The sequence below is a fragment of the Diadema antillarum genome, unplaced genomic scaffold (genome assembly GCF_040938485.1).
Source record: "Diadema antillarum isolate AM-2024a unplaced genomic scaffold, OU_Dant_1.0 seq00000474_RagTag, whole genome shotgun sequence".
NCBI classification, from domain to species: Eukaryota; Metazoa; Echinodermata; class Echinoidea; order Diadematoida; family Diadematidae; genus Diadema; species Diadema antillarum.
This window is the reverse complement of record NW_027271441.1, coordinates 666,727-769,758: the sequence shown is the minus strand read 5'-3', so window position 1 is coordinate 769,758 and position 103,032 is coordinate 666,727. Positions and strand designations below refer to the sequence as shown.

The window sequence follows — 103,032 nt, the reverse complement described above, 5'->3', positions numbered from 1 at the left end:
AAAATTTCTTTTTATATAATGTCAATACAATATGCCAGTTATTTATTAATATGATATTTTTAAAGCTTAGATATATTGATAGTGTGCTGTCATCCACTATTTGTGCAGAATATTTGAATAGATCTTTTAGTTCTATTTTTTACCTTAATTCACCATGAAGGCAATGAAACCTTCTCTTCAGTTGACCAATTCCTCTCTCCACGAGACAGCGTGTTCGCTTATGTGCCAAGTTGTATCTGTGGTAACAATGGAGGAAAGCATTCACATAATACCTCATATGTGGTTATGCCTCATATTCTTGGTTCAACAAACAGGACCAAGACTAGTGTTCATTTTGTTGAAATATATATCCAAGGTAAATTTTACTGCTTCACAATGGTATTTTTTTTTCTAATTGAAGATTTCGAAGATGAGAAAATTTCTTCGTGCATCTTTACAACTTACTACACCAGTAACAAAGCTATCAGCATCACCAACACACCCACACACGCACACACGCACACACACACTCACACACACACACACACACACACACACACACTCGTGCAATCACGTGTATTTCGAATCAAGTACAGTAATGTGTAAGGCAATAATGACACAAACACACAATCCATTCTCATATTATGTATTTGCACACTTGTAAGAATGCCCGACTTATGCTCTGGCATATGCAATAATAGCTCCCACGGGAATCACAATGCTAACCCTGAACCTAACCCTAGCCCAGTCCCTATCTTCAACCAAAAACCCTTTCATAATCATAACCCTAATTCTCTCGGATGAGAGATTTCGCCGGAGCAACTGTCGCCGGAGCATATTATGTCGGATTACCACTTGGACAGGCATAAAAATGCATTTAAACATAATGGGGATAGTCATTCTTAAATTGCACTTGTGGGTAGTTGCTCACGTCCCTGTCCACTCTAATTTTGCGTGCCATTTGTTAAACGTCCGTCCGTCCGTAACGCTTTAAAAACTGGGATAACTTTGCTCCAATGCAGGGGCGTCACCAGCTTTTTTTCAAGGGGGGTGCGTTTTGACACTAAATGTTTACGTGATTTTTTGGACAGACATTATTTGTGAATATAGGAAGCTCTCAATCCCTAGACTTTTACTGTTTTTTGAGGGAAACCAAGCGGGGAAAGGGCACCGGCGTAGCTAGGATTTCATCTTGGGGGGGGGGGGGGGGGGGGTAGTATGCGAGGGAGCGAGCAAGGGTGGGGGGAGGGTGTGGAAGTGCCGGAGGAGGTTGCACCCCCTATAAATGGACTATGGAATGACTGTGTGAAACGACAAATTACTGGCAGCGGTATCAGGAGAATGGCATAACGACTACATGCGAGCGAGGGGAGCAAGCGAGCTTGAAAATTTTGACATTTTACAGTCCAAAAACTGCCGTTTGTAGCCATATTTTTTTGCTTTGTAAATTAAGGGAGGGGGCGCACCGGGCGCAACTGCTGGCAGTTACTGGCAGCAACATCAGGTGAATGGCATAATAATTAAATGCGAGCGAGCAAAGAGAGCGAGCTTGGAAATTTTGACATTTTACAGTCCAAAAACTGCCGTTTGTAGCCATATTTATTTGCTTTGGAAATTGAGGGGGGGGGGGGGGGGTGCACCGGGCGGAACTGCTGGCAAGTACTGGCAGCAACATCAGGTGAATGGCATAGCAATTAAATGCGAGCGAGCGAAGAGAGCGAGCTTGAAAATTTTGACATTTTACAGTCCCAAAAGTGCCATTTGGAGACATATTTTTTCGCTTTGGAAATAAAGGAGGGGTGGGGGGCGCAACGGGCGCAACTGCCGGTAATTACTGGCAGCAACGTCAGGAGAATTGCATAACAATTAAATGCGAGCGAGCTTGAAAATTTTGACATTTTACAGTCCCAAAACTGCCATTTGTAGCCATATTTTTTTTTTTTTTGCTTTGGAAATTAAGGGGGGGGGGGGGGGGGAGGCGCACCGGGCGCAACTGCCGGCAATTACTGGCAGCAACATCAGGTGAATGGCATAGCAATTAAATGCGAGCGAGCGAAGAGAGCGAGCTTGAAAATTTTGACATTTTACAGTCCCAAAACTGCCATTTGGAGCCATATTTTTTCGCTTTGGAAATAAAGGAGGGGTGGGGGCGCAACGGGCGCAACTGCCGGTAATTACTGGCATCAACATCAGGAGAATTGCATAACAATTAAATGCGAGCGAGCGAGCGAGCTTGAAAAGTTTTCTTTTTACAGTCCCAAAACTGCCGTTCTTAGCCATATTTTTTCGCTTTGGAAATTAAAGGGAGAGGGGCACTGGGTGGAACTGCTGGCAATTACTGGCAGCAACATCAGGTGAATTGCATAACAATTAATGCGAGCGAGCGAAGAGAGCGAGCTTGAAAATTTTACATTTTACAGTCCCCATAGTGCCGTTTGTAGCTATATTTTTTCACTTTGGAAATTAAGGGGGGCGCACCAGGCGCAACTGCCGGCAATTGCTGGCAGCAACTTCAGGAGAATGGCATTACGACTAAATGCGAGGGAGAGGAGCGAGCGAGCTTGAAAATTTTGACATTTTACTGTCCAAAAACTGCCGTTTGCAGCTATTTTCCTTTTTTTTTTTTGCTTTGGAAATTAAGGGGGGGGGGACGCCCGGTGCACCCCTCCCCTGGATCCGCCACTGGTAGTCAAGGGTGTGGGTTTATGTTCATGACTGGGGGAGGTATGACCAGCGAGGTGACGTCGAAGTGACCAAGCGGGGAAAGGATGTCCAAAATCTGCACTTTAGAGTATCCCTAAACTAATTGTGCGTGTTTGTTTGTGTGTGTGTATTATATACATGGAAAAGTTAGGAATTAGCCCAGGTCAAGTCTTTTTATTGGCAATGCAAGACATTTTTATATAGACTAGTATGTAAAGCAACACTGCAAAATCAACGATCTAGCTTTGATATAACGAAGTTTAAGGTACAAAGGTGTACATTCTACATCACATTGCGCAACATTGTAGCGACTCTTCGTTCGGATGTACTGAGTACACTGCGCACATCCTGCTTATATGCAGAATGCCAACCAGGAATCACAATCTTTTGTCGGGGCCAGGCTTTTTGAACAATGTTTCACACTATATACCTATTTAGTTATGGTTAAAAGAAATCATAGAAAAATATCTTATTTCTGGATCACCCTTTCATTCAAAAGCAGTCTACTAACACTTGAACTACTATTTCGGTAATTTTTTTTTTTTTTTAAACCAGCGGATTGGGAGGGGGCGCACCCCCCCCCCCCCCCCCTCCGTAGTTACGCCACTGCTTTTGGGTGAAATAATTGGACAGATTTCTTGAATTCTAACAAAAAAGCAAGAAAATCTTTTCATCGCGGGAAATTATGATTATGTGGGGTGGGGCAAATGGTGCGCTTGCCTTCCAATGTTTTTATGGGGGCAACATTTTTGTTTTCTTTCAAAAGCAAGAAAATCTTCTAATTTCGGGAATTATTAATATGGGGGGGGGGGGGACAAAACTAAAATATGCTTGCCCCTTCATTTTTTTTTTATGAGGCTAAGGCTCGCTCTTGGGCTGGCAATATGGATTGGTCAGAAGTAACGTACATAGACCCTACATTCACGTACTTGTAAGTAGCACACGTATACATGCAAACGTGTATAAGTGCTCCGTATGGTACGGATGTACAATACGGTCGATAAATAGTAAACACTGTAGAATACTAATAGATATGTATAAAATCAGTGCTGCCAGAACCAGGGGTGCGATTTTTTTTTTTTTTTTGGTGTGTGTGTGTGTGTGTGTGTGTGTGTGTGTCCCTGGTGCAAAAAAAAACAATAGAAAAGAATAATTATTTAGCGTCCGGCGTTGAAGTCGCTCGCAGACTGATTTTTTTTTTTTTTTTTTTTTTTTTTAAGGTTCTGGAGGGGGGTGCGTTCGCACCCAACGCACCCCCCCTGGTGACGCCCATGCAATGAGTCCAATTTTGACTAAACTTCGATTTTACAAGCTTCTCAAGATACCTAACTTTTTATGAAACCTCAAATTAATGCAATTATTCTTCATGAGTGTGGTTTTATGGAATTTATACCTTTCTTCTGCATCATCCGATGGACGAGCGATTGGAGTAAGAAGCCAGCACTTGAGAGGATAGCCACTGTCTCCTAGGAGGTGTCCTTCACTGTCCTGCAGTACCTCCTGTAGTCCACTCTCGCGAAGCACCCTAAAATGAATAATTTTCGACTTATCAATTAATTTTACACTCCTCTCAAGAAGAAAAAAAAGTTGATTACGTCTGCTAAATCAATAAATCAGAAAATGTGTGTGTGTGTGTTTTTTTTTTGTATGGATATAAACTATGGCCATAATCAGCTTAAGCTTTCAAAAACTGAAAATATGTTTCCCCAACCAGTGGCTGATTTGGGGAATGGGGGTATGCACCCCCCCCCCCTACTTATGATGGAGGGGGAGGGGGATGGCCAGAACAAATATACCCCCACTTTTTAGGGGAAATTAGTTTCAAAACATGAAAATTAAGCGAATAACGGCATTGTTACTTCTATTTTCTGGAAAAACAAAGAAAAACAAAGCCAATCAAACCTGCTATAGCGAGTTAAAGCAAAATGTCTTCAGTAAAGCTTTACTTCGCCTGTGCTATCATCTTCCGAGATACTAATTTTGTTCTTAATTGCTTGAATATTGTGGAATAAATGCAAGTGGTTACCATGGCAACGCATTTACAGACGAACACAAAAATCCTATCTTACACATATATTCCTCAATATCATAACTTCCTCTAAACTTTCATTTACATTGATTCAAAACTGTAGGACTTCGCGACGCAAGATTTTGCAACGGACCAACCACCGCCTGCCATCACACCGCTTCATATATTATGTATATATATATATATATATATATATATATATATATACATATACATATATATATAATAATATACATAATACATACATTATATATATATATATATATATATATATATATATATATATATATGTATACCCGCTTCAAACTTCGTTTGGCGTGGATATAATAAAATGTTTGGAAATTATAACTACTATAGGCTTTCTATAGCTCAGTCGGTAGAGCACCGGTCTAGCAATCCGGAGGTCTCGGGTTCGACTCCCGATGGAATCCCATTTTCTTTGCTTACTTTTCCACTAAGAAATTATAACTATTTAGACTTAACTCATCAATCAATACAGCGAAAAGTGCAAGTATGGAATGCCTTACTCTTGTGTAACATCTGGTTCAAACTACAAATATTATGGAGTTAATCAGTTATAAATTTCGGTTACGTATCTGTTTTATGGTTTCATAGAGCACTGTGTTCACAATTACGTGCCAATGTTACATTGTTCATGCCCTTAATGCGTTGAGAATCTACTGTCCTTTTTTTTTTTTTTTTTTTTTTGTTGAATACCCGGCATCTATTATTGTTTGTGCACGTATATGAAGACAAGTTTTGACTCATTATTTTGTTGCTGATTTCGGGGTTTCACTCTGACTGAAATTGAACTAACACTTTATGTGAGAATGTCCCATATACCACAGTGACACATGTTTTAAACAAAATCGAATCACAATGATTAATTAAATTTGAAAGATAGATGATTTTTATTACCTCGAATCATGAACACTTCCTGGCCATTGTGCATTCAGATTGATGATCTTTGCATCTGCGTCTAGCACTACCTGAACGTTGATGCTGTGAAAACGTTTGCGATTAACAAATTGGTGCTCATCCTCAGTTGGTGCTTGTATCTTGACATGAGTTCCGTCGATCAACCCGATCACGCCAGGAAACCTTGCTATCTGATAAAACTTCATCATGTTCTCCACTTGCTCATGTCCTTGAGGAAGGCGAACAAAGTGTGGTAACCTGTCGGTAAGTGCCGTGCAGACTGTCTGGACAATCCGTGATACAGACGCCTGAGAGATTCCAAGCGTGTCTCCGTCTGTTCTCTGGAAACATCCAGTGGCTAAAACATGAAGGGCTATGCAAACTTTGTCTATTGGGTCAATAGGATGGTTGTTATTTCCTTTCGGTGTGATGTCGTGTCGGATAAGATTAGTAATGTAGTGGATACCCTCCCCGTTGAATCTGTAGCGCTTGATTAATTCAACGTCATTGTAGATTTGCAACGGATGAAGTCGTCTGTGTATTCTCTCCCTTCCCAATTGGTAGTTCTCATGGAGATGGAGAAGAGCTGCCATGGCCACGTCTTCCCCAGCTCAAATCCAATTGCCAAGTGGCAAACAACCTACCAGCATTTCTTATCTTAAGTAACCTACGAGCATTTCTTATCTTAAGTATAATACTTAACATGAATGACGTCACTCTGCAATTTTATTACTTTAAGTAAAATACTTAAGTAATAAAATTGCGACAAAATCTGTCTTAGCCAAGTATAATACTTAGCGGGAACTGAATCGCATTTTTAAACAAATTACTTTTCTTAAGTAAAATACTTGATTTAAGTATAAGTATTTGACTTAAGTATGGATTTGAATACCGGCCCTGATCCACACATTGTTTCGTTAATCACGTTCAGGAGCTTAACAGTAAAAAATTAAAGTATACGCCTTGCCTTGTTGCTCATTGCTCAATCGACATCATGGGTGTTGAAACAATGCAGGTCATGATTGTGGAGAGGTTCACTGAAAGAAGGAGAGGTGGTTGCACTGAGTCCTTTTTGGTGGGTATGGTGATTGAGAAGACGCCGGCCTGCAGTGACAGTGTGGCTGCTGGTGCCAGTAGCAGTGTCACTGTCAGCAGTGAGGAGAAGGTACTTCCGTGCTTCTATAATGTTACGGCTGACACAGAGACCAAAGTCAAAGAGAAACTGGTCGGACTTGCCTTGAGGCAAAAAGCTATCTTGACGAATGTGCTGAGATATCCCAACAGCATTCGTCTAACGAAGGAATCTAAGGTCAGATTTTGTTATTTTTTAGTTAGTGTTAGGAGTAACGTTACCTTTTTAGAGTGTATATTGTAACGTTAAAACAAATCATTCATTGTTTGTGTCATTTGTTTCTTACACTAAAATTGTATATACCGGTAGGCCTAGGCCTACTAGTCTTATTGGCATAGGCCTACAGGTAGTTCTAGATCTACTGTAGATTGTTTGATGGGTGGCGTCATAGGAGGGTTTCTTTTGCTTTGGCGGGGGGCGTGTTTTTTTTTTTAGACGGCGCAGATTGGGGACCCTAAAAATCTATTGGGGACCTTATCCCTAAACCTAACCCTAATCTTAATCCTAACCCTGGCAAAATCGTGAAGTAGGCCCCACCGCAGTGCGCGTGCACCCGTGCGTTAGCAAGCAAGGGTAGATCCTAGGGTTAGGGTTAGGGTTAGGGTTAGGTAGGGTTGTATAAAAATGGTTCAATTGGCCGTTAAATTAGTCGAGAGTCCTTCCGAGAATAAAAAAGTTGAAGACGAATATAATGCTGTGGAAATCGGCCCCACCGCTGTATCAATCTCGCGTAAACCCCGTTTGGTGGGGCCGCATTCACGAGTATTATACTGTGGAAGGAAGCCCCATCGCCGTGCTTACGGGTACCTGCCGATGAACACCACACGGTGGGGCTGAATTCACGAGTATAAATAGGCGAGCAGTCGTAGTATACTGTAGTAGTACGGACACGCAGTGGTGGGGCCTATTTCACGAGCCAGGTGCCCACACCTCGTGAGGGGCCCGAATACCGTCACCCCGCTTAAAATCGTTTTGAGCGCACTGAACAAAAATGTATGCCCGGGACTGTGTTCTGTACGCTTGAAACTTGGCAGGACTACCACAACCAAGCAAATTGTGGTGACAACCGAACAGTTTTTCGCGAAAATCTGAAATTTGAATAGGGCTATAGGAATACGTGTTAGGGCCTATATGTCACCCGCACGCATCTTTTACGTGTATGTCTATGGGAACATCACGGTCACCCGCACACGTGTTTTACGTGCTAAGTCTATGGGAGAGCGGGTGACGAGTTGCGGGCCTCTTCCTTAGCGCGCAACTTTTTCGCATCGTTCGCCTTTGACGACGATAGCTGCAAATTTTCAATATCGATCAGTGAACTTGTGATTCCATTGGAATTTTCAGCATTTTTCCTGTATGTGAGTTGGATTTCAAAGAATTTGAGCGGCGAAATGTGATTCAATTATGGGCAAACATTAACTATGACGAGGTGCGGGTCACCCAAGTATATGCCCTAACCCTAACTACACGCAGCCGCTGTCGTTCGCGACAGCGCTGCACCTCTACTCCTTCACAGACGTCATGGGCGTCACCAGGGGGGGTGCGTTGGGTGCGAACGCACCCCCCTTCAGCCCCTAAAAAAAAAAAAAAAAAAAAAAAAAATCAGTCTGCGAGCGACGTCAAAGCCGGACGCTAAATAATTAATTTTTTCTTTCTTTTTTTTTTCTTAATTATGCACCAGGGACAACAAAATCGTGGGCAAAAACAATTCGCACCCCTGGCTCTGGCAGCACTGATTTTATACATATCTACTAGTATTCTATACAGAGTTTACTATTTATTGACTGTATACTGTACATCCGTACGGTATGGAGCACGTACACGTTTGCAAGTACGTGAGCTACCTAGGGTCTATATGTACCGGTACATTACTTCTGACCAATCCATATTGCCAGCCCAAGTGCGAGCCTTAGCCTCATTGAAGAGAAAAAAAGAGAGAAAAAAATGGAGGGGCAATTAAGTATATAATTTTGCCCACCCCCCACTCCATAATTCCAGAGACGAGAAGATTTCCTCGCCCCCATAAAAATATTGGAGGAGCAAGCATATTATAATTTTGCCCCCCCCCCCCATAATCAATAATTGACAATTAGTGAATGAGAAGATTTTCTTGCTTTTGAAATTAAAAAAAAAAAAAAATGTTGCCCCCATAAGAATATTGGAAGGCACGCGCACCGTTTGGTCCAACCCACATAATCATAATTCCCGCGATGAAAAGAAATTCTTGCTTTTTTTGTTGGAAATCTGTCCAATTATTTCATCCCAAAACAGTGTCGTAACTACGGAGGGGGGGGGGGGGGCAATCCGCTGGTTAAAAAAAAAAACTTACCGAAATGGTAATTCAAGGGTTAGTAAACTGCTTTTGAAATCGACATGAAAGGGTTATCAAGAACTATTTTTTTTAATGATTTCTTTTAACCATAATTCAAGAAGTATATAGTGTGAAACATTGTTCAAAAAGCCCGGAGCCGACAAAAGATAGTGATTCAGCGTGATTCCTGGTTGGCATTCTGAATATAAGCAGGATGTGCGCAGCGTCATACGAACGGCAAAAAGAGTAGCTACAATGTTGCGCAATGTGGTGTAGAATGTACACCTTTGTACCTTACGCTTCGTTATATCAAGGCTAGATCATTGATTTTGCAGTGTTGCTTTACATACTAGTCTATATGAAAATGTCTCGCATTGCCAATAAAAAGACTTGACCAGGGCTATTTCCTAACTTTTCCATGTATATAATACACACAAACAAACACGCACAATTAGGGGATGCTCTAAAGTGCAGATTTTGGACATCCTTCCCCCGCTTGGTGACTTCGACGCAATCTCGCTGGCCATACCTCCCCCAATCATGAACATAAACCGACATCCTTGACTTCCAGTGGCGGATCCATGCAGGGGGGGGGGGGGGGGGAGGGGGGACGCACCGGGCGTCCCTCTCCCCTTAATTTCCAAAGCGAAAAAGTATAGCTACAAACGTCAGTTCTTGGACTGTAAAATGTCAAATTTTTCAAGCTCGCTCGCTCCGCTCGCTCTTAGTCGTAATGCCTTTTTCCTGAAGTTGCTGCCAGTTATTGCCAGCAGTTGCGCATGGTGCTTCCAGCCCCTTTATGTCTAAAGCGAAAAAATATAGCTACAAACGGCAGTTTTTGGACTGTAAAATGTCAAAATTTTAAAGTTCGTTCGCTCGCATTTAATTGTTATGCCATTCTCCTGATATTGCTGCCAGTAATTGCCAGCAGTTACGCCCGGTGCCCCTCCCCCCTAATTTCGAAAGCAAAAAAAAAGATATAGCTACAAACGGCAGTTTTGGGACTGTAAAATGTCAAAATTTTCAAGCTCACTCGCATTAATCTTTATGCAATTCTCCTGATGTTACTGCCAGTAACAAGTCAGCAGTTGCGCCCGGTGCGCCCCTCCCCCCTTAATTTCCAAAGCGAAAAATAAAGCTACAAACGGCAGTTTTGGGACTGTAGAATGTCAAAATTTTCAATCTCGCTCGCTCCGCTCGCTCGCATTTAATTGTTATGCCATTCTCCTGATGTTGCTGCCAGTGCAGTGATTGCCGCCAGTTGCGTCCGGTGCGCCCCCTTCCTTTATTTCGAAAGCGAAAAAATATAGCTACAAACGACAGTTTTTGGACTGTAAAATGTCAACAATTTCAAGTTCGTTCTCTTCGCTCGCTCGCATTTAATCGCTATGCCATTCTCCTGAAGTTGCTGCCAGTAACAATTTAAGGAAACCTATTTTTGGATTAAAATTGAGTTAGTTTGAATTTGAAAACATGTCCGAATATTCACATATAACATATCAAAGGATTTGACAATGATAAAATGTGAAATTTTAGCGAAAACCTGGCGAGCAAAATTACCAAAAATATGCCTCGAAAATCATCCTAAGATTCACGAAGTGTGATTGCGGAACAAAAGCGCCATTCGGACAAAGTACACCGACATTTATTTATCTGCTTGCATTTTAAATGTCATACCGTAATATTCCCGGCCATGGTTGTGTCGGAAAAAACCAGAAGGTGATGTCAAAAATGACACGAACGCTAAGCGTACAGGTCGGTCCCATGTATATATAATCGCGTCACTGTAGCGTTGCATGTCACAGCACACACAACGCATTGCTGCATGTAGCGTGCGCGGCAGCAGCTCAGCAGTCACCGCCGTGCGACACTCGGCCACTGCACTTTTATTTGATTGAATAAATGTAATTTCTTACCTTCTACGAAGGAGATATTTTAACAGAAACAAAAACACGAGAAAGTAGAAGTATGCAGACTGAACTGAGCTGACATGTTAATCTAAAAACTGAGAACTGTGTTCTGAGACAATATAGATCTAATTATGCAAAAAATCTACTCCTGTGTCACATTATGGCATGTGTGAGGAAGAAGAAAATTTGGCGTAGGGAAGTGGGAGGGGGGAGGAGGAAAAACTATTTGTTCATAAATATTCGATGACACAGAAAATCCAATCTTTATCATTTTTTTTATATTTATATGATTATTATTTAAATTATTTTTTTTTGATTACCTTCTACTGGGTGGATGGCATAGTTGGACGAAAGCAGATGGGGGGCCAGTTTATGTAAATCTGAATTATTTTCAGCGGCCATGTTCTTTATTGATGTACATGCAGGTAGGCATTAATTTTGTGTGTGTGTGTGTGTTTATCACTATCATGTGTGTGGTACTGTCTTTTTTCCTATGTACATTGTTTTAAAGTGTTTTTATGCATTAAGTACTAGTAATTTTTGCTACAATTATGTGTATGCACCTTCTTCCAACAAATCCTTCCATATTTCCTCTCAGATGTTGTCCACATTTACAAAATCATGTATCATCCTCAGGGCTGCCAACTCTCACTCATTGAGAGTGAGACTCACTCATTTTGATCCTTTCTCACTCTAAAACTTTATTTCATTTGCATGCATTTCTATTGATCTCACTCATTTTGACTCCGAAATTATAGCATTGGCCTATGGGAGTCTCACTCTCAAGTAGTTTCCAATGTTGGCAGCCCTGCATCCTTCTCACACATTCCAATAGCAGCATCACTTTCCTCCATGATTGCCTCTTCCAACTCGGTGCACATCAATCGTACAGAAACGCATAAACAGAAGTATGCATCCCACTGAAGCTACGGTCACAGAAGTCCTTACGAACACTGTAAAAAGGACCGATTTGTACAGCCCCAAATGGACAAAAATCTTTGTACGGCATTTGCAGGGATATCTGTGACCGTAGCTTTAATTCCGAGAGAAGTAATATTAGATTCTAGTTCACAAGTTAACAGAGGGATGATCTGCATGATTGAGTGCTTTGATTTCTACTTGAATTTTATTATAATTTAGAGTTTAAATGTTAGTGTTACTTAAATACGGTGTTATTCATTCAGCTTTGCTGGCCATGGTCATTGCTGAATTCATAACTAGGAATCGAAAATTTCATAACAAACACATTCCTGCTTATGATTTTTATGAAGAAGTTAATCGCATGTGCTACCAAAATCGCAAAAACAACGCGCAAAATCACAAGCTTCACACCCGGGCCTCACACACAACACATTCACAAACACAATCACAGGCTCCGCTCAGCTTTCTACCAACTGCTAAGGTCCACCGCCCGGGCCGGCCTGGCCGGGCCGAACCTCGAGCTCGGCCTCGACAGAGACGCGCCGCAGAGTCCGATCAAAACCACATCATGTCAGACCGTTACATTGTTATGATTATTTTACTCATTTAAACGAAACATTAAGATGTTTTTAAGAAATACAACATTCAAATATGATTATCACGAATGAAATTTCATCAAACTTCCTACTTACCAAATCACACAGCACGAGAATCCCAGCTGGGAAAATTAACTGCGGCCGCACAGCGTCACATGCAAACCAACAACAACGCACGAAATCCTGAATCTCACGTATCCACGCACGCATCCCCATGTTACGGGAAAAGAAATGACGTCATTTTCAAATGTTTCGCTGACTACAATTTTCTATTCCAAACCCTGTAGAAACAAGTTGATTTCTCAAAAAGTACAGGTGGAATCAAGCGAAAACTTTCACCATACATGGATTGAGGCCTGATGAACTTATGTTGCCAATTTCGGACACATTGGAGCCCGGCCATGGTCCAGTCGAAAAAAAAAAACAGAGAGCATGTTCAGTTGCGAGAGGTGATTTTCAAAAAGCTTTAATATCTCAAGTTCTAGTGCAGCAAATTTCATAATTTTTTCATCAAAAGGAAGATTTTTAAAAACTTAGATAGTGTGGGAAGTTTGAGTTTACTAGCGGCACGCATAGCGGCACAAGGAGAAGGTAAAGATTTGACTTTTTCATGCACTGAGTTTCGGGCAGCCGTGGATGCCCGTTGGAAATTCAAATAGAACGGGGCGATAATGAGATGCAAATTGGGGTGCTCCACCGCGCCTGTACCGGGTAATAGTCCAGTCAAAATATGAAATGACCCACAACTAATTGCAACAGAAACGATTCCACTTGCATTTGACCCGGAAGAGCTATCAAAATAACATATTAAAAGTTCCCTAAAATTCGAGTGGTGGATCAGTGTCTAATTTGCATAAATTCAAGATGGCCGCCGTACAACCTATTTATGCCTATATCTGGGGATATGTAACCCACAGAAAGTAAATTCCGGTGTCTAATCCTATGTTTTTTAGGTCAAGGAATACAAATATGTTATGTATAGCAACTTTCAAACATCCTTTTATATAGTTTTTGCATATATTTGCATATAATTACATGCAAAATGGTCGCCATATTGCCTGCGCAAGCCCGTATCTTCGTATATCATTAATGTAATACACTCAGGAATAAGTCGCTATATATCTGGACATAAAACCGCAGAAAATAAATTCTGGTGTCTAAACCTATAGATGTTTTTTAGGTCAGGGAATACAATTATGATATAAGCAGTAACTTTCAAACTTCCCTTTATACATTTTTTTTGCATATATTTCCATTCAATTAAATGCAAAATGACCGCCGTAGTGCCACTACAGGCTTATATTTCTATCTGTAAAAGGTACCTAGTGATGGTGTCTGTGGTCTTAATTTTACTACTGAGAATCACTGATGTAGAATACGTTCCACTCAGCAATAGTTACCTATATTTCACTAAAAATTTGCATATATTTATACATAAATCTATTCAAATTACTACCGTGAATATCATTTCAGATATACGAATACAAGCTGCAGAAGGTTGATTGTACTGTAATGTCTCATCCAAGATATCAAGGGAAAATTGTTATACCATTTAAAACCTTGATGATTATCCTACACCTAGTGTGTATATTCTTGCATTTATTAAAAGTATTGTATTACATTGTACTCACATTTTCTTGAGATACAGCCTCAAAACAGAGAACAACTGTAAGTAGCATCGAATAGAACATATCTTTACTAACTGTAGATTCAACTTATCTTCCAAAGTGTGCTCAATAGGTACACAAATATTAAAGTCTAAAATTATGTAGTAGGAATCGTTAAAATATTTCATGATTGCATGATATCTAATGTATTATGTTTTGTAATTTGCCCTCATGTTTACTGCTTATTACTTGTGTCTATGTTGCAATTCTTTATTTCTTCTCTCTTTTTTTTTTGCCAAGGGGGGGGGGGGGCATGTCATCAAGTTCATGATTATCCATAAGCTACTCTACAAAAGTTTAATGAGTTTGGACATATCTCATATAGCTTTCAATGTGTGCTTACGGTACACAAAAATTGGTCTTAAATCATTCAGCAGGTTTTTTTTTTTTTCAAACATCTTTTTTCTTACCTACGATGATTTACATCCATGTTTAGTTGATACTTGTGTCCTTTGTTGCAAAACTTTTGGTAAAGGCATGTTTATCAATGAGCAACATATGACCGTGATAATTTGTATGGAAGTGGATTTTGTCATATTTTTGCACGGTTTCACCCAGTGACTCACTGAAAATGTAAAACATTGTGATTTACAGCCAGATACAAAGAAAAAGAAAAAAAAGGAAATGCCTTAACATTTCTATTACTAGTACTCTGGATTCATCAGTCGATCAATACAAACAGCATCCTTCTCATTGGCTTCAAGCTCATACAACACATATAAATTCTTATACGTCTTACTTTCACCATTTTTCATGTTGTATCTGCAGCTTTATTAAAAGAAATGTTTCCTATTGCATTGAGGCTTCGCACTAATAACATTTTCACCAACACACAGTTGTTGTTTTTTTAGAAATGCGAGCAGCATGAAGGCTGAATTCAATTTTGCTGGCGAAAAAGCAGTCTTAAGTCAGATAAAAAACAAAATACATAACATCATTTTCTGTTCCTAACCCTTCCAAAAGGTCCCTTCCCTCCAGCTTTTCTTCAAGTTAAACAGTGGAAGGGAAATGACATACAATCATTGGAATTGGGACGATTTTAGGAAGATGTTTAATCAAAAATATGTTCTGATCACTACAGACACAGTGCAGCTATTAAGAACTCTTGAAGAAAGTCTGATGCAACTGCAAGACAGGATGTTAGCAACTGGCAGTGTATAGTTGCAGGGCAAGCAGATTTGACTGCACACAACCCATACCAGTGTCAGATGCGGGCCATTATATATCAGACACTTGTAATGTTGTATTTCTAAAATATGTGAGGAGTGAGATTATGCTGTTCTAATTGGTGACTAGGAATAAGAAGCATTCTCGAAAGACATCGACACAGTTTACAACAAACGTGAGACTTACCACGCTTCAGTATGAAATAGAGCCGAGATCCTGTTTGCTTTAAATTAATCAACTGCAATTTCACACCATCCTAGTCCAGAATTTGTGGTAAACACATAAAACACTGTGAGTGTAAGCTATAGTTTTGTATACTCGTGTTTCTATTTTGAGAGATCACATTACATACCTTAGTATCTGTATTATCACAAGCTAGAAAATGAAAATGATGTACAGGAAACGAAAGTTTTCTTGAAATCAAGTGACTTTGATCCATTAGATTTTAAACTCATCTTAGCCAAAGGTTCAAGACAGCAAAAAAGATTCAAGCTAATATTGCAAATAGCCATCATTTATATTCTACTGTCCGGTCGTCGGTCATGCATACATTTTCAAAAACCATTTCCAGCTAGGTTCTCTTTAAAAAAAACCCATGTAATGACAGATTTTCAACAAACTAGGCAAGTAGCATCCCAAGGATGATAGGCTTTCAAGGTGTTCAAATAGACACCATATTCCGAAAGGTCCCAGAACCCCGAAATTAAGGAATCTATTATAAAAAAAAAACTCCCGTCACACACACACACCCTCACACACACACACACACAAAAGTAGAACCAAGTGTAACAGAGCTAGGTATAATGTACAAAGTTGAATATCTTGGAGATTGCATATAGATTTAAGTTTACTTTCACAGTTTAACTTATTTTCGAAATATTACACATTATATATATATATATATATATATATATATATATATATATATTGACAGCAAATCTTGCACATATATACGTGGCTGGTGTTGGGTAGCACCCCTTTAATCATCGAGTGTGGTCTTGTAGTGTTGTCTGTGTACAGACAACACTACAAGACCACACTCAGCACCAACACAATCCTGAAGAAGGGCTTTTCGCCTGAAAGCTCGATGATTAAAGGGGTGCTACCCAACACCAGCCACGTCTATATATGCAAGACTTGCTGTCAATAGATTTACTGTCCTTGCACCGCCCCGCCATGTTGTGGTTAAGTCCTTTGATGTCAGTATATATATATATATATATATATATATATATATATATATATATAATACTTGTAATCAATGTGTTGGTACCAGTACAGAAAGATGACGAATCAGGGTGGTAATGCATTTCAGTCCAACAGTGCTATTTAGTCAGACCAAATTTTCGACGCAAACATTCGTCTTTCTTCACAATTGTCATTGTCGATCCTGAGGAAGATGAATGTATCCGTCGAAAATTTGGTCTGAATAAATAGCACTGTTGAACTGAAATGCATTGCCACCATACTTCGTATGTATATATATATATATATATATATATATATATATATACATATATCACGGGTACCATCTACCCCAACCCCCCCCCCCTCCACCCCAGGCCACAGGATGCCCAAAGGCACCTTAAATATTACCTATAGGTGCGGATGCCTTGGGGCTGGGACCAGTTATTGGGGGCCACTTTTGATTTTTGATCCTCTTTTTGAAAACATATGGTCAAATTTTCAACAAACTTAGTACTGTAGGTGCATTTATCGCTAGTGTCATGAATATATGAACATCATGCCTCCCTGGGCCATGGAGGTCCCTAAAGGCTTGTAGAAATGGCCCTTCCCAAAGTCTTCCAATTTCCTCTCTCCCAAGTAATAGTCTGTAAGAATGCATGGAAGGTGAACTTGAGATACTCGAGTGAGGGCTGGACCCCTGGGTCTTTTATTCAGAAAGTGAGTGAGTGACATGGTATCCTGATATGACAAGAACATTCTCTAAACAAATGTCCAAACTCACGAAGCTTTTGTAGAGTAGCTTATGGATATAAGCTACTCTTAATTTGAATAGATTTATGTATAAATATATGCAAATTTTTAGTGAAATATAGGTAATTATTCCTGATTGGAACGTTTTCTACAACAGTGACTTTCAGCAGTAAATTAAGACCATAGACACCACCACTGGGTACCTTTTACAGATAGAGATATAAGCCTGTAGAGGAATTATGGCGGCCATTTTGCATTTAGTGAATGCAAATATATTCCAAAAAATGTATAAAGGGAAGCTTGAAAGTTACTGCTAATATCATAATTGTATTCCCTGACCTAAAAAACATAGGTTTAGACACCAGAATATATTTTTTGTGGGTTTTATGTCCAGATATATAGCGACTTATTCCTGAGTGTACTACATTAATGGTATACGAAGATACGGGCTTGCACAGGCAATATGGCGGCCATTTTGCATGTAATTATATGCAAATATATGCAAAAACTATATAAAGGGATGCTTGAAAGTTGCTACAGATAACATAATTGTATTCCTTGACCTAAAAAACATAGGTTTAGACACCGGAATTTACTTTCTATTGGTTACGTATCCCGAGATATAGGCATAAACAGGTTGTATGGCGGCCATTTTGAATTTATGCAAATTAGACACTGATCCACCACTCGAATTTTAGGGAACTTTTAATATGTTATTTTGATAGCTCTTCCGGGTCAAATGCAAGTGGAATCGTTTCTGTTGCAATTAGTTGTGGGTTAACCCACTTTTTGTCGTATTTTGACTGGACTATAAGACGCAAGTACGGAAGTTGCCAACATCCTTCTTCGCCCGCAGAAAAATTTCCTGCTTGCTGGAAAATCCATACTCGTTTCATGCCGGCGTAGCTTTCCCGGACGGCCGTAATAAGGCAAAACAACGTAATTCAGAATATCATGTTCTGAGAAAAACGAGTTTGAAAATTCAATTGGTTCCCATTTTTCCGTCATACGAGTAAAACACTTTTGAAGCAGCGAAGTTTCTTAGGCAGTAATAAAGAATATCTCGGGAAAATTTCAGTAAAATAGGACTTCCCGTTTTAGAGTAATTGCACTGTTTAGAATGGATACAACACTTTACGGAATCAAAGCACTGTGCTCATGAGTGATTCTAGTTTGCCAAAAGAGCGTATCCTCACTTACGTTATGCGAGAATCTTCACGCGGCAACATATCAATTAGGCAAAAGAACGTATCCTGACTTACGGCGCGTAAGCATTCTCCCGCGAAACGATTTTAGTATGCCAAAAGAACATATCTTCACTTACAAATATTTCATCAATGCAATTAGGCAGAATGACGTATCCCGACTCAATGGCAACAATCTCTATCGCTTATTTACTTTGACAATTTTGTTAACTGGATGATAAAAGTCCCGTTGTATGTTTTTAAATATATATTAAGAATTGTAAAACACAGTAGCTTGCAAAATTATCGATGCAATTGAACATTTTCATTTTTTTTTCTGGAAACTTACCGAGTATATACTAAAATGCAATTAGTTGTTATCTACCAATTACCGTAAATTTCAGTTTTACTTCATTTGCATATAAACAGTTTATTGAGATGTCCATTCTTTTTTATTATCTTTAAGTGTATGTTTTTTTTTTTATCCCTTGATGTACGATTATTCATTGGGAACATAATTACATTGGTTTATCATTCATGTTGATTTAAGAAAAACATGGATTTGGATTAATATTGACAACTAAACTACGAGTTTAGGTAAAGTCTGTAAAGTCTATGCCATGTGATACAATTAAGATGAACTTGAAATATGTATAACTTTTAGCATGACAATGCATGAGTGGCAACTATTATGACTGTATGAGAACTGGCAAAAAAAAATAGAATAAAATGGGTATAAAAAAGAATTGTATAGACATCTGTACATACACTTCGTTTCAAAGACACTGTTGTGGACAAAATGAAGTATGAGTTCGTGATAAGTTTAGCATTGATTGTGACGTCATAGGCGGGCTTGTGAAGCAGAAAATTGGGTATTGGCCTGTGGGGGCGCTATAAAGGTGTGCTCCTCAGTGCCGTATATTAAGAGCTCCTCAGTGCCGGTGCTCCCTGATCCTCAGTGCCGTATGAATTGGTCTGAATGTAGCTAGCGACACAGCGGATTTTTCTATGGTGTCGTTGAAAAGCTAATTTTTTTTCCCCCTTGTCCTCGGCCAAGTCTTCCGTTAGCGGTTGTAGCTTCATGGCGGCAGTTGAATGAGCGCGTGCGCGAGTGTATGCTGTCACTTATATCTTTCTCTTTCTTTTCTTCTTTTATTTTCAGGTCGAATATATTCCCCCTTCCTTCCTAGCAATCATTTCTTTGTGATTTTTCTCTTCTCTATCTTTCTCAATTTCCTTTTTAACTCAATTGTATAGATCTATTTTCTGCCTGTTTTTTGTTTCCTTCATGGGTTGTTTTTCCCTCCAACTACGAGGGCCTTACCTCTCTCTATCCTCTCTTATCTTTTTCAAACAAGTTTGACATGACATGACACATTTATGCAGCAATATTTGGGGTAAATTTTTCACATTGTGCAATCGAAATACTCACAGTAACTCAGTTACAAAGCAGAAATTTTAAAAAAGAAAGAATAATATTGTGTACTTTGTTTATCGAGCTATGAGTTGTTAATGTTTGGTTGATTGCATGAATTGTATCCGCAAGGTTAAAACTTCTAATGATGATATGGCTCAATTCTTTGAACAACCTCAATAATAACAATGATTTATCAGGTAATTATGAATCCAGGTTTTAATGTTGTTATGTGTAACTTGACCACTCACACACACACACACACACCGCAGACTTGTCAGAGGTGCAAACATTCTCTCAGTAGAATAACTTTGAGATAGACATGACATAACGTAGATGCAGAGACTAACTTACATCTTCTGAAAGGTTTATAGGGAAAAAAATGAGTGTACATTTGTTTCTCAAAGACAACAGCATTACATAAATCATTCGATTATTTGCAAGTCTTAAAAATATTAGATATCTATGCTTTCTTTTTACAAGTAAAAAGAGAGTTTGATATGCTATTATGCTTTTATCACATTGAAAGCAAATCAGCAGTAACTAAACATTATCATGATGGTAAATAAGAAATAGAAAAAAGAATGCAATTTACTTCCCGGGTAAAGTAGCTTACATACCTACCACAGTTGAACAAAACCCTGGGAACAAAATTTTCAATTTCAATAGAACAGAACATAATTGTTTTGTTTTTTTTTCTGGAGATTAGCTATACTATTACCATATCAGACCTTCGCATCAGTTTTTACCTTGGAAGATCAGAACATCTACAAATACCAAATTATAAATAGCACACATAACATTTTTAATCCTTACTGTTTTTGAAGAGTATTAAGAAGTAAATACTTAGGTAAAGAACAATTATTAGGCAGCTGAAACGAAGGGAAAATTTACATTCAATTTAAACATAATATATAATTCTATGAGGAATTCAACGTTTATGTGATGAAAATTGGTTATGAAATGGCTGAGATATCCAAAAAATAGCAATTCTAATAAGATGTGGGACCCACGCTTTATTACGATAGCTTGGTTTTACTTTGTTTTTGGTTATTTCAGTCATTCGAAACCTGATTTTCATTATATTGTCTTTGAATTCTTCTTAAAATGATTTTTTTTCTGTACTTTATCATAGGTGTTTTCTTGGTATCTCGTGAAAAGTTAGAAGCCCAATTCTTATCTTCACCAATACTGTACTATCCCTTTAAGGGTATCAGATGTTCATTTGACGGAAATCGGTTTGGAAATGTCTGAGATATCGAAACACAATTAGGGGAAAACATTGGGAGCCCAATAATGTTGTGGCCAGTCGCTTTGTATTATCACTTTTTTGTTATCTCAGCCATTTGAAAACTGATTTTCATCAAATGAACGTTGAATCCTTTTTAGAAGAAGAGAACATAGAAGATAAGTTTTTTGGGGAACTGTTGATTTGTTGTTATTCTTTTTATAGTCATCTGTTTGTATTTGTTACATATAGAAAGGTGGAAGCACTGTCAGGATTTTTCAAATATCATGTTGTGTGCTAGTGTGTATATTTGATAGATAGAAGCACTTATCGGTCAAGCCCCCAGTTACATATCCGAATTATTAGTGTTTAAATCTCATCGACATACTCATAATTTGCGCAGTTCTAAGGACACTCTTCTTTTACAGATTCCAACATGTAAAACAAAAGTAACATTGGGAGACAGAGCATTTGCCTGTGCAGCTCCCAAACTCTGGAATGATCTACCACTAGAAGTCCGGAAATCCCCAACAGTAGCAGTCTTTAAATCACGACTCAAAACACATCTCTTCTTTTAACTGTTCGTTATTATCAAGCACATTAGAAGCTTTTGCAGCGCAGAAGAATATATGTCTATAGGTTTTGCGCTTTATAAATTGATATTATTATTATTATTATTATATTGTCATGATGCTGGTGTGATTGCAGAGGTGAATAGATAATGATGCTGCTAGTGTTTGTTTGGTTTTTTCACATTTGATTTGGATTGAAAAGAATTTTATGAAATTGTGAGAGTGGTGACTGAGGTTGTTATTATTGTTATTATTTTTGAAATTTGTTTGTGTGTAATGTGGCAATTGCTTGATAGAATTTAGAATCATTTTGTGTTTTATTTTCTTTTTGCACTTAGGTGATATCGAAGGTCAGCGAGTTCAATGTTAATGAAGAGGTGGTTGGGAAGTTCATCAGGCCTGAGGTGGTGTCTGTGGCGGAGGCGAGGGGCTCACCATCCAAACGAAGACTGAGTGTGTCGGGTGATGTTGTGGAGGTAATAATGATCAATGTGCAGGGTTGTAGTTAAATAATCATATTGAAAACTTTCGGTCATCTGCGAAGCCGCGCTTCCGCGCGAACGCTACAACACGTAAAACGGGTCAAAAATCGACGCATTTTTCCACAAAATCTGCCATAACTTTTAAACTATTTAAGAAGCAAACTTGGGGCGCCCGGATTCTGAATGTAGACACTTTAGGGATTATTTATGTGTATATATCATTATTGTAACATTTGTAGTCGTGACGCAAATTTGATCAGAAAAGTACCTTATGAGTAGATTTGTCTATGGCGAACAGTCCAAATTTGACGAATTTGAGCACATTTTGCCGTCTTGCAATTCTTCCACACGGGATATCTCGAGAACGGAAAGTCGCACGAACTTGGGGGCGCACGGTTTTAGAAAGAAGAAGAGATAAGTCATTTACGTAATCAGTTGGGTCAACTACAGATACTAATAATTGATGAAATATCAATGGTTGACCAGAAGCTATTGTGGTATATACATGGACGTTTAAGGCAAATAAAGCAGACGCGTGATGATGCTCCATTTGGAAAGGTTTCAGTCATTGCAGTTGGAGATTTCTATCAGTTACCCCCAGTAAAAGGTACTCCTTTGTATAAAGATACACTGCAAAGTTCTTTATGGACAGACAACTTCTCTATAATTAACTTGGATGAAATAATGAGACAAAAGGATGATGCAGAGTTTGCTGTTCTTTTGAACAAATTAAGGATTAAAGGAAAGAAAGATGAATTATCTAGTGATGATATAGCAGTTCTTCAATCATGCCAAACTGGAGAACAGTGTGAGGATGCATTGCATATATATTCTTCAAACAAACAAGTAAATGACTGGAATAAAATAATGCTTCACAAGAAATGCACAAATATCATATGTATTGATGCAGAAGATACCGAACTCAGTGATGAGGGTAAAAACAAAACATGTGACAAACCACGGAGATGTACTAATGCTTCTTTGCCTGCGTATCTTTGGATTGCTGAAAATTCTAGAGTGATGCTTATGAAAAATGTGAATGTGTCCAAAGGTTTATCAAATGGCTGCGTTGGCACTGTAACTGACATAGTAAGAGTAAATGAAAATGCAAGACCTACAAGTGTGCTGGTGAAATTTGACAATGAAAAAGTGGGAACACAATCAATAGAAATGCAACAGGAATCAATGGGAAAAAAGTATACTAGGAAACAATTTCCCTTGAAATTAGCATACGCATGCACAATACATAAAGTACAAGGCATGACAATGGAAAAAGCTGTTGTTTCTCTGAAAAATATATTTTTGCCCGGACAAGCATATGTAGCTCTTAGCCGTGTTACATCATTATGTGGACTAACGATTGAAGATTTTGATCCAAAAGTTATGTATTGCAATCCAGCTGTTAAAGAAAGTTTAGAAAACATGCCAACATTTGTTGATGAAACAAACATTGACAATGATGTCTCCATTGCAACTATGAGTATAATGTTACATAACATTCAAGGTCTTAAAGCACATTTCAAAGATATCCAATCAAATTTCCTATTAAAAAATTCTGATATTATTTGTTTAACTGAAACTTGGCTTAATGATGACATTTTTGATGTGACTTTAGATCAGTTTAAAATGTTCAATCAGCCTCGGTCAAAATCTTATTCAGATGAAAGTCCCTTATTTTCTGCACTGAAAAATCAAGCACATGGTGGAGTTGCAGTGTATAGTAAAATCAAGTATATTAGTAGGCTGGATTTACATGTCAATAATATGGAATATATTACATTTGCAGTAACTTGTCCTTCATTTCTTATTTCAGTGATATATAGGCCTCCTCGATATGACAAGAAACAATTTTGTAAGAGACTAAAGAGATTACTCATAGAATTGCAGCAAAGAAGTGCAAAATCCATAGTTATTGGTGACTTCAATGAAAATCTCAGACAAAATTCTGGTGATTCATGTGTGTATAAATTGATGTGTTCTTATGGATATCAACAACATGTACTTGATGCTACGACAGAAGGTAATACATTGATTGATCATGTATATAGCACAGGTATCGACACTCTTCATGCTGAAGTTATTCCCTTTTACTACAGTTACCATGAAGCTATTAGAATACAGTTTTGATGAGTGCTATCGTGAGTTTATGCAAAGTAATGTGGTATAGTCTCAAATCAATTAACATTTATTTTCATTTGTCATATTTCCTTTTATAACACAGAATTAGGTGAACAGAACAGTATGATTACAAATGTCAGTAGGAGAGAGTATACAACAATAAAAAAAAGACTCATGTATTACTTTAAGTGAGAGACTTGAATATCCTGACTGTAACTGTATTGCCAAGCATTATCTTTATGGAATTCGTGGATCTGCCTCTGATGAGAAGAAGAAAATCAAGGCAAAGGAGGGAATGAAAATGTTTAAATAACCGTGAACAAAGTAAGAGTTGTATGTGTTTGCAAAATTCTAATTCACATTGATGTGTTGTAATTCATATCAATGAATACTTCATAATAAAACACAGAGTGACAACTATGACTCTCTATGTTTTTAGCACAAGATTCGACTCTGTCATGTATGTGGGTGTATACCACAAGTTTTGAATCCTTTCATACAAATCATTTTAACTAGTGCTCAAAACCCTGTTTCCTCAAAAGTTTGTATTGATTGATTGCTATCATTTATTAGTGTTTGGCAACCATTGTGCAAGCAAAGATCTGGCGAAATAACACATAAGTCTTGGATGATATCCATATGATCAATATCCAGTGGCTTTTCTTTTGCCTGTTGAAGGTTGGACTGGCCTGTGTTTGTGCCTGACCTGTCCATCATTTCATCCAAGTGTTTCAGAGGTAAGTTTTTTCTGTTCTTAAATCCTTTCCTGTTTATCGCACTCAAGCCAAAGGCTCGAGTGAGCTATTGTGATCACTTTTCATCTGACATTTGTCGTGTGTTGTCCATCGTGCGTCATGCATAAACTTTTTAAATTTTCATCTTTTTGAAAATTCCATGACTAATTTTTACCAAACATTGTTGAAAACATGCTTTGAACAATAGACAATTTACATGGAGCACCAAGTGTCACATGGCCTAATTTGTAACAAAATGCTGTAAGACATGACATATTCGCGGTGCAAAATTTTTGCGAATTGGGGATGATGGCCTTTTTTTTTTGGTGGCATGAAATTATAGCTAATTGCAAGTGGTGTTCTATTCATATAAAGAAATAAAATTCGTGATTTTAAGATGCATGTGAACATTCCTCTGTTATGGTAGACCATGTGACACTTAGCGCTCCATGCAAATTATCCATAGTTTAAAGCACGGTTTCAATTGTACTACCTTCGTGAAATCAGGCCAATGTGTCTGAAATATACACAAGAAAGCTTTTCGAAGTTAAAGGTCCCTATCATTAACAGTTATCACACTGATATATGTATAGTTTTCTGCCAGTACACAGCAAATATCATTTTTATGCTAATATTTCAGCAATGTTGAAATAGGAATTTCCAACATTGGTAACTGTTAGTTTTTCATGTCTTTTTTGCCAGGCCTCGCTGAATAGAGAGAACATGCCAGCTTTGCAGTATTCCTTTGATGTGATACAGGGGCTTAGAGTCTTCTGGTTGAAAGCCCAAATGAATCAGACCACCTGTGGATCACATCTATCTCTACTGTGTAGATGACCATCAACCCTACATCAAACTGTGTGGTATGCAAGACACTCTCACTCAACTTTCCGTCACCATGCCCTAAATGTAGCTGGGAAAGCATCTGCTAGAGTGTGCCTTCTATGCAGACTATGTAACCATGATTGGGGTGCAGATTTTACCACCTCCGCTCCACCGCCCTCGCCTACGCTTCAGCTGAATACTGTGTCTACCTGGGGGCATAGGTGCCATACTAAGAAAGTGGATGCCCAACTCAACTCTGCTCTCCACACCATCACAGGCTGCCTGAAACCAATGCCCATCCGCCAGCTCCCTGTGCTAGCAGGCATTCCACCCCATCACCTTAGAAGAGAAGTCGCTACAAAACGGGCAGCACTGAAGGCTGCCACAGAAGAACACCACCTCCTCCACACCAAGATGTTTGCTGTCTTCCCTAAACAGTGTCTTCAAAAGCAGGGAACCTTTTGTTAAGACTGCACAAGCCCTCTCCTCAGAGAATAGGAATCACAGTTGGAAGGTCTGGCTCAAAACCAAAATGGAAAGAACAACAGCCTGCAGGCAGACTCACCAACATGCTGCAACTTACATCCCATCCCCTTTGCTGCAACCTCCCACGAAAGGACTGGTGCCGCCTTAATTGACTCTACACTGGAGTTGGACGCCTCCAAGAATGCCTACACCAGTGGAAACTTTCTGAGACAGACAGATGCAAATGCGGGGAAATACAGACAGCAGATCACTTGTTAGAGGACTGCACTATCCATCGCCTGGCAGGAGGATGGACTGCCCTTCGTAGCCTCACCCCTGCTAACCAGGTCCTGGCTGACGGACGCAGTCTTCACTACATAGGACTCAAGTTTACAGATTAGACAGACCACAAGCTAGAAGAAGAAGAAGATAATACTAAATGAGCAACTTCATAGTGTCTTGAAATGTCCTGCTTCTTCACTCTCTGGTATTTGTGTTTAAGAGCAGTCAACAATATTTGTCATAAATGCAAAAGCAAAAGTTGATAAATCTTATGTGCAGTAGAATTACTTATGCAATATGAAAAACCTGAATGATTACTTATTACATTTTAATGTACCTTTGAACATATGATGCATAGTACTGCAGTTAGGGGAAAATTTTGAAGAATTGTGAGTTTAGTCAAACAAGTGTGGAATAATTCAGTCTATAGGTATAGACTACACGTCTGTGGAGACTTTTATACCCCATACACAAAATATAAGAGGTGATATTATAGGAATCAGTGTGTGGTTGGTCCAGGGATGTGTTGCAAGTCTTGCATCACAACTCCTACAGTTGTGAAGTAATTTAGATGAAACTTATGGTACGTGATAACATTGAGGTCTAACTGTGCAAGACATGTACTTTGCTGCAGAAAGTGTTGCCATGGTAACTACAATTTTCTGAAAACTTCGTGGAGTGAACGACTCCCACGGTAGGGCTATTTATTAGCAATTTATTTCATACTTGGTGTATATAATGATGTGTAGGTGTAGTTATGGAGGACACCCTTTGTATTTGTACCCAAGAAAGCATTACCATTGTGACTTCATATTTTCTTGGAAATCTTGTGGAGTGAATTACTTCCACAATTTTAAGCCATTGAAATGAAATTTGGTGGACATTATGGAATTGAGGTATAGATGTGCAAGATCTGATTTTTGTGTTTGCTTGACAAGTATCTGCCAGAGTAACCATGATTTTATTAAACCTTGTAGACTTGGTATATGTAATGATCTAAGGTGTAGTCATGCAAGACATTCTTTTGTGTTTTTATTCAACAAGGTCTTGCCAGGGTAACTACACATTTTCTTTTAAACTTCGTATAGTGAGTTGCTTTCACAATTTTGACACCGTTGAAGTCAAATTTTGTGTACATTATTTTATTGAAGTATAGATATCAGATCTGGTTTTTGTGTCCAGCAGACAAAGTGTTGCCATGATAAACATAATTTTGTTAAAACCTTATGAATTGTATTACTCCACAGCATTCAAGCTATTAAGGTCAAATTTGGTGCACGTATGTAGGAGCTATAGGAATAGACAAAACTTCCTTGTGTTAGTATGAGATATTAAGTAAGCATTGCCATGGTAACACACATTTTTTCCCCCTATCAGACTGAAACATTTAAGCTATTAAGGCCAGATTGGGTGTGTATGAAAATCTTTAGGTGTGTTTTTTTTTTTTTTCATAGGAGTCTGAGGTTCTGGAGTGGGGTGTTAAAGGGATCGTACAGTTATGGTTGAGACCTAATTTCAGGTTTTTAACATCTTTTGGTGAGATAATGAGAAACCTCTTATAAAATGTGAAAGAGCATGTAATTTTATGAGGAATTCAACGTTTATTTGTTGAAAATTGGTTTTGAAATGGCTGAGATATCAAAAACGAGCAATTCTAGTAAAGTGTGGGACCCACACTTTATTACGACCGCTTTGTTTTACTTTGTTTTTTGATGTTTCAGTCATTCCAAACCCGATTTTCGTCAAATAAACTTTGTATTCCTCATAAAAGGGTATGTTCTGTACTATATCATAAGTGTTTTCTTTGTATCTCGCAAAAAGTTAAAAACCCAATTCTCATCTCCACCAAAACTGTACTATCCCTTTAAAGATAATATAAAGTTTTGGTACTTTAAAAGTTTCCCTGAGTTTATTTGTCTTAGTTTGTGTTTCAGGTTAAAGTACCTTTCATATAACTAACACTGTGAGACTTACTCGCCCGAAAGTGCTCTGATGTATTACTAGTAGTAATCATGCAATAATGGTTTCGTAAAATATGTGTATACTGATTGTCGCGGTACTGCGTCGAGTCAAACAAACGGGTCTTTCAAATTTCTGAGAGCCCGCTCTGCCCTTGTACAAAACCATTATTGCATGATTACTAAGACATGAGAGCACTTTCGGGCGAGTAATTCTCTCAGTGTTAGTTATATGAAAGGTACTTAAACCTGAAACACAAATTAAGACAAGGAAACGCAGGGAAACTTTTGAGGTACCAAAACCTTATATTATCTTTAATCACCTTCAGTGATAGTTTTACTTAGATACATGTAAAGGGCCATCTCAGATTCGACTGATAACAAACATTGCCATTATGTTCAAGGTGGCTGCTATGTAATTATTTGTAGAATTATATGATAGTGGAAATTAAATCAAATCAAGTACTTGGAATATTTTCTTTTGTGTAATAAATTAATCATTAGTTATTATAGTGCCCACATAATATCTGTTATTTGCTTTTGTTACAGAATGATGACCATTTTGAAAGTGACTGCAATCGCGTATATGACATTTTGTGTTATTGTAAATTAAATCCATTTCAACAGTGGGAATGCTTCTCCTTTATGTTATAAATCATACATCAGTATAATTATTGTCCACATGAATTTTGACCTGTGACAACAATATATACAGTGTTGGCGATACAAGGTGCCTATCATCTTCAAGATGGCTGCCATTGCTAATTGAATTTTTTTGCTGTTACAGATCAAGCAAATTCCGGAAATGAGGATATTTTTTTCGGTATTATAAATCGTAGATTAGTAATTTTGTTTTCCACATATTCAGCTGACATTTGATTTGTAGCAAAAAAGTGACCCTTTTTCAAGGTAGGTGCCATTGCTTATTTAAAGTTCTTTGATATTAAATATCAAATCAATTCTAGGGTGAGAATGTAGACACTTTTTGAATAAGCCATTTTATTCTCCATATAGTTGAAATGGTAAATAATATAATTAAAAATATTTTGAAAAGGCAAATTTCTTAGCTATAATATGCCACTCCATGGACATAATGAAGATTCTAGATGATGTTTTAAACCTTGACATACAGAAAGACATAATTCAATGGATAAGTTTGTGAATCACAGGTGCTTTTCACAGACCACATCAATCAAAACAATCTCCATCTGTTTAGCTATTCACTAGTTAGAGAGATGTCTATGAAAAGAGTGCTAGAGATGTCATCTCTGGTGAATAACTGTTCGCTGTTTGCCTGGCATATATTGCATCCCAGACATTGACATCAACAGAGATCTCATCACCCGATGAGATAGCAGCATTCTTTCCTCCAATTGCCAGGACATGTCAGGTATAGTGCTATATACACAGGATCTAGAGGAGGCTGATACTGGTGTTCTTGTGCACGTATAAGATGCAATGAAATAGGAGTTTAGCAAAGTGTCAATATGCGAAGTAGATACAAATTTTGCACCCTTGCAATGGCATCAGCCAATCACCTGAATATCTGTGAACAGTGGATTGCCTTCAAAGCTGGGAAGGATTCAAGTTCATTGCTTCTCATGAGATTGCAAAAGTTCTTAGTTTAGACTGATGTGTTGTTTACCTGATGTTTCAAGCCTTCACTGGCTGTGACATGGTGTCCTTAGTTTTATTTTTATTAAGTGCTGTGAAAAGTGGCTTGATTAACATGATTTACAGAAGTAGGCCTACTGGTGGCCATATTGGAAAAGATGGTCATGTTGGTCACAGTCAAATTTGAGATGTTTAGTGAACACTAACATTACTGTTAGTATGATTTAGATGATGTACTACAGGAAAACATTTGCATATCTAGAATTTAAGTTAACTTCACATCAACAATTAACTTGCAAATAAGCAAATGTGGCAAATTTTTATTTCAGGTGAAATTTTCGTAGCCCTGTAATACCTTATTAGAAATAACTTAATATTTTCATGTAATGCATAAGCTATGTTTTCTTGTATAGATATTCTCAAATTATAAGATCACAGACACTTTGGCTTGATAATGTTTTCATGAATTGATACTGATACTATAGGGAGTGTGCTAATATCCTGATGCATGGTGACATTTTTGCATGCATGTTGTTAAATTTGTGGTTGTACTGTTCCGATAGAAAGGTTGGACCAGTAAAAAAATAGGTTACTGTGCAGCCCTGTCAGTATAATAATCATTATACATTGATGTTGTGTTTCTATATGATGATGTGCTTCATCATTGATGCAGGTATTGTTCTTTGCAGTGGAGAACATTAAATATAAATCTGCTATATATTTTTTTTGTAATGTGATGCGCTATGTAGAAGGTTAATAACTACTTTATGCTGAATGAACTTGTGGTATGTACAGTGTAGGCTACTATAAAACGATGGTATGCTTTGGATTATGATATAGATTTTGAGTTTATGATAAAGATTTGAAGTTTTCGTGAGATGATTAAAAACCACAGAAATGGAATGTTGAAGAATATACAATTTAATAGGAACTAAAAGTTTATTTGACCGTTAACCAGTTGTGACATTACTCAGATATTTCATAAACAAAGCAAAACAATGGATCTAAGGGAAGATGATTCACACTTTTAATTAAAACCTATTTATTTTGGGATATCTCAGCCATATGAAAACTGGTTTTCATCCAATAGATTTTTAATTCATGCTATAATTGCATGCTCTTTAATATTTTACATCTGCTAATTATCATGCAAAAAAAGGTTACAACCTGAATCACCACCTCAATCAAAACTATGCCATGCTTTTCAGCTCGTAATCATCATTAATACACTGATGTCATAAACAGAAAACACTCATTGATATTCCATTTACAAACTTGAAATGGTTGACAACAAAAACATGATGTTTCCCTGAAAACAATACTGTTGACATGGATATTTGGTGTGTGACTTATTAATCAAAATTTAGACTGCTATAAAAGGGATTTCGGTACAAGGACTGGTGATGTAGACGTTACTGCCAACAGCCATGTTGTGATCTGAGAAGTATTGCAGAACAAAGAATAATATGTGTAGGATAATGAGTGATGAACTGTTTGTGACATTAGTAGATGCGAAGAAAATAAAATGGTTTGTCGATATGGTAGGATTTTAGTGAACATTCTCATATTGCTAAATTACACATACTATCGTATGTATATACAGGCAAATATTTACTAAGTTTACATGCAATATGCACTGAGATTATAATGTGTATGGTATCTGTATTGTTTTTGTTTTGTTTTGTTTTTTTGTTTTTTGCCTGAGCATGACATACCTTTTTGGATATGGAAATTCTGAGAATGCACACTAACTGTATGCACAGTTCTAAGGAATATTTCATGATCATAAAGGCATACATAAAAGAGCATAATGAGACATGGAACTTTGCTGGTTTTATCAGAGTGAGTTAAATAACAGGAAAGGGTTAGTTTGCTCTAAAAGTTGTCCTCATCTGTAGTTTGATATATTTATGATAGAGGTGCTGTTCGTACTGTGAGCTGAATCAAGCAAAGAAAGGTTTGAATAGCCATAAGAGATACTCACATGTGTATATCATGTTTTATATAACATACGCAGTTCTTATTAAGATTACAATGTCATGTAAAATGAATGAAGGATACCAAGTGGTAGAAATTGACCACCCTCATTGAACTTCAGAGACAGTTAAAGGGATGGTACAGTATTGGTGGAGATGAAAATTGGGCTTTTAAATTTTTGCAAGATACCAAGAAAACACTTATGATATAGTGCAGAGCATACCATTTTAAGAGGAATTCAAAGTTTATTTGATGAAAATCGGGTTTGGAATTACTGAAACATCCAAAAACAAAGTAAAACAAAGTGATCGTAATAAAGTGTGGGTCCCACACTTAAGTCAGTTGGTTCAAGGTGGCCAGAAGTGAGTTAAATTGATGTGTACTTAGTATACTATGTGAATGTCATAAGTATTCAGAATGTATTGTTATCATATGTATACGCCTTGGCTGTATGCAGTTTGTACAGATGTGCATGTTAAGAGGAATAAATTCTGTGTAACCAGTGACCTAAAACCAATGACTGCTTTTGCCTCATTTTTGTTTCAGCAAGTACAACACCTAACCATCTTCACATGATGTGTGTGTGTGTGTGTGTGTGTGTGTGTGTGTGTTCCATGTACTATCCACAGCTAGACATGATTTTAATTAAGACCAAATTAAAAAAGTGAACTTGCTTAGAATGAAATATACTGGGAGAAAAAAAAAATCTACGAATGAAGTTGTTACTATAGTGTCAAAGGGTTCACTGATTGAAAGTCCCTTAGACATGAATGTGAGAAGTCATTATCACGTGGCCTGTTATGACATAGGAAAATATCTTTATCAGCATTACATTTTAGGAATGGAAAGAGACAGGTATAAATGGAAAGGACAGGGCGAGAGAGAGAGAGAGAGAGATAGGGAGAAAAGGTGAGAGACAATGAAATACAAACTTTTTTTTTTAATAATTGATGTTTCATAACCATGATTTTTTTTTTCTAGTCTACTTATTTTACATTTCATTACAACACACATAATTAGACGAGGAAGATTCCATGTAGGCCTACACAGTCAATAGGTTCATGGCGTCCGATCAAGTAGTTGTTATTTTATGAAATAATGTACGTGATGTGAACTAAACATGTGCAAAATGTGGGCGTGATAAGGGCTGTTTTTCGTGAGTTATTGCAAAGAAAGTTGCAGAAAGAAAGAAATATCTCAATACATCGAAGATCAGCTTTTAGATAATTTCAACGACTGTGCTTTGTGGTCTATAATTGACAAGTGCGAGAGAAAGCTAAAACAGAATGAAGTATATTTGACCTTTGACCTCACTTTGCACACCCAAGATGGCGTCTAAGCAAAAAGTGATTATTTTATGAAATGATTCTTGTAACATGGTCTTCGCGTGTGCAAAATATGAGAAAGATAGGACATGTATTCACCAAGATACAGGATGAAACATTTATGACCTTTGACCCTAATTTACATACCCAAGATGGTGTCCGATCAAGTAGTTGTTATTTTATGAAATAATGTACTTGACATGTACTAAACATGTGCAAAATATGGGATTGATAGCCATTGTTGTTGTTCATCTATTGCACAGAAAGTAGTAGAAAGACAGAAAAATAAAGAAAAAATTATGTTATTTTATAGAAATTTGAAGGAGAAGCATAAAAAAATCAGAAAAAGATAAAGTAAGGAAAGGGAGATTAAGATTAACTAAAGAAAAAGAAGAAAAAAAGTGTTTAAAAAATTTAAAAAAAAAATATTGGCAGGGGTGAGGCTCGAACCAGGGACCTTAGGATTACGAGTCGGATGCGCTACGCAATGACCTATTTCATTCTCCATAGGCCCTGTGTATTAAGCAAAATGACGCTGCATCGAAGCCTCGTGCCATTTTCAACCAAGTTTTTCGACGTGATGCCGACGTCGTATGAAAAAATGAAGGGCACACTTACGATAGCCCAAAGTCTCAGCTACAACATACTAAAATCTGGGAGAAATTCACCGAAGCATAAGTGAGCTAGTGCTCGAAAAAGAGAGTCATGTCAATTTTCACTGCCAGAAAAACTGCTCTCCCATAGAGATAACACGTAAACTGGTCAAATTTGACAATATTACTTTCAATCCAATTTTACGAAGTGATGCCGTCATCCAATCAAAATGTTGTAAGGATATGAATGAAAGATCATTCAATAAGCTACAACATACTGAAATCTGGGTGTAAATTGGCAAAGGATAAGTGAGATACGCTCGAGTGAACTTGAAATTTGATGATGTTATTTTGAAAATTTACTTTTTTTACTTTATTAAGAAATTTGATATCTTTTAATCATTTTGCCAGCATTGCCAACCCATGAAATAACATGTCCAACTCATCAGCTTTCAGAATATGTAAAGAAAATGGGGGGTTACCGTCCATCCTGACGAGTAAAATCGGATTTAAAATTGGCGTTTTTTTGGCATCGTTGCACTGTATATCGCCATTGACGCGCGCGCGGAATTTCAACTTTGACGGGCCCGTATGACGTCATATTGAGTCGGATTGACTTGAAACTTGGTAGAAATATTCCTTGACATTTCCGACATCCGATTCTTGTGAAAAAATTGAAAATTTCTATTTCATATTAGCTGTGCGTGCAAATATGTGCGCGCGCGTACGCGTCCGTCCATTTTTTTCAATTTTTCAAAAAATGCTTCAAATGGTCTGAAACGTGTGCAAAAAAAATTTGAGCTCGATTCGAGCATACAAATATTTCAACGCGCGCGTACGCGCGCTTTTTGAAATAAAAATGAATTTTGAAAATATGAGTAAAATCCGCTTGACTTGAAATATATGTGACGTAAATTTCATTGAAATATTCCATTTCATTAATGAGATATGCATGAAAATGTGTTTTCATATAATGACGTCATAGTGACGTCACGGTCGACTGATCACTATGATTTTACTTGCGCTGTCGTCTTTGCGACATGATACATATATGGTATAAGTTTGACATTGGTAGGCAATGCACTTTCTGAGCTAACCTCTGCACAACTTTTGTCCAGAAATAAAGAAAGAAAGAAAGAAAGAAAGAAAGAAAGAAAGAATCCGTACAGATACAATAGGTGATCCGAGAGGATTCTCGGATCACCTAATTAAAACACATTGCACTATACCAATTTGTAATTGCCTAGCTTAATTCGTCCATGGATGTTGATCACAACAAAGTGCAGGTCTGGATTTGAGTCATTCTGGTCAATGAAATATGATAAAAATGAACATAACCAACTACCGTAATGCTGACGAGCTGTCCTTGGCAGAATTGACTGAACAAAGTGTGTTTATATAAATATAAATTAGCACACACATAAATTTAAATGAGCGTGAGAATTTATCTGCATTATTTAAAATACTTTTAGGGACAGGTTCATTATAGTATTCTACTGCGTATTCTAAAGTCTTCCTGTGACATAATTATAATAGATAACAAATGACTAGCACTTGGTCAAACCTATCCAATTGCTTGTATTATAATATACTTAAGAGGAAACATGAACTAAATGCTAGAGTTTTCTGTAACATTTTTTTTTAAGGAATGGATGACATTAACCAGGCCACTGAGCCCATGCAACTTTCTGAAGACTCAATTGAGAAATCAGTGGGAACAGCCAATGACAAGGATGGTGGAGATAAGTCACCTCTACCAGAATTGACCCCAAAAGGTACTCAATTAAGATTAAGAAATGTTAACCAACATATAACTTGCGAATAGCCTGAATGAGAGATTAAGAGTGGATATACGATGTTCAGAAATTATTATTGACAGAAGCACAACCGTTTCACAAGCATATGCCAGAGTTCCGGGAATTAGATAAATGTAAATGGCTTGAATTCAACTTGTCATGCTGCTTGAATAGAAATTATATATCTATTTCATTTACAAATAGGCCTGTATGACAGTATATGTCTTGACAAGAAAATATAATTGACACAAGTTCGGGTAATTCATCTACAATTTTGTTAGATTCCATTTATGATGATCCATTCGATGTCAAATCTGCAAACCCTAGTGATATAAATGTGATTATTGTATGGAGTCTGGAAACTGAATTAAGGAGCAAGATAGCCAAGCAGACACGATAAAGAATTCATGTATACGTTCTTACAGTTGGAATAAATATCACATGGTTATGATATCACCAACAAAATATTGTTCACATTTTGAAAGACAATGAAAGGAAATAAGTGGCACATGTAATTTTTCGATGGCTACCCCTTTTGTCTGGGGAAAGGGGCTTTCACAATTGGTTGTGCGATCGCTATTGCCATTATTTCTTGATAGTATACTTTGTACAGGATCGCAAGCAATCGCAAGCGATCACATGACCGATTGTGAAAGCCCCTTAATTAGCAGCAGTGCGTATGATAACAAATTGCTAGCACTTCGTGAAACCTATCCAATTGCTTTTATCATAATTTGTTGAAAAGGAAACATGAACTAAATGCTAGAGTTTTCTGTAACATTTTTTTAAAGGAATGGACCACATTTACCAGGCCACTGAGCCCATGCAATTTTCTGGAGACTCTATTGAGGAAGCGGTGGGAACAGATACTAATGACGAGGATGGTGGAGATGAGTCATCTCTACCAGAATTGACCCCAAAAGGTACTCAATTAAGATTAAGAATTGTCAACCAACATATACTTTGCGAATAGCCTGAATGAAAGATCAATAGTGGATATATATGATAAGAAATTATTATTGGCAGAACGCACAGCCGTTTTATGGGCATGTGCCAGAGTTTATGGGAATTAGAGAAATGTAAATGGCTTGAATTTAACTGGTCAGGTTGCTTGAATAGAAATTATATATTATTGCATTTACAAATGGGACTGTATGACAGTATGTGTCTTAAAAGAAAACAAAATCGACACAAGTTCGGGTAATTCATCTACAATTTTGTTAAATTCCATTTATGACCATCCATTCGATGTCAAGTCTGCAAACCCTAGTGAAATAAAATTATTATTGTATGCAGTCCGGAAACTGAATTAAGGAGCAGGATAGCAAAGCAGACACGATACAGAATTCATGTATACGTTCTTACAGTTAAATAAATATCACATGGTTATAATATCAACAACAAAATCTTATTAAAATTTTGGAAGTGAATTAATATGAATAAGTGGCATATGTCATTTTCCAGTGCTACCCCATTTTTCTTGGTAACGACGGTGGGGTATTATTTGTGTGAAATATAATTTTATGTATTACTTAAGCCATGAGTTGGTAACAGTTAGTTAAAACAATGTTGGCTGTCACATTCTACGTAATTACCTAATTCATGGTCATAAGGGAATATTGATTTGAAAGTGTAAGATAAAACAACATACAAGTCCTCTCTAACATATCGGGCGAAGAGGTTATAATTTCATTAGTGTGAAAACATGAAAATGAATCTGTTGTCGAAGACTTGAAGTAAGCCATCTCCAAAATGGAAATGAGCCACGCCCCCTTAAAACACAAGTGAGCAATAAGGCAACTGACATTTGATAATGTGTTTGGAATCATTCAAAGTAATTAGTTGTTTTACTAAAAAGAGGCATTTGATCAATTGAATGGAAATATAAATGAAAAGTTAAAGTGATTGGAATTCGGCAACGAGTGTTAACTTGTTTTCCATTTTAGGTACTTTCTTGGATATAAGTCAAGCATTTCCTGAGTCGTTGTATGAACTGCAACAGGGCCTACCTATGTTCTGTTGTAATAGAGGATGTACTCGTGAAGTTTACCAGGAATGTATGACATGTTGGAAGCTGATCTGCTATGAACATTTTGTCGCAAAGGATCCTTGCAGTTGTCACGATGGCAAAGCTTGGGAGGTAAGAGTTAGCACGTTAAGTCTAAGCTTTAATTTAAAAATATCAAAAAGAAACTAAATACTAACAGTTCACCAATAATTCCGCGTGAGGTTTCACATACTTGACATAGTAGACAGACCTTGACATACTATTGTTATTTTCAAGAACTTCTCATAAAAAATATTGTCATGGTGACTTACAGTAAGCTTGGAGCTCGTTATTCAATATACACATGCATACATGAACTTGAATGTGATAAACATTGCCAGTCAATATTTATTCTAATTCTTCAGAGACTGTACCACAACATATGATTATTTCTAATGTTTCTATGTTGTAATCAAAATCAAACAAAAACTTAAGTCAATGGAAATGAACTAATATTTCTAATATTGATTTCTTCTTGCGAACAAACTAATGCAGATAGCATAAGAACTAAACAAGAAATCTTCAACACTTCGTTCACATGTAAACGGAAATAGTGTCGGAATTGAAACCAGATATGTTTTGATGCATTGTGTGTGACTCGTACTAATTATAGATAATTAAAATTGCGTTTAGTTCTTTATGAGAATTAAATTTCTGTTTGATTCTGATATATATTGTTGTATCCTTCGGATATTGAGACAGGAATCATAGTCACTTAGACATTTCATTGCTTCAGATGCGGAAACGACATTTATTCAGGTGTTCACTTCAAGACAGTAAAACTCGGACTCTCCCCTCTCAGTCACTCGCCTCCAATATCCTCCTCTCTTGCCCGCAATATTCGCCGACTCCCCATTTCTCACTAATTTTGGGCTGGTCAGCAACATTCATGCATACTGACCATAAAGCAATAAGTCTATCAACATGCCCATTCCCAAGATCCAGCAATGGGCTGGCCAGACAGTGAATAATCCACTTGGCCTCCCCTGTCTGGTCCGCTCAATCCATCGCTAGACCCGGGGAAATGTGCATGTTGAATGATGATACATTTTTGCCTAACTCTGGGCATAACACTATTCCCCCCTTAAAAAAAGGTATTGTCCGCAATACAGAATAAAAAGAGGACCGCAATATTGGAAGAGAGATCGTGAGTTGGAAACTGTACATCAATCAAATACATATAAACCATAAAACAAAGTTAAAAAGAAAAAAAATAATAGAGAACAATTACTCAACCGACAACTCGCTAATCACATTACAAGAAGTATGCACACCTGGATGTGAAGGCAGTTAAGAGCTAGTGTAAATGGAGTGAACAAAACATGAGTTATAGCATTCATTCAAAATGCTCGTTTGTACAGCTACATGAAGCTGGTAGACGGACCACTAGACCGAAAAGACAAAGAGAGTTGATGAGTGAGAAAAGGAGGGACAAGCGATTAGAGGGAGGGGGAGAGAGGGGGAAAAAAGAAAAAGAGGGGATCGAGGGAAGTGAGAGACAGCGAGAAATAGCTGAGAGGAAACTGGAATGGTCCTGGGCAAATCAGCAGCTAGACTATGAAACTACGCACTAAAATCCTCTAAGCGAAATGTAAGCCTAAGTATCTAAACATGTGTCCCAGAGGGATCAAAATTTAATCGAACATCAAAACATAACAAATTCCATGACACATGTTGTGGGTAGATTCACGTGACCATGTGAGTGTAGTTGCAAACAGTTAACATTACTTATAACTTCGTCGGAGCTCGCATGCATGGATACACTCGATACTTTCAGTCAAAATACTAGTATCCTTTTCAAACCCACACACCCAACAGAAAAATGTCATAAGAAATCATACAGAAAAGATATCATTATGGTCAACACAAAGCATGTTCAAAAACAAATTAACTCAGAATCATGAGTAAGCAGGTACTGACTCAAACGTTCTTAGAAATGAAAGCAAATCAACACAACTACTGAAATATCTATCAAGCATACAGTGTAACTGAACATAACTATACCGCATAACACGTCACAGTAAAAAAATAAAAAACAAAGCATAACATTATCATGAAGTAGTGACCAATGTAGACGCGCATTTATCAAAGGCTGACAACTTTAGAGAGATTATAGTAAGAAAGACAGGAGAGAAAAAAAAATGTACAGCCAAGGAAGAAAAACCATTGGTATATATATATATATTTTTTTTTGAGATGAAGTGCGAAATGCAACTGTCAGGACAAATCTCATAGTGCATTCTTTACAGCACCACCGCACCCTCAAAGAGAACTCATGAGTTTGCATTGAGTAACTTTTAAGATAGGCATGTCCCAAAAATCATCCTGGAATAAAACTATGTCAGAGTTATCCCAGACACTGTTCCCAGTAAAAGAACGAGTGGGATACAAGTGAGCTTGAAGAGATGAATAGAAGGGCCAGAGTTAGGAAGAATAGGATCAGACATATACACATGGAGCTGCAGTTCCATGGTGGGGGCGAAAATTTATGTCCCCTTCCCCCAGAGCCAGACTATAGACCCATAGTCCAACAGCATAACAAAATTGCAAGGCATTCATTTTCTTTTCGCCCTGAATGGTTGGAGACCTAGCCAATCAGAAAGTGGAGTTCAGTACTCCAAAATATTGGTCACGCCCACAATTCCCAGGTAAGCTCATAGTGGCAGGGGAAGAAATGACCCAAGCGAGTCAACAATCATGAATCTCAAAATCTTTAAGTAATGCCAAATGAAGGAAACAGTGCCTATTAAACAAAATGAACACAATCATGTCAAGCTTTAGAATATATACACATGTTGTACAAAATAATATCGATATCAATGCATTAAAAATGATAAGTGTAAGTAAAGTAACAGAAGAAGGAAAAGATCGCCACGTGAGACGCCAAGAAAGAGAACTGAGGAGAATGATCACAGAGGAGATATAGAGGTCTGAAAGATAAAGCAGCAGAACAGATGTAGGCATAGATGTGGAGAGAAAGGTAGATGAATAGATATAGAGACAGATAGATGGATAGATAGATTGCTCGATAGAAAGAGATAAAAAGAACATTTACAAATTAGTGCTTGCATTTGAATTCCTAGATATTTGCTCCTATGCACAATCAAAAGAGCTACAATCAAATATGTACTATTTTCGATAACTTGTTTACCGGTGACAGAATTAACCGTGAATCAAACCGAAAGAAAAAAAAATATTTGAGTTTCAATGCCATTCTCTCTCTTTTGTCAAGCCATCATCCAGCAAATTTTGATGTCCTAGGAATATAAATGCGGCCTGGAATTACATCCAGCTAGGCGTCTGTTTCTATAAGGCGCAGGGCAATTACATCCTTTTCCATAATATTTGCTGAAAGATGGGATACTTTTTTTTTTCATTATGCATGTTTAAAATTTTGCAACACTTCAATCAAATAACTCTTAATTCCCAACGTATTATACACTCGCAGTATCCAAGTTTCATGCCCTGCTCATGTTATGTCTTTGATATACTGTATAGCTTCACTCCCATATGTACGCCGTTATAATTTGAAGCATTGCTGCCTGAAAATTTCAGCTATGGCGACTTTATGCAGCCGCAGGGCAATTCCTCAATAACGCCATTCATATTAGGACAACAATGTGCATCATAATTTCATCATCACTACAATTTCACAATTCTTGACACTTTTCCGAATTTCTCGAATTGACAACCTGGCCAGGGTTTTCAATTTCATTTAGGCCTATCTTCCTCGTGTCAATATTTATTCCGTATCATCATGTTTCTCTCTTTTTTTTTTCTAATACTTCTGCGCACATTTTCCTCTTAGTTTCTACAGTATATCAAAACATAACACTATGCCGGTGATATTAAACTTAGAGATTTGAATCAAATTTCAAAATGTGAAAAGTCCCCTACCAATGGAGATGACCACTGTCATCTTTATTATTGTTATTATTATTATTATTTTTTTTTTTTGGCACGCATACAAAAAACATCTAAAAAAATAATAAATGCTTGACTGTCGATTAAAGACAGCCCCCTCAATGAGATGAACATTGTGTCAAATACTTTCTCTATACTCCAAGAACTCATGTGAAAGCATGCGCATTAATACTGGTTCATAATAGTACGAACATTTGGCATGTCATTCATATATACAGCGATAACTCAAAAGGACACACATTCTTATTTTTTTTCTTTTGGATGTACCTTCATCCACAACCTTATTTACAAGTCTCTGCACACCTAGTGCAATTATAGATCAGTTTGAACCGCACGCGACCGGGACGATGTGTGTCTGCCTGACAGAACTTTGTCTTGTAATTTTGAAACCCAATCAGGCAAATCTGTACTTAAACAAGGTTTAATCCTGTCATGATGGATAACCTTCGATCTTGATCTATTTTGCTGAATTTCAAACAATAGATCATTCAATTTTCGTACCACTACAAACGGTCCTTGCCACTTCTCAGGGTTTAATTTTGGGCTGATACCCTTCTTTCTTGTTGTATCAAGACAATACACCAAATCCCCTACTTGAAATGTATTGTGGGACATTCGAACATCATGGTCCCTCTTTTGTCTTTCTGCTGTCTTTCCAATGTGATCCCTGGCAAGCTGATATGCCTCATCAAGCTGTTTTTGCATTTCTACAGCATATTCACCACTGCTATGATAGGTAGGGTTAGCTCGCAGACCTAATTTAACTTCGAGTGGAGTTTTCACTTCCCTACCTAGCATAAGGTAGTTGGGCGAGAACCCAGTGGTATCGTGCACAGTGCTGCGATATGCAGCGGTCAACAAATTCAAATTGACATCCCAGTCACGTTGGTGCTTACTGACATATGCAGAAATCATGTTTACTAATGTTTGATTGAATCTTTCAATGAAGCCATTTGACTGGGGATGGTAACTTGAAGTTCTTGTTTTGTGGACCTCAAGAGTCTTACACACCTCTTGAAATAATGACGATTCAAATGATCTACCCTGGTCCGTATGGATTTCAAATGGCGCTCCATATCGGGATACAAATTCATGAACCAATTTGTTTGCAACTGTATTGGAACATTGGTCAGGGATTGCGTAAGCTTCCAGCCACTTTGTAAATGTATCCCCAATTACCAGTATGTATTTGTTGCCTTGGTCAGACTCAGGAAAGGGACCAAGAATATCCAAAGCTATCCTATCAAGTGGGGCACCTTGTTGGTAATTTTTGAGGGGGGCACGAGGGGATCTGTGTGGTCTCTTGCGAGCCCCGCAAACACTGCAAGCCCTTACATAATTCCTGACCGTGTCTTTCATTTGATACCAGTAGTAATTTTGGCGTATGCGGCTCAGAGATTTCTTAAAGCCCAGGTGACCAGACAGTACAGCATCATGGTTTGCCTCCAGGATGGTTTTTATCAGTACTTTTGGCACGACTAATGTCAGGTGGGAGCATGAAGAATTCTCTTCCCACTTCTTATACAAAACGCCATCAATTAGGACAAGCTGTTCCCACAGCAGCCAGTAATGCCGTACTGTCGGGCTTTTATCATGTACTCTTTCCCTATCTGGCCTAGTGCTCGACTCTGATAACCATGCAACAATGGTACATAGGTCCCTATCTTGTCTCTGCAGAGAAGAAATATTATTCGAGGTTGAGCCTAGTGTATTCAAAATATGCTGTTCTGTATTTTCACCAGATTTGCCAGATCTACCACTATGACTATCATTCACATTATCTTCTCTTCTCCGGGATTGCCGTCGTGTAGTAACCTGCCTGACTTGTGTAGTGTATCCAATACTCCTTAATGACTGGCCTATTGTTTTACAAACACCATTAAATACTCCAACAATGGTAGCAAATAGTATTTGAAAGGGAATAAGCACATACCAAATCACGAGTCCAATGTCTGGCATATATTGCTTGCGTGTATCAGTCCGGGCATTAGACTTTTCGTCACAGTCATTGCGTGATACCGATGATGTGGCCACGTTGTCATCGTGATGTGTACTGGGGCATTCCGACGACTCATCTGGGCTATTCGAACTCAGAATTCTCCTTGCTGGCAGTGGTGCTACATCTTCCAATTCGATGAACTTCGACCATGCGGCGTGTTGTTTCGTGCAGCGCAAGCATCCCTTACATGGCAGCGAGCTCAGGATGGCATCCCCGTCATAGTAGTCGCACTGCTCCGGGCTGCATGGCACGCGTGACAGTGCGTCGGCATTTGAATGGCGTCTTCCCGCCCTATGCTCCAACTTGAAATTGAATTGTGATAATATTTCCAGCCACCTTGCCATTTGTTGTGTTGGCTCACGAAACGACATAATCCATCGTAATGCGCTGTGGTCACTTCTTATCACAAATTCACGACCGAGCAGGTAGTGACGAAACTGGTTGACGAATGTTACAACGGCGAGCAATTCTCGCCGGGTGACGCAATAACGCCGCTGCGTTTTTGTGAGCGATTTGCTAGCAAATGAAATAGGTCGTTCTTCAAAGCATTTTGTTGTTTCATTCCACTGCATTTGGGACAGTGTTGCCCCAATACCGTAGTTGGACGCGTCAGTGTCGAGAATGAAAAGCCCAGTGTCGAGGGGATAGGCCATGATATTGTCGCTAATGAGGGCACATTTAAGCTCATTAAAGGCATGTTCGCACTCGTCGGTCCATTCAAATTTCACGCCCGATTCTAGGAGACGGTTAAGGGGACGTGCGATTCGGGAAAACCCCTTAATGAATCGTCTGTAATATGAACATAGCCCCATGAATGATCTTACATCCTTCACGTTGGTTGGGGTTGCCCATTCATTTACCGCTGCGAGCTTTTCTGGGTTGGCTTTCACACCGTCCGCTGTAATGACATGTCCAAGATAAAGCACCTCGTGCTGAAGTAAGTCACATTTACTGGGTTTCAGTTTGAGTCCGGCCTTACTCAAACGAAAGAAAACTTCGTCCAGTCTCGAGATGTGCTCCTCGAATGTTCGGCTAAAAATTATGACATCGTCCAAGTAAATTAGTACAGTTTTCCATTGGAGCCCTTTGAATACTAATTCCATGCAGCGTTCAAATGTACTTGGGGCGTTTGACAGGCCAAATGGCATCACGTTATATTCATAAAGCCCACTTCGTGTGCGGAATGCCGTCTTCTCGCGATCACTCTCTTTGACCTCCACCTGCCAATAGCCCGACTGCAAGTCCAAGGTCGAAAAATAACTGCAATCACCCAAACAGTCTAAGCAGTCGTCGATTCGGGGGAGGGGAAAACTATCGAAATGGGTAACAGCATTCAATTTGCGATAATCGACACATGGGCGTATCGTTCCATCCTTCTTTTTCACATATACAAGGGGGGAAGCCCATGGAGATGAAGATGGTCGGATAATCCCAGCTCTTAACTGTTCCTCCAGAATCTTCTCCTCCTCTCCCTCGAATGAGCGGGGTGGACGTCGGGCGGGTTGTCGGATCGGTTTTGCCTGTTCCGTTCTTATTTCATGCTGCAGCACAGATGTACGGCCTAACTCGGACGATGAGTATGCAAAATTAGCTTGATGTTTAACGAGTAGGTTGCATAGTTGTTTGCTTTGATCCTCGTTAAGTCCTTTGCTGCTCCTTTCATATAGTTCATGTAACATAGGGTGCATTTCCTCTGCAGTGACATTTTGCTCATCAGTGGAAGGAGTACTTGAATTTCCATGAACATGTGTATTACATACCCTTCTACATGTTGAGGCACGACATGCTCCAGGGTTACAGTTATTCTCCTTTTCGTCAACCAGTGTGATTTCCATTATCTCCTGCGCGGTTCCAACAACTGTGTTTGCACGTAATGTTATTTCCTCAGATGATGTGTTCAATATTCGTACAGGTAGGCCAGCAGGGGCTTGAGCGCTTTGTACTGCTACAGCACCGACCAAAAGCGATTCATTTCTCATTCCGTTTGGGAGGGGCTCCACTATAAAGTCATCTCCGATGTAATGACAACCCTCAATTTGACCCTTTGCAATTATTTCGGAGCGAGCTGGGACAGTTGTGTCATGCATCAATTTCACCCGAGAAATGGGTGGAATTTCTCCCACAAATTCGCACTCAACAAAGCGTCCATCGATCGTCAGGCCCCTCCTTGCTTCCAAAACGCAATTGAAATGGTACAAAAAGTCATATCCGATCAATACATCATCTGTGATTGGTGCCACAAATGCGTTCCACGTATAGATTGATCCGTTTATTTCAAATTCGAATGAAATCAGGCCGTCAGTATTAAGTTCCCCATTATCGGCAGTTTTGAGGACAATGTTATCGCACTGATTTCGTGTTAAATTATTTCTGTGAGGTATTTTATTTAGCATTTTGGATGACACTAGGGTAACCGCAGCCCCTGAGTCTACCAGCAACTTAGCCTCAACTCCTTCCACTTTTCCAGGAATGAACACTGATATTCCATTGTCACCATTGTTGTGACGCACATGAATATGGACCGGCGTCTGGCCGGATGACCCGGTCCCAGTTAGTTTTCCTGCTGGGAAGCTGTTTGCTGATGAGAATTGGGCTGCTCATTTGGACATTCGCGCCAGAAATGTCCCGCCTCACCGCAGTTGTAGCATCTACGTGGGCCATCGCCTCGTCCGTAGCCACGACCACGACCACGACCACGGGCACGGCCACGCCCACGACCTCGTCCGTATCCTCCATACCCCCACCAGGCTGGCTGAGGAGCGAGTTGCAAACTATGTTGTAATCGATTTGCCATTACGTCGAGCTGCTGGCTTAATGACGATGTCATCTTATCTTCAAATTCCTTGAGCCGTGATTCTGTCACGACATCATCTACGGTCGTTGACGACACCTGTCTCACCCGAGGAGAGCCGTTTTCCTCCTTCAAACTGAGGTATGTTTCCACCAAGTCCCGGGCTTCCTCCAGCGTTGCCGGTTCTTTCATACCAACGGTCATTGCTAACTGTTGGTCGCCGAGACCCCTGACAAAATGGCGGATGGCGATGACCTCCCTCGTCGTCGCATCGGCCGTTGGGTACCCCTTAGTTGTTAAAGTTCTTATGTCCGCCACATAGTCCGCGATGTCCTCTGTTCGTGCAAGTTTCCTGGACTCGAGCTGGGCGAGGTAAGTGTTTGCTTTTCTGCGATCCCCAAACCGCCGTTCGAGGTTTCCGAGTAGCTGACCGAATGACAAATCGGCGAAGTCCGGTAGCTGGAAAATATAGGCAGCTGCCTCCCCTTGCAGAGCGGCCAGCAACCGCAATCTCCTCTCCTCCTCGCTCCATCCACTGCATGTAGCCAATCCTTCAAATTGATTTTTAAATGCACAGAAGGGTGCTGTCCCATCGTATGGTGCTTGATGAGGGAGGGGGACATTCCCAGTAATTGGAGGGACCCTCTTCTGACTCTCTTTCAATTGCCTGATTTCCTCCTTCAGAGCTTCAACCTCGCCCTCGCTGACATAGGATGCGTCCATGTGGGCACCTGCCTGATGTTTCCCTTTACGAGAATTTGGCATTTTGAAATCAAAATTGCAGAAAAGCGAACCAAAATCAAAATCTGGAGTGGTTCGTCACCGCTGCCACCAGTGTTGTATCCTTCGGATATTGAGACAGGAATCATAGTCACTTAGACATTTCATTGCTTCAGATGCGGAAACGACATTTATTCAGGTGTTCACTTCAAGACAGTAAAACTCGGACTCTCCCCTCTCAGTCACTCGCCTCCAATATCCTCCTCTCTTGCCCGCAATATTCGCCGACTCCCCATTTCTCACTAATTTTGGGCTGGTCAGCAACATTCATGCATACTGACCATAAAGCAATAAGTCTATCAACATGCCCATTCCCAAGATCCAGCAATGGGCTGGCCAGACAGTGAATAATCCACTTGGCCTCCCCTGTCTGGTCCGCTCAATCCATCGCTAGACCCGGGGAAATGTGCATGTTGAATGATGATACATTTTTGCCTAACTCTGGGCATAACAATATATATATTATATATATATAATTATATATATGTAGGATGTTACAGACTTCGAGCGAGAGCGAAGCGACCGTGAGCAGCAAGATCCAGAGGTCTCACTTAACCATGCAGACTTCGAGCGAGAGCGAAGAGACCGTGAGCAGCAAGATCCGGAGGTCTCACTTAACCATGCAGACTTCGAGCGAGAGCGAAGCGACCGTGAGCAGCCAGACCCGGAGGTCTCACTTAACCTTGATGATGCTGAACAGCAGAAGGTAATACAGATTTTTTTCTTCTCTTTCAAATATAAATCAGTGTGACAACAAGCAATCACACAATTAAAGACATATCGTCCTTTTTGCAGATCAGCAGAAAACCATCCAAACATCTGTAAACCCTAGAGCATGGTGGGCAGGTTGTATATTCAAAATGTGAAATAGTTAAATCATGTAAAATTCAAATAATGCACGTAAACAGTGCATGAGAGATAGTCTTGCTCAGACACTTGGAAGTTTTGTTTCTTGAAATAATAGTTATCTGTGTGTAATTTAAATTACAAAACACATTATGAACATAATGTACATTATAGAAGACATTATTCAATATTTTGTAAAAAGTAATTAAAAAGGACTGTGTCAGAGACTAATATATTTTTTCGAGGTTCGAAAAAATAAATTCAAATTATAACGGTAGTTTGTACTTCACAAATGAAGACCCTACAGGTCTAAAAACTACACAAAGGTTTTTGTAACAGTGTCTTCTTCATTATATACCTTATTGTTTTACACCAATTGTATACACAAATTCAATGCAAAAGGGACATAATGTCTTTAAGGCTCTCCTTATCAATAAGTCCTCTAAATCACAAACTTATTAAAACAATCATATCAATTGTGCTTGTACTAGCATTTTGCTTATTTCTCCTGATGGCATAACGGCAATTGACTAAGCTCCTTCAAATTTAGCCAGGCAGAACGATAGCAGCCTCTTCCCGTGTTTTGAATAAAAGCGATATTTTTTATTCTTAATTCATAGATTTGTGAATTTATAACATAGTTCCCTGAAGACAGCATGGGCTTTCAGTTAAAACTATTAACATCACAGGCACCTTCAAAGCTTTTGAAAGGCTAATGAAAACTTTGCTAAAAATTTAACCCCCTTTTTGTATTCTCTGTTTCTTTTTGTTTTACTGAGTCCAGTTAGATATTCAGATAATGCTCTTACATTGGCTTCTTGTCTCCATATATCACTCGAAGGATGAAATAAATGAGACGGAGCAAGATCAAGGTGACCGTGACTCCCTCGAGCATCAAGAGGGTCAGCATACCCAACATGAAGATAACATGCACGAGGTTCAAGACAGTCAGTCTGAGGTGATTATATGATATAAAAGGTGTCATGAATTATGATAATATGAGCAGTATTTCAACAACAAAAATCTCTGTCAAATCATTATCTACACTTAGTAACTGCTTATTTCGGAAAGTGTGATTGGCTCTTCATACACGGGTTATGTACTGTAGTTCAATTACAGACTTGCAATAGCTTACAATCAAGTCCATTGCAAACGCGCCAGAAATTTAGTTTCTAAATTCTAAATTCCAAAATTCGCTACAACTTGGGGCACACAAGGATCAGACTGGTTCCACTGTATGGAATAATCTCCTTTTAGTTAGATAAACTTTGCTCTTCATCAGAGTCCTTTAAAAGTAGTTTAAAACTCACTTCTTTAATGCTACCTTTTGATTACCCATGCCTTGTATTAATAATTTACTTTCTATCTTACTCTTCTATTTTCGCGTGGAGCATTCTACAGAGTGGATTTGCCGCATTACAAATCTCATCAATCATTATTATCATTATTACTTACTGTTGCAGAATTTTAGGGAAACTAATATGAGAACTGCCTCGTGCCGTTTTTTCGACCTCTAATTTACGTCTGTAAACTCGCTGAAAAACGCATACGTTTTTAGACGCTAAACGGTTCAGTGTAGGACAGTACCTTTGTATTCACGAAACATGGCCCATATCTAATATTGACTTTTCACTTGCATATTGACATGTTTCTGTGGATTATTTTTGAACCTTCAGTATATTCCCACTTTTTTACAATAAACTTATGAAACAAATTTCCTTTTTACATTCTGTGTGCTACTTGTAGCAAGGAGAAAGAAAGAGTTAATCATGTGTTATTTTCTATTTCAGAAACGTGGGAGGAAGAGAAAACGGAATCCAGAAGAATGGAAGAAAAGACAGCAGTCAAGAAAACGTAATCGGGGAGAGGAATATGTTGTACGTAATAAAACAATCCCTGCCAGAAAGATAGGAAAGAAGTGTAACACAAAATGTCCCCATAAGTGCTTCTCTAAGTTCTCTGATGAAGACAGGAAAACATTGTTCGAGGATTACTGGAAAACGGGCTCCTACACCCGTCAGCGAGATTTTATTCATCACCATATTTCTCGGTCCAAAGCAATACCTAGAAAAAAGAGAAAAAGTCAGAAGCGAGTGCGTCACATGTACAAATACCATCTCCCGCTCACATCACAAAGGGAACGAGTGTGCAAACATTTCTTTCTCAGTACTTTGGGAATTGGTTCCAAGCTTATTGAGTATACATTGAAGAAGTATGAAGGCCCGTTTGCACGAGAAGACAGGAGGGGAAAGTTACCGTCAGTGAACAAAACTTCAGAAGAAGATGTTAAAAAAGTATGTGAACACATTGATTCATTTCCTGTTGTTGAATCACATTACTGTCGTGCGTCTTCAAAAAGGAAATATCTGGACCCTTCTTTAAGCGTTTCCAAGATGTACGCAATGTACGAATCGTCTGTATCGAAACCAGTTTCCTTCGCAGTGTATAGAAACATTTTCAATTCCCAATATAATTTGGGATTTCATCATCCGAAGAAAGATGAATGTAACACATGTGCTTCATTCAATAATTCAACTCCGGAAGAAAGGGAAGTTAAAGAGCAGAACTACAAGAAACACATTGCTGAAAAGGAAAGTGCAAGAGAAGAGAAACAAAGAGACAAGGAACGAGCAAAGATCGATCCAATCTTTAGCTCCTTTACTTTTGATCTTCAGCAGGTCTTGACTACACCCTATGGCCAGACATCTTCGTTCTATTACAAGCGGAAAATGTCTACGTATAATTTCACTGTATACAACCAGGCTACTGCATGTGGAAATTGCTTTGTCTGGCATGAGACTACAGCGAAGCGGGGAGCATGTGAGATTGGCTCATGCCTCTTAAAGTTCATGCAGTCACTTGATCCTGATACCACACACATAAGTTTCTTTTCTGACTGCTGTGGAGGCCAAAATCGGAACAGAATTATAGCTTGCACTTTGCTATATGCAGTTCTGCACACTAATGTTGCCATCATTGACCATAAATTCTTGATCAGCGGACATACTCAAATGGAATGTGACGCGATGCATTCCTGCATCGAAAGGAACAAAAGGGGAGTGACAATCCATCACCCCGACCAGTGGATACCAGTTATTCAAACAGCAAGGAACAGGAATCGGTATGGAGTTACCCACATGACGAAAGAGGACTTCCTTGATCTGCGTCAGTTGACAACACCCTGTGTGAAGTACATGAAGAAGGACAGGGCTGGCAATCCCGTCAACTGGTTGAAAATTCGTCAGATCCGCGTACAGAGGACAGACCCCTCTGTCATCAAAATAAAGTATGATTTCAACGAAGACTTCGTAGAAGTTCGCGTCTCGGGCTCAAGTCGAAGAAATGACATGCGTCTGCCTCTGTTGTACAAGCAACATCTCGCCCTCTCAAGGGAAAAGAAGCAAGATTTGCTTAGTTTGTGCAAGGACAACATTATCCCATCGATGTATCACAGCTACTATGAAAACCTCACGACAGAGGTACAACAGTCTCAGAGTGATGAATCCGAGGAGGAGGAAAATGATGGACACATGCATCAAACATCCGAACAGTGAATCATATTGTAGGCCTACTGTTGTGGCTTGAACACAGACGACAGTACAAATACATATACAGCTGTAGTACTCTTGTGCATCGTTTGAATTCTACACATCTTGCGACTTTGACATTTCACAGACATGATCCAAATACTAGTATCATTAGTTGTATACAGTGTTTGGTGTATTTAGGGAAGTCTGCAAAAGGACTTTCTAACTTTAAGGCGGAGATACACATACAGTATATAACATGAGCCAACCTGATGTCTGCATTAGAGCCTATTAGCATATGGAATGGAACTTTAGATTTCATACTGCCTTACTTTGGTAAAAGGAATCAAGAGACATACCATCCAAATTTGAGTAATTGACGTTTTTATATTACACCTAATGTGCTCTTCTTCCAAGTCAAATTTAATGCACAAACACTCACCTTGCTCAGAGATATAATAGGTTATACATTGTGATATTCCATTGATGCCCTTGCAAATTTGAGACACATTTTGGTCATTACAAGGAGTATCACTTTTGTCGCTTACTTCGTTTTGCCCAACTAGGGCACCACATTGAAGGGAGAATGCAATGACTTGGACTTGGACATTACTTAGATTGAACACGTAGGCCTGTACTTAGAAAATACAGTAAGTATGTACACATTTTTGGATAAATTAAAATGTATTCTAGGAATTCTGTTTTTCCATTGGTAATTCGAAATATTCAAAATTAAGTGCAAATAAGGACACTAACAATAATTACAGAAATACCTGGTATAATGTGTGCTTGTGTGACAATTGCATCATAATAAATTACAAAACGAATTGAATCGAATCTGCAAATCCTCAAACCTTGGGAAATTTGAATACATGTCTTCTTGTATTTCAAAATATTCCGATGAACTTGATGAGATTTGGGGTTTTTCGCCCAAAGTGAAGAAAATTTATGCTTAATTTACACCATTATCTTTATTTTTTGAAATGTAAGTATTGGAAGAATGTGACATGCCCTGCAAAATTACAAATGTGTTGTTTGAAAATTGATTTCTAAGTTGCAATTTGAAATGCCACGATTTCACTTTCTTAGACTACTTTCACAACATAACTAATAATTGTGATTAGCATTTGGATATTCTGCGATGCAATGACAGCAAGGAGAGCATGAATTCATATTAATGTAAATAAAGGCAAGAACAGTAAAAAAATGTCAACAAGTTTTGAAAAAGTATCATAGTTAGAGACGCGAGTATATACCTGGCAGAATGTCATCACAAGTCCTGCATAGATGCAACACTGTGTATTATTCGAAATGTATTAATCTAATTGTCGATTTCACTTTCGTAACTATATCTGCACAGCATGAACAAGAAAGTGAATAATATTTTGATATTTAGCATTGTTTCATATTTTATGCCTCCGCCAACGAAGTGGCCGCAGGCGTTATGTTTTCGGGTCGTCCATCCGTGCGTATGTCCGTCCCATTTTGTTTTTTTCAATATCTCAAGAACCGTGATGGTTTGACATCAAACTTAGTATGAGGGTATATGGGGGGGGGGGGGGAATAATACTTTGGTTCGATTTTGGGGTCATTGGGTTAAAGGTCAAAGGTCACAGAGGTCATTTTGTGGAAAAATGAGGTAACTTTGAGAAAATAAATAAAATGAATTTAATTGTATTAACTGCCTTAAAGATGGTTCGTTCCTTGAATAGCTATGCAACATCGTAAGTTGATTAAAATGTAATTTTAGACAATCTGAAGCTTTCACGTTTGGAATCTTGATGTATACACGCAAAACATTATGCCGTTAAATTTCAAACGACCTTTTTTCATACCTCGAAACAAATATCAGTCTGTATTACAGTCCCTATTTGTAATTATGTAATGATGTGTGAAGTCCTTATTTTTACCATATTATTACAATATTTTCCAAAATATCTTCTACAATAATGAATAATATGTTCAACATTTGTTTTTTTTTTCAAATTATACGCAGAAACCTATTATTTCAACAAATAAACATGTCAATTGTCTGAGCAAGAACTATCAATCATGTATTGTTTATGTGTATTATTTGAATTTCGCGTGACTTATCGACTTCAAATTTTGAATATATAGCTTAAAAGTGTCATGTCAGGTAGACCGATGCCGCAATTTAAATGTTAATTGGCTGTATATATATATATATAATAAACTCATTTGAACATACATGGTGTTTGATTTGATTTCATTGTTGGTATTTCATTGGTCAGCTACATTAGACCATTAAAGCACAAAGATAGCTTTGATAAATCTGAAAACCTTTGAAAAATACTTCTCAAAAAATTGTAGTATTAATTTTGATCATGATCATTGTGCCAAGTCATTGAGCAGTAGTAATTGCTCTAAATTTCTTCATTAATTTCTAAATAATTTATGTGAGTTATTTAAGAATGGTCTCGAGGGCATTCGAATGAATACATGCACATTATCAGCTATAGTTTACAAGGTGTAACTATGAATAAATCGTTAGTCTAATATTTGTTCAAAGCGTGAAAATTATTTAGAAACACTTGCGAGAATGTCTTAAGATATAAAGAGCAAGTTCTATTTTATTTTCTGTTTTTCATTCCCAAAACTATCTCTGTGCTTAGTACCAGACCACATTCAAAATTTTCTCGTACAATATACATGTATTATCTATGCGTAACTCTTGATTATTTTTTTCTTTAAAAATTATGAATTATGTACCAAATGAAATAACCAATGCTGCAAAATATTATCCCCTTTTGTCACGGGCAAAATATGTTGAAATAGCTTGCAGGAATTATCTAAAGGCAAAATAAGCTGCAAATCCTTAAATTGGCAACATAATTCTATACACTGTTGTAGGTGCAAATTGGCAACTTTTTCGATTGGAAAGGATTGCCACATGTTTTTATGCCATATTGTATACACAAAGCATACATTTTCATAGAATTGACTTAGAAATGAAGAAATTTATGTTGCTAATTTTAATACTAAAAAGCGATTGATGTCCTCTTAGGAATGTGGTCTGGTATGCATGGGGTTAATGCATTTCTCACAAATACAATATATTGAATCCTATAATTTAGAATTTTCCAGTAATAAAATGGGGATAAGGCCCCACTACAGTATATAAAAGACACGACTGATAAAGCCTAGCAGTTACGTTAAAATCACTATTGGGTACAGACAAACTTAATGCACACATGTTATGGAGTGACAGTACCCTTTCAACACCGTCAGTTCGTGCGATGTTAAATGGCAAGAAGGGGTTATCGACGCGCGCTTTAGCGTTAACCCCTTTTTGCCATTCAAAAGCACGCGAAGATATGGCTGTATTAAGGTTACTAATGGAAAAATTGTAATTACTCAAAGATTTAATGAGGATTATCGCTGAAAGTACGCTTGTAAAGTAATTAATCGTTAATGTACACTATATATAAGAAATGAAGGAATCAACCTTGATTAAACCCAATTTTGAAGCCAAAAAACCTTTAAAGTCGATTATCTCGAAAACTTTTTTCGCGCAGCCCCGCGTAGCTCGGATGCGTTAACCCCTTTTTCCATTGAGGCGACGATACAATGTAGTTCCTGTTAAGTTTTGGATCATTGCATGTTTCATTAAATTTGTTCACTTACTGTCTGTGTTGCTCATGATTGGAATATTGATGCCACTTGACAGGGATTCCGATATCTTGGTTCTAATGGTTACAATGTGGACCTCATCAGTGATCATGCGTACAGTGTAGTATCAAATGCAGATGTTGAATGTCATCGCTTCATATTTTTGACAGTGCTAGGATTGATTTGAAGCAATTTTGGAAACAATTCAACTAGTAAAGGATAGAATTAAAGCATTCCAATTTTTATCAGTTGTATATATCCAAGTAAAAAGACTTTAAACATACAACGTATCTATTCAAAGCATGTGAGCATTATATGTATTATACATGTTATTTTGCAGCTGCAGCTCCAGAAACATCAGCAGCTTCGGACAACCGATGCGAATCGCGATGATGATATTTCTCTTTCTGCCCAAGGTAATCTTTGTATACAATGTAGTTCACGTTAAGTTTTGGTTCATTACATGTTTCATTTAATTTGTTCACTTACTGTCTGTGTAGCTCATGATTGGAATATTGATGCCACTTAACGGGGATCCATGTTTTGATATCTTGAATCTAATGGTTACAATGTGGACCTAATCAGTGATCATACAATCTAGTATCCAATTGCAGATCTATGTTAATTGTCATCGCTTTGTACTTTTGAAAGTGTTAGACTTGGATGCTACTAAAAGTAGTAGACTGTTTAACTAGTAAAGGATGGAACTTAAAGCATTCCATCTTTTTCAGTTGTCATATTTCCATGTGAAAAGACTTTACATATCTTTTCAAAGAATGTGAGCATTATATGTATGTACGTATTATTCATGTTATTTTTCACCTGCAGTCCCAGGAACATCAGCAGTACTGCTTCAGGCAGTAGCAGCAGTAACAGCCCCTGAGTGTACGTCTGCATCAGCTCATCTTCTGCATACATCTCTAACAACTGAGGGTAACTATGATCAAAAGCTTAATTTCCAATAACAATAGTTTAGGGATGTGATAAATTGTTTTTCTCTTCATGCTTATACCCAAAGTTTGCTGCAGCAATCTCATGCAAACAGTAGTAGTAAGAGAAATCCAATTAATGATGTAACAACAATTCAGCCCAATTTAGCAGTTTCATCAATTAAATATTTGTTTTCCCCACATTATGTGGATGCGATTTTAATTTAAAAGCGGACTTATCCCTCCACATACTTTAATTTCCTTATTTCAGACTGCAACGAATACCCAATCTTGCTGGATGATAGCGACTTTCTCGATCTTGAGACAGTGATGTCGCTGTCAGACATTGAAGAACCTATGTCCATCGATTTTGATGATAGCAGGACACAAGAAGGTAGTACAAAAATATTTGTTAAGTGTAATAGAAGTAAATACAAATGCAGTATATGTTCTCTACTGCCCTCTAATCTTGTTGGTATTCATCTCGAGAAATATATACAATATATCTATTGCACTAAATTATATCTATTGCACTAACTGAACTACAGTAAAAAAAAAGAAATATGGACAAACGTGTAAGTATCATGTTTCTTGTAGAGAAAAGAGTGGGAATTATTGGTGAATTTCTTGTTCATTATTCATTGCACAATGTAGCCTTGGTCTTGATTAAGTTTGTCATAATTGCCAGTACAGTGGAAACTCGATATAACGAGATGGTCGGGACCGAGTCGTTTTCCTCGTTATAGCCGATATCTCGTTATATCAGTAGGCATAAAAGAAAGCATAACATAAAGACATTAATTTGCACATATGGGACTACCCACCATATTTCAATCAACATACTGATAACTTGATATTGTTTGTGAGGGAATTACTCACCTTTATAGGTTAGAAGATGTTTTTCGCCAATGAAATCCAATATCAAGAATGTGTTTCTTATTAATTGTAGATGTTGTAATTTGTAAATTTATATAGCTTGCGATAGTGTCAAGATCGTCCGTGGATTGGTATATTGTTATGGTATGGGTGTGTGCTGTGTGGAAAGCTTGAATAATAATGGTCTGCACAATGCTGTGTGTGTATGTGACACATTCTGTATGTACATTATGACTGCGTGTGTGTGAAGATGGGGATTTCCCTACGTAGAAAGCCAATCACAGCATCAGATTGCCTCACACCTGCTAAACGTCATGATGATGTCATGTATACATATGGCCGTCCCACCACATTTTCTGCATGTATCAGTGTGCGCACACACACTTACACGTACACACATACGGTGCTAGCTGGAGTGCACTGAAGAAAATAATTATGTGTGTACAAGACAGTTTTTGGCGCATCGAGCTGTACAATCTCGGAAGGTGATAGCACAGGCGAAGTAAAGCTTTACCGAAGACATTTTGCTGTACCTCGCTATAACAGGTTTGATTGGCTATGTTTTTCTTTGTTTGGAAGTCACAAAATTTATCTCGTTATAGCAGTTATTTCGTTATAGCCGATCTCGTTATAAGAGTAGCATTTTACATAGACTTGTGTGGAAGGAAAGTTGGGACCGGGAAAATTTCCTCGTAATAACCGATATCTCGTTATAGCAGTGTTCGTTATACCGAGTTTCCCCTGTAATTATCTTATCGTCACTGTTACATATTTTCTACAGGTTTTTCATAATTTCAACACAGTTTCACATAAATTGGTTATCAGTTTTTCACCAGCTTTGACTGATTTAATCCTTTTTGCAGGACCTTATCAAAATACAAAAGAAACATTAGAAGTAATGTCTGATGTTCATAGTATGTATTCCATTCACTCTCTTTTCATTGCAGATTTGGAAACTGAAATGCCCTTGGAGATTGTCGAGGGAATGGATGCTGACGACAGTGAGAAACCAGAAGATTTTCCTGTGGAAGAATCTGTAGGTACAGATATCAGTACTCTGTCTGATAGATCTCCTCAAGTAGTTAAAGAAGTGAAATCTAAAAACAGAATCGTCAAAGAAAAGCGTAACAGTGGGGAAGCCTACAACTCTGAAAAGTCAGGAAAATTTGTAGAGGGCAGAAAATATGTGAAATATCAAAGATGTGATACGACACGTTACCATAAAGGTTTTGGCTGTGACTGCCTCAGTAAAAACGACAGAGTGTCTATCAGGCAAGATTACTATGCCTTGAAAAGTCTGACCCTACAGCGAGAATGGCTAGCCAGACATGTTACTTGTCATGTTGTCCCCCATCCTACAAAAGGGCCGCAAAAAGAGGAAAATGACATACACTCTTCCCCATCAGTCCAGTCGCGGCCAGACTGTGAAAGTTTGCAGGCTCATGTTCATGAACACACTTGGTATCACAGAAAAGCAAATTCGCACAGTCTTAAACAAGAAAAATCCTGTAACAGGTGTGCTTGGAAGAGAAAAGCGGGGCGGCAATCAAAAGCCTGAACCTGAAAAGCGACAAAAGATCTTAGAACACCTATCCAAATTCCCACGAGTTGAATCCCACTATTGTCGATCCTCATCTACATGTGAGTACTTGAGTGGAGATCTAACAAAACGGAAAATGTACCGTATGTTCTGCAAAGAGAACCCAGGTTGTGTTTCATATTCTTTGTACAGAACTGTCATGCGAGAGCAAAATCTAAAATTCCATCGACCCAAAAAAGACAAGTGTGGAATTTGTGAGTCGTATAGACAGATGTCTGAAGCCGAGAGAGCTAAAATCAAAGATGAGTATTTGGTTCACAGATCAGAAATTGCTGAAGTTAGGAAACTGAAAGAGGAAAGTAAGAAGCGTTCCAAGAGTGATCCCACTCATGGTGCAGCAGTATTCTACTTACAGCAAAACATCTATTTGCCTAAATCAAATTGGGGGGGAACTCTTCTACAAGAGACGCCTTGCGTGTTACAACTTCACTATCTATGATTTGGCAAGTCATGAGGGGCACTGCTACCTATCGAATGAAACAATCACCAAGCGTGGTGCATGTGAGGTTTCCACCTACTTGTTTGATTTCTTACAGAACATGGATCAGCAAGGTAAAAGAACAGTTGATCTGTTCTGCGATGGTTGTGTTGGACAAAACAAAAATTCAATCGTGGCCGCAATGTGTCACAAGTTTCTGTCCGAATCCACTAGTGTTGAATCAGTAACAATCCACTTCTTTGAGACCAACCACGGCCAAAATGAGGGGATAGCATCCATGCAACAATCGAAAAGTGCCTTTCTCGTAAAGAAGAGGTGTTTCACCCCAGCCAGCTGCATTCTGCCATCTCAGAGGCTCGGCAAGAGCCAGAGCCTTACAGAGTTAGGCATGTGAGAACGAAAGACATATTGGATTGGAGGTCTTATGGCCAAAATCTCTCCATCCTAAAGTGTAGGAAAACAAGCAATGGAATGCCCCTTGACTGGAAAAAGATCAAACAAATCAGAGTTGCCAAAAATGAAGATTTGCCTCCAGTCATGATGTTTAAGACTTCACATGTTGACAAGAATTTTGTCACCCTAGAACTTGGCAGCAGTGTGTGCTTGCGATCAAAGAGTCACTGCAATCCAAACCATGACATGCCCACTAAACTGTACAGAGAAAGGCCCAAACTTGCCTTAGGCAAATATCAAGACTTGTTAAGTCTTTGCACTGGCAACTACCCTGTCATTGCTCAACAAGATGTGGTGGAATTCTACCAGAATCTCCCACATGAGTAATTGTAATCACATGTACTTGAAAGATTTAATCTATTCCTGTTCGGAGAAGGGAAACATTACAAATGGAAAATAACAATTTGGCTATAACAAAATTAATCCATTTATGGTACAACACATATCGAGAATAGATTAAACTGTTGTAATGTTTGGTAATCTCGGTTTTACTTTCATTGAAAAATAGAAGACGTCACTATTGTAAGTAATTAATATCATTTGTTTTGTTTTGTTTTGTTTTGTTTTTTGTCTTTTACAGGGTTTATGTGCAGCAAGAGTCAGTGCCTGGCCTTTTCTATTATATTTGACCTTCAATTCCAGGTAAAATTTTGTTGTCATTCTTGACAATGATTTTGATTTACTTGCACACTGATATACTATGTCAAATGTGACATTGCACATTGCAGAACATTTCACCATGCACTTGACAGGTCAGATAACTTCCTGAACTTTGAGGAGAATGCTACGTTTGTACATGTTACTCGGTATTGCACCATTTGTGATTAAACATGCATACTAATGCATATTTCTGAAGCACACAAAATGCAGAATTTCTCACCAATTTGCAGGTCAGATTACGTACCTTGTGAAGCATGAGGAGAATGCTGCATTTTTATATGTTACTGCACCATTTGTGACTAAACATGCATACTCATATACAGTTGTATTTGTGAAGTCAAGGAAATGCTGAACTTCTGACCAATTTACAGGTCAGGTTACATCTTGAAGTGCAGGAAAATTGCTACATGTACACCTATGCAATTGCACAATTTTTGAAATTGACATGCTTGTGCTAATTCATCTGTGAAGCATAAAAATGCAGGAATTATCACCAACTCACAGGTCAAATTACCTTGTAAGGTGTGGAATGCCTGAGAATGCTCTTTTTGTACACTGTAATTGTACCATTGTAGATTAACATGCATATAACAGTACATGTTACTGCACCATTTGTGAGTTAACATGTATAGTAATGCATTTATATCTGAAGCACACAGAATTGAGAAGCTCTCACCAATTTACAGGTCAGATTACTAGTACCTTGTGAGGAGAATGCTATATTTGTACCTGTTGCTGCACCATTTTGTGACTTAACATGCATACTAATACACATACAACTGTGAAGCATAAAAATGCAGAATTTCTCACCAATTGCAGGTCAGATTACCTTGTAAAGTGTGAGGAGAATGCTACATTTGTACCTGTTACTGCACCATTTTGTGACTTAACATGCATACAAATACACGCACAACTATGAAGCAAATAAATGCAGAATTTCTCACCATTTACAGGTCAGATTACCTTGTCATGTGTGAGGAGAATGCTACGTTTGTACATGTAATTGTACCATCATTTTGTGACTTAACCTGCATACTAATACTTTTGTGAAGTCTAGACACTGCAGAACTTCTCATTAGTTTACAGGTCAGATTAACTTGTGAAGTGTGAGGAGAATGCTTCATTCTTACATGTTACTGCACCATTTGTGACTAAACATGCATACTAACACCTTTGTGAAGTCAAGGAAGTGCGGAATTTCTCACCAATTTACAGGTCGATTACCATGGAAACGTTGAGGAGAATGCTACATTTGTACCTGTTGCTGCACCATTTGTGACTTAACATGCATACTAATTCACTTGTGAAGCATAAAAATGCAGACATTCTTAAAAATCTTAAGATCAAATTACATTGGGGAGTGTGAGGAAAATGCTACATGCTAACATGCTATTGGAGCAATTGTGAATTTCCATGGATTTAATGCATTTAACACAAAAAATCAAAAATTGTCACCAATTTACAGTTCAGATGACCATGTGAATACTGTTTGAAAAATGCAACTTCTCTGTTTTAATTGCATCCTTTGCCAATGTATATAGAAGTATGCAGGTGAAGTATGAACTAGAAATTTCGCTATGGCGATTGATGCCTCCGCCATAATGCATGATTCTCCCAATAGGCGTACAGTACAATGTCTTCACATGTGTGATCCATGACAGTTTCACATAACTGGCAAAATATTGATATGACAGGTTTGTCAGAAATGACTTGAATATTCACTTTCCTTGAACTGGGTTTGCTATAATTGTCGAAGAGTGCAGGTGCACATATTTGGGGAATTGAGAATTTTTACTTGAATTCTGACAGACTTTCTGATAAGTTTATGCATTGAGTAATTTCCAAGGTATGAAGAAAGAGTTAATTACAGTACAAAATAGATTTTTTTTTTGGGGGGGGACGCATGGAAACCTGGCCTTTGACCCTTAACCTCTGACCTTTGACATTCTGGCTGGAAATTTCCTGGAGAATCTCCATTAGGTAATGCATGTATATATTAAGTTTGAAAACTAATAATGCAAGCATTTCATATATTAGTGTATGAGGGAAACAGTAAAATATTGAGGAGTTGACCTTGACCTTTGACCCCATGACTATTGACCTACGACCCCTAAATTCCCTAGATAATCTCTGCCAGTCAGTACATGTGTATGTACCAAGTTCTATGAAGATACATTGAACCATTTGTGAGAAAAGTGATATTACAACATTTTCACCTAACCTTCGACCTTTTGACCTTTGACCTTATGACATGAAACTCTCTCTGGAGAATCTATATGCAGTAGTTCATGTCTGCACCAAGTTTCAAGAAAATACCTTAGGGCATTGCATAGATATTGGGGAAATAGCAACATTTTTAGCATTTGACCTTGACCTTTTGACCTTTGACCTCTTGCCAATGTCACTAAAATCTACTCAACTAATTGTCCCATCATACATCATCCTTGGACCAAGTTTGGTGAAAGCTGCTTCATCCAGTTTTGAGTTATCACGTAAACAGATAAATTTCAGGATTTGACCTTGATCTTTGACCTTTGACCTCAGTCCGATTTCACTAAAAAACCAATCAAGTAATTGTCCCATCATACATCATCCTCCGACAAAGTTTGGTGAAATTTGCTCGATCCAGTCTTGAGTTATCGCGTAAACAGATACAATTTGACCTTTGGCGGATTTCACCCAAAATCTAATCAACTAATTGCCCCATCATACTTTATACTTGGACCAAGTTTGGTAGAATTCAAGTCAATATTACTCAAGTTATCGCGTAAACGAAAGCGGACGGACGTACAGACGTACGGACGTACGTACGGACGGACGGACAACCCGAAAACATAATGCCTCCGGCACCACTTCGTGGCGGAGGCATAAAAATGCATGTCTCAGCAATTTACAGATTTTATTCTGGGATTACTGTGAAAAGAATTCTACATTTTATCATATAATTGCTGTATTTGTGAATTGACATGCATACTAATACATATGTGAAGTGTGAAATTTTTAAAACATTTATCACTGTACAGATCAGAAAACCTTCTCAATTTTCTCTGGAGAATGCTGCTTATGGAATGTAATTGTGCCATTGTAGATTAACATGCAGACCGTTACTAAAACATTTCTGAACTCTGAAAAATGCCGACCATTTCAGCAATTAACAGGTCAGATTATCTTGTATAGAGTGCTGGAAGAATGTTATGTTTGTACATGTAATTGTAATGCTTGTGTATTACCATGAATACTGATACAAACCTGAAGAGCAGCAAATGCAGAACTTTGCACTGGTTTACAAGTCAGATTATCTCATGAAGTGTGTGGAGAATGCTACCCATTGTACATGTTACTGCACCATTAAACATTCATACTTATGCATATTTCTGAAGCAGACGAAATGCAGAACTTCTGACAAATTTACAAATCTCAGATTACCTCATGAAGTGTCGGGAGAAGTCTACATTAATTGAGTTACAGAAAATGCAAAATTTGATCATATTACTCTGGAAGTTTGAGAAGAAAGCTTACTCTGTAAGTTACTGTTTTAAGTTATGAATGAACTGGTACAATTTGAAGTACATGTATATAAAATGCAGAATTTCTCACAAGTCTTGTGATTCACAGACTACCTTGTAAATAGTGTTGAAAGAATGAGACTTTTTTTTTTGGAAGGGGGGGGGGGATTTCAATGTATGTAGCAAATGCAAATCCCCCCAACTTACAGCACATTTCACTAGTGAATGGTGTGGGGAGAATACTACAATGTACATACATTCGTTGTACTGTCTCTGTAGTTGCACCCTTTGTGATGTATTGTATAACAAGCACTCTTATACTGTCCATTCTTTTTAAGGTATATGAAAACCCGAAACTTATTGTGAAGTTACGAGACTCAAATTGCATTGAAAATAGTGTGCGGTGAATGCTACAGAATACATATTTATATGCAATTGCCCATGAGCATTGCAAAAATGTGCATACTGACACATTCTGAATGTGGACCTATGTAACTCCACCAGTGTACCTTGTGAATAGTCTGGATAATGATATACCTATATATACAGTATGTATATGAAATTGCACTATTGTAGATTGATAATTATAAGATTGTACATACTATGTGAATTATGAACAGTGTAGAATTGTTCACCTTCTTGCCATGCCATTACTATGCTGCACAAATAAATGGTATATTTATGTGATTTTCTTCTTCTTCTTTTTTCAATCAGTATACCTTAATGAAATTGGCCGTAGACGTAATTTACATTGAACCACTTTGTTGTGATACAGTATTATGAAATTTTCATTGAGTAATTGTATGTACATGTATGTGCCATCCTATATTTTTTCTTTGTACATTCTTGGTTTTGTACAAACTACGGAAATGAATGTGTTGGACAGTATACTTGCATTATTGTTGGGAATTAAATTTAAAGAAAATGAATGAAATGAAATTTTGATGCATGCTTACAGTTTGATTGATTGTAGTTATGACTTGATGTAAATGTTTTGTACAATAATTATGAGAACCTTATTTGTACATGGAAGTGTTCCGAATAAAATGTATCATGCGTTCAGGTATACATCGTACCAATATCTCATCATTGAGTCTTTAGTATCTTTGTGTGACCTAATAGAATTGGCTACATTCAAGTGTGATTCAAATTATGTTTTTCATGTTACATTAAATTTATGCATTTAACAACAGCAACAACAACAAAGTGGTTACCCGTAGGGCTATTTCAGTTAATGATGAAGAAAGGGGCTGAATGCAGAAACCTAGAGAAGGAAAAAGGAGAGGACAAAGAGGGAAAGAGAGAGAAAGAAAGAGAGAAAGCAGCATTGATTATGACTGCTTGTAAGTAAGAGTGGACATATGGATTTTACCCATACACTTAAGCATCAACCTCTTTAAACCCACCGCGCGCTGCAGTAAATAGCAGTAAAAATGTGTAATTTCCTCCTTTCTTCAACCATATCTTCTGATTCGATCGGCCTAGTTCACCACCGGAAAGAGCATTAGAAAATTTAACTTTTCTTCTTTATGATGATGTAAAAATTAAGATTTTTTGTTGTTCCATTGCACCGTCATTTATTGCTCACTTTTCATTAATTTGGTCAAAATTTCTGTGGTATCGATCTTTCTTACTGAACTCTTCCGACTATATCTAGCGGTTTCTTGCCGGGAGTGGGCTATTTTTCATCACCGGAAAAAGATTGAAGTCCTTCAGGTTATTCTGAACAGTTTGATATATAAAGCATTTCCATTGGATGAATAATACCCCCGTCAAAAGATTAAACCAATTGGGAGCTTTGTCTCATTTTGGGAAGTTTGCTATGAGTTCCGCGGAAACCGGAATTGCACTGATTTACGTGTGTTACGTTGCCCACCGGTTGTGTTGCCTCCTGTCTGGCTCGGGCATAGCCGCAAATTTTGGTAAGTTTAACTTGTTTCTCTTTAATATTATATCATCAAAGTTATACCTGTTTATAAATAAACGTTTGAGGAACATTGTAAAGTATGTTGAGCCTGATGGCATGCACAGAATCGTTAAAAGGGATGATTGAATAAAATCCATAATTCTTTCGGTACGATGTCGTTACACTGAAATCTGCAGGCAGCCAGCGAACCGGGTCGTACCATCCTTGCTCAGGGGAAGTCAAGGGGTTTCAATAACGCGGATCAGCTGGCTGCGCTTACTGGGTACTCTCAGAACTCGTGCATTGCATGCATACAGAAGGAAAATAATTGTATTGAACTGTGTGTGTGTGTGTGTGTGTGTGTGTGCATTTGTATGTCTATATTAATGATTCATCATCTTTCTTAATCTTACTCATTTGATCGATGAACAGGCTTAGACTTAGTCCTAGCAGCGGCGGATCCAGGAATTCCCTAATTCTAGTAGAAACCTCTAAAGCCTAAACTAAAGGGGGGTGGGGCTCACTTTTTTCCATCGTCGGCTGCCATCAGCAGAATCTCCAAAATCATGCTCAGTGGGGGGGGGGGGGGGGGGGGGGGGGGGGGGGACTTTTTTCCCGTCACCGCACACTGACTAGCAAGAGAATCTTGAATGAAAATCATTCTCAATGGGGGGGGGGGGGGGGGGGGGGGGGATAGGCAACACATTTTCTTTCCGTCATCTGCCATTTTTCTAATTTTTTTTTTTTTTTGCTAAAAAAAAAAAAAAAAAATCAGAAAAATTAAAGGGGGGCGCGCGCCGTTTGCGCCCCCCTGGATCCGCCACTGGTCCTAGTAACATTGCTGGAGTAAAGTAAGTAAAGTATTTACTGGGGAGGGGGTAAAAAAATGTTTATCCCGGCTTCCCATCCCATGCTAATGATTAAAATTAAGGTAATGTTGGGTCTAACGTTAATTTGGATCGAAGGATTCAACTTGTAAGAGCCTGCACTGACACTGCATTTCCTTTTTTTCTCTCACTTTGGTTTTAAAGAGACTCTGGGTCTGGCTTTCTTTTCTGTTTGTTTGTTTTCTTGTTTTCTTGCATCACTTCAAGGGAATAAAAGGAAATTCATTTGGCTGCAAAGCAAATTTACATGTATGCAAAATAATTACCTAAAAATGCAATTTGAAAAAATTCTGTGTAGCCTATAGATCTACTGTTTTCTCTTCGGCCCCCCAAAAAACCCAACAACAAAAAACACGATTTTAGCCCCAAGCCAAAGGAATTTGAGACAATTTTCTTTTTTTCTTTAAAAGTCATCAATAGACAAAAACAATTTCCTTTTGTTTTATATATCACAGACAGACCTCCACTGCCATCATCCTCTACTGCGGCTCATGATGTTCAGTCGGTGCTCAGCCAGAGACGAAATACTCTGATCAGCCAGGATGTACAAGCGAATGTTCAGTCGACCTGCTGCACAGCAAGATGCTAGAATTATAACTGGTAAAATCACTGCATGAATTTTTTGACTTCTCTGTCACTGTGCTATAAACTTAAAGTATGCACTATATTTTTGTTTCTGTTCATGTTATGAATAGCCAGGCTAGGACTTAAACTGTATAATTTGCTTGGAATAAAAAAAAAAAAAGTCAATAATAGTTTTAGTCATACTGGCAGTTATTGTCATTTCACTTTTGATTTATGCATATGTTGGGGAGACTGGGGAGAAGTGGGACATATTTTCAATTTTATGAATTCTACCCTGTAACTCCCAGAATATTTAGGATAGCCAGCTCCTGTTTACACGTCAAAGACAATGGGTACTGCGGTGTATTGTGCAGTAGTTTTTATTAGGCCTTCGTCTTTCCTCTGTATGTAATCAATGACTTTACAAACTGTTATTTGGGGAATTAGGGGGTGACTTGGGACACCCTGGGGAGAAGTGGGACACTGGCAGGGGTAAAGTGGGACAGTAAGAAACTTATTTGGGAGAAGTGGGACATCGTGGGGAGAAGTTGGACAGGGAGTGCAATAAGAATCGGTGTGTCAGTTTACCCCATTGGTAAAAAATACTAAAAATTAGCTCATAATCAGAGGTTTAGGTATTATCCTAAGAAATTTCGTGAATTCTTTTACACATCTACCAGACCATTATGTAACTCAGGTGTAATACCTCCACAGCCTTGTATGGTATCTGTAAATTTACTTACCATTTCAAGAAGGCAGCAAGACCTGTGAAAAAAGGACACGTTTTTAAATCTAGATGAAGAGTGCTTAGCAACACCTGTTAAGGGATATTTCAAAAGCAGACTGTTCATCAGTTTATTAGTGTTTGAGTTATAGAGCTGTCCCACTGGCTTAGTGCAAAGAGCGCGGCGCGTTAAATGGCGCGTGAAATGGCGCATCAAACGGCGCGTAAAAAATGAATAAAATATAGATTTTTGTGGCATTGCAAAAAGTTTTCTATTTTTCGAGTAATTGCTATTTGCGCTGTTGGTATTTATACATGTCGATCATTATACATATACATATACATATACATATACATTAGCACAGCATAATTATGCCATAGGTATTGCATACACTGTAGCTGATGGGCGGTAGTGGAGCGTTACGGAAAGTCAGCATGACACCGTCAAAGTTACAGACCCAAAGTTAAACGAAATTTGCGGTGAGTAACTTTACTTGTTTTGGAAATTCTATTCTTTTTTGATGAAAACCGCAAAACTAATTCAGTAGATTGTCCTAATCAATTTATTCGGCGTTGATTGATTCTAATCGTCTGTAGTTTTAGGAGCCATTCTGCGCGTGTTTTGGTGAAAATACCAGTGCAGTCCCACATATGGTATTTTATGTTTGCTGGCTAATCGGTCAACTGATTTGCCAGTAGGATAGACCGAATGAAAATCTGTCGGAAATTCACTGGCCTCTTATTTTATAAGGACGTCTGTAATTAATAGGGAAATGAGCGGCCAACCCTATTTAAAACTAGACGATTAGAATCAATCAACGCCGAATAAATTGATTAGGACATTCTATTGAATTAGTTTTGCGGTTTTCACAAGGAAATAAGATATGCAAAACAAGTATTAAAAGCTACTCACCACGAATTTCGTTTAACTTTGGGTCGGTAACTTAGACGATGTCATGTCTATGGCTGTGCTATTAAATGTATGTATACAATGACATGTACTACTTGTTAGAAAAAACATTTCTTACTTTTGATCCTTAATAGTTCGGAAACTATATATCAGATGACACTGTCGTGGATATGAGAAATAGCTTAATAGTGTACAATTTAGTTGGAGGTGATTTGAATACGAAAGCATAAATAGGTTTCAATAAATCCATGATTGATTTTAAAGTTATATTCCAGATTTTGGTCAAATTCTAATTCTCGGTAGAAAACTTGATCTTTAATTACACAGAAAGCAATGTTGTGTATCTGAGTGTGTGCTTACAATGACCTCGAACAATGGACATGGATACCACCTTCATGACCTTTTTCAGAGCTCTGCCGACTAAGCTTCTGGTCTCTTGCTCACAAGCACATGAATGCTTTATTAATGATTTATGTTGGATTGCCCTAGACACTGCTAACCTGAATTCATGGCAAAGGGTAAAATGCACGCACAAAAAAGTAAGCCCTGTTTCCATGTGCTTGCATACCACACGTTTCATTCCAGCTGACAATCATTTTCAAAATTTGTCTCAATGAGGCTATCACTAAATTTGGTATAAGCTTAAAATCTAAAGTTTTTTTAACACAATTGTTTACTAGTAATCTGACAAATTTATAGTTTTTTTTCGATACCATGAATTCAGACTAGCAGAGCCCAGGGCAAGCCACATGAATTGATAATAAAGTATTTATGTGCCCTGGAGCAAGAGACAAGAAGCCTAGTCGGCAGAGCTCTGAAAAAGTGGTATTCATGTCCATTGTTCAGGGTCATTGTAAGCACACACTCTGACCAAAATCTGGACCCTAACTTTAAAATTAATCATGGATTTAATGAAACCTATTCTTTCATATTCAAATCGACTCCAACTAAATTATTGTACACTATTCAGCTAAATCCATGACAGTGTTATCTGATTTAGTTTTCGAACTATTAAGGATCAAAAGTGGGAAATGTTTTTTTTTTTGTAACACGTAGTGCATGTCATTGTATGAATACCAACAGCGCAAATACCAATTGTTCGGAAAAAAATTGAGCTTTTTGCAACGCGCCGTTTAACGCGCTGATTGACGGGCCATTTAACGCGCCGCGCTTTTTGCACTAAGCCGTCCCACTTCACCTCCTGTTCCACTTCACCTCGGTCTTCATAAAATGTACTAGGGACCATGCACAGAGCCAAAAATTGTGTTCTTTTTGTAAATATTTCTTTCAGGTTATGGATCTGAGAAAGAAGAGGCGTGTGGATTATGCTTCAATTCACGACCATGGCTTTGAAGATGTCAGTGTGAACTTAAATGAACGTCTTCACGAAAAGAAAGACAAATGGTCCACAGCTACGCTATTCCGCTTGGAAGTCCTCGATGAAAGAATATCTGATAAAGGTGATGAAGTTTTAGTCCATTATGTCGGATGGGAAGATAAGTACAATGAATGGAGACTTAAAAGTGAAGTTGTAGATGTGAATGAGGAAAAATCAGATGCTCTGGAACTTGTGAAAAAGGATTTGCTTGTCAAGGTGAAAGAAAACCTCAATATTTCCCGTGTTCAGGACACCGAAGTTACTCTGCATATTCCCATACAAGTAGAAACATTCAATAGGTTTGTGGAGGTCATAAATGGTCATCCAGTCCGTTTGAAAAGGAAAGACATCTTCACAGCTGATTGGGCATCCGTTGCCACATTTCTAGGGACTGATTGGTTTTTTCGCATAGTCAATGCAGCAGGAGACTTTGCTTATGTTGTGGAGAGCACTATACAGATATGGATACATGAAAGAAGGTGCCTGGAACAATATGTTGTAAATGTGGAAACAAAACAACTTGACAAAAAACTACTCCATCGTGGACATCTTCTTGTTTTTCGTTTCGTGAAAGATCGAGGAAACAAGTTTGAACTAGGCAAAGTAGGGGTCACCTTATAAAGCATGGGCTTGTTATCTCATCTGTAACTTCCAAGTAATTCATGTACACATTCGGACAAATTCATATGGTTGTGTAGCTCATTAGGCTTTCAAATTCATATTTAATTGAAACTTTGCCAGATATATCTGAGTTCAAACTGTGACTTTCAAGTAATTCAAGTACACATTCGGACCGATTCATATGGTTGTTTAGCTCATCAAACTTTCAAATTCATATTTAATTGAAACTTTTCCAGATATGCGTGTATCTGAGTTCAAACTGTGTGTGTACAATGATGTAACTTACACTGGTGTTTGAACTGGGTGGAAGTTTTGAAATCTTCCAACTGATTTAGATTTTTGATTGTGTTCATCGCTGACTCATTTTGGTCGATTCAACTTTGGACACACAGTACTTACAGTGAGAATTACACTGCCTGAATTGTGTAAGCTTCAATCTAAAAACCTAAGTTTCCAGCTGACTTTACTTTGTATTGAATTATGACTATTGTGCTAAAAATTACTGTTTAAACCCCCCCCCCCCCCCAAAAAAAAAAAAAAAATAATAAAAAAATGAAACTGTTGACTGTGAAGCTAATTTTTTCCTCTTTGGCACTATACTTAGTATTTAGTGTAAGTTTTCTACCTGCAGTATTTGGTGCACCTTCTGGAACAAATTCAGAATCGTGGGTAATTTACATCAATTGCTTTACTTTGTACCAGCTAGTACGCGAAAGTGATATGGGACCTGGACTCAAACAGAGTGAATCTGTACTAAAGAAAATATTTCATTTGAACAGCATTGATGCAAAATATGCAGATGCTGGCATTGTTAAACGTCTCGATGACAAAATACGATATATTATGCGACCTGCATCAAAGGCTTTGAGTGCTGGTGGCAGGCAAGGTCAACAATTTTTGGACAAGTTGAAAAGCACCATATATAAATTAAATCTCGGTGGAGTTAAAAGACAAATGGAACATGAACTAGAAAATGAAAGGAAACGTAGGAAGGTAGCAGAAGACGAAGTTAGAGGCCAGAAAAGACAAGCGAAAGAATGCCAGAAGAGTGCAAAAACAGCACATGTGTTATTAGGAAGACTCCTTAAAAGACGCACAAACAAAAGGAAAGTCCTACCTAAAACAAAATATGGGCCAACCTGGAAAAGTGTACAAAAGAAAAACCTTAATGAAAGTGTGAACTTTGCTCGTGACCTGCTGGCAGAAGATAACATCAAAATCCAGAAAATGCTTGTAAAAGATCACTATGGAAATACTGTAGGCTACCATGATTATCCAACAGACGACTTGCCCTCTGGACCCTCGGTGGATCGGATGCTATACATAAAGGACTCAAACCTTATTTCAGATGATGCCTACCAAGAACTAGCCATAGAAAATCAACAATTCTTAAACCAATTCAAAGATCACCTGCCTATACGAACCAATTATCCATCACTTTATGCAATTCAACAACGCAGGGCAGAATTAAATGCCACATTTTCTGTACAGCTACTTCCAAACAAAAAAGGTGTTCAAGAGAGACTTGAAGTAAAACTCAGACGTTTCTTGGAAAGTGCTTGGCCGATAACTGATGATGAACTTGTAATCAAAATCACAGGTGACGGAACATCGGTTGGCCGTCTACATGTAACCAATTTTGGAATGACAGTAATTACAGATTCTTGGCGGTCGGATGACCTATTGTTAGCAATTGGAAAGATCCCTGAAAAGTACAACGAATTGGCAGATGCACTACAAGACATAGTACGAGATACCCAGTCACTTCAGGAAATTACAGTTCATGGCAGAACTATCAAACTGAAATACATTATTTGTGCTGATTTGAAATTTACTAATATCATCCTTGGCTTAGGTGCCTGCTCGGCAAATTATTGTTGTGTGTGGTGCCAAACACATAAAGGGGAATTTCACCGTCTCAACCAATCTGAACTGCAAGGAACATATCCGAAATGAACCAGCTGTGCAAAAAGAAGAAAACCAAGAAAACGGAAAACTACAATTGTTTGCATGCTCCAATCTTCCCCCACATTCCAGTCACTCACGTCATACCAGATCCCCTCCATCTGTATCTCCGCATCTCGGACCAGCTGACCCGTCAACTTGTACTACGCATCAGGACAAACGACAACATTACGAAGAATGACAAGAATGTTGACAAATTGAATTGCCCATCTATGTTGAAATTCGAACAGTTTGTCAAAACCTCGGAATCGAATGGCAGTTTTATGTTGATAAACAAGGTTATCTCACTCATCAAGACTTCATTGGGCCACAGCATCAAAAAATTCAAAAGGCCATATGTTTAGAGGATTTTTATGGTTCTGATAATCCTAAGCTTGAAGATATCAAGTTTTTGTGGTCGAAATTTGGAGAGCTAGTTAACCAGATGAAAAAGGATATGACAGAGGACGAGTTGGTGGAATTCCAGTCACAAGCTTGTGCATGGGTTGACAAATTCTACCGAGTCCATACTTCAGGTGATATCACAGTATACATGCATGTATTTGCAAAACATGTCAGTGACTCAATCCGCCTTCATGGCAATCTCAGCAAGTTTTCACAACAAACTTTTGAAAAATTGAACGATCGAATAACTAGCTGGTATTTTTTCTTCTTCAAATCGACGCAATATTGAAGCATTGAGACAAGTTATGAACATCCAAAATAGAGTCGAGTACCTGGAACCATCATGTAAACGTGAAGGTTACAGAAAGACATGCAGTGTGTGTGGAGTTTCTGGGCACAACAAGCGTACCTGTCCTGAAAAAAACACAAAAAGCAACCAAACGTGAATGTGGAGTTGTGCATTACTGATTATTCACATTAATGGCCTGCAAAATTCGGAAAACATTGGCCTTCACTTAAAGCCTTTTCTAAAGCTTCGCTAAAGTTTAGATAATGTTAGGCATATTGGACTACAGTGTATCCAATATTCAAATCTTACAAAAGCGTAGTGACAATAACATCTTTGTTATCATCGGTTGATTCTTTGGGAAAATTTGAATTTCACCTTTGAAGATATTTAAACCATTTCATGGTAATGTTTTCATTTTTCTTTAAAAAATGCCCTTCCCTTCTTAAAATGTAGTCATTGTATACTAGTATGAGAAACCTGCATAGGAAGATTATATCGTGCATTTTTCAGCTAATTCCACGAGTGAGAAGATTAGGAATTGGTTTTATACCAAAAAGAAGTTTAACCCATAGATCATATTTTTCATTCAACATGAGTTATATGATACAGGCTTTAACTTGATGTTATTGCTAGTGAAGATTTTGATACCTTTTATATCGAAGTATGCAGTAACATGCAACATGACTATGATTACTTCTTTCTGATCAGTTTCTCATGGTTTGTTGTTTACTGCGATTCAACCATAGAGTTACATACTACGAAGACTAGAGTGAGTAGTACGCGTACCAGTGCATGTTATCAAACAGCCCTAATTGAACTACAGCGCAGTCCCTTTAGCGTGTGCACCTATGCGTAATTACACACATTGGTTGGGGCGATCTGACGCGTCACGTAGGCAGTAGCCAAGTAGTAGCCAGCTAGCTTTGTCTTCAGCATAGAGTTCAATGGTTGCACAGTCCCCTATTAAAATGTCAGGGCGCGTTCAATGAAGGGCGTCTCTTCCGGGTTAGTGCGCACTTTAGTACTTAGTAGTATGTAACTCTATGGATTCAACACATCTGATGATTCTGATCTAACATACTGCAATGAATATTAATATCTTATTGACAAGTAGAAGCCAGTAATTAGGCTTTTCATTAAATAGATTTGATTATTTGTAAAATATGTTCCACATACAGAGATGCCACTTTTCAGGAAATTTCCTGAATTCAGGAAATTTTTCCAAGGAAAAACAGAACTTCAGGAAATTTAAACAATGTTTGTACCTGAATAATAAGTGTAGAAGGGAAGAAAAGACTGTGAAAGAAGAAAATAATGATTACTACAGTACATTTGCGTCCATTCTTGTAGGTAAATTGCAATTATTATAAACAGGTGAGTGTTACAGATAGTAGTTCGGGAAATTTTGAATAGCACCCCTGGCATCTCTGCATATGTACAGTGAAACCTCGTTATAACAAGCTCGGATATAACGAGGTAATTTTTCAGGTCCCATTCTTTTTATACTCTTTGTTTTTATCCCTGATATAACGGGCTTGTACCGAAAGGTTGGGTTGCGTCGCGTCGCGTTGACGCGAACGCGACCATTCGGCCAAAGCTCCCCCGGTTTGACTGAAAGGGTGCATTGGGAGCGTTGGGAGCGTTGGCGTCAACGTGACGCGACGCGACGCAACCCAACCTTTCGGTACAAGCCGATATAACGAGATACCCGATATAATGAGGAAATTTCTGTGGTCCCAAGGAGCTCGTAACGAAGTTCCCCTGTAAATGAGTGCTACAATTTTAGTGTTATGGAAACTACTGTAAAATTTTTCCATTCAGTATTGCTATTTCTGAGCAAATAATGAATTTGTTAGTATATTTATTGCATTGGCTTGTGTTGCCAAATGTAGTTCAGTTTAGTGCCTAAAATTGTTCTGCCATTGAAATTCTATCACATTTGAATAAATTGTTGGAAAAAGAAACCAAACTTCCACGTGTAGTATTTGTATTAAAATTATCAAAATTTTGAGAGCCAGAGGAAGCAATAAGCAATCTTGGGGTCAGTGAGAAATCGAGTTATCTGATATGAAAGTGTAGACATTCCAGAAACAAAACATGAGGAAGAAACAAATAAAAAGAGCAGAGGAGAGAAAGCAATTGAGAGAGAAAGGGGGGGGGGGGGGAAGAGAGTGTGCAAGAGAGAGAGAGTGTGTGCAAGAGAGAGAGAGAGAGACAGAGTGTGTGCAAGAGGGGGAGAGAGGAAGGGATGGGGGGGGGCAGATTTCGACAAGTATAAGGAGATAGATGAAATTATGAGAGAACGAGAGAAAGAGTGGGAGAGAGAGGAACCCAACACTGGAAATATCAATTTGTTATGTACAAAAGACATTCCTCTTTTTTCCCAGAGAATTGTAAGGTTTATTTATACGGGTAAGAAATTTGAAATGAGATTGCAGCAATTTGAGCCAGATTTCTCATTTCTAATTCATAGATTACATGTCAATATAATAATCCAAGATTCATGGAGACAATACAGAATGACTACACGAATTACAACATCTAAAACTCCAAAGATTATGAATATTTCCATGTCATTTGCAGGTCAATGGACTGACTGGTTTGATCAGATCATTTTGTAAAGCTGTTCTCACAATAAGTTTTTGGAATAAATTCCACATAAGTAGAAAGAAAGTAACTGAGAAAAATCATTTTTGAATACATAAAGTGAACAAAAAAAAAATCTGAAATGGGATTTGAACCTGCAAACCTCGGTTTATCAGTCCAGTGCTCTACCAACTGAGCTATTCAGTCTTTTGTAATCTTGTTTGTTGTAAAAATGATTTATTTTGTTTGTATCTAAACTTGAAATATAATATCCACAAAATACCATATCTAATCACATACTAGTATCTAAACATCCTGTAACCACCAACAAAACATAACTGGACCTATTTTGTTAGCTTTATAGGGGGCAGGAGATGCATGTATACATGCATGCACACGTTAGCACGAGCGCTGTTCGCTCGGCTGTGTCTAGCGGGCCAGAAAATCTGAGCAATTGCAGAATACCCCAGCTCTCTTGTGCGTACTTCCCCTTAATAACGTGTTTCTATGGCCGTACGCTAACGGAATAAAGCACAGTGTCTATGGGAGACACGCTCGGAATGAAGGATTGCCGGGGTATTCTGCAATTTAGCCAAAAAATCTGCTGCAAAAGAAACAGTTCCGATGCAGTCAGTGCGTGACCGGGTAAATAAATCGCCTTCGTGTCCCTGCCACGTAAATAGGCACCGAGCTCCGTACGTGTCACCCCCTTACTCTAAATAGAACGGTCGCGGACCTGACGCGATCCAATCAGATCCACTCAGAGTCAACCGCACAGCTGATCGGACATTGTACGCTTAGTCGGTTAGTGTATGCGCGTACAGCTGACCCGGCTGATTAAAAGCTTCAAATTAGGTGAAAGAAATCGGGGTTCTAAAATTCATATGGAGTGTATTTTGTGTTTATGTGTGAGCATAGTTTTGTTTGTGTATGTGTGTGTGTGTGTGTGTGTGTGTTTGTGTGTGTTTGCATGGGTGCTTGTCGGAATTAAAAGTTCTCTCAAAGTTGACGATCAAGTTAACACTGTTTCATGCACACGTGGTTACCAAATAAGACTCCATTGCACAGTTAACATTACAGTATCAACTGCATGTATTCGGTCTACTGTGAAAAAAGAAATAGTTTACGAAGTCTTTATACTTTGCAATTAAAGTTATGAGTGATTATGATACAACCGACATAATGAACCACAATTTCACTATCCAGAGCGGTGAATGTATACATTACACTGCGCGCGTACCACTTAAGCGTCTGGAATGTGTTATGATACGCGCCATTTTTTGTTACATTCATCTGTTCGTAATGCGCACTCCCTGAAGTACATACGTATTAAGCGTGGACTTTACGAACCGTATACATTTGCCGGTTCGTAATGCGCTCTCCTCAGTACGCGATATACGTAAAACGCTGAAATGAGGGGTTTTACGAACCGGCAAATACACTTTGAATCGTTACCGCAGAGCCCTCGGTGCGGTTACGAAGTGATATTCAGTATCAAACAAAGCAGAAAATCCCGCTTTCATCACTGTCTTAACATTGTAATCAGTGGGTGGATATAAGACACTTTTTTACACGTCCAAAGAAGTCCTGATTCTTTAAACGAGATTATCTCGAAATCGCGTTTCCGCGCAAAATCCAACATTCGCCGGTTCGTAATGCGACCGACGATATGTTTTGTGCACTTTTGTAGTATAGTTTTTCTTGTGTGTATTGCATCAATGTAACTATTCTTTGCTGTAACACTTGGGATCAGCCATAGAAAGACAAACGGTCTATGTTGATCCCCCCACAAACTGAAATAGCTGCTTTTATGTTGTGTTTGTCTGTTGTAAGTTGGACTTATTTTTCTTGTATTGTTGCAATGTCCTACTGTGCATGTATCATTCCTTATTTTTTTGTAAATGCTTTTATCAGGATGTGGAAATAAATGAAATGAAATTCTGTTGCATTGTATTTTGTATTTGTCTTATTTATCAAGACTTTCATTTTCTTGTTATTTAGGATACTGGTAGATCTGCTGAGATGGAAGGTACTGTGAGACTAAGAATCCAGCTGGGAGAGGAAGACTTCGTTAAATTAAACCTTCCAGATGGGCTACTGTCTTCAGTTGATCAACTGACAGAGACAATACAGAACCTGTTTAACATTCGTCATGATTTCAGACTTCATTACTTAGACCCTGACTTTGATGCCTTTGTAAATATCTCTGAAATTTCTGATATTTTTGACCGTGCAACAGTAAAAGTACAATGTAGTTGCATTGTGTGTCCCAGATTCAGATTTGGAGAGCAGCATTGAAAAAAGCAGTGAAGCTGGCACAAGCATGTCGTCAGAGGATACGGTGTTACTGGATTCTCCAGACTGCAGCAAGAACCCATGGCCATTGAAATTCCGCATCCCTACTTTCCCCTATGATGTTGAGGCGAAACTGAAGAAGGGGAATCAGAGGAACCAAGAGGATGGAACACTACTGACACAGGGAGTCGTGAATAAGAGTGCCATCCTTGAAAAACTTGCAGAAACAATTTATGGCTTCAAGGCATATCCTACAGACTTGCGATTATCACAAGTTGCAGAGGCACTTGTGGAAACACACCCTTGTCTTCGGGAGACTTTTGGATCAGGTTTCTATGGTTGGAAGACCAGTCTGAAATACAAGATGGGGAACTACCGTACAAAACTGCGTGCAAGTGGCATTGCTGAAATCTGTGTCAATGCTTTACAACACAAAAGGCCAGGAGAGGAAAAACCAGCTAAAGCAGTAAAGACACCCAAGAAAGCGGAAGTCAACTATTTACCTGATCATCCATTAGGGGAGACACCAGAGTCCTTGGAGGAAGAGAGGGTGAGCCTCATAACTGACTTCAGAAAAAGGGGCAGTGAAGGAGAGGTTGCTCAAAAGATGGAAAAGACTTATTCTGCTAGGAGATAGGAGGTTGTGAATGGAAAACCTCAAGTCTCGGTCTTGAAGGAAAGATGGCCAGCCCTATCTACAGAGTCACAAGCAAGCTTTCACCTTTTATTATGGAGGTAATTCATGGCAATTTACAGAAATCAATGATATACACTTGTCATTGGCGTGCAACATGTGTGTAACTTTATATCATCAGTTGTCAATGGAAGATCAGAAGGGGGGTATTGCACAGAGAAGCTCAACAAACTTTTTTTGTGATTGGAAAATGCTACGTTACCCCCTTGCTACCCCTCCATGCATCTGATAAATCCTGAATCTGTCCCTGATTGCTCTTGTATACATATATTTGGAGATGTCCTTAAATATTGTATTGGAGCTAGAAGAAAATAAAGATTCAATTATATTTAGAAGGATAAGGACATTTTGGATTACAAAGGTTTTCTATTGATGAATATGCATGCTATTTTGATAAATTAAAAAAAAAAGGTCTGATACATCTTCTAGGTGAAGAGAGTTCTGCTTTGTTTACAGAAGTAGAGGTAGGTTCTTTTATTTTGAAGGATACAGAGTATTGCTGTGTTGTCCAAATTGATTTACAGCTGAACCCTCATGGGGCCCGGGATCTTTCGGCTTCCTCGCAACGAAATTGGCATGGACGTTGCCTAGGTTTTATCTATGAAAGGGTATAGTTATTTCTTTCAAAATTGCTGCATTATGTCAATTATGGTTATTTATGCATAAAATCGAAACGGGCTCCGTACGTGTGTGCGTGTGTGTGTCTGTGTGCGTGTCCGTGTGTGCTCAAAATGATAAAAAATGCTACTTCTCTATTTCTTGTCCGATTTTCATTTTGATAGGGCTTGGTAGGGGCTTCTAAACTTCTATACGGAATTTTGAAATTCATTAATAATGCAAATTTATGCAAATTTATGCAAATTTATGCAAATCTATTCAAAATCAACGAAAAATGTTACTTCTCTATTTCTCACACAGATTTTGATTCTCATTGTTTTATCTGATAGGGCTTGGTAGGGCCTTCCAAACTTCTACACAGAATTTTGAAATTCATTAATTATGCAAATTTATGCACAGATTATGCAAATTTATGTCAATTTATCTAAAATCAACGAAATATGCTTCTTTCGGAGGGGACATATATTACGCATTGCGTAATTTATATTTATCTTGTTTACATTTTACTTGATTAAAAGATTGTTTTAAATACCTCAGTAGGGGCCAACAACATGCATATATTATCATGCATAACATGGAATGTCAATTGGGGATCTTTCCATAATGCAGTCTTCTTACACGAAATGGGTGGGAGGTTGGGGACCTAGATTCCACTCCTGGGGCCCATTGCATAAAAAATGTTTGCCATTAAAAACTTTGGCAAATTTTTTGCCGGAGTTTTTTTATGTGTTAAAGTCAATGGCAGAATTTTTTTTTTTTTTGCCAGAGGTTTATTTGCCAGAGTTTTTTATGGCAAATAGTTTTATGCAACGGGCCCCTGGCCTATAAAGGTTTAAAATGACCTATTCTGCTGCATAAAAAAGTTTTTAATTCCCCTTTGTAACAATATGGTGACGCGACATTTGCTCTTGCAACAGTTGCTCTTGCGACAGTTGCTCAGGCCCTAATTTCTTGGAAGTTGATTCGGGTTTGTTTGTTTTTTGTTCAGAATAATGTAAATATTAGATATATACAGTATTAGGTTCGGGGTTTTTTTTTTTTTTTACATTTTGGCTTACTGTGCAGAATTTCTGTCAGAGCAATTGTCGCCGGAGCAAATGTCATTAAACCAACAGGTTATACATACTGTCATTGCACAGTGCACTCTTTTCCACTTATTAATTAATTGTTATGTTTCATTTATACTGCATTATTTCATTCTAGGATACACAGGACTATGAGATCGTGATGGAAGAACTTAGCCAGTGTCCTATGAAGATCCTTGTGATGAGGAAGGAAGGAGAAGCACCCTCAGAGCCTCTTGCTGATGTCGTGATTGTGCTGGAGGGACATGACGTGATGGATGGAATTGACAGTGTTGCCAAAGCTTGTGTTTTGCTCATCGGTTTGATCTATGCCATGGACTTAAGCTACCCACCTAATCTGAAGTACTTCTTCGAAGCAGCACAGATGATTTTCCTCAATTTGAATTCAGGGAAGATGTCATCAAAAGTGTATACTCTAAAAAATAAATTGCTTTCTTAGGAAGAAGACGAAGATAACAATGCTTGCTATCATTCATCAGTTTGTGATAGAACACTTAAGTTTTAACTACTTTTGGTGAATTTGAAAACTAAAAGATACCCTTCAAGGTATCTGGCTGTGTATCAGTACGTAGGTGGAAGCAAAAGCTAACATTCGTCTTGGAAATTCTACAAAAATTGTTGGCTTAGTTCTTGAAATGTACCATGCCTAAAATACATATGTATATATTGTTATGAAAATAATTGTCCAGTTACAAAGGAATTGGGTATCAAAAAAAAACTTACTGTCCATCTCCTTAAGCCCAAATGTATTTTCTTTTGTGATATCTCAATGTGATTTTCTTTTTAAAAATTGTTTAGTCAAAATATTGCATGTAACCTTTGCTGCAAATTGCCTTTGCAAAGAAAATGTCAATTTCGAATTTCATATTTAAATCTTGATAAATACAATCTGAATAGCTAAAATGCTGGAAAAGTCGTAGATAATGGGTATGATGACAGAATTAGTGAATGTGAATTGTTCTTTTTTAATCCAGTGCTCACAAAGTTGGCATCAAGTTCTTTTTTTTTAATTTCCCAAGCCAGAGGAAATTCACCTTTGTTTACTCCACGCTTAAAATGACAAACTCAGAAGAAGTGATGACATCAAACACTCCTGATTTTTCCCGAGGAATGGTCAAGAATTTTTCAGTGTGTTCTAGCAATAAATCAGGGTAAAGCATGTGCAGCATCCTACTCCATTGCTGGGCAGGGGTATTAATCAGTGATATTTCTGGTTGCTGGTGTGTAAGTTTAGTTGCATAATTTATAGTATCATTAATGTGTTCAGGATTTTATGCTGTTTACCTACATCCAGTTATTTTAAGTGGACAGTGCTCTGCATAGAAGATAAAGAAGAAGAAGAGGGACAAGAAGAAGGAGAAGCCACTTTTGAACTTTTTTTATTGTGAATGAACATACCCATTGAATGTTTGAATGTTTATGCTCTATAAATTTTTAGCTCACCTGAGCAGAATGCTCAAGTGAGCTATGGCGATCGTTCACCATCCGGCGTCCGCCGTCGGTCGTGCGTAAACTTTTGACTACAACTTAAAGTTTGTTCATGGCAGATGCGTTAGTGCCCCCCATGACGGTGGGGGTCCAAATTGGGGCCTATATTTTTGTACAATTTTATATTCCTTTCAAAGATTTTCACTTAACTTGGCAGGTGTAATTGAGAGGATGAGAGCACCATTCTCCACCTGGGGCCTCTGGAGCACATGCCGAGTGTTGGGAGATGGGGGTGGGGCCTTTAACAATGTACAAACACTAAAGGAATATTTACTAATCCTCTTCTCTTAGATTCAGAGGTGATTGAGAAGAGTTAATGCCATAATCCATTACATTGATGACTGTAGGTTCAAGTCTGTTCATGGGGGTTCCAAATTTGGGTCCAAATTGGACATTTTTATATTCCTTTCATTAATGCAATCCCATATTTTCACCAGGTGTAATTTGAGAGGATGATAGCACCATTCTCCACCCGGGGAGCACGATGGGCACAAATTCCCACATTCTTTTCTTTTTTTTTTTTTTTTTGGTTAAATCACACTGCATCATTAGATTTTCTGAATAGAATCCCCCTTAACAGGTTCCTATCAGTGTGATGGAGTATAAAAATGAACTCTATTAACCCTAGAGGCCCTCAAAGCTTTCCCCACTACCAAGTTTGCTATTTCTTTAAGGAGGTAGTCTGCAAGAATACATGGAAGGTGAACTTACGATACTCAGGTGAGCGCTAGACCCCTGGGTCTCTTGCTGTTTTGGGGTTTCTTTTTGCTTGCCCTTCAAGGAGATTATTATTAGCAACTGATGTATGATTAGAAAAGGGGAAAGAAAATGATCAGTATTTTTCCTGTGTTTCCTTAGTGCATAATATGTACCTTAAAATACTTTTATTTATCTGATATATTTCACTCAATAATTGCTTTAAAATTAAAACTAGGGATTTTGCATGGAGTATTTGTTAAATTTACAGCTTATGACTTTACTATGAAAGGATAGTCCAGGTCATCTTATAGATGATTTTCATAGCAACATTTGGATTCATCACAATCAGATCAGAAATTAAACATTTCGGGAAACAGCATAAGCCATACAAAATACTGTATAAACGTTTTGCAAGCATGCAGTAATCACGTCTGATTTTGTTTGTATTTATATGTTTTTGTTTAGTTGTGTGAATATCATTACAATTGTACATGCATCAGTTAGCATAGTTCATATGTTCGTCTTTTTGAAAAGAATAAATAAATGTTCTTTATATTTAATGGCAAAGAAAATGCAGCTATATGTGTATTCTCATTAGACGCTACTGGTTGAGATCGTATTGTGATGTACAGTCCACTTCTGTTATAGTGAGATGTTCATGACCAAGTGAATAACCTTGTAATGAAATCCTTTTTGATATATATGAACATGTCTGAAACTGGAACCAGGGGATGCACTCGTGCCTTGTTTTACAGAAACTTGAAATCGTGCTCATATAATAGGAGTAGACTGCATATATGCATACTCTAAAAACAAACTAATCAAATTTGATGAGGATCCAGATCAAATGGTGACTTATTAGGTTTCTATTCAAATTTTGAATTATGTTCATTTTTTTATCAGATTCTTCTCAGATTTGATTTGAAATCTAACAAAGAAATGAATAGAATCTAATCAAAATGATTATAATCTATTCAAAATTTGAATAGAAACCTAATAAGTCCCCATTTGATCTGGGTCCTCATCACATTTGATTACTTTGTTTTTAGAGTAATATTTTTTCATAATCACAATTTTTACTATGGTTATTGAAGCAGGTATTCATAATACACAAAAACACACATATCAGCATTAGATCAATCCTGACAATTTATTATCATTTCTGTTTGCATTTTTAAAATCTTGAACTTTTTATTACACATTAGGGATATTCATGTATAAACATTAAAGGATAGTTCACCTTCACATAATTATGAATTGAGTGAATGCAACAAAATTAGTAGAATACATTGGTGAAAGTTTGATGAAAATCGGACAATCCATTCAAAAGTTATGAATTTTAAAACTTTCGGTGCTGCCACTGCTGGTGGAGAAGACTACTGCACTTGATGTCACATGTGTAGAATAAAATAAGGAAAGTAAAAAGACAATTCAACATATTTTCACTTTTCTAAAATAACAAAAGAGCTATTGACTTGCCTTTGTCAGAAGGTAGGGGTAATGGTATTACCCTTAACATATGCCAGTTACAAGTCAAGGGAATGTATACTTTACATATAGAATGACATTTTGTGAAATTCTCTTTAGATTTTCTTTGTAAATGTAGCTCTACACATGTGACATCACAAACTGGAGTAGTCTTCTCCCCCAGCCGTGGAGGCACTGAAATGTTAAATATAACTTTTGAATGGATTGTCCGATTTTCATCAAACTTTCACTAATGACTAGTACTAATATTGCTGCATTCACTCAGTTCACAATTGTGTGAAGGTGAACTTATCCTTTAAGTCAATTCTTCTTAATATAATTTGTTTGACTTATGAAGAAGAGAAAGCAACAGGTAAATGTTACTCAATAATCTTTATAGCATTTACAATTGTACCTGCTGAACCTAGCATATGTAGGCTTTAAGTTACAAGGTGCATAAAATTTACTAACAAACTAAATGGATGTAGTAAATCAAACGTGAAATTCATAGTTTGTAGCAATTACAAAAGATACAAAATTATTCAGTAACTTATACTAAATTTAAATTTGTAAGATCCACATAAACAAATGGAGGTATTTCTATTAATGTATATTCTTCTACATAAAGCCGAGTAGGACTTACACCAAACATTGTAATCATAAAGTAAATGTGACTTGAAATTTATGAGGGAATTAAGTAAACAAATATATGAGACAGTAAACTTTACTTAATTAATCAATAAATTAAATAAATTTACTTCTAATTCAGATGCATTTTTACATTGTGCAAAACGATTTGTTGTACGCTATTTGTTTTTGTTGATACTTATATTCTATTCTTTTTGATAAAGCTGCATAGTGAGCCAAAAGTGAATTACAATGGGGCAAAAGTAACTGATAAAGGGAATCACTTGGTTTGTTACTGTATATCAACATGAAATTATATACTGGAGGACATATCATATCAGGAGTTAATCCTGCAGGCACAGTCCAATGTCATGTCATCTAATGTTCCAATCAGGAAGCAATAGAACAATAAGAACTTCTGTGGCGGGTCGGTGGTCAATGATGTACTATGTACTCTTACAAAAGGTAGGTGCAAGATTAAACAGTTTTTCAGTATATTTGAATGCTGTGAAAAAAATTGTCATTAAAAGTCAGGTGATAGAAAGCATGCTGGTGCAAGAAGAACCAGGATGCAGCCAGGCAGACATGCAGCAAGCCTCTGGAAGCAATCAGCCAGATTGTGACCTGGTCCTGGAGCAACCTTTTGGAAGGGGTCAGCCAGATTGTGACCTGCTCCTGGAGCAACCTTCGGGAAGTGGTCTGCCAGATTTTGGCCCGCTTCTGGAGTAACCTTTGGGAAGCAGTCAGCCAGATCATGGCCAGCAACAGCACCTTGGAGGAGAACTATTGTTGTACATGTACATTCCAGGGAACAATGAGTCATCATTCAAGCAATCTTCAGTTGCAAAACGGTTGAATGTACAAAGGTAGCTGTGGTCACTGAGTATCCTGAGCCAAAGCAGGATCCTTCATGTACAATTAAGTGGCATCTACAAGTCGGTGAAGAGTATTAAAGTGAGATTACATTCCATTTGTCTGCTTTTGAACAACCAAATGCAGTTCAACAGTGAATCACCTTGATCATATTTGTGCAGATACTGTTTCGTTTGAGAGCAGACCCAACACTTTAGGTATGACGGTCATCAGCAACATTCTCTTGTACGAAATGGCTGAAAGCCACATTTCCATGATCTGCAAATTTTAAACATATGCATGCACACTTCCCTGACATAAAGAAGGAGCAGATACAATTCAATCAGGAACTTGAGAGATACTTCGTATCGGCCATGGGCATGTGGAGATGAAAATGGAACTGTCCTTTCTTAAATTGAAGTGGGAGGTTTTTAAAGATGTCGCATTATGCATGGGGTTCTGTTCTGAAGGAGCTCAGAAGCATGACTAACATAAGGCGTAGGACTGATGCAGATTGCAAAACTGTTGGAGTCGATGCAACTTGCCTACTTTGGTTGTCTACAAGAACTCCTACAGTCCAATATCACAAAATCTAACTCGTGGTCTTGTGATAGTTGTCTGTGCTCAGACATATTACAATATTCTTTCATGAATATTTTTCTTGGGAAATGTTAGTAAATTCTTATCATGAAGAGATCATTTTGCATGGCTTAATGAACATTTAAAACGTTCAAAATACAGAAAAAAAAAGTATAATAAATATGACTATAGACATACACACCTAACTTCAGCACGCCTACCTCCACCCATCATCACTGAATGTTTTCCGCAACCGGTTACCAACTGATTGCCGGCTTGCAACCAGCCCAAATATAAATTGTACATCACATCTCTTGATAAAGGGCAGGGCCCAAAAGCTTGAGAATAAAAATCAAACTGTGAGGATTCAAGCTACGTCTTTCATCTCATCCTTTCTCTCACCTACATACTACTAAGATGCAACGGCCCAGGGGTTTAATATGGGATGATACAAATCGTCCTTGTTGCAGGCCCCATTGTTTTTCAGACTATAAAGCACTGATTTCAAGTCAACTTGCAAAAACAAAAACATCAGTACATTAGTTGCAATAACTATAATAAATCCAGATTCATCTCCACTAGAACTCTTTTTAGGTGTTGACGAAAGTGGCAGATTTCCCCATCAACCTTGAATGAGTTGAGAAGTTTCGACTGCATCCATAGGTGGTATCTGTGGAAGAGGCTCGGAGCAGCCCGAAGAAAAGAAGAGTTTCACTTCACAGATCCCTGTTGGACATACAACAGTTTTGGGGTTTTGATAATGCTTTACCACAAGATGCTCATGAAAGAGCTCATGAGACCGGTCAAGAACAATAGATGCGTGAAGAGAATCTGACATGTTTCAAATATATACAGAAGGTATCAAGTTGCTCCATTTTCATACACTTCCAGTATGTGCAGGTATATGTATACGTATTGTGTGCCAAGAATGTCAGATAGTCTTTAATACTAGTTGAAAAATGGGCAAAAGGTATGTCAGAAAATATCATTGCGGTAATGTGTAATCCCAGCCTAATATTTCTGACAATATGGTGATGTGGGGTTTGAAGAGAACATACCACAAGTTACTAGTGATAATGAATCTGGGACATGAAATTTCATCTGCATGAGAAGAAAGAAATACAGGAAGAAATACAGGAAGAATTTTCTTCCAAGCCAGTTCATGAGGGCAATCCTGGAAGCTGACCAAGAATGGATTGCCTGTGTGCATTACGACGACCAAGGCCATCTAAGGGGCACATACCAGCAGAACTGGTATAATCCACCTTCACCCCCCAGGTCACTGGTCTCTCCTCCATCACCCCAAAACTACTTTCGCCAGCGAATGTTTGTTTGGGAACCCATGAGGACATTTGGTATTCCATTAAAGTGCCCCACGTATCGGGCCAAAATGCAATATGCCAGAATATATTAGACAAGGGTACGATAGGTGATCAACCTTGACACCAAATACTACCTTGTTGATGGAGAGTACCCTCAGTGTGCCAAGTGCATAATCCCTCTCTGTCCTTGAAGTGAGGATCTCCTCAGCCAACTTCATCCAAGCTACCGTAGCAAGTTCCCGGCCGTCCTCACCAGCAAGCTGGCTTCGGACAAGAAGTGTGTTACCCTTAAGATCCAACAACAGAAGGGAATAGCACCAGTTACAACCAACATGTCCTGGAGAAAATCCACTGCCAATAGTGGGGCAGGAGGGTCATAGAATATCTGGTGGCATGTGAGAGACATCAAAAGGGCGCGGTCCACACGCAAGCATCAACAACCTACCAACATGTCCTCGAGAAAATCCACTGCCAATAGTGGGGCAGGAGGGTCATAGAATATCTGGTGGCATGTGAGAGACATCAAAAGGGCGTGGTCCACACGCAAGCATCAACAACCTATCAGCCACCACCTCCATACACCCCTCTACCCCTTGCCCAGTGGTTCAAATCTGTTCACTCCATTCACATATTGGCTCACCTTAGTAAACACAAGGGGGTAATCACCTCGACATATGGCCAGATACTCAAGGAGGACTCAACAAAAAGGGTGAGTCCATTATTACCTGTTTGCACAGTAACACATGGAACTCTACTGTGACAAATAAGGTTGATTCAACCGACAGAATAGAAAGACATGGATTTTTTCTTTTAGCATAGGTGTATAGCAGCACACTTGAGTATTTACAAGGTTGCACAATTGTTCGTGGTTGTAAATATCCCTGTGCACTGCATTATCACTAATGCACTCAGAACTGTGAATTAGTATTTGTATACCGTAATGTCTTACTACATCACCACAAAGTGCATACTGTTTTGAAATTTTATTGACAGCAAACCATTGCACAGAGGATGATGAATTCTACAAATAAAAGTGGCCAACAAGCAAAAGTTCAAAAAAATATTATAAACAAATTGAATGATTTTGTTATGCAATATATATGCTACATTGCTAATAAAAAACATTCAATCCTTCACTGTCACTAGCTGACACCCAAACGATATGTCAACAATTTTAATTGACATCAAGGGCTCATTGTTTCCTTTCTTTACACCTAATACTCGTGGACATAGAGCAGTCTTTTTTTTTTACTACAATTCTCTATGATCTATCGTTTCATACATTTTTCTTCATTGATAAGAAAAATGAGGGTTCATTTTAAAATTGGCTATTCCTGGAATTTGCTAAAGTGATTTTTAGGTTATTTCTTAGTCATACTCAAAATTGCAAACTGATTTTCCGAAATTCAAAAAGTACTATGCAGGAAAGCCATCAGTACGGTCACTCTTTCGGCCTGGGAAGTCAATTGTGAGACTGGATATATTCCATTTCATGCGTTGGTTTGTAGCTAGCATAACCACAGAGCACCATCCACTCTTCCAAACCTTCCTCTCGAAGTTGTCCAGTTGCATCTTTGAGTGAGATGGGGTGGATGTCAAGAAGCTGAGGGAGGCCAAAAGGAAAGAGCTGGCAAGTAGTGAACGAGTACCCACAGAAACACAAGTGACTGCAAGTATCTCAACAGCAGAGCTTGCTAAGCACTGCCGGACGACAAACAAGGGATGTGGAGGAAACCCGTAAATTGATCCAGGCTGTGTCGGATGTCATGTGGGACTTGACAGACAGTACCGGCATTCCGCTGATAAACCAAAACGGCATGGAGAAAGTGTGGCAAGTCCAGCAAAAGCATCTGCCCTGCATTCAGGATGTGCCTGGGGTAGATGTGTACACCCGAGTAGGCCACATGGTGAAGGGTGGACCACTACAGGTCCTTTCATGCGATAGAGGGTCATCCTCGTCGGAAAGCTTTCATCGCCATCAGTGTTATTTTGTTTTTGGTACGTTGATGGGCATGATTTTATTCTTTTTCTTTTAATCCTACACCCATGGTGTTTAATGGAAAATAAATAATTCCAGGAAGATTGATATTATGCCAAATTTTTTCCATGTAATACAAAATTTTTCTCTCCTTTCCCCTTGCTAGCAGGCCATTATGCCCCAGCCCTGGCCCGAAGTATGAAGTGCTGAACTCCGAGGAAAGGTTCGCCTATGAATCGCGGAAAGGTGTGGGCATAATGACTATCAAATGAAGTTGGCAAAGACTCAGTTGGACAAACCCCCAAGAACTGTATGTCCAACTGATCAGATATTACAATCAAGCTGCATGGCTTGTTTTTGCCTTCAGGACGTTGGAACTTTGTGAGGATTTCAACAATGTCATTTTCACAGATGGAAGTAGGTTCAGGATTGAAAATCACGCTGGGTTTACTACCGCTGCATTGGAACAAAGCATATCGAGAAGGATAGACCACAACACCCAGCAAAGGTTCATGTTTTGGTCAGTGTTTCAAGGAGAGGTACCACGAGGCTAGCGATTTTTGAGGCAATAATGCGAAAATTCAATGGGAACTGCATAACACAAGACAAGATGAGCATACACTGTACTTCATGCCTCCATTGCAACAATCAGTCTCAGATGGCGATCGTATTGGACAGCCTTGACGTCTGAGTGAGGAGGAGAACAGTTTATTAATCAGCTGATTGAGGCTGATACCGAAGTATCAAGCATGGAACTGAAAGAAAAGATGCGCCTACGATTTGGGAAAGGTGTAAGCATCCTGACCATCGGCTGAATTCGACAGAGATTGGGTTGGACACGCTCTCTAACAAGGTAACTCATCCGACATGACAACCAAGCTGCACAGCTCGCTTTTGGCCTCAGGATGCTGAAAACACATGAGGATTTTCACGATGTCATCTTCAGAGAGGAAAATACTTTCATGGTGGAGAATCATGCTGGGTATTACTACCGCGTTGGGACAAAGAACGTCAAGAAGGGGAAGCCCAAACACCCGGCAAAGATTCACGTATGGGCAGGCGTTTCAGGGAGACGTGCCACCAAGCTAGCAATATTCGAGGGATTAATGCGAAAGGAATTCTTCAAGGATGTGCTGCTCTCGGACTTTCTTCTATCTTTCATACACGAGAAGTACCCGGAAGAAGCTAGATTGATGATGGACAACGATCCAAAACACACAAGTAGATACGCAGCTTCGATCATGGAGGCAAATGGCATAATGTGGTGGAGGATGCCTCCAGAGTCCAGACATGAACCCCATAGAGCATATTTGGGGTCACATGAACATGGATGTTTCTTTCAACCAAATCAAGTACATCGACTCTGAATCTTTTGCCATGCCTCTTTCTGCCTTACCTGCTATGTTTAGAGAGGAGGAATTAAAGAAAGTATTTTTTCCATCCCAACACTTCTCCAAAACAACAGCCAATACTCATTATCGAGGACATATGCCAGAAGCAAAATATTACCATACATCTGGTATGTACATGTAGCCAAAAAAGAGGGAGGAATTCCTTCTCAGGGATCTTGCCAGTGTATATCACCCTGACAAGCATGTGCTTTGAAAAAGCAATTGCCAACAAGAGTAAATTTCGCTGACAAGGGTGACACCACGCGTGAAAAGGTAATGTGTAATAGGCTACGTAACAGTGCACTGCTGCGCGGTATCACGGAACTCGAATCCCCGAAGCCCTTCTGTGAGTTTGCCTAGAAAAAAATTGGGGGAATTACTAGAATTCCACCAACTGCTTTGAGTAGAGCGGAAAGAGTAGGGCGTGGTCAGCGAAGATCAAAGCTCAATCAGAAGTCGACAAGTTCGATAGTCTGCAAGCACGATGTCGAATTTCATGGATAAGTGGCTGGTGCGGAAGCGTCCAAATGTTGACAATGATCGTGACAACGAAGCGTCAGATGATGTTCCTCCTCTTCCTGTTAGCCTTCCCGCGCAAGACATTGGTGCAGGATGTTCGCATGCCCCGCCCAAAAAATGGAAACAAACGACAAGTCACAAACTGGACGAGAAGTGGAAGAAAGATCGACCATGGTTGCAGTCATTCGACGAGGGAGACGGTTCAGTTATCACCACATTACAACTTTTTGCATTTTGGAGTACATGCGTGCTTAGAACAATCTGGTTGCACATTGAGGTGTAGGATAGTAAAAAAAAAAAAAAAAAAAACAGAAAACCCCAACAAAAACTGTACTGGAGAAGTCGAAATATATCTACGATTTATATAGAAAATAAGAACAAAACTCAAACTCAAGTAATCCTTGATTTAGCTCTTAGCAAGCAAGTACCTGCACACGCGGCACACTGTTCAGTAAAATCACAACTCTCCCTCCATCGTGAGCCCGATGTTTTCTCTGCCGGACGATTCTAGGCATGATACTATCGTTCAACAGTATCCCATCACCCACCCTACCTATGATCAGAAGACCATGAAACATTCGGTAACTCACCACAGTTACCCGTGGACCGCCTGTGGCAACAAGACCACGTCGCTTGGTAGCAGACCGTCTCAACATTGCCAAAGCTGAATTCGAACATTTGTTAGAACTTGGTATCATTTGCCCCGTCTAGCCGTAACTGGTCGTCCCCACTTCATATGGTCCCCAAAAAGACATTGGGAGACTGGCGACCATGCGATGATTAATGCGCCCTCAACGCCAGGACAGTACCAGATTAGTATCCCATACAACACTTGCACGACTTCACAGCCCAACTTCAAGGCAAGTCTGTATTCACAAAGATCGACTTAGTACGTGCATATCATCAGATACCAGTTCATCCTGACGATATCCCAAAGACCACCATCACAACACCATTTGGGATGTTCAAATTCACACACATGCCCTTTGATCTCCAGAATGCAGCCCAGTCATTCCAGCAATTCATTGACAAGGTAACTCGTGGTCTGCCTTTCGTCTTCGCATATATACATAGACGATCTACTCATCACTAGTGAGACACCTGAGCAGCACAAACGTCCTCCACTCTCTGTTCGCCCGGTTGACTGAATACGGATTGGTTATATATACCCAGCCAAATGCGTAATACATTCAGAGTGACTAGCTGGACTTCCTTGGACATCAAGTAGACCAGCACGGCAGCGTCTGAGAAGGTGAAGGTCATCCATGACTTCCCACGCCCTACATCCATCAAACAGTATACAAATAATGACTGCTATGAGGGGCACAGTTAACATTATGGGCCCAAGGTGATGTAAAAACCGTAACTATGCCCGAAGCGAAGCTGAGGGCATGGTTACGGTTTTCACATCACCGAGGGCCTACATAATTTTAACTGTATCCCGAATATCAAGCAGTCATTATTTGTTTTATATACCGAAAATATAGATTCCGAAATATAGATACCGAAAATATAGATTCTAGTCTCTTTTACAGCACTCGTAATCAATGCTGATCGACAGCGCGGCGGTCGTATCATTGATGCGTACAGTGATGTGTACAGTGTATACATTACGTGTACTACGGGCGGGGTTGCGATTGTCTCCAAACCAGTCCGCTAGTCTCTTTTACAGCACGCTGATTGAATGCGCGGCGGTCGTATCATTGGTGCGTATTATATGAGCGATCTACGTGTACGGGGTCGTGACTGTCTCTAAAACCTATTTACTAACTGTGCCCGCGCCCCGCTCACAGTAACTCAAAAATAGGGCACAGTTATTTTCATGACTCCCCTTTTAACCAATCAGATGAGAGGATTCTAGAAATGAGGTATATAACTACATATGTACGTCGATTTCTTGGGCTCGTCAACTTCTATGGGGGCTTCATCCTGAGTGCAGCCGCAATGCTTACACCACTCACAGATGCATTGCGTGACCATCCCAAATGCGGCGACAAGCCGATCACATGGACATTGGAGTGCGAGATTTCATTCACACGTGTGAAGGAAGCCCTTACTACCATGTTAATACACCCTTCGTCTAGTCTACCTACCAGTCTCATGGTAGATGCCTCGGATACAGCTGTAGGTGGCGTCTTGCAGCTAGTTTTCACAAGGTGAGGGGCATCCTATCGCCTTCTTCTCACAGAAGCTCAAGCCTGCTCAGACTCATTTTACAGTGCTTTGGTTGCAAACTTCTAGCAGTGTGACATTTTCGATACCTACTAAAAGGACGCACTTTCACCCTTTCCACTCACCATACACGTAAGCCGCTAACATATGCTTTTCAAGCCAAACCCGACTGACATTCACCGGGCAGAAACCATCCAAGCTGCGCTGCTAAAGATCCTCGAAACCCAGGGCATTGCCCTGGACAAGGTAGCTGGCTTTGGAAGTGATGGAGCAAAGATGATGGTTGGAAGAGAAAGGGGCAAAGCAGTTATCATATCACATTGTTTTGTTACATTCTTTCATGCACCAGTTCAATGTAATTTAATGTTATTTTGATCATACTTATGTGGCACAAATACTTAAATAATTCATGGTAACAGATGTAAACTAGTTTCTATACTTTGTTGGGAGTTGCGGGAGCCATTTCATAAAGGATGATTACAATTTTTAAGGTTTTTTGCTTGAATAACAGCATCTTGTAATACTAACAGCCAATCACAAAACTGGATTATTACCATTACCATAACACTTTACCATCATAGCAAGAGCTCCTACCACGTCAGCAATTTATTTTGAAATGGAGACTTGAAATGTTACCGTGTGTCTAAATTATCGAAAGTTCGGTACTGGACGTGCACACATTCACAGGCTTGTAGAATATTGCATTTCTTTTAATATTTTAATATTTCATTCTTTATAAATATTCTTAATATTTCAAATATATGTTTTGATTCCTTGATTGAATTTCTCTAGGTATCTGCAAGGCTCAATTGGAGGAATCCGTCGATAATATCGGTCCACTGTGTGTCTCATCGCCTGGCCCTTGGCATACATGTAGCACAGGCTGCTGGGGCAGTCCCATACATTGTCAAATTCAAGAAGCTATTGCAGCCAACTCTTTCTTTTCTACAACGCCAGCCCCATAAGAGCAGCAGGACTATGAGAAATCCAGGTAAAACGTCAGCCACGTACATATATGTATGTCAACTATTAACAAACTTACATTGTATACCCTGGTGTTTAATCAATTTCATTGTAATGTTGGATTGATACATAGATTTCAGGAAAATACATTGTATGGCTTACTCTTTGTTTTTCTCTAAACAGCACGTCTTGAATGAGCCTGCAGTGAAACTCAAGGAAGAGAAAGAAGTGTGGTGGCTCAGTCATCATGGAGCAATACTTGCAGTCAAGAGATGTCTGCCTACCATCAACGCCAGCATGGAGCACGAAGCTCTGGATCACGGAGACGCACAGGCCAAAGGTCTAGCATTCTTCAAGAAAACATTCAACTTTGCAGCAACGATTGCTATGATGGCTGACATATTGCCAGATATGACACTGGATGGTGACATTGCTGATTGCAGCGACGTTCACGAATGACGGCTTCAACACCTCCGTGAGAACAGTGCTTTTTTTTTATTGTGAAATTTGACTTTTGTAAGGGCAAACCATTTACAAGTGTAAATCTACCAAGTGGCAACACAAATAATGACATGTTTTCTCAAGTGAAGTGCACTACACGTGCTCAAACGAGTTTTGTCCCCAAAGCATCGACATGAGAAATTCATATAGGCAGGAAGTTTCTTGTCAATAACTTTGTGGCTACAAAAAAACAATAAGTAACAAATAAGACAATCCTCGTGAGAACCATGTTCAATGAGAAAGGGGTTGCTTTGGGGAAAAAAATTGCAAGGGAAGAAGAAAGTCATGCCTATTGCATGAGTGATGTGGACATATCAAGGCGATGTTGTTTGAAATTCAGAAACTTGTTTCGAAAGATAACGAAAGATTGCGGGAGGATGAGGGAATTGACGTGCTATCCAACTGCACCACCTACACAGCTGCCTGTCATCTCCTTAAATTCTGGAGGAATTTCCTCACAAGAGACACCATCCGCATCATTCCACCTAAAGGCTTGACACATAAAGACAAAGTTCAAGGATCAGAATCTGTACCATGACCATTTTTATTTTACAACAGAAACAGGATATTGACTTTACCTCAACATCTCCCCAGGTGATGGCCACCATCTCAAATCTTGAACAAGATGTAGGGGTGGCCATGGTCCCAACATGTCCGATCTCCATGCCTGGATGGCGACATTGCCGATTGCAGCAACGTTCACGGATGACTGCTTGAACACCTTCGTGAGAACGTTGCTTTTTTATTATGAAATTTCTCTTTCGTAAGGACAAACCTTTTACAAGTGTAAATCTACAAAGTGGCAATACACATAATGACATGTTTTCTCATGCGAAGTGCACTACACACTCAAAGAGTTCTGTCCCCACAGCATCGACTCAAGAAATTTATGTGGGCAGGTAGTTTCTTGTTGATCATTTTGTGGCTACAAAAAAAAACAACAACAATGAATCAAAGTAACGAATAAGTAATAAGACAATCCTGGCAAGAACCATGTTCAATAAGAAGGAGGTTGCTTCGGGAAGAAAATTTGTAATGGAACAAGAATGCCATGCCTATTGCATGAGAGATGTGGACATATTGAGGCGATGTTGTTTGAAATTCAGACACTTGTTTCGAGAGATAACGATTGCCTACTGGGAGGATGAGGGAGTTGACATGCTATCCAACTGCATCACCAACACAGCTGCCTGTCATCTCCTCAAATTATGGAGGAATTTCCTCACAAGAGACACCATCCGCATCATTCCACCTCAAGGCTTGACACCAAAAGACAAAGTTCACGGATCAGAATCTGTAACTTTCATGTCCATTTTTATTTTACAAAAGAAACAGGATATTGACTTCACCTCAACATCTCCCCAGGTGATGGCCACCATCTCAAATCTTGAAACGAGATGTAGGGGTGGCCATGGTCCCAACATGTCCGATCTCCATGCCTGGATGGCGACATTGCCGATTGCAGCAGCGTTCACGGATGACTGCTTCAACACCTTCATGAGAATGTTGCATTTTTTATTGTGAAATTTCACTTTCGTAAAGGCAAACTTTTTACAAACTTGTGTAAATCTACAAAGTGGCAATACACATAATGACATGTTTTCTCATGCGAAGTGCACTACACACTCAAAGAGTTCTGTCCCCATAGCATCGACTCGAGAAATTCATGTGGGCAGGTAGTTTCTTGTTGATCACTTTGTGGCTACAAAAAACAACAATGAATCAAAGAAATGGATAATTAATAAGACAATCCTGGCAAGAACCCTGTTCAATGAGAAAGAGTGCTTGGGGAAGCAAATTTTTAATGGAAGAACAAAGCCATGCATATTGCACGAGTGATGTGGACATATTGAAGCAATGTTATTTGAAATTCAGAAACTTGTTTTGAGAGATGATACACGTGTAACAAATACCTACTGGGAGGATGAGGGAGTTGACATGCTATCCAACTGCATCACCGACACAGAGCTGCCTGTCATCTCCTGTCATCAAACGAGGCATTGGGTGGGTGGCACATGTCATCAAATAGAACAGTGTCTTCATTCAGTATGCTGGAAATTAAGGCATTCCAAGTAAAAGTGAGCAGATACTTTTTATGGATGGCTATTGCTGGGAAAACAAACTCCTGTATGAGTTCAATGGGTGTCACTGGCAGGGATGCCCCAAATTCTACGCCTACACGCCAGACGGTGATAGGCCAGGCATCTAGACGACAACGGGGGAGCTGTACTTGGATACACTCAAACATAAAAAGTATGTACAAACACACAATTAAAGGAACTGGAAGTACATCACAATTGGGGAGTGCAAATGGGCAAAAGTTGAAGAGTCCATTCCTGAACAAATCAAACACAGCTTCTCCAACCCCATTCCACTGAATCCTCAAGATGCCTTCTATGGTAATCACACCAGTACCAGCTGTCTGATAATATGCATCAGAATGTACATCCCATGAGAAATAAGGATGGGCAAGATGTCAGTCAGAATGCTAGATGGTTCTGACCGGAGGAGAGGGGATGGGGTGTGTGTGACTTTTATAGTGGGAGGAGTTTAACCTCATATTTCATTGTAATATTAGTGCAAATGACCAGTGCTTACACCAGCGTTACTACCAACTTGGCACGTGATGGCCACATCATCTTTCGAATTTGAGCCTCCTACTACTGTAGGTATGTCGTCAGCACCACTGAATACACCTTGTGTATGGAGAATTCCTAACGATGACTTTGGATCCTTCCAGGTAGGCACATACGTATGAACTCTGCACCTCCATGTGTTGCTGAGAACCCATCACTGCCTGCAGTACTGTCTTGCCAGGGAACATCTTGGCATTTTGTCGTACTGAGTACATGTACAATGAATATCTTACAGCTGTATATTATTAATTTTTTTTTGCCACAATAGTGCATTCTTTTACTTTTTTAAAAGCATGAAGCACTAAAATAACAGGCAAATATGATGCAATCATACTCTTGGGGAGTTGAAACAATTTCCTTTTTATATGACTAAGCCAAGGATCAAAAGAAGTTGTTCCTAAATGGACAAACTTCCATCAAACATGTCCTTTAAAAAAAAGACACATTAGAATAAGAATTAGAAGAGATAAACAAAGGCTTTGGAGCTACACAAGCAACACCACTTGACAGTCATAAAAAAAAAATCTATAAGAAGAAGTTTGCAAATAAACATTGGTTTGAACTGGAATTTTCTTTCCAAAAACGCCACAAGTCACCGCCAAGACTCACAATGTCATAAAAGAAGAGATGCACTTTGAGTGTATACCATCGAAACTGTAGTTAAAAGGAATTCTTCACAAGGGGAGACATATGATTTCTCGAGAGATACTGTACCATGCCAAGCTACCAAGCACGCGGCAAAGCAAGTGATGAAATGCTCATTGAAGACTGCATTTTTAATATGTACCAGTATATTTCTTTGTAAAATCTTTCTTTGTACTGTTGTGCAGGATGTAACTTTCATAGAGGCAGGGTGTCATTATTGAAATTTGTACAGACTAAATTGAAGAATACATGCATTGATCTCTACAGAAATGAGTGTTAAGTTCAATAACTTACAGCTGTAATGTAATTTCGTGTTCGTCTTATTTCTTTCCATTTGCATTCCTTCCTTTCCTTTTCTTTCTTACTTTCTATTGCACTACGAGGACTTCACGAGGTTGGAGAGCTACATCACCACTCCAGCTACCCCCCGAGCAACACCATCTGTCTCCCCAGCATCGCCTTCGCCGATATCATTTGCAGGCAGCGGACCACCTAGGACGCCTATAGTCAGCAAGCGCGGTGCCAACACAGCAGGACTAGACCAACCAGAGGGGGGAACAGAGGACCTCCTCGCTAACTACGGTCTGTGGCTCACGACGCGCATGTGGTGGCGCTCTTCACAGATAAAGAGCGCAAGGACAATGCGTGCATGAGCGGCCTCAAGGGGAGGCAGTTCGACCCTGCGCGTGTCCTGGTGCTACAGGAGGCCTTCTTTAGAGTATGTCCTGCTCCGAGGTACCAGCGGGACATGGTGTGGCGCGCGGGGGTGGAGGCCAGCGATGGGCGATCACAGTACCTGCGGATGAAGAGGAGGAAAGAGCAGAGAGCAGCAGGACAACAGTACATTAAGAAGAGCGAATGGGGCGGTGAAAGTTTGGACAGACGTCACAATCGCATGCGCAGGAATGGGAGAGATAATGTTCGCACTGATTGTTCGACTTGGTTTTTGTACATACGGTGTAAATAGTTCACCATATCATTAAACCAGTATGTTAATGAATCGTGGAACCTGTGTAAGTTAGTTTGTTTTGCTTTGGTTCAATGACTCCACCAGGTCTGTGAATGAGATGATGTCAGTGAGATTGTATTTTATTTCTCTTTTATCATTTTGTTGTGTGTTTCTATGTGTGTGTGGGTGTGTGTGGGTGTCCATGTGTGTGTTTGTTTGTGGATATGCTTACATAGGCCTATAGGCCCCCTATATCTATGAAAGACCAAGGTTGACAATTTGTACACTTCATTATTGTACACACATGATATTTACTTACATGTAGTCCTCAAGAGAGTCTGGAAAATGTGAATTTGAATCAGGTTCAAAACCTTTCCATTTGGGTAAGGGTCATTTCTGTGATGGTTAAAAATTACATAAAAATGACATCCGTTGCCATACAGTTGTATGTGAATATTACAAAACAGACAAAAAAAGGGACAATAGGACGCTGCCCGGTGTTAGGGGAGTCAATTTCACTCTGGATCAGTGGTGGAAATTAGGCCAGATCTCTTAAGGCCATCAGCGATGTTGTACATACTAAAGATGTAGCCAAGGAAAATGCTCCCCCTTACAATGTACAGGTGATTCAAGAACATAATAAAGTGTACATTGTAGTTTACAAGAACTACAGAGAACTAAGTCCCATAATACACACATAAAAACACCCACAAAATTTTGACTATTTAACACTCAGACTCCTGCTTTTAAAAATATACCATTTCTAGTCTGCCATCTTGTAACTGGAACAAGAGTTGGATGAAAAGTACTATCCCACCCAGGGTGGTCCACAACTTGAAATTTTAGCATGTTGCAAGCTCAGAATCTGAGAATATTGCAGAAATTGAATATGCACGGAGCGCACACGATGAGTACATAGTACGCAATATTTTGCTGCTTATCTCTCTTTGTGCTGCTTACATTCCAATGTTCTTTCTCATATTTTGCACACAAATATCTAAAGTACCCGGTAGTTTGATGTTTCTTATGTTATGCACATGTTTTGCACATTTCTGAATACTTTTACTTGAAGCTTGTTGCAAATTCTTGAGGATGTTGCATAGCATGTTGCTGGCTTTTTAGGATGTTGCACAAGAATTTTAGCATGTTGCAGCGACATGCTAAAACCCCTCGTGGACCACCCTGCCACCCTTGATGCCTTAGCAACTAAAGCCAACACCTGGGACCCTCATCGTCGGATGGACAGTCGACTGAGCTACACTGAACTGGATGGACCCTGTTCAGGAGGACAGTCAATTGCGACAAAGATGATGTGGAGCAGCAACAGCAGCTGCAGCAGCAGCCAGTCATAAATGAGGCTGGGAAGATGGAGGAGGGAAAGCTGCCTGTCATCACTATCAGGGATAGAGAGTTGGACAAACCTGCGCTGAAATAGGAGGAAGACATCAGTACCTCACTCCCAGCTGCTCATATCCTGATGCCACTGAGGGCATTGCCATCCAACAGGCACAATCTTGCTATCCAAATACTGCACAGGGTGCATTATGGACTACTAGTATGAAGGCCAGATGGACCATCCAGAATGCTTGCTGTTGCTGTGGTAGGAGAGAGTGGACAGATATTTGAAGAAAGCAGTAGACAAGATGAAGGAACAAGATTTGTCTCGCCTTCTTCGATGCTGTCTACACAGTCAATGAAATGTTTGATGGTGAGCAGGACTTGGCTATGGGGGAGGCAGTTGAATCCTTCCATTTTCACATGAAAGAGGACAAGATGCTAAAACACCTGATGCAAAAACTTTTGGAACAATGGCAGACTATTTACCCCCCCCCCCCCCCCCCCCCGTCTCTCTCCATTCCCCTTCCCTGTGGTGCATTATTAGTAGATTTTCTTGTCTCCTTACATGTAGATGCTGTCTCCCAGCTGCTCATGTCTGATGCCACTGAGGGCGTTGTCATCCAACATGCACAATCGTGCTGTCCAAACATTGCACAGGGTGCACTATGGACTACTAGTATGTGGGCCAGATGGACCATCCAGAATGCTTAATGTTGCTATGGTAGGAGAGAGTGGACACATATTTTAAGAAAGCAGTGGACAAGATGAAGGAACAAGATTTCACCTTCTTCAATGATGCCTACGAGGTCAAGGAAATGTTTGATGGTGAGCAGGACTTGGCAATGAGGGAGGCAGTTGAGTTCTTTCACTTTCGAAAGAAAGAGGACAACGTGCTAAAACACCTGAAGCAAAAAACTTTTGGAACGATAATGACATCAGACAATTACGTTATATATCCCCCCCCCCCCCCCTTTCGGAGCAATATTTTATCAGTACATTACGTATCTATGCCATACATTATACATTCATACCAAATTTTGAATAGATATTGTTAACTTCTTTTCTTTTTTGAAATGGTAAATTATTGAATAAAATAATGAGTGAAATAAAGATTTTGTCTGGTGTTATGTTTTCTTTCTGCTTTTTCATGTTACAGAAACTTTGATGTATATTGTTTATTGATCACGATACAACTCAAGAGTACAAGTACCTTCTGACAATTAATGACCCTTATCCAAATTTATCAAAAAAAGCCAATGTACATCTCGATGAATCTATAATGGGACCAAAGTTACTAACAGAATTTGCAGTCACTTCTGAAGAAAAAGGGCATAAATACTTTTTAGATGATCCATAATACCATCAAAGCATCAGTGACTGAAAGGTAACTGAAAGTTTTTACAATCACTCCTTCCACTGCTATGATCCAAACCAATCCCAAACTCATGACAAAAGACAATACAATCTACATTTGAAAAACCTTGCACGTGGAACAGAATCTTGAGATGATTGAGAAAAAAAAATGGTATAAAGTGGGAGATCGCGTTCACATCAGTACAGCCAAGTAAGCGTTAGAAGAGGGGTGCTGTCCAAATTGGACAAGAGAGACCACTCAATGTCACAAGAAAAAAGATGCATGATGTATCACTTTGTCATAGGTACATTGTACCATTCATATTTTTTGTTGGTATCCTCCTTTGTTCTACACTACTCCTCCACAAAGACAACGATAGAGACTTTCTAATCAAAATCATCCAGAGGAAAGGATTCATTCATTACCTCTTTCATTGTTTACCAAAAGGAACCATTCATTAACTTATCAATGTAGTGTGTTGGTATCCTCCCTTGTTTTACTCCTCCACAAAGACTTCCAAATCATAACATCCTGAAGATGCACTAATTACCTCTTCCGCTGTTGTACCAGGAGGAACCATTCATTAACTCATTAATTTATTCACACTTGCTATACAGGCTCTATTCTAAAGCACTTTCAAGCAAAGGTTCCAAAAGTAATGTACCAGGAATTCTCTGGAAGGAAAAGATAATCCTGCATCATATTAAAAGGATTTAGGATGGAAGTTTATCTGTTTTGTGCAACCTCCTCTCCAAGATGCGTCAGGCTTGCACTGTGAAAGACCACAGAAAATGAACAAAG

The 103,032-nt window shown here is 38.7% G+C and overlaps 1 protein-coding gene, 2 long non-coding RNA genes and 1 pseudogene across 3 annotated transcripts; 3 read left to right on the top strand and 1 right to left on the bottom strand.

Annotated features, from left to right (window-relative positions):
• Positions 1-143: 143 nt before the first annotated feature.
• On the bottom strand, positions 144-6,418 carry LOC139733403 (putative nuclease HARBI1 pseudogene; annotated as a pseudogene).
• Positions 6,419-35,272: 28,854 nt separating this feature from the next.
• Positions 35,273-38,086, top strand: LOC139733409 (uncharacterized). Its single transcript, XR_011711086.1, has 3 exons — positions 35,273-35,817; positions 36,630-36,761; positions 37,785-38,086. It is a non-coding gene; the product is annotated as an uncharacterized lncRNA (long non-coding RNA).
• A 9,597-nt stretch (positions 38,087-47,683) lies between these two features.
• On the top strand, positions 47,684-59,620 carry LOC139733402 (uncharacterized). The gene is made up of 8 exons (XM_071644230.1): positions 47,684-47,722; positions 47,870-48,085; positions 49,067-49,183; positions 50,016-51,704; positions 55,723-55,798; positions 56,583-56,705; positions 58,135-58,223; positions 59,324-59,620. Exons 1-8 carry the CDS (start codon positions 47,684-47,686, stop codon positions 59,618-59,620), a joined length of 2,646 nt encoding a protein of 881 aa, XP_071500331.1.
• A 5,853-nt stretch (positions 59,621-65,473) lies between these two features.
• Positions 65,474-71,343, top strand: LOC139733408 (uncharacterized). The gene is made up of 3 exons (XR_011711085.1): positions 65,474-65,767; positions 67,094-67,238; positions 70,128-71,343. It is a non-coding gene; the product is annotated as an uncharacterized lncRNA (long non-coding RNA).
• The last annotated feature ends 31,689 nt before the right edge of the window (positions 71,344-103,032 follow it).

Excerpts from the sequence above, each read along its gene's own strand:
- LOC139733402 (XM_071644230.1), top strand. The coding sequence starts at position 47,684 with ATGCCCATTCCCAAGATCCAGCAATGGGCTGGCCAGACA. Across the intron at positions 51,705-55,722 it reads ATGAAAACCTCACGACAGAG|CTGCAGCTCCAGAAACATCA; the intron begins GTACAACAGTCT and ends GTTATTTTGCAG. Across the intron at positions 58,224-59,323 it reads ATTTTCCTGTGGAAGAATCT|AACATGGATCAGCAAGGTAA; the intron begins GTAGGTACAGAT and ends GATTTCTTACAG.